Genomic DNA, 144,179 nt, shown 5'->3' on the forward strand with positions numbered 1-144,179 from the left:
CTCCAAAAACAGTGAATGCATATCCTTTTCATATGCACGTGGGACATTTACCAACATAGATCATATTCTGGGTCATAAAACAAGTCTCAGTAAACTGAAAAAGATTCAAGTCCTGCAAAGAAGTTCTCTGGCCAAAATGGAATTACTTTAGAAATTAATAACAAAAGACCTAAGGAGATGAGTGCATAAATGTTTTGTGTATTTTGTGAAAGAACATCCCAGGGGCTAGTATCCAAGATCTATAAAGAACTTATCAAACTCCAGATCCAATAAAACAAAGAATCCAGTCAAGAAATGGACAGAAGACATGAATGGATATTTCTCCAAAGAAGACATCCAAATGGCTAGCAGACACTATGGAAAAAATGATCAATATCATTTGGCATCTTGGAAATACAACTCAAAACCACAATGAGACACCACCTCATGCCAGTCAGAGAGGCAAAAATTAACAAGAGAGGAAACAACAGATGTTGGTGAGAATGTGGAGAAAGGAGAACCCTCTTAATCTGCTGGTAGAAATGCAAGCTTGTACAGCCACTCTGGAAAACAGTATGGATGTTCCTCAAGAAGTTAAAAATGGGGCTACCCTATGACCCAGCAACTGTACTACTGTGTATTTAGCCAAAGAATAAAAAAGTTGTGATCTGAACCTGCACCCCAATGTTTATAACAGCAATGTCCACAACAGCCAACTGTGGAAAGAGCCCAGATGTCCTTTGACAGATGAGCAGATAAAGAAGATGTGGTCCATATATATAAGGGGATATTCTCAGCTATCAGAAAGGATGATTACCCAACATCTGCATTGACATGAACGGAACTTGAGGGGATTATGTAAAGTGAAATAAGTCAATCAGAGAAAGGCAAATATCATATGGTGTCACTCACATGTGGAATATAAGGAATAGCATGGATGACCACAGGGAAGGGAGGGAAAATGAATGGGAAGAAATCAGAGAGGGAGATAAATCATGAGAGACTTTGGACTCCAGGAGACAAATTGAGGGTTGCAAAAGGGAGGGGGTGGGAGGATGGGGTAACTAGGTGATAGGTATTAAAGAGAGCACGTGATGTGATGAGCACTGGGTGTAATACACAACTGATGAATCATTGAACATTGCATCAAAAATTAAAAAAAAAAGAAGTGATCATCTCCTAGATGCATTATGAAGGTAGAGTTCTCAGGATTTTTCTGAATGACATAAGAGGAGTGAGAAAGATCAAAACTGACTCTGAAACATTTGACTTAAACCATTTGCAAAGAGTTGTCTCTCACTGCAACAGGAAAGATGGAGGGGTGAGCCAGGTGCAGGTGGGGGATAATGAAGGTTGGGTGTTTGGTGTTGTCCATATCAAATTGCCTATCCAACATCCAAGAGGAATGGCCATGTAGATGCTTTTGTGTAGATATCCATGTTAGAGACAAGTCTTCCAGTTACCCGTGTGTGGATAATAATTAAGTCCATTGGACTGAATGTGCAGTAAAGAATGTAGGAGAGATGCAGAACATGGAGAACTCAAGCATTCTAAGTCAGAGCGGACAAGGAAGAACCAGTAAAGGATGCTGAGCAGGAAAGGATGACCTAGAAATGACAGAGTTCTGGACCCAAGAAGGACTGCCTAAGGAAGGAGGGGGGACAGCTGTGCCCTATGCTGCCAGGTCAAGTAAAAAGCCAGCTGCACTTGCATGATGTGTCAAAAGCAGAGTTCTGGGACATAAGGATCTGCTTTAGAAGCCTGGGGACACCTGGGTATGTGTGCACAAGAGCAAAGCTCACATTCCCCTAAAACGTACAGATAATCCACAATGCTGGGACCCATTACCGGTCCTTGCCAGGACATTCCGTTCTCTGTTCCCCCTGCAACCCTACAGAGGGGGAGAAGGCGGACTTTGGCCAATGTATGCATCACTGTTTGGGAAGTGATAACATATTATTTGTGACTCTCTGTGTCCTCTCCCCCTGCTGTGGTGACCAGGAAAGCAGGTGTCCAGATGGAACCGCACCGTGTTCGAGCAGCTCTTTGTGTTTGTCTGACACGAGGAGGAATTGGCTCTGGCCAGGGGCTGGAAGGGACCCCGTGGACTGACAGGGAGAAGAAACAAGCTGAGGTTTGGCACTTGTCAACTTGGCAACGTCTGTCCTGCCCCGTCTGGCACAATTTCTCGCAGGATTCCTGGGGTAGTTACACCGAAGGGAGAGCATGGAAAATGCTGGGCACAGAGCCATGGCCAGGAGCTGAGCCCTCAGAACATGTGAAGTCCACACCCCGCGGTTTCATCTAACAACCTCAGAGCCTTTCTGGGCTCCTGGGTGGATGAGCATATGTGAGGCCGAGGTCATTCTTTCTCCCCCTGTTCGGCTGCCCCAGCACATATTGGCTGTCCCACTCCTGCACACTCAGCGTCCTCCTCCACGGCGACCAGCGAGGGGCCAACCCTGCCTTCTCCCCAGACGAGGCCGAACTCAGTGCCCCAGCCTCACTCACCAGCAGAGCTCCTGAGACGACCGATGAGGATGTGTGTCCATGTTCGTCCGTCTGTGTCTCACACGGATGCCTGACGGCCCTCACCCCAGCTCCTCTGTGCATGCACACTCACACATGTATGCACACTCACACATGTGCATGCACACTCACACATGTGTGTGTACACACTCACACATGCACGCACGCTCACACAGTGTGTACACACTCACACATGTGCATGCACACTCACATAACGTGTGCATACACACATGCATGCACACTCTCACACGTGCGTGCATGCTCACACACGTGCATGCACACTCACATACGTGTGCACACACGTGCACACATGCATGCACTCTGAGTGCTAATAGCGCCCCAGGACACACCACCTCGTCAGCCCGCAGCTCTCGGGCTAGAGTCAACCGGCCCCACAGGACACAAGTGGCATGGGGGCTGACAATCCCCCCTCCCCACAGTGTCTGGTTCACGTCCCTTATGTTTCAACAACAAATGGAAGGCATGCTCTTCTCTGCCAGGTGACGTTCGCCTCCAAAGGGAACATATTCTACGAAGGCACCTGCCCCTCACATCAAAGATGGATCAACCTGTGGACACACAGGGTCCTGGCCCTCAAGCCCCGGTGCATGGGCAGCTGGAGGGCCCCTGAGCAGGATCCCCGTGCGGGGGCGAGTCGTGGCCCGCTGCAGAACGGCACACTGACGCTCACAACAGAAGGAAGCCAGTACGGCTCTCACTCACTCACTCACTCACTCACTCACTCACGTATTTGAGGCTGCTCGTGCTCAAGCCACACACTGAGCAGCAGAGGCTACCTGCCCCACGACAGCACCCCTGTGGCACAGGGGAGGGGAGCGAGACGGGGAGACGCTGGGAGCTGAGGACGCAGGGGACTCGATGCCTCGGAATGACACCAATAAACTAGGCTGAGAGGTGACGCGGCCTCCCCCCGCCGCGCTCTGTGTGGTTTGTGGGCCTGACACGGATCACCCAGAGCTCATTTCCCCCAGCCCGCCGGGCTGCTCCAGAACCCCGCCGCGTGCTGCCGCTGGCGCGTCTCCAGGACGGCGGCTGGCAGCACACACGGGCGTCCAGAGTCACTCTCCAGCTCCAAAATGCTGCCCAGGCTGCTGTGTTTGTGTACCTGCAGCTTGGCTCGGGGACCCTTAAAAGCACAGCTGTTAGAGGAAGAACCCACATGGCAAAACGTGTCCACAGATGCACACACACGTGCACACGCACTCACACACACACACACGCACACGTGTGTGAAAGACCCTTCCCCCAGTTAACTAATTAACTGCTCTTTTGCCTTTCTGTAACCGCTTGGCTTTAAGGGGGTGATACTGGTCTCCTGTTTGAACAAGATACCTTCTGCTAATAGCCGAGGCATAGGCAGGAGGCAGGGGGCCGCATAGTCACGTAGGCAGGATGCTTCTCTGCTGAGTAATAAGGTCCAACTCCCCCTACTCACTCCCCCTCCCCCCTTTTTCTTCCCGCGTGGGTCCTCCAAAGCCAATCCGCAAACACCAAGTATGCCTTTTTCAAATGTTCAAGTTGTCAGCCAATCAGCTCTGCCCCATCCAAAACTTGTTTGTATCTGTCTATAAAAATCCTGCACCACCCCAGCCTGGTGTGCTCAGCTAGCAGGAGCTGCTGACCACCCGCAGGCGCCTGCGCTACAATAAAGAACCTCTTGCTGTTTGCATCCTGTGGCAGTGTTGAATTCTTGGGTAAGGGGATCCGCGGGTCTTACATGTGTACCTTCCGCCTGGGATGACTGGGAAGTTGCAGGGCTCTATTCATTGGGGTGTACTGGCCCTTCAATCACCGACTCACCCAATATTTACGAAGGATCCAGTGTGCGTCTGAGCAGAGTCAGGGGCAAGGGGTATGCAGGTGGAGGAGACCCTGCATCCTCGGGGTTGAGGCTCTGTTCTGCCTCCCTCAGCTCCCGCGAAACGCCAGCTCTCTAAAATGACACCTGACCTTCAGGAAATGAAAGGACGAGGACCTGTGGCCAAGGAGCAGCTGTCACTCTCCTTGAGCCAAACAGGAAGAGCTCACACGGGGAAATGAGCTCATATGTACACACAGTGTACGAGTGCCTTCCGAGTACCTTTAATAAGTTTCCCGCATGCCTGTTTCTTCTTCATCCGCTTCTCATGCTGAACGTGGAGTCTAGGAGCATTTTTCATGTTGAAATGGAAGCAGAAAAATAAGGACATGGCTCCAAGGTAGTGCCAGGGAGGAAAACTCCGAGACGCATGCTGGGAACTTAAAACACAAACTACGAAGTGAAAAGAAAGATGCTCCGTTATCCATTGAATTCCAGCGCCGTGTACAGGACATCCACATGACAAGTCCTTGCTCCATCCACTCCCAAACCCCAGACCTGTGAACAGTCATCTCATACGTCTCTGTGGCAATCTACCAAAAGTTACAACACATTTGAATGCACCTGCACACACAAGGAAAGAGTGTGTGTGTGCATGTGTGTGTGTGTGCGCGCACGCGCGCGTGTGTGTGTTTCAGGGACATTTAATGGCAGTGTGGAAAGAGCAGAGAAGGGTCAGAGGTACAGAAGGAAGCACACTGCGCCGTCACGCTGATGACACAGTTAGGAGGTATATTGAAACCGAGAAGATTCTCGATGTGCTCCTCTGGAGAACATCACGAGTAAATAAGCAGAAAGAGCTGCGGAAGAAAACCACGGACACGCGAACTGAGGAAATAAGCACGTGTAACGGAAATATGGGCAGGGGCTGTCAGTGAAGAGAGGACATGTAACCCAAATGACATGATGACATATTCTGGATGTTGCGACCCTGAATCGTGATTCCTCCATCTGCCGTTCTGCTGACTTGCAGCATCTAAATTTTTCACCGTTTGGATTCTTCCAAACAACACCCACCGATCTCCCGCCTCACAGGGGGACTGTGGGGACCCTTGAGCTAACATGTCTGAGGAGTTTAATATTCTGGGGATGAAAGGATTCATATGAACATGAAATACTATCAAAGCTAAACATATTTGAAAGCCCCGGGACTCCAATTGAGTTTTTCTTTCTTGGAGGCCTGCTGCATAGTTTAAATCTTAGTCTCCAATGTGACTTTGAAGTTTTATTAAAGATTACTACAAGATCAAACACATAAAAGCCTAATGCATAGAGAGAGTAGATCGGAGGGCAGGGTCGGCCAAGCCACACTCATGCGACGCTGTTTTGATTATCACAGATCCTTTTACCAATGAACTTTATTTTTTTTTTTTTTAGTTTTTAAAATTATAAGTTTTGAAGTTTTCAATTTTTAATTTTTAAAGTTAAGATAACTACCAACAACAAAAAAACAAAATCCCATATTCTTACCATCTATACCTTACAGTTGACATTTGTAAATCTTTGATTGTGCCCTGTTTAAAGATCTAAAATACTAAAGATACAGCTAAAACCACTGTTAGCCCTCGCCGGAGTCCTGTGAACCCTAACTTCTGTGCTAAGAGTCCAGCATCATTAGAAAAAAAATATGCTATTCATGTTTTTATATTCACAGATAATACACTGTGTTCCCCAAATTACGTACTGTTTTGTGTCTGCTATTAGTTTGTGGAGACATGAAGCTGTATTTACTAATGTCCGTTTTGCTCTTTTATTCTGAATTTTGTTTCTGATATGTGTCTGGACTGATATGGAGAGATGCATGCGGTGGGGGGTCCTTACATCACCACTGGTTCCATGTTATTTGTTCCGTCTCCAGCGGGTGACCTTCGGTTTGTCCCCAACCGTTGAGTGTTACAACCCACGCCCAATACACAATCCTGTGGGGATCTCCTGGGGAGCGCGGGCCATCATCGTCTCGCTTACACGTCCAGAGACAGAACTGCTGGACTGTGGGGTAGGCGCTTCCTTATTTTTCAGGATGTCTCCACACGACCCCGACGACCGTGGAGCCAGTTAGATGCGTGTCTGTATCCCACACTTTCCGGCCGACACATGACTCGACCACGCCTCCACGCTGCCCGTCTCTTTCATTAACAAGAACTCTTCCTTGCTGCTTCAAGAGCATTCTTTTTCTTTTTTTTAAAGATTTTATTTATTTATATGTCAGAGAGAGAGAGAGAGAGAGAGAGCACAAGCAGGCAGAGCGGCAGGCAGAAGCAAAGAGAGAAGCAGGCTCCCTGCTCAGCAGGGACCATGTGGGGCTCCATCCCAGGACCCCAAGATCATGACCGAGCCAAAGGCAGCAGCTTGGGGCACCTGAGTGGCTCAGAGGGTTAAGCCTCTGCCTTCGGCTCAGGTCATGATCCCAGGGTCCTGGGATCGAGTCCCGCATCGGGCTCTCTGCTCAGCGGGGAGCCTGCTTCCTCCTCTCTCTCTGCCTGCCTCTCTGCCTGCTTATGATCTCTGTCTGTCAAATAAATAAATAAAAATCTTTAAAAAAAATTAAAAAAAAAAAAAAGGCAGCAGCTTAACCCACTGAGCCACCCAGGCGTCCCCCTCCCTTGCTGTTTCAATGTGCATTTCCCTGCCTAGTCCTGAAGGTGAGCATCTTGTCTCAGGATATATATTCACATTTCTGCTATGACCTGGCTGTTCATTAACTCCCTGATTCCTAAAACTTCCTCTTTTCCTGGGCATACTTCTCTCTGGCCTGTTACTGTGTTGAAATTCTCTCTCCCAGACCGTGACTTGTATTTTAAATATGTACAGTGTCTTTCAAGATACCAGCGTTTCATGTTTTGAAATCATTACATTTGCTTTTGTCTTTTATTGCTAGAGGTTGTTTATTGTTCTTGTGTTAAATCGTCAAGACAAACTGTAGAAGGGAAGCTTTGTAATCTCTAGGACAGAGAAGGATCTTCTTCCCCCATTAAGTTACTCATCCTGTGGCGTTATTTGTGCATTGTGAGAAGTAGGAAACTAATTTCATTTTACTTTATTTTTCCAAATGGACTGTTGATGGTTCTGACGGCCTTCATGGCGTAGTTCCCCCACACCCAGCCCCGGCCGTGGTGCTGGTTACCTCCCAACCCCATCCCTGCACCCCAGCTTGCTCCCTCACTGGACGCTGTTCTGTTCCTTCTGCCCCCCACACGCGGGTCTCAGGACAGCCCTTCCCCACGCCCTTTCTCATTGGCCCGGAGGCTTCCTGCACCGGTTCTGACTCTCCAAAACCATCTTATCCATCTTACCTTATCTTCAAAAGCACCTGTAATTTCCCATATAAATTTCTGAATTAATTTGTAAGCTTTCACAAAATGATATCTGCAGGGCTTTTAACTGAAATTGTTTTAAATTTGCAGGCAAATGTGGCAAAAATTGACATGGCTGCCACACCGGTCTCCTCCTCTAGGAACGAGACAGTTCTCCGCATTCATTTGCATCATCTTTTAGTTGTTTTTTTTTTTTTTTCTCATAATTAGAGACTGGCCACCTGATGTTAATCCTAATTTTAAATAGAATACTTCTAATGCAGCACTCAAAGCATGATGTTTGTTTTCGTTTTTTAGCAGACACTCGCGCATGTCAAAGAAAGTCCCTCCATCCCTGGTTTGTTAAGGTTCGTTTGTCTCTTGATGAACGGCTGTAGGCTTTTATGAAACCTGTATCCTGTGTCTAAGGTAAGGGAACAACTCATTTCTCCTTCGATCTACTCATGTGGCAAGTTACATTGGAATTTATTTTTCTAGATTCATTTAAATTATTTTTTTCCTTTTTTACCCAAATGGTAAATACGACATTTCAAAAACTGGATAGTGAAAAACACAAACGAAAGCTGAAAGCAAAATGCAACACCTTCCTGCTACTCCTGCTCATCCCCCTTTCTTACGCCACAAATACAGTCATTTTTAAGTTCGTAATTTTCGTGTTAAGATACTGAGCTCTGTGTTTCTGTATAAGGAGTCCATACCTGCTTCCTCAGTCTGTGGCAGGACACCAAACCAGAGGCCCCTCTTCATTGCACTCCGCTGGAGAATGACCTATGTCCTGGGCCCTCGGCTCTCTGTTTCTTGGTTCTTGATTTCTCTGGGGCAGGGAATAGGCTGGGGCTAGGGCAGCCCTGACTCTGGGGCGGGTCAGGTGCCCCCCTGTCTTTGATGACCCTGACCAGGAAGGCATGTGGCTGTGGCACCCACAGCCCGCCCTCATGTTCTACTCCCTCTGTCTGTTACCCTCAGATTTCAGTGGCTAGTAGGAGCCGTGCCTTTGCATTTTATTTGTTTTCAGTGTCAAATAACTGCACTTAACCTATGAACGTTGGGTAAGTATAGAATTCCGGATTGAAAAATCACCGAATATTTAAAGTACATTCCAGCTTCTAATATTGGTGAAAAGAAAATGAAGTGATCTTTTATTTCTTACCCTTTAAATATGAGCTAATTTTTATTTAAATTTTTGTAACAGACAAAAGAGATTTTAATCTAAAGACTATAGTAAGATATGTTTGTATTGGGATTGACAAATAGACTTTCATTAAAGATTTTATTTATTTATTTGCCAAAGACAGAGAGAGAACGTAAGCAGGGGGGAGGGGCAGGCACAGAGGGAGAAGCAGACTCCCCACTGAACAGGGAGTCCCATGTGGGACTTGATCATGACCTGAGCTGAGGGCAGCCACTTAACTAAGCCCCCCAGGCGTCCCAAATATGAGCTAATTTTTAAATCAACTTCTGATTTACATGTCTTTCAGATCACCCCTTATTCCCTGAAGTAATGAGATTGACTTTTCTGTGGTTCTTTTTTGCTCAAGATGCTACGCTCATAGGAGAACTTTTCCAAACAACGGGAAGGGTTTTTTTTTTTTTTAATCTTTTGAAACCCCAGCAATCCCATGTTGGACTTGTGTACCACCCTTCACATTTCATTCACTCAACCAATTTTCTCTCTCTCTCTCTTCTTTTTTTTTGTAATTTTTTCCTGCTTACTAAAGGTCATTCTGTAATTTCTCTCATAACTTTCTATTGATATGATATTTTGACTCTTTACTTTTCAAGAGTCTTCTCTTGTCTGGTTGGTCCTTTTTCATGGCATCCTGTTCTTGTTTATGGATGAAATGCCATTGTGTTTTTTTCAGGATGTTTATTATAGCCTTATCTTTACTATTCTGTCTTGCTTTGACGGCTATCTTGTTACTTTCATTCCATGTGTTTCCTCTGACATCACCCTCTCTTGCGGCCTCTCTCCTTCATACTAGAAGCTTTGTTAAGAGGTGGTGTTCTCTGCATGATGACTCCTTGTCAACAGTGAGACATGGAAGTGGTGACTAGATTCACTGGCATGCATGATGACAGAGATTTTTCTTTTTCCACTTTCCAAATACCGCTTGGAGAGGTTTCCCCTCTGTTGGGGTTCATTAGCTGTCCCTGTGAAGCATCCTCTGTATCTTACTCAGGAACACACCCATGGTTGCTCAGATCCAGAAAGCTGGGAACAGATCCATTCGTGGGGTCCCCTTGGTTCTAATGGTGAGTTTTGTTTTCCCTTTTTGTTTTCAGACCAGTGTCTGGGCACTTCTCTGTCTCTTCTTTCTCCACTGAAGGAATTTGACTGCAGTTTTCTCTTCTCTCCTCAAAAGCTCAGTGCCCCTTAGTTTTTTTTTTTTTTTAAAGATTTATTTATTTACTTATTTGACAGAGAGAGAGAGAGATCACAAGTAGGCAGAGAGAGAGGAAGGGAAGCAGGCTCCCTGCCGAGCAGAGAGCCCGATGCGGGACTCGATCCCAGGACCCTGAGATCATGACCCGAGCCGAAGGCAGCGGCCTAACACACTGAGCCACCCAGGTGCCCCTCAGTGCCCCCTAGTTTTATTTCAGAATATTTACTCACTTGATGTGTCTTTCCCCATCACCTTGTCTCTCATGGGGAGATATGCTTTCTAGAACTTTACGTGTTCTTCAGTGGTGATGCAGAAGGGAAAGAAGATAAAAATGTATGGCTCAGTCACAAAGTTTGCCAGAAGTGTTAATAGATACTCAGACAGTTAAGCCTCTGCCTTTGGCTCAGGTCATTATCTCCAGGTCTTGGGATCAAGACCCACATTGGGCTTCCAGCTCAGTGGGGAGTCTGCTTCTAACTCTCCCTCTGCCCCTCCCCACTGCTTGTTCTTACTCTCTCTCAAATAAATAAATAAATAAATGAAATTCTAAAAAACAAGAGAATCTATTTTTCCCTTATAATTTCCTTTATGAATTGAAAACCAAGCTCCTTCTCTATTTATATTTGTAAATCCCTTCTCTGACAGTGAGGAACCTGTGTCCCATGGTCTCAGTATGTTCATATCCTTGACCATTCTTCCTGATATGAAATCAACACAGTAGGCCCATGCAGGTGCCTCCCCTGTCCATTCCCTCCCCTCCTCCACCTCTTCCCTGCACATACCTCCTTCCCCCACTCCCTCCCTCACCCTCCCCCCCCCCTGCAGGAGCCTCCCCCCTCCATTCCCTCTTCTCCCTGCCAGTGCCTCCTCCCCCCCCATCTCCCATCCGCTCCTCCCTGCAGGTGTCCTCTGCGTCGTGCTCCTAACTGTGCCGGACCAGCAACTCTGCTCCAAACGGAAGCCAGCCTTACTTGACCCTATCAAATGGCTTTTTGACTAAATTGTATACAAAAGCAGAAAGGTTGCCTACATTTCTTTATTTAACAAAAAGAAGTAGAAGTAATGAGCCTCTTACCTGAAACAATATACGGATTAAGATAGGTGGGAAATCTCTCTAAAGGCTTGCATAAATCAGTGTATTTCATATAATTACAAGCTGGCACAGGCCCTCCACATTCTCCATTCTGATGCTCCTAGCAAGAAGTATTGTAAAAACAATTAGTCAGATAAAGAGCAAGATTTAGGGGCGCCTGGGTGGCTCAGTTGGTTAAGCAGCTGCCTTTGGCTCAGGTCATGATCCCACATCGGGCTCCTTGCTCAGCAGGGAGCCTGCTTCTCCCTCGGCCTCTGCCTGCCATTCTGTCTGCCTGTGCTCACTCTCTCTCCCTCTCTCTCTGATAAATAAATAAAAAATCTAAAAAAAAAAAAAAGAGCAAGATTTATTATTGGGGATGGGAAATAAATAAATACAGTATATATATTCAGTATACATATTTTATATATATTATTATACACCCCAGAACATAACATTATGCATTATAGTACTATTATAATCATTAATCATTATCATTATGATATAGTATATATAATATGATATATTCATATAATCCAAGGTCCAGAACAAACCCAGACGTGGCCCTCCCCCACTTCCGGTGTGACTGAGCAGCGGAACTTCACCAACAATGGATAACGTGGCCTCCACTTGCTTTCATCCCTGGGATCTCAGAGCACGGATTCCACTATGGTTATAACAAACAATACTTCTGTCTCTGTGTTCTCAGTGCTCTCAGTTGTAAAATTGGGAATTGGCTGAGATTTGGCTATTACTATGCAAATTTATATGTTAATTGCCTATTAGAATCCTACCGGACTAAAACCAATCTATTTCTTAGGGTGCTCAGCCACTGGAAATACTTTTTCCTAAACAGTTTTATCATTTTGGATCAGGCTGCAACTTATTTTTTATCCTTCTGTTTCTTTTGGAGTTAGGTCTGCGTTTTGTTTTAATAATGCTGTAGTTGTTATGCAAAAATTGTAAGCGGTCTAAAAATGTAATTTAATTCATCCTCATGAGAGCCTGTGAATTGGTAGAAAATATATTAAATGACTTTCATTTTTAAAATTTTTATTAAAAATACAGCAAGTTCATTATTAGATTTTTGTATGCAAAAAATACAAAGAAAAATTAAAATCATTTTTCCCTTCTATCCAGAGATAATCAATTTAAATAATTTGATGCATAACTTTATCTTTTTTAAATATAAGCATACACTTTATAAAATTTGGACTATGCTATACTTTAAATACACTTTGCTCTCTTCACTGATTATTATACAATTAGCACTTGTTATGCCTCTGAATATTATTTTAAAATTATAAATAAACTGAACATTTTACCCAATTGCTTGAATAATTTTTAACATTCTTCTTTTCTTGACTATCTGCCTTGTATCTAACTGATCAATATCATAGAGAAAAACATGTATTTTGAGTGTTTGTGTACTTATTTATTATGCTTCTAATTATTTGAGAGGGAATTGCTTTGTGGTCCTGTGCAAGTACCTGTCTATTCTGTTTTCTCTGTGCCTGCGAAGTGTCCAGACACATCATAAGCCTAGAAGACATTTGCCTAATGAACAAGTGAATGAGTGGGAATCAGTCAATCTAAATCTGAGATTCCTTTTTTTTTAAAGATTTTATTTATTTATTTGAGAGAGAGTGAAAGTGAGAGAGATCACAGAGGGAGAGGAAGAAGCAGAGTCACCTGTGAGTGGAGAGCCTGATGTGGGGCTTGGATCCCAGGACCTTGAGATCATGATCTGAGCTGAAAGCAGATGCTTAACTGACTGAGCCAGCAGGCACCCCTGAGATTCTTTAAAATCTCTTTATATAGGGCGTCTGGATGGCTCAGTGGGTTAAAGCCTCTGCCTTCAGCTCAGGTCATGATCTCAGGGTCCGGGAATGGAGCCCTGCATCAGGCTCTCTGCTCAGCAGGGAGCCTGCTTCCTCCTCCCTCTCTGACTGCCTCTATGCCTACTTGTAATCTCTTTCTCTGTCAAATGAAGAAATAAAATCTTAAAAAAAATCTCTTTATATATTGTGAAACTGTTGTCATGAACGATGCCTCCAAATTGCATTGCCCCTATAGGTAGTATCAACCAGAACAACTGCTTCTGGAGCTAACCACATGAAAGGCTGCTTCTCCCACTCACATCTGTGGCCACAGCAGGTTGACCGGTTTCCTGGTTGCCATTGTCCACAAAGAGCCTGAATGGAGGTGACTGTGTCACAAATGTGCCTCCAACCTTGGCCGAGGAAGATGGTCTTGCCATCTGTTGGTGGGATCTAAGGTTCCACCCACACGGGACACACAACACTTGTGCCTGCACACAGTCATCTGGAGTAAGTGTCTTACCCGCACCTGCCTTCAGGAACAGAAAAGATGTTCCAAGGATGGAAAAAAAGGAAAGATTTGATAATGATGTTAATTATGACCACAAAGTGAAGAGTCTTTGATAGAACTGGTTTTTATTTTAAAATCTTTAATAAATTGATAGACAAAAATGGTATCAATTAAGTATTTAGGGATCACTAATTACACTAATTACAAGTGATAGACATTGTTTTATGCATTTCACCCTTATTTTTATGACCTTTGGACCTTGTATTTTCTCCCTATATCTTAGAACTGTTACTATTAACAATAGTAACAATACTAACCAATAGCAACAAATATTAACAATTTTGTAACACATAACAAATATTAACAATAACAAACAAGTAATAAAGAGCTTACATTATTACAGAGCACTTAAAATGCTGGACAATGTTCCAAAGGACTGTGGGTACATTACCCATTGAGGTATGTGAGTTCTTGTATATTTCAAGCATAAATTCTTTATCAAACATATTGCAAATATTCACCCAATGTGTTTTGGTCCTTTGATTTTGCCTCTGATGTTGACAATAGGATGAAAACCTGCTATCTCTAATCAAATTAATTAATTGTCACTCTTGTGTTGTCTTCTTTGGCTCTTCTACTGATAAATTCTTCCCTATCTTCAGATTAAATGTTAATTTATTTTAAAAATCTTTGAAAATACTTTCTCATTTATAAATAAACTCACATTCAACCTCAAGATTTACCTTTCCATCTATCTGGGATTCTGTTGAATGCACAGTGTGAAGTGACAATCTATGGAGATTTTTCTGAACAGCTAAAATATGTAAATAAGTGATACAATATGTGTGCAAAACAATATAGCAAATGATCATCATTTTCTCCATGATCTGGGATGAGTTCTTTCCTGGGTGCTAAAGTCTCCTGTGTACAAGGCCTTCCTGGTGCACCGGTCTGATCACTTCAAGGTACGGTTGAGAAACGGGAAGAGACGAATCCATGCAAGCTTTGGTCAGCTGGGCTAAAGTGATTTGTCTTCATGCCAAGGGCAAGAGCACATTACAGGGGCTTTTCAGGAGCTGGATGGGAGTGCAGCGGGGTAAGTCAAAGAACAGTTGTGAAATAGAGAAATAACATCCCATGGACAAATGTACGTATACGTGAATTCTCTTGCAGACAAATGTAAAAATGCTATAGTAACACATTGTATGGTCTTGAAGGATAAAAAACATCTTATAGGCAGTGAAATGTTGAGGGGCATACTTTAAGCCAAGGGCATTATTTAGGATTACAGGTGAGAGGTGATCTTTACCACACAGACGCGCACGTACACAATTTCACTGTCCGGATAATCCGTTGTGAGCGTAGACAACTTCTTTACATTTGAGAGTATGCAGTAGGGGGATTGTGTTTTGAGGGTGATCGATGGGGGTGCTTATGGATAGAAACCTCCTTACACGCTTCCTGTCCTGCCCTGCTCTACTGCTGCTAGGCTCAGCCGCGTTCTGTGGGGGACTGTTCTCTCCTGAGGAGCACAGGTGACCCGATGAGTTTTCACAGTGTTGGGGCTGCACTGATTTTGTTACAATTTGGGTCTTTGCATGAGATTTTGGATGGGAAGCCAGGTCAAGTAACGTTTTAAAAACATAATTTATTCTTCTGGAGGAAGACAAAGGCAAGCAGTTTACAAGTAAAGCGAAACTGAGGAAGCCATTGGGACCAGATTGTTTTGTTGCTGGCATGGATGTCCCAGGACCATAGGCAGTGTGAGTAAAAGGCAGGAGACAGGACGGCATGGGCCAGGGAGGTGACGGGCCTGGGCGGGTCTGGGGTCATAGGGTGAGGGGTGTCCTATGTCTTGTGAGTCAATCCACGTCTTGCCACTGAAGGGTATTGAGCCACAGGGGGTATGATCAGGTGTGAGTAGAAAGAGCAGATTAACAACAACGTGGAGAAGAATCCCCAAGGCCAAGAAAGGAACCAAAGAGAACAGTTTGGGGAAAAAGATGTGTTCTGGTGTTCCAGGAGAAATGGCCGTCAGCTCAAAAGGGAAGCATTGGTAGGGGTGAAGAAAAGTGAATCTGGTTCAAGGAGGTCGAGGAAGGGAATTCTCGAGTTGGTGGGTGATATGTGTGGGCGACGGGAGAGGAGAGTGTCTAGGAATGCGGCTCAGCGTGCTTGGTGTCGGGGGGCAGTCAGAGGAAACAGCAGGAGGACAGCACCGCAGCTTGTGAGGGCGTGGAGGTATGTCAGGTGCTGGCATTTTGGACTTCCAGGAGCTCTGCAGTGCTAACGTCCAGTTGTCCTGCTCTGGTCTCTCTCCTCTCAGGAACTTCTCAGAGGGAAACGTGGACAGATTCACTGGTCAGACTTCACCCAGCAACTGGCAAATTGCCAGGGACTCCATCCTTGTTACCTTGTTCAGGGAGAAGTGAGCAGGAAAAGCTAAGAGGGATAGAAAGGGAAATCCGGGGGACAGCAGCTCTGAGTGGCTGATGCTGGGCCGTGGTGTGGGCACGTCTGGCCTACGTGGAAATGTGTCCCAACCAAGGCATGCCATAAGGCATTCACCCGTGGCTGGAGAAAACCACCAACCAGCACCATCTACACCAGGGTCCCCAAGCAGACTGCTCTTGGCACTTCTGAAATCGAAAAAGGAAGTCGAGCCTATGTCTGCTGATGCCTCCAGCTCAAGGAAGTGAGAGGATCTCATGCTTAAACTTCAGGAACCAGAAAGGGGGCTGAACTCAGGGTACCTTATCCTTCCCCCGTACCCTAATGGGTGCTGTCTCAACCCTCTAGAACACCAGCCAATGCTGTAAGTTGGTTTCTGCAGGCAAGAGAGTCATGCTCACCAATGAGTTCAATGAAGGGGCCACTTGTGGATGCCTAAGTCAGTTAAGGTAACCCACTGGGGATTTTGAGGTGACCTGTGATAGCCACTGCTGGGGCCCACTACCTGCCCTAGACCCAGAGAGGCGGCGGGGGAGGACTGTCACCTGAGACGGGTGAGAGCTGGTGCCATAGAGGGGCGGCCCAGTGTTCTCAGCCCCGAGGGATGAAAGAAGCACGCGGCCGCTGGGGCTGCAGCCAGAGAGTGAAGAGTGTCCCGGGCCCGGTTTTCTTAAGGATCTCATTCTCTGTTGGTATTTCCACTGACAGAAGCCCGGAGAGGAGGGAGCTGGTAATTGCAGACCTTCATTGCCTTGGAGCCCAGGCAAGGCGGAGGCCGGAAGAGACAGAGTCCAGAAGGGCAAATGGAGAATGAGCAGCACAGGGCTGCAGAGTAGAGCGTTGTTGGTTGAACCAAATGTGCCACTGCAGAAACGCACCTGACCGAGGACGGCAGCTGTACTCCTGCCCTCCTCAGCCTTCAAGGTTGCCCATGGCTCCTTCCTTCCAAAGGAGAAGGGGCAAGTAGAGAGAGAAGAGAGTCAAAGAACGAGAATGTAAACAGGATGGATGGAGTCGGGGGGAAAGTAACGTGGAGGAGGAGGCGAGAACGTGGACCTGCGCTGCCCTTGGTGTGGAGTGTTCCTCGGACGGTGGCCTCTCTACGCCGTGCACCGCAGCGTCAGAAGCAGGTTGGCTCATAGGACAGCCCCCCAGGGCCCCCCAAGTGTCAGGGCATAATCAGACTCTAGGTCTTTATTGGCTGCTTCTGAAGGATTATTAGATGGACAGCTGTATCTAGACTGACTGACTGTTGACATGGGGACGGGGGCTGCATTCCCTCTAAAGAGAATGAAACTACTGCTTATAGTTCCAGAAGTGACAAGAGTCACACTCTAGCGAGACAGTGAGACAGGGGTTCAGAGCCGTTCTCGCGCTGGCTGCTGGCCTCCCCCACCAGCATCTCTATCCTGCCATCCCTGGGAAGAGGCAAGAGCTCATCCCACCATCCCCCGGGAGAGGCAAGAGCTAGGCCAGCTCCGTGTGGCTGCCCTGTCCTGTCCTGTGAACTCTTCCTCCCTACCATGAAGTATTTGTCTGTCATGGACCCCTCAGGCCTCCTGTTGGCTGAGGACCAATGGAGGTTTCCCACCCACGGGTAAAACACACATCCCACGCACAAAGGAAAATATCTGGAAATGACCTACGTGGTCTCAGCCCTTTCAGGAGCTACATGGCTTGTGATGCTGGCTTGCAAGCGGGAGAGCTGCTAGAGTTCTCTGCCTCTTGCTCAGGCCTCATTCTGCCCCAGACACAGCCCCCATTAGGTAGGACGCTGACACGATTTGTCGCATACAAATAATTTCTAGTTCCCCATTAACCAATCTGATCTTTCTGACAAAGATATCTCAGTTCAATCTCCAGGCTAAATTTAAGGGCATTCTGGTGATGGTATATGTTTTATGGAAATGGTCTAGGGTCCCGGGGACTAAAATGTCACTGATTCAGGAGAAAACCGAAGCCGTTGAGGGGATTTGTGTAGGCAGGGTGAGTCATAATTCGTAGTGAAGGTAGAGTGATGGAGGCATGCGTTCCTGTAGTAAATGCCTTCAAATAGCAGGCGAGGGGGAGCATCTCACACGGGAGCTAAGGAACGGGCTCGGCCACCTCCTCAGGAGCTAACGTGGCATTAGCCAGTTAGTGAATTGCTGTGGGATTCCTTTCTCTGTCTCCCTTCCTTGCTTTCAGGGGAAATCACAGTTTGAAAGAAAAGGGGTGCTCAATACCTATATTTATGTTTTCATTCTTTTTTTTAAATTTTTAATTCAATTTTTTAAATTTAATTTGATTTGTGTATGTGTCCCAAGATTCATTGTTTATGCACCACACCCAGTGCTCCATGCAATCCGTGCCCTCCTTAATACCCACCAACAGGCTCACCCAACCCTCCACCCTCCTCCCCTCCAAACCCCTCAGTTTGTTTCTCAGAGTCCACAGTCTCTCATGGTTCACCTCCCCCTCCTATTTCCCCCAACTCCCTTCTCCTCTCCATCTCCCCATATCCTCCGTGTTATTCCTTATGCTCCACAAGTAAGTGAAACCATATGATAATTGACTCTCTCTGCTTGACTTATTTCACTCAGCATCATCTCCTCCAGTCCCGTCCATGTTGGTACAAAAGTTGGGTATTCATCCTTTCTGATGGAGGCATCATACTCCATAGTGTATATGGACCACATCTTCCTTATCCATTCGTCCGTTGAAGGGCATCTTGGTTCTTTCCACAGTTTGGCGACCGTGGCCATTGCTGCTATAAACATTGGGGTACAGATGGCCCTTCTTTTCTCTACATCTGAATCTTTGGGGTAAATACCCAGTAGTGCAATTGCAGGGTCATAGAGAAGCTCTATTTTTAATTTCTTAAGGAATCTCCACACTTTTCTGAAGTGGCTGCACCAACTTGCATTCCCACCAACAGTGTAAGAGGGTTCCCCTTACCCCACACCCTCACCAATACACGTTGTTTCCTGTCTTGCTAATTTTGGCCATTCTAACTAGTGCAAGGTGGTATCTCAATGTGGTTTTGATTTGAATCTCCCTATCAGTTAGTGATGATGAACATTTTTTTTTCATGTGTCTGTTAGCCAATTGTATATCTTCTTTGGAGAAGTGTCTGTTTATGTCTTCTGTCCATTTTTTTTTTTTGCCATGATTATCTGTTTTTTGAGTTTGAGGAGTTCTTTATATATCTTGGATATCAGCCCTTTGTCTGTAGTGCATGTTGTCATTCTTCCCCAGTAGCAGAGTGCCAGCGGACTGTGGAGGTTGAGTATAAAATCTTTAGTCTTATAGGTAAGCATTCATAAAACATTCTTGTTTTCCCCCAAATATAAAGTGAGTGTACATTAGTTCTGGAGTACTTGGACAACACACAGGGGCGCCCACACGTACACGGACACACGGAGGCCACTCTCCCTCAACCCACGTAACATAGGGGTGAGTATTAGCATTGTGTGTATCCACTTTTCTTCTTTTCTAGGTAGGTGGAGAGCTGATGACAGACCAGTCGGATGGACAGACAGAGGACTGACAGATCGATAAGGGGATGGCAGCGAGGCAGGGACAGACACAGAGCTGGTTGGAGTACTTGTGAAGGCAAGGCTGAAGTCCTCCACGGGAATCACGACAATGACGCGCCTCCTTTTTAGTTAAGTAAGTGTCTGTTTCAGTTTGGGCTTCCCCACAAGTGGACCTTTAGGCCAGGATTTGGGTGAAAGTGTTAAGTTTTGGAGGTGACTCCAGGAAGCATGGTTAGAGAGTGGGGAAGCCAGAGCGGGTTACTACAGTGAAACTGAGGCCTTGCTCCCTGGGGCTCTGGGTGACTGTAGACTGGTGTGTGGGCTGAGAAGACATGGGTTTACCCAACCACCTCCATCCTTCATTGTCTGAAGGCTGCTCCCAGGCACACTGACTTGCTGGTACTTTCCGCCAGTTCACGTGGCATCCAACGACCAGAGTGGATTGCCAGGGATGGAACCACAGGTATTTTGGGAGGAAGGCAGTGGTGTGGACCAGAAGGCACAGGTGTTCAGGTCTGGCAGGACCCCATCGGCCTCATGGCAGAGGCCCCATCTGCATCTGCCACATCCGAATCCTCTCCCTCGGTCCCCTGGAATGCCCTCAGACCTGCCCTCCTCCGAGCCCAGATTAGCTCTTTACCATTTTGTATCTAGCATTTCCCAAAATGTTATCCACAGAACAGGAGACCCACAAGATTCTTCAAGAAAAAGTACTTTTGGGGATCAAATACCTTTTCTAAATTCTGCCTTATATTTCTCTTTCTAAAAACCCCAAGCCACCAGGGCACCTGGGGGGTGCAGTGAGTTAAGTTAATGATTCCTGGTTTTAGCTCAGGTCATGACATCTGGGTCTTGAGACAGAGCCCCACCCCCACGGCTGGTACCATCTCCACCCACCCCCGCCCGGCGACGAAGCAGGTGCGCTCTTCCCGTGTATTTCGGATGTCGCACTCCCCTCCATCCCTCCTTATTCTGCAGGTTCACAACAGGAATCAACCCGGGGACCTCTGTAAGATCAGAAGAGCCGATTGTTGGGGAAATGGAGGAAATCTTACAAACACACAGCGAGCTCGTGCTGGACCAGGTTGAGCACACCCATGAGTGTGCCACAGTGCCTTGTCACAGTCCCTGGGATGGCACCGCTGGCGGACACAAATGTAGAGGGAACTGTGCCCTTGGAAGGTCTCCCCTGAAGGTGGGTGTGGACTAGAGTCAGCTGACCAGGAGGGTCTCAGGTGAATTCTGTTTGGAGGGTTTCCCATCGTGATTTGTTAGAGATGCTCCCACCTTCTCCCTGCCGACAGTTGTGACCAACAGCTCACAAACCAACAGCAGGCGGAGTCATCGGTGTTCGTGAGACTCCTGACCCTGGGATAGTCCCCAGGGTAACTAAGAAGCTGGACTTATTTTCTTACGAGTTTCTGACAAATCACCATTCTGATTATTATACTATTTCTATGTCTCTCACATCCCTTCCTCAAGAGATAAGGAATCTGGCTCTTCTTGAGAAATGGATGCCTGCACAGGGTCATAATGAGAAAGCTAATATAGAAGGAATTTTTAGCAGGATAAGTGGCTTCTTGAATAAAGGATTCCTTTATTACTTCATGAATCATGGTTAAAAGCTAATGTCATGAGACTGAGGAATTGTCTACACTGCAAAAAAAAAAAAAAGAAAGAAAAAAAAGAAAAAGAAAGAAATAAAGAAAAGAGAGAGAAATAGGAAAAAAATTAGAAAATCTTGCAGAATGTTGGCTGTTGGTGCAGTTTATCAGAACGGAACCAGGGAACCGACTGATACTGTCACGTTATCCTAGGGAATTAGATGCCTCCTCCATGTCACTGTCACTGACACCCAAGTGTCTAATGCTCCTGAGGGGTATTTGCCGCCGAATTTTTGCTAAGAAGAGAGAAAAAGCAACGCTTGGGTATTGATCACATTCATCATATGATCCAATATCTAGGGACATGAGCATGGGAAACACCAAGAGAAGATGGACAAGCTGAGAAACGGGCTATGGGCGAGGAACCCGGGTGAGGAAGGAGAATTATTGGTGATCCCACATGGAAGGATTGCGGCCCAACAGTGCTTGCCTTCAGATTCTGGGCTCCCCAGAGCCTCCAAGGCCCTGCACAAAAGAAACCAGGAGAGGGGGGTGCACATTTGGGGGGAAATGGGATCCACCAGGGCACCCACACATGTTCGGTGACGGCTGAGGTGAAGCAGGCTACAGCACATCACTGTGGCCCCATGTGGAAACACCTCTGAAGCTGAGTGGTCCGTGGGAAGCCAGGTCTGCTCCTCAGTGCAGTAATTAGTGGTTCTCAAGATGGGCGGTCCATGAGGGTTCCCTGGGGGCCATGGGCCTGCCCAGGGCATTGCGCTGATAGGCAGGAGCCAAAAGAAGTTGGCAGATGCGCCCGGCCAGGTGCAAGGACCTGCTGGCCAGGAGCCACAAGCAAACTGCCATGCACTCCCTCTGCTGGTGCAAACAGAAGCTGCTTTCCTCGGCTTCAGAGGGCACGGCAGGCAGGCTCTGGGGTGCGAACAAGAGGGCAAGCAGAGGCAGGTGTTCTGTGAGCGGCAGTGGACACACACACACAGTCGCAGACAGGGCGGCTGCAGGCATGTGACTGAACTGGGTTTTGCCTCTTCAGAGAGCAGCCTTGGTTGGGGGGGTGGGCATCCGTAAATTGTGCTGACACCGACAGTATCTGAAGGGGCCGCGTGCCCTGGGAAGGGGGCGGGAGGAAGCCAGGGATGCTCCGTAGTCCCTGACACCCGGCAGGTGACTGAAGTCTTCATACCTTCCCCAGGAGAATGATGGCAGCGGGAATCCAAGTTCATCAAAGAATCTGAAAACCAGGAAAGCTTTCCAGGTGACCCGACGCTCCTCTAAATAAAGTATGTGCCTCTGCCTCTGGGACACCCTCCCTGGACCGAGAGCCTGTGTAGAGACATGAGGGACAGATGGGTCTCTGTGCTATCTTCTCACGGAACTATGTCCACGCTCCACTGTGGTCTCCATGCTCTGTCCCTGTCCACGTGTCCACCACAGCAGGTGGCCGGCTGTGTGGCCCTGGTTCTGCCTCGGAGTGTGGACCTCCAGGCACAGGACTAGGCTGTGGGCCCCACATGGCCCCGGGACCACCTGAGTGCTCAGCCAGTGCCTGGTAAGGGAGCAAATAAGAGACCCCACAATGGGGGGTGCACACGAAAGAACAGGGGATTTGCCTCTCCCACAAGTCTTGCTGGAAAGTCTCCCAGAGGACAAACCTTGAGACCAAGCCCCACATCCTGGGTGGACGTACTTCGGAAGAAGAAGGAAGGAGGGGAGAGAGGGAGGGAGGTCTGCTGATAGCAAGCCTCCAATCTCTTCATTATTGGGTCTTTTTTGCAAACATTGGAACCCCTGCCTTGGGCAGCTCCAGAATTATCTGGGGGGAACAGGGGGCAGATCTATAATCACGTGGGACACAGGGTCACAGCACAGATGGGATCCCTCTGTGGGCCGGTAATGCTGAGACCCGACAGGTGAGGGGGTGGGGAGGGACCTCACCTGACGAGGGTCCTACGCTTTTAAGGCGTCTTCCTCACGGGGCAGCAGGCCGCTGCTGTGGCATCTGGGTTTGGGTGCCCTGTGGCGGTGGCCTCTGAGTCGTCCAGGCTGGAAGCTGACGGTGCAGGTGCACACAGGGCTGAGGGACCTGGGGAATTCCCTTCCAGAAGCTCCTCCCAAGGCTCCTGAGGCCTGACAATCATGGGTCCCAGGGCCTCCGTCTCTCGTCCTCTGCTGTGGTCACTACCATGGTGGTGGAGGGACAAGCCCATGGCAAACCTCGCTCCCTCTCCACTCGGGTCGCAGTTGCAGTGCTGTGACATCTTTTATTCTGATAAGCCCTCCTGGCCAGCCTACCCCTTCCCCAGCTCTGGGGACATAGGACACAAGATGTAGGACAGCACCAGTCTTGTGAAGCAAATGCCCACCTCTGCATACCCAGGGCCCTGCCTGGATCTTGAAGCCACCTGCTCCTGTCCATCTGTCTGTCCTCCGGCCTCGCTGTGCCCCAGGTAGAGCATCTCACTCATAGATGGGAGATGCCTGGAAACCAGGATCAGTAAAGAATTTCCTCCCTCTAAGGCAGCTCGGTATTTAAAAGTAATAGAACACAATGATTTTTTAAAAGAATACCTAGAAAGGAAGCCCCTTGAAGCAACGTTGCTGGGATCTAGGATTTACTCTTCTCCCCACAGAATATTAATCTCAAAAACTTACTTGTACGGCAGAAGTCTGGATATGAATGATTGGGAGACAGAGCGGGAGAAGGAGGGAGAGAGAGGAGGGGGTTCGGGGCTTTGAGGGATGTGTCTGTCCCTCTCGTCCAGTCTTCCCTCTGTAGGTGCAAAAGTTGAAATTTCCTGAAACAACGGACAGATTTGCCTTTTGCTCTACACAATGGGGCAAACACTTTGGATCCATCCGGCTGTCATGGGGAGACTGAAATCTGTAGCGTGTATGCTGGACAAGTGCTGGCTACTGGCGGTCACCGTTTTCTTCTCAGGAAAGGTCCTGGGAGTTTAGGAGGTCATTGGCACATGAGATAGACTGGGTACTTTTCGGGAAAGGGTTTGCACTTTGAGCTGTGGTCCCTAACCCTGACCCCATAGTGAACCAAGCAACTGCCTCTTGCAGCCACCCCTCATCTGCCCACACCCAGGTCTGTTCAGCACCTGCCTGGGTGAGCAAGGACCTAGGTGCTAGCCCGAGAGGGTGTTCAGCACCTGTGGGTTCCGCACACAGCCCGGCCCTTCAGCTACTTGCCCAGAACCCTCCACGCCAGCAGACCGCCCCCGCAGGCTGGGAGACGTTCCAAACGGACCCCTGGCATCCCAAACAATGCCAGGCACAGGCTCGGACCATTTGTTAGGTGTCCTGTAATAATTATTTTCTATTTCTGGCCGCTGCTAAGGTAGCTGCCTGTCACTACCCATCACACACAGTGAAAGCATGCATCCCATGCAACTACGGATCCCCAAATTCAACACCTTGAGGCTGTTTCTGCATCAGTTTGAATAAGAACTATAAAATCAAGGGTTGCGTCTGAATGCAGTCCAGATTGTCCAATTCATGGAGGCTAAGTGTCCCAGTTATCCTCTTCACACTTTAAATCCGTGCAAAGATGCTGGTTTGTCCAATGAATCAAGTCTAGATTCCCCCCAGCACTCAGCGCCGAATGCAGCGTGGCCAGACCTGTCTTCACTGCTTGTCCGTGACACTCCGGCGCCGGGATGCTCCCCTCTCCCCGTGGACGCAGCCCTGCTCCTCAGGGGGCTCTCTCCTTCCCTCCTGCCTGAGTAGAGTGTGCAGATAGAGCCGGGGTGGGGGGGGCTGGCAGGGAGGATGTTAGTGCAGCTCGTCTCCCCTTCTGGGAGATGCACTTCTCAAGGCAGGAGCCCACCCTCTTCATCCCGGTATATATAGCACAGGGCTTTGCCCCAAACCAGCTCTCGCCAAACACTTGCTGTCTAATTGCTATTTGTTGGCTGAGTGACTCGACGGGGGGGGGGGGGCGGCTGTCTTGGAGGCAGTAAAGCCAAGTGAGTAAATAAGCATATTGGGTTCACAGTGATAAACATTTTAATTGACACCGTCCTTAGTCACATTTGAGGAAAAGTACAAAGCTTTATCAGGCAATCATTGACTTTTATAGACAAGATTTTTTTTTTCCTAAAAGGCAAATCCCGTAAGATTTGACATAGACAGAGATTGCTACCTCAAAAGACAACTACTGGAAACATTTTTAGTTTGCAAAATTTATCCCAACCTTTTTTTTTTAATTAACAGTTAACTTTTATTAATTGAACTATGATGGATACCCAAGACGATTGGTATATTTTCAATCAGGTAGACTTAGATTGTAAAAATGGTTTTCTCTGCTAGAAGGCTTCTTGTTGTTTAACACGATCAACAGTTTCTAAATGAAACACGCTCACAACACTTTGGCCCAGCCAATGGTTAATCTTGAACAACTTTAATGCTTTGGGTTTTCGTATTAATAATTTCAGCTTTCTGCCTTTAGCTTAAATTTTTTCATACTTAGAGGGGGTCACCTTTGTTGGTATGTGGAGTACAGGAGATGGCCACGTTTTCAAGACTCAGGTGATCAGTAGGAACTACCATGTGCCTGACAACGCTCCGGGCTGCGGGGTGTCTTGGCAAAGTGGCCCGACAAGGCCCTGGTGCAGCAGCACAGATGGTACGTCCCGTAAATGAGCAAAAGAGACAGGAGCTTCAATGACATGGATTTGTGGAGAGAGTGCAGACAGTGTTGGGGAGAGTGGAGGCAAATGTACACCAGCCAGTCGTGCAGGGCGTCCTGAGAAGGGGACATCGGAGCGAACCCATGTGGAGGTGAGCACGAGAAGGAGGCAGGGTTGAGATCGAGAGTCCAGACCAGGAAACGACAGAGAAACCGAATCCCCTTGGTAGGACCCGATCAGAGCTTCCTGGCGGACGTCTCCTTACCTTTCCCACCTGCTCACCACTGACCACAACCGTCGCCCACAGGTATGTGGGGCCCCACCGCAGAGGCTCTCAATGCCAGGGAGCCCCAGGACCATAACCGCCCTCCACGCCTTTGCCAGGAGCTCCTCAGATCAGAGCCGAGGTCAAGGTTAGCTCTTGCCCTCACCACTTCCAGGACTCTCTCTGTGGAACCCGGGGGCGGCTTCCCAGGGGACATGCCGAGAGGCCACAGGGCCTCATCTAGACTAGGGTTCTTCCGCGTCATGGCGGCCTGCGCATGGCTCTGCCTTCTTCTCTTGTGACACTGCTTTCCGTTGCTTCTGTATAATTCAATCTTTATTTTATTTTTTTTTAAGATTTTATTTATTTATTTGACAGAGAGAGGCCACAAGTAGGCAGAGAGGCAGGCAGAGAGAGAGAGAGAGAGAGGAGGAAAGCAGGCTCCCCGCTCAGCAGAGAGCCCGATGCGGGACTCGATCCCAGGACCCCGGGATCATGACCCGAGCCAAAGGCAGCAGCTTAACCCACTGAGCCACCCAGGCGCCCCTGATTCAATCTTTAAATCATCATACTCACGTACAATTATCCAGTTGTGTTCACCCCGAGATCTGAGGGGAGCAGACTTCTGGACACAGCTGTAGTCCCCACCTGGACGCCTGGCAGACGGGCTCCACGTTCATTCCCGCTCCCACGGTACCGACGCTGGCCTTGCCTTCGTAGCCACCAGCACGGCAGGGGGATTTGCACACTTACTGAACGTTCCTCCCTCCACGCGGAGACCGATCTCCGTGCTCCATGCTCCGAGGGTGTCTCTCCTGCACATTTTGTCTCACGGACGGAAAACCTGACTTGTGTCAGGCCACGTGGCGTCTCCCTTTCTGAGCCTCTTCGTCCTATTTTTGAACGCTGGTGACCAGGGATCAGGCTTTCCTGACACCGGGGAGGCTCTAGGGGAAGACATTACCTGTCACGAAGCCGCAAGGAATGTCCAGATTATTTAAGCTAAAATAAGTCCTGTTATTTAAACATGTAAAGCAAGCTGTGTCGTTGTTGCTGTTATATCCAGCGGCAGGTGTCTGAGCACACACCTTGGGGGGAACCCTCTCCACTCTCCGGGGTCTCGAGGACACACACAGTGGCGACTCTGGTCACCAGAGCGAGTGGTCACACGCCCCTGCAGGGAGCCTCCCGACAGCGGGTACTTCTCCAGCGGCTGCAAACCCTGCTTCCGCCCTCAGTGGTTTGCGAGTTCTGCCCGAGGCTCCAAGCATCTGCCCTATAGAAACCGTGGCGTGGCAGGGGTCTTTCTGTTCCCCTCAACGTGAGGTTTCCAGGAGCGCTGGGAGCTGTCCTTCTGCAGAGGCCTGCGACGTGGGTCTCTCACGCACGGGCTGCCCGGGTTCACTGCTTCCTGCGAGGACCAGGTGGCCCCTCGCTGAGGGGATCCTTCCCTCTCATGGGCTCCGGATAAGTGACCTGTGGACAGTCACGCCCCACGTCACCCCGCAGTCTACCTACGTGTTACGCAGGAGAAGAGCACCTTTCAGTGCCGGATGGGCCTCGTGGACTGGCCCGGGGGCAGCGTAAAGCCAGGCGAGTTATCCGGGCGCATGGCAGAGACGCAGGGAGCTGAGGAAGACAAACCCACACGCTCGCAGATCGGGGAGCAGGCCCGTCCGCAGCGACAGAGCCTGAGTCAAAATCCTGGTTTCCTGACGTGTCGTCGTGTGCTTTCAAAAAGATAAATAGATAGTCACATTGAAAACAAAAGCAAAAACAGAGCAGAAGGATCATGACTTGAGAGAATAGAAACATTAGTCCGTGCCTCGAGAGGCGGCAGTGGGTGACAGGGCCGCGGGAGCGAGCAGGGACGGGCCCGCGAGTCAGGGGTCTCTAGGTGGGCAGGGCTGGCGCAGGCCCGTCTGGCAGAATGACTGAGGTCTGTCTTCTCACAGGGGCCGTTTTCTGAGTCAGACAAACATGCATGTTACATCTGGGTGTATCTGACCCGTGGGACACACCTGCTCGGAGGGGCCGGGAGTCGGCTCCGGGGATGGTAGGAGTCCCGGCAGGTGGCTTCTGCACCGACTTAGCTCTTAACACCTGCAGCTGTATGCGGAGTCTGGCGGGGCTGGGGGCCGGCTCCCGGGGGCTGTCGGCCTGCCCCACCTGAGGAGGGCACGGTGCCTGCAGGAAACCCCGCCTGCCATCTTTCCGCAAAGCCAAGTCCATCAATGTTGGACTAACACCAACAGCTAGTGAAGAGCTTCGTTTCGCTGCGAGAAGTTGTGTGGGCAGCAACGCCCGTGTGTGTGTGTGTGTGTGTGTGTGTGTGTGTGTGTGTGTAAACTAAAAGAAGACAAGAAGAGGAAAGGAAAGACACTAAAAAATAAGTCACTGAGGCTAATCACCCCGGAAACAATCAAAATGAGAGGCGGCAATAAACCAAAGGAAGCAAAGGGGAAAACCAGGAGGGAAAAAGGAAACAGCGTCAAAGAGAGGGAAGTCGAAGTCAGCCTTCCGCCCCAGCACTGACGAACGGCCCTTTCTTCCCAGCTCCCAGTGAGTGCCGTGGACGCTGGGCTCACGGTAGCAGAGGCCGCAGGGCTGGGAGCCAGCCACCAGTCCATGCGGTGCTTGGCCCTGGGGCACAGGGGCCTCAGCAGAAAGAAGACGTTTACGGAGCTGTGTCGGTGCCTCCTGACCGGACACCCACGGACCCTGCTCCTCCGCGAATCCCACAGGCTCTGCAAGCCTCAGTTTCTTCCTCTGATCACTGAGAAAGCTATTGCTTTCATGTCACACCTCCCCTGGTGTGTCGTGTCAGTGCAGACTCACACAGAGACCCGACGTCACCCAGCCGCCCCGAGCGCACACACAGGCTGCAGGTCACTGCTGGGAAGACAGGGGAGCGCTGGGGAATTCACAAGTAGTGACACACCAACGACGTCACTGTGAACTTTACCAGTAGGTGACTTGTATTCGTGTGTTGCCTTCAGCCTTCCAGCGGTTGTGACAGACGGCTGGCGAAGAGGTTCTCGGGGAGTTGTCCCCACTACTCGTGAATCCGCGTAAAGCCATTGAATGAACTATCTGTTGGCAACTCAGCTAGAGCCACCCAAATCCAGCCTGTGTTATCGGTATGTTTGTCCTGAGACATCGCGAAAATTCAGCGGTAGACTACATGGAAACATGTCTTAGGCAGAGTGGCATAATTCGTTTGGGATTTCTGTTTCCAAAACCCGCACAAGCTGAGCGGGGCTGCGCGTTTACGATACTCTTTTCCGTAATGTACATCTCAGGACTCACTTGTCACGTTAAAGTCGGAGCAAAAATAGAGCGTGGCATGTAAACAATGGGAACACAATAGATGCCCACGGTATAACCCAGCAAAATAAATGTTTAGATGCCCAAATTGTGTTATGAAAGGAAATGCAGAGAGAACCCTTGGCAGGAAAGTGATTGCAAATGCCATGACGCTCTTCTGTCTACGGAAGCAGAATCTCCATTCAGGTATTTTCACTTGCATCTACTCTCTGGCAAATCACAGTTATTGATTAAATATGTCGATGGCAATAAAACATTTAAATAATAACAGACTAGATGATTCGGAGTTTTTTCATGGAGAACTGTACAAAAGCTGGAAAATCTATTTTGCTGGGGGACACTGGAGCTCTCCGACAGTGGCATGGGGCACGCACTATTCAGGTTATGGGACAGAACAAGAGAGACCAAGGGAGACAGACAGGCGAGCCCAGCACTTGGGGCTTTTCTCCCTCGAGAAGCATCTGCTAGCACTGGATTGCTAAGAGGTTAAGAAATTGAACAGAGCTTTGACCTTGTCCTTGTGGGTCGAGGGGGACAAAGGTGGGAAGTGGGGTCTGCTGTGGGGATGAGAGGGAGCACTCTGTGTCCCGAGATGGGTGTGTTGATCCTGGCCTTGACTCAGTGGAGCTGAGCGTCCAGATTTGCCAGTGCCTCCTGCAATGATATCAGCATAAAATCAACTTCTGTTTGCTCCCCTTGCCTGGTGCAATGAGTTCTTTGACAGCGTCCGTCTCTAGTAGCTAGAAAAACAAAGCTTGTTAAACATAAATGAACAGAAGAAAAAAATAAGAGAAGAAATTCATGAAATATGAAACTAATGTATATAAAGTTTAGATGAAATGGACATGTTTCCAGAAAAACACAACTTACCAAATCATAAAATAAAAAATATATATATAAAATTTAGTATGCTAGTATAATAAAAAATGAATTTAAAAACTTCATATGAAGATATTACAGTCTCTGATATTTTACCTGTGATGCCATCAAACATTGAAATATTGATGGAAGCGGGTGCCTGGGTGGCTCAGCCAGTTAGGCCTCCGTCTCTTGATTTCAACTCAGGTCATGATCTCAGGGTCGTGAGATCGAGCCCTGCATCAGGCTCTATGTTCAGTGGGAAGCCTGCTTTCTTCCTCTCCCTCTGCCCCTCCTAGCCGTTTACATGCACTCTCTCAGGAAGGAAGGGAGGGAGGGAAGGGGGGAGACAAGGAAGGAAGGGGGGAGGGAGAGAGAGAGGGAAGGAAAGGAAGAAAGAAAGAAAGAAAGAGAAAGGAAGGAAGGATGGAACGGAGGGAGAGAGAGGGAGAGAAAGAGAGAGAGAGAGAGGAAGGAAGGAAGAGGAAGATAGATTATGGAAGTGGTAACATCAGTTTTATATAAACACTTCCAAATCTGTTGTTAAAGACTGAGAAACTAGCACCACCCTTCTGGACACAAGGGGCATTTTCTGGGTGACAGGGTACAGCAGACGCAGGGCAAGGAGGGTGGAGGTCTTACAATGTGTTAACAAGCTAGGTGGGTGTCCCGTTGGCCACTGGACGTGAAATCCACATCAGATCCCAAGGAAGGAACCTTCTTCAAGGGAAAACAATCACAAGCATACCCACAGAACTTGATGCCTTTCAGGGTGCTGGGGTCCTGGCCCTCAGGTGTCCTTGAAGACGACAACACATCCCTTGACCATCTTTCCTCAACCCACGTGAGTGAACTGCCACAGAGATGGCTCAGTCAGTAAGTGGCTGAAATCTATCAGTGGTGGCCTTCCTTGCTCAAGTGAAATATTAAAATAGCGAGTACTGCGTTGAGCTTGAGTACAGCCTCGTGGAACAGGACCAAGCAGCCCAGATGTATGGGCATGTGGTACGTTTGGTCCATAGCAGAAGGGAGGACTCTGGGGCCCTGAATAATTGGATGAGACATGGCTTAATGTATCTACTCCTCTCAAGAGTTAGGTTAGGTTCCCTAACCCTAAGGCAACATAGACCCTCCAGCAGGCTTCAACCATGATGTTCCTGCTCACAGGGTCCCATGGCTGGAGGTCTGCTGAAGCGTTGGGGAGAGGGACAGAGGTGGCAAGGCAGAGCAGGGACCTCTGGGTCTGGTGCTTTAGAGGCACCAGGACAACCTGCCCAAGTGCTGATGAAGGGGGAGCACGGACACCCACCCTGGCATGTCCTGTGGCCCTCTGCTGCGGTAGAGGGAGCCTCTGGCCACAGAGTCAGAACAGCGTGTCCCGTTGGCAGGGCTATCACTATGTGGCCCTCCCAGTCCACTGCCATTCAACAGCCGTGTTTCCTTTTGCTCTGGTGGCAGGTGCTGGAAGCCCGCTCTCTAATGAGCCTTCTGATTTGCTCTCCTACGTGGGTTTACTCCCAAGGAGAAAACGTGCTGGCTTTGCCAACGGGAATATTTCATTCTGAATAACAATTAGATTGTTCAGATTGTAGAATGAGCCATCTGGTCTTCTGGTTTTCTGTGTCAGTCTCAGGGGCTTGGTTTATAGGAGTTGCAACCCAGATGGGATGGACCTTCCAGTGACATCGGGGTCACGCTCCTGGGTTTCGAATGCTGGAGTCGGGCCCTAACCTGACATACCTTCACCAGGGTGACCTGTGCCGGAATGTGGGACACAACTCTGCCCCAGGCCTTTGCCTTGGACCTTGCTCTAACTTCTCTGATTTGAAGGGTCAACAGTGGCATCATCGCGAACAAGAGTGAGCGTCACCAACCACGGAGACCACTTCTGGGAGACACGAAACCGTAGGATGAAGAATGACAGAGAAATGTGTTTCATGCTGGGCATAGTATTGATAGAACAAAAGCCAAGCCATAAGGATCTCTTTATACCAGGAGAAAAAAGAATTTTGAAAATTTTCTATGAAGCAAGAGATAACTAACACGTAGTCATCATAATTATTAATTAGATGTTACACTTCATCATGAGTATTATCTTTACTTGATGTCTCCTTATATATTATTTTATTTCAGTGAAAATAAATATATTTAAGAAATCAAGTTCATTTACTGAGGACCCCACCATCCTTCTGATTTTTCCTATAAGGTCATGAACTGTCAGCTGGGAATTTTCCTACCTGGGGTTTTTAGCATTTCAGCCAAGCTAGGCAGAAAAGCTACACTGAAGATCATTGGATTCCTGACCAGATGTAATTGTTTCTTCGTCCAAATGAGAAGCCTCCCTCCAAGTTAATTCAGTCTATAAAAATTCAAGGTAATAAACAAGGTTAAATAGTAACACAGTGAGACATCTGGGAAGCTTTGACCTTTCTTTTATCCCAACTAAATAATGTCTCTCTAATTTTATCAGCTCAACGTGGCACTTGCTAGAGGCTTAATATTCCTGTCCCTGGCTAGGGAAAAAAGCACGAAGACCCAAGAGTCCCCATTTCAGGAGGAAGGAGCAGGACCCTAAGGAGGTGGTGTTTGGCTCTGGCCTCTTTTAGAATGGCAGAAAAGAAAAGCTCCCCAAACAGATCTATGTGAAAGCCCTTCTGGAAAGCAGTTTGGAGCTTCCCCATGTGATGACCCTTGGAGGCGACCCGCTCATTTCTCAAGATTGATCCTGAACAGGGACCGAGTTTGTAACTGCCACCAGCTGTTCATCTTGTGGTCTGGGCCACGCTTCCTGTTCCGTGCCAGATTGCCAGGCCGGAGCGGGCTCCCCTTCTCCTTGCAAGAGCTAGGGGGAGGGTGGACGGGTAGACTTACAGCAGGCTTCCTGATCAAGGGCGCCTGGCTGAGGAGTAAAGCAGGGGCACACACCAGCCAGGTGAGGTTGTAGGCAGTGGTTCAGGCTGTGGCTTGGGGAGGAAAAGATAAGAAGTGTCCTAGGTTCTCAGAGAGTACAAAGGGGTCAGGAGAACCGGGACATCGATGGGGCGGGAAGGGGAGGCGGGGACGGGAGATGAGAGTGGCTCTCGGCAGATTCCAGGTCATGAAATTTTTAAAAACTCTGTCACTTAAGCTACGGAGAAACACGGAGCGTTCTTATTTTATTTTTCAAAGAGGGAGTGACAAGATCTAGTGTACATTTTGGAAAGATCTCTGGAAGACTAGTGGAGAGAAGGTTAGGGACAGAGAGAGCTGGGGACACAGACAAGGGCCATCGTAGCAGGCCCATGGCAGTGAGGACAGAGAAGAGTATTGTTGGAAGTATTGGGGCATGGAGAGACAGCTGCTGGATGTGGGTTCCTGGCCTGGGGACCGAAGGTGATGCTCCTTAAAGAGCTCAGGGACATACATGGAGGGGACATTCTGCCCAATGAATCTGAAGTGCTGTGTGGAAGGCAGCAGGACACGTGCACTGGGTCTTCCGGGGGTCATGAGCGTGGAGCCAAGCAGGCAGCCATGGCCATAGAAGTGGAGGGGCCTGTCTGCCCACAAGTGGGTGTGGTTAAAGAAGGGTGATACAGAGCCCTGGGGCTTGGGAACTGTGACCAGGAGTGACCCGGAAGCAGCACGCATTGAGAAGCAGGCGCAACTCAACCAAAGGGAGCTCCTAAGAGGGGGCAAGGCAAGGTGGAGGGTCAAGGCAGCAGTTTTCCGAGCGAGTTCCTGAAAAGTGTTATTAGATTCAGCCGTAAAGAAGTCGCTGACCACCCAGGGAAGAAGGGATCCCAGGCTGAACTGGATGGGAGGCTGCCCTGGTGTGACCCGAAGAGCAGGTTCCCGGTGAAGAAGAGCCTGTGTGTGGTCAAGGGTGGGGGCTGTAGGAGGTGGGCCGGGGGGGACCCGAGCACCATTCAGTACCGACGGAAGGTCCAGGAGCAAGGGAAAGGAGGATCACAGAAGCCGAGAGACGGACGGACAGACAGTCTTTGAGGAATGGGTGGGTCGTGGAAGCGTAAGTCCGCCGGCAGGAAGGATGGACAGGGTGGTCCTGGGTTTGAGAACAGACCCTCACTCCCTGTGAAACTCTCACGGGGCACATTTCTTATTTTTAAAAACAGATCCTTGGTAATAACTTGGAGTATGTGCCTGGATTGACAGGTAAGTTTATAGCACTTAACAGCTGTGAGGAAAGGTCAGCAGAGATTCAATTTCAAAAAACATTATTTTTACAGTCTTTGTCTGTGTTTTTGCTGTCTGCTGAGGCATCAAAGGCGCCATCCCAGACTGGCTTGGCTCAGTCTGGTCTCTGTCCCTCCCCACTGTCCCCCACATTTAATTACCCTGCTCACCCATGAGCCCAAGGACGGACGGACAGACAGTCATCTGGAAGGAGGGCATAGCATCTGGGACGTGGAGAAGTGCAGGGACCTACCAAAGACCAAGCCTCACCGGCGGGAGTCAGCTATCTTTCCTGCCCCTCAGACTCACGTCCCGCACCTGCCGTAGAATGTCTGCTTCCCTCTTGAGGCCACCATCCTGAGCACTTGCTACCAGACTCCGGTCCCTTTACAGTGTTTCTGAAATTAGCCTTTTCCTTCCACAATCACAGTCACTGCCCTGATGTGGAATCTGATGGCTTTACACAGGGACCTCCTCAATATGGCCTCTGCCCCTTCTGGTCTCTGCACACCCCTGCAGCATGAATGGGGCCCGGTCCCCTGTGTGATTCCGATGGGAGACTTACACCACTGATGTTGTTAGCTTTCGGTGTGGGCAGGCCCCAGGTCCCAAGCAGGTCTCATAGCCTAGAGGGCTGGACTATGGCTTATGGTCGTTTCTAAATACTTGAATGTGTTGAGAAATCACAGAGTGCTTGGAATTACATAATTCCCTAAGACATCATCGGTACCTGGCAGAGGAGAGGACAGGGACACTCGGTTCTGCAGCGTGGTGCCCACCGAGGAGGACCGGCCCGGGAGCGGGCTGCTAGGACAGTACACTTGACATCTGCCGGTGGAGATGGGCACAGAGGCCAACCTCACCTCTCTCTGGTTTTTCCCAAGAGCCTCAACACCGAAACCACCTGCACACAGTGAAAGGACCGTGGGGGGCTATTTGTGCCCTGGTGGCCCAGGGGGTGTCACCGCCCAGTTCCCTGCTTCTGGGTTCCTGCTTCATCCCAGGTTGTGGCAGAGGGACTCCAAGAAGTGACGTCATCAGCCCCAATCCCTCCTCTCTTTGGAGGTGGAGGCTGGGTCCACACAGGTGCCTGAGGGGCCATGACAAGCCGAACCCTCCCACACGAGGTCTGAGCAAGATACTGACTTTGCAGGAAAGAAGGCTCAGCGGTTTGGGGAGTTTTTATAGAGAAATGTAACTCTATGGACTGGCACAGCGGCTGACTTTAATTCCTTTTAGATCATTAATGGCCCTTCTTGTCTGATCTTGGAAGCTAAGCAGGGTCGGGCCTGGTTAGTACTTGGATGGGAGATCATTAATGGCCCCGATGTGAATCGTTCATACACTGTGGGTTTTTTTTCCCCCACAAGTGAAGGATGAGGCTAAGCTATTTTTTTAGTAAAATCATGTACAGATTATTCATTAGCTGAGTCAATGGGCTGTTGATCCTCTGGGCTTTAATTTTATACTTGGCCTAGAACTGAGCTCTTACAAAACCCAAACCACTAAAATTCATTTAAAAGAGGCTGTAGGAGGCTATCTCATGCGCAGAAAGTGAGGGGTATGATGGCTCTTGTCGATTTTATACAATGTGAGCTAAGTCATCTAGGAATCCATGGTCCGTCCATGAAAACATCCACATCCCTTCATGTGAGTGAATATCTGACGTTACTCCACGTCCCAAATGCTCTGTGTAGACACAGTGGAGAGCAGAGCCTCCTCTCCACCTGCAGGCCCCACGGCTGGCACCGCAGACAGCCCATAGCAGGGAAAAATTAGTACTTTGTGAATAACCAGTGTTTCCAAATTTATATTATTCTTCTATTTATTTTAAAATATAAAAGAGCAGCTAGCAAGCACTGAGATAGATAAATCTATATGTTTTGAAAGAACAGACAAACACAGAAAGAAAGATAGACATGCCAGTCTAAATGTACCTTCGCTCAACACAAATGGTGGTGAGTTTTGCTGGATTTCATATTCTTGCCCAGTGGCCATTATGGCATCTAGGGGTGCAGATGGCTTACATTTTTCTGCTAAAAAATTTGCCATTCAGATGATATTAACATATGGCATGCATATATATATAATATTTTTATATATTTTATTTATATATTATATATATTAATCCATATTTATATCTACTTTTTCTGTGTGTATATATATATACACATTTCTGTGTGTGTATATATATATACACACACACTTATTTTTTCAATCAGAAAGAAAAATACAAACTACCTGGCATTGAACGTTTGACACAAAACAGAAGTCTGATCGCAGATAAAAATTAGTTTCAGAAGAATTGTTCTCAGATAAGAAACTTCCAACTATTTCAAAATCGTAACATCAGCACTCGAAAAGTCAAGGAAGTTGAAGCCCAGCGCTGTTTACAAGGCCTTTCTTGCATATTTTGAATAACTGGGTTGTATAGAAGAATTTCGAGAGCAAAGCTCTAATACTTTCTTTATGACATCAGCTACGGTTCCAAATGTCCAGTTGTCTGCTCTTCCCAAGTTCTGCTGTGTTCTTTTTTTTTTTTTTTAGAATTTTAATTTTTAATAGTAATGTTATTTTATACATTTGGTGAGGATCTGCTATATCATAACACTGTACTAAACATTTTGCAAATATCTTATTGAATATTTTACTTGCCATTGGTGATAGGTATTATTTTTTTTAAATTTATTTATTTTCAGAAAAACATTATTATTATTATTTTTTTTTTTTTGCTGTGTTCTTTCTCTCAACTGTGCCAGTGGATCACACAGCCATGGGAGGAAGGCTCTTCTGGTTTTGTAGGAAGGAACATCCAACCAACAACCTGGAGAATTTAGTGTCTCACTAACCCGGAAGCTAGAGGTAAGCAGTTTCGCGGCTGTGAGTTCTGATAGATCTGTGCCACCAAGGATGGGAGACATTCCATTTCTCTTTTGGCTTCACTTAATTGACTTTGACCCTGACCATTGAACCTTCAGGACTGCAAAAGGAAACCATCTCTCCAGACATTGTGTCCTCCTCCGAAGGAGGAGGAATTTCTTCTCAAGCATGTGTATTTTTTAATCAGGGAATTAGGTTTTCCCAGGAGCCTAACATCAGTCTTAGCCTTTATTTTTTTTTTTTTTTTTTTTTAAGATTTTATTTTATTTATTTGAGAGAGAGAGACAGTGAGAGAGAGCATGAGCGAGGAGAAGGTCAGAGGGAGAAGCAGACTCCCCATGGAGCTGGGAGCCCGATGTGGGACTCGATCCCGGGACTCCAGGATCACGCCCTGAGCCGGAGGCAGTCGTTTAACCAACTGCGCCACCCAGGCGTCCCTAGTCTTAGCCTTTAAATTGTTTTCTAACACTCAGCCAACATTCTTGCCCCGTATACGCCTGTCTTTCATGTACTGAAGGGGCTGTACGTTTGAAAGCCACGTTTGCAAAACTTCCTTCCCCCTGAAGTCTGGCATGGTGAACGGTCAGTAAGACAGGCTTGTATGGAATGTCAGAGTTAGCCCTGAGATGCGAGCCCCTGCCTGCTGTGGCTGGAGGACCACCACGAGTGGATTCGGGGGCTGCAATCCACATGCGAGTGTCTCCATGGCCGATGAGGTGGGCTGGTCGTGGGTGCCAGGAAAGGCAGAAGCAGCAGCCACCCTCTGTCCTCCTCATGGCTCATCCTGTGTTCTTGACACCATCCTGGGGCACCTCCTGCCGTCCACTACCCCTGCCTTTCTGATGACGGTAGAAGCCGCCGTCCCTGTGTTACACAGCATTCTGCTCCCCAAGCCTCCTGCAGAAAGCACCTTAAAGCAGTTTTCATGTTCCGTACACACGTTTATATCCTTGCTCGAACCCAAAGCACACTTCTGCCAATCTAATGACCTTTAATTAATTGATCTTCAATTTTTTTAAAAAAGAAATCTTTCAACAAGTCTACTCTGAACATGTTTCATTTTATAAAATTTAGCTCAGGTTGACAATTAGTCATTTCCTCCTATAAAACGTATTTCTGTAGGTGTTAAGAATGCATTTGGGGCGCCTGGGAGGCTCAGTGTGTTAAAGCCTCTGCCTTCGGCTCAGGTCATGATCCCAGGGTCCTGGGATCGAGGCCCACATCAGGTTCTCTGCTCAGCGGGGAGCCTGCTTCCCCCCTCTCTCTCTGCCTGCCTCTCTGCCTACTTGTGATCTCTGTCTGTCAAATAAATAAATAAAATCTTTAAAAAAAAAGAATGCATTCAAATATCTTTCATGTTCCATTCTATTTTATAGGGGGAAATGGTGGATTCTGACTTGTTAACTTTGTTGACTTGGTAAGACAGTGGGCTCCGGTCTCACTCCAGACTTGAGTTTGGAGAAGTACATGAAGACTCTCAGTCCCTTCTTGGGAGGTGATGGTGGCAGGGGTGGCAGGACCTCCTGTTTGCCAGCAGGTCTCATCCTCGACCCTTCCACACTCTCTCTACAGTGCAGGTGCATTTAACCACCCCCACCCCCCGGCTGTACAGCCCTGCCCGCATGTCAGCCGATTCCTACCCTCTTGGACACTGACTGGCATGGGACAGGAGTAAGATGAGAGGAAGGGAAAAGACAAACTACTTCTGGCCTCTCCCTGTCCAACTTGCGTGCCAACTCCTAATCCCATATTGTTCCCTCTAGCTCAGGCTCTTGCCAGAAGATTCCACCAGCACTTTCTTTTCTGACTGCACAAATAAAAAAACTTGCAGTGAGTGGCACAACCTGAAGTTTGGGGTCCAGAAGACGTCACAGGCCCAGGAAGGCGGGCCAGGAAACGTTAGTCAAAACTGGCAAATGAGCAATCGTTTGTGTGTGTCCTGGGACATGGGACGCTCACCAGCTGTGAGGACGTGGGAGATGCAAGCAGGCCTGTGACAAGGAGGCACCCGCTTCTAGCGCACCGGGGGCAGGATCTTCAAATATCTTCTGAGTAAGAAATGTGGACATTGGGTTGGATGGCATTTGTGATTGCCATCAGAAGACAGCTTTATCTGACGGTGCTGGGTGGCTCAGTCACTCAAGCATCTGACTCTTGACTTTGGCTCAGGTCATGATCTCAGGGTCCTGAGATCCAGCCCCACATCTGCCCCTTGCTCAGCGGGAGTCTGCCTGTCCCTCTCCCTCTGCTCCCCCCTCCGTGCTCACTGCAATCTCTCTCTCTCAAAAACAAATAAATCTTAAAGCAAAACAAAACAAAAAACCAAATTCACCTGTTATCTTCCATTGTACTTGAAATATCACCCCCAGAAATCACAGTGCCGTGAAACCGTCTCGAGTTACCTTGACAAGAGTTAGAAAGCCATTTTATAAAAGAAAAGAATAAACTAAGAATGAGCTCTTTAGTCGAGAAATGAGGACTCCTATGGGACAAACCATATAGCTAATAGGGCATGGTCTCAAGAAGAACATATGAGTGAACTTAGAGAAATAGTTACCAAACATGCCTCTCTTATTGTGGGGCCATGGCCCGTGACCCATGCAGGAGATGACTCACTGAACCCCACCCCAGCTTGCCAGGGGCCAGAGGGACAGCACAGTGAACAGTTATATGCACTACTTTTGTCTTGAACTCACATTAACAGCACATATACTAAAATTGACACTATTTTCTTCTTTTCTCTTTGTATAGATCTTCTAAGTTGGACTTCCTATCTTCTTTTTTTTTTTTTAAGATTTTATTTATTTGACAGAGAGAGATCACAATCAGGCAGAGAGACAGACAGGGTGAGAGTGGGGAAGCAGGCTCCCCGCTGAGCAGAGCCCGATGTGGGGCTTGATCCCAGGACCCTGGGATCACGACCCGAGCTGAAGGCAGAGGCTAAATCCACTGAGCCATCCAGGTGCCCCTGGACTTCCTATTTTCAAAGAGAAGATTATTTTTCTCTCAAACTGCCAATAACTAACATGCAGTTCTTGGAAAGAAGTTGTCCACAGAGATTTCGGTGTGACCAGGAGGACAGGTAAGCAGGCGGTCCCACAAAACCCTGGACTCACTTCTCTGTTTCTCTTTATCAGATAGTTTTCATTTCTTGAAAACACTATCACAATAATTGAACTGGTGGTGATTGGAGATATATATGTGTATATGTATATTACATGCACATGTGCATATGTGTACACATATGCATACAGAGACACACATATTTTTACTACTTCAAACTACTCTTCCATGACTTAAGTAGGGTAGGGAGGCCGTGTGGAATTGAATTAAATTTTCTGAGCCCTTCCTTCTGAAAATGGAGCCAATAAAATCTACTTGTTTCTGTTGCCGTGAGTATAGAGACTTTCCCCCTGTGCCAATTACTCTCTCCTTTCTTAATAGAGAGAACATCTGGCACACACAATTATTCTCCTGCCTTATTAGCTTATATCTTTATTTCCAACCTCTCTAAAACCCAAAGAAGGCCCAATTTCCCTGTAAACGTTCACCATCGGAGTGCCGGGGACCAGACTGCTGCCCTCCATCATTATCCAGAACAGTTGCAAATCTTAAACGAACACGTCAATTATTCATGAGTCTGAGGTCCTGAATGCCAACGATAAATTATTAATCAGCAGATGTAAATATTTAAAAACCCTGGTGAGAAACATGTTCTATGCAAGCCTTTTCCGCAGTAGAGTGAGTAAACACCAATTTTTAAGGCAAAGGACGGTGGTCACGTAACAGCATTTATTTAAAACTCTGCACAGTGGGGCTAAGTGTGTGATTCCAAAGTCCTTTCCTCCTGCCCTTGTGGTGTGGAACCATGCTTCCAATGCCAAGGCTACCTTTGCGGGAACTAAATCTACATTCGGTTCCCTTAATCTTGAATCATCTGTGCAATTTCTTTTCACTTTTATCTTGAATAACAATTTTACCTTGGGTGGTAATTATTGTGTTGTAGTTGACTTAGAGAGGTGTTTCCATTCTCTCCAAGGTTTCTTTGTTGAAGTGAAAATGACTTTCTCTTTCTGTCTCTTTGCTGTTCCTTTTCCTCAGTTGGTACTGTCCACCCCCCTCCTCGCCATAAAGTCCTACTCAGTCTTTAACTTTCAGCTACTTGGCTCTTCCCTCCATGGATATTTCTCCACACTTCTCAGTGGGAATTAGTTCTTCCTGCCCATAAGTGTTAACTGTGAGGACGACACCTTCTTCACCTGCACGTGACTGTGATGGGTAGCTCCCACGGTGCGCGGGGCTGGCTCAAGTAGATGAAGGAGTGTGGTCCACGGCTTGATCTGCAGGTGCCTGCAGTGGATCCGAGTTGAGGCTTTGTTCTTCTTTGTTTCTAGAAAGCGACATATCCTAATGGTGAAGAGTCTTGGCATTGAAGCCAGAAGAGATGTAAGTGGCATTGGGCTCACCTTGAAGGGCCTTTGTGAGTTTTCAAAGACATATGGAGAGAGAAACAGCTCAGGACTTGGTCCCCAGGAGGGTGCTTGAGACCTTGTAAGGATTGCTGTTCATGCATTCTTATTATAATTTCTGTGAGGGCACACTGATGGTGACAACACAGATGTCTGCTGCATCTCTTAGACCTTGGTCCTTCTGGAGACCTTGATTCTGCTTGGCTCCTCCCCTCACTTCCATTTTCCCCGGCGTGGTGCCCAGCGCTAACTGACACTGGGTGTAGGAACAAACAACACCACATCCGAGTCCTTCCATGGCAATGCAGACATTCTGCCGGCTAGCTCTGAAAATTTCCATGACAATTTTCTTGTTGTTTTTCAATACTGAGAGACATAATGTCTTACGTGAGAAAAAAGACAGATGACAAAAGCCCCTGTACTTCTGGGAGTTTCTCATTGTTTCGTTGAAAAGAAAAAGGTGGAGTAGAAATTAAGTTTTAAAATAACTGTGGGAGCACCTGGGTGGCTCAGTCGGTTAGGCGTCCAACACTTGATCTCAGCTCACGTCTTGATCACAAGGTCGTGAGTTTGAGCTCTTTGGGGGATCTTACTTAAAAATAAATGAAGATACAGTCTGTCTGTGGTTAGGCAGAGAGGTAGCCCTGCAGTTGGGAAGGCAGACCCTGGATCTGAATCCAAACCCACCACCCAAGAACAGGGCAGCCCAGAGGGGTCCATAGCTTTTTGGTGCCTCCATTTCCTCATGGTAAACAGTGGAAGCTAATGTTAGTCACTGGCTTGGGAGAATGCATGAGGATGAATTAAGTACATTGACTAGAACAAATCCTGGTGCACAGTGTGTGCTACGAAAGTATTAGCTTTGGGGATTTTTAATGGCTCAGATTCAGAAACTTTCTGTGTGAACCAGGTGGGATGATGCTGATCCAGACCCAAGGGTTTTCAAATGCTCTTTGAATCTTTAGCAAAATTCTGCTAAAATATTTGAAAAAGCAGTAACATCCTTCCGATGGGTCCAATTCACAGTTTGGAGGGAAACCTTGGCTTTGAGTGGAATGTCCCATCTTTGCAACCTGCACAACCCGGCTATGGTGGTTTTGTCCCCAGGGTCCCTCCTTGCCCAACTGAGGTAAATTTCCTGCTCTATCTTGTATTGTGTTTGGTCCAACTGAGTATAAAGTAACATCTTTGTAATATTTAGTTTAGAATTTAAAATTTTCCCCAAAATTTCAAGTGTAACTGAAGATTCCCAAAATGGACATACCCCTAGTCCATTTCCCAGTAGAACTGACTTAGTTGGAGCCCTATCAGCTTAAATTTGACTTTTATCAAAGGGCCGAACAAGAAGGAACACAATGGCAGTAACCTTTGAATTTTACACCCAACTGTTATCCAAGAGGTCCTGCATACTGCTGAGGAAACTACTGGGCACTCCCTAAGGAATTTCTCTTGGAGGCTGAGAGCAAGAAACTCTTCAAGATTTTTGGATATACTGGTCTACTTCCTAACACGAGTCAATGCAGATCCTTAGAAAGCTGGAGATGAGTTTTGTGTTGTGTTCATGAAAGCTCAAGTTTTCTGGTTTCCCCTGTACTTACTGATTTCTTGACTTTGGTGTTATTTCCTACACTGTTGGACCAGTGCTACCTTCATTTTACATTGATTAATTAACTCTCATCTAATTCTCAAAGCAAGGGCTATTAGATCATCTTTTAGAATTCAATCTTCTCAAGCAGTCAAAGTATTTTTTTGGACAATATACCTTAGTGTGAGCCTGTTCCAGACTCTAGTACAGAGAGAATATAATTGTGGAGAGGAGTGCAGAGTGGATATTCAGGGCAACGTGGTTTGGAAAGCCAGAGCCATGTGCCTGCTTCCACATGCTAACAGTGGGAAAGGGCCAGAATTATAATTAATGTCCCTGCTCTTGCTTAATATAGAGATCCTTGATTTAAGGACATTGATTCTGGCCTACCAGCTGAGACTAAATAGCGAATGGCATCTGATACATTAAGCCCCTGCCTCTCGACGTGGCTAAGTAGCAGGTTGCAGCTTTGAATCAATACCTTATGTTCACACTGGAAACTGTTAGAGCACTTGGCTGGGGTGTCTTACGTGAGAAGAAATAAACTTCTGTAATTTTGTCCCTTGTCCTTACCTGTGCTGCCATTGATGACCTTGGTCCCCAGAAATATGCCATAATTCACAACCTGGTGAATACACAGATAAAAAAAGAATTAATAGAGCACATTGTCACAGTTTTTAAATTTAAATTTTATTTTTTGCAGTGGTGGGGGGCTGTTAGGGCATGATTCCTATGGAGAGAAATCAAGTTAAGGATGTTTTTCAGAGGAAGAGAAAAATCACAAAATAATTGTCAAGGATTTGGCTAAAAATGCAGATAATAAAAACACATGTCTTTTAAGTGTGATATTAATCTGGAAAATTACCAGTTACGGGTAACAGAAGAGCTGGACCTGACTCCCTTCAGTCTGGCCAGGCTTCTCAAAAGTGAAGAAGGTGATCTACGTACAGATAGTCCGGGTGTCCCCACGATTTCCGAAAAGAGAAAATGAAGAAGTGTCTACATCATCTCCCTCAGGCTTGGGTGCTCCACTCCTGGCCGTTTGCAAGGCTAGAGAAATCAAAACGAATATAAATATTTATAAAGACATGTTTCTGTTAAAAGTGAAGAAAGTAGGCTGTGAGGAAGATTTAGGGCATTTAAAAAATATTTGAAAGGCCACTTGGGGTATAGATATTCACTCCACTAAAGGAAGAAAACTGACATGTCCAACAATAAGTGCAATGGGGAATGTTCTGGAATCTACAGTAACCTATGAGGCCTTCATCCTTGGGACACCATAATTGCAATATGGCACAGTGTATGTGGCCACCTGTAGGGAGAATGCTCGCAGACAGCTAAGGAACCTCAAGGCGAACTGGCCCTTTCTAGAATTTCTCCACAGGAAAAGCATAAGACGGATGTTGAGGGGTTGAGCATAACTTTTTCCCATATCTTCTTCCGTCAATGCTGAAACTCTTTTCAGTAAGCCAGCAACAACATCATCTGTAAAAACAGTGGCTTCCTTCCCGATCATGGCCTGCCGCTAATTCCATGCATCTTCGTGAGTGGAAATCCTGCTGTCCATTGCTTGGGCCAAACATATTAGACTGTCTTCTTCCTTTCTGTGGCCCTCCTATTGAGGCCATCAGCAAGAAGAATGTCTCTGCATTCAAAGCACATCTAGATTCTGACTGGTGGTCGCTGTTGTCCGCATCTTCCTCATCTCCTAATGGGTCACTCCTATGGCCCCACCTGCCTTTTCACCTCTGTACCTTCCTGACCCAAGGCTCTCAACAGAGTTGTCTCCTCAAAAGGAGACAACTTGGAGATGCCCACCAAAGCTCCTCATCTCACTCAGGGGAAAACCAGTGTCACAGATAGGCCAACAAGGTTCCCAACCGGAAGATGACTGGCCCCTGCTGCTGGCCCCTCTACACTTTCACCACCTCTTTCAGTCCGAGGGGTCCTTGTCTTCTCTGAGAAGCACATTCCCTATCTCAGGGCTCTTCTACCTGCTGTCTTTGATCTGGTGCACGCCACTCCCCACCTATCTGTCTGTTGACTTGTGGCTGTGTCCCTGTGTCCCTGACCATCTGAATGGAGCGCAGCCCTCCCAGCAATGATCTCTTCTCCCTGTCTTGTTCCCTGGAAGCTCCCAACACCTGACACATCAGCTAGCTGCCGTTTCTTGTTATTGAAGGATCTTTCCCATGCCAACCGGCGTGCCTGGCCCATGTAGGAAATAAGTAATCTGGGTTCTGGGAATAAATAGAGGCAGGTATGTTTATTAAGAGCCTGCAGACCATTTAGAGAAATGATCTGTCAAGAACCTCGCAGTGTGGCAATACACAGTCGTGTGTGTGTGTGTGTTCGTACACATGCATATTTGTAGGTATCCCTTCATGGTGATTGATGTCTGAATCAATGATCGTTTCTACTCTACAGGTACGTTTCTATTCTGTAGGTACATTTGACTCAAAACATTATAAGCAATTCTTCAAGGATGTATTATAATTCCTCCTCAGCAGACCTTAAAGCCTTTCTCAGTATTATCTACCCTTATGTCTTCTCCGGTCTTTTATTGGCTTTGGATGGCCACACTGGATACTCCGTGTACTTGATTCCATGCGAGGTACAAACAACCCAAGAGATATAGAATATTATCTTTGTACTTGCATCTTTGTATTTTGCCAAATTCTGTGCTCTGCCTTCTGAACGTCTTGCTATAATTTCAGGCAATTACAATGAAAACAATGACTTCTCCTCTAGTGGTCTTTCCTATGAGAAGTTCCTTTAACATCCAGAGTTTCCTCATCCTGTGACATCCACGAGCACCTGGGTGAGCATGACAGATGAGATCCCCACCCTTGTGATGTGGAGGAGGAAGACCAGCTTTGAATAAAGTGTGTTAAGTGATAAGAAGGAAACGGGAACCTTCGTTAAAGAAGGAGCATACCGTGAAGAGAAAGGGCCTGGGGAGACTTTCTTGAGGATGTTACATCAAAGCTGGGACTTGGGGAAGAGTAAGGGAAGGGCAACTCAAAGGAGGGATGACTATGATGACTATGACTATGAAAGTGCTCATTTCTCTTTGCTTTTTCCATCGGATTTTCCTTTATATACATACAAACACATTAGTTGTGCAAGATTCTGAGGTTTCTTCAGGGAGAGGTGACAATATTCCCCGAATTAAGACGGATCTTGGGAAGAAGTTGGAACTGAGAAAAGACTAATTGGATGTGAGACAGTGGAGTGAAAAGAAAGTAGAATGAAATAGAATTTGTTGTGAATTCATCCAAACTCCTGCAAGGATAAAATACAATTTTATTATATTCTAAGCACATTGAGAAACCTTTGGAAAGTTTTGAACAGACAAATGAGAACTGATTTGAATTTCCAGAAGGTCGTCTGCTGTAAGGAGACTATGGAAGGGGCAAGAGAAGACGACCCAGCACGAGGAGCTTCTGTCAGTAAGGCAAGGGAAAGGTGGGCACAGGGGAACAGGGCACTCGGGGAAGAGGAAGGAGGTCAGATATCACTGCAGAGGAAGCCTGATGGGATTATTGACCCTGGGGCAGGGAGAAGGGAGGGGAAAAGAGAAATCAGAAATTAGCAATGGCCTAGCGGCCATGTGATTTCCAGAAATGTGGAAGTCTAGAGAGGAAGTATGTGAGGGTGCAACCAAGAGTTCAGTATTTGACAGATCAAGGTGAGATGCCCAAGTGAAGTTCAAATGGAGATGTCAAGGGGGCCCCAGGATATCAGAGGAAAAGTCTAGGATGGAGAATCACAACTGAAAGTCATCATCCTGAAGATAATAGTTAAACCTGCAGCCATAAACAATCCAGTGTAAGGAAAATATGCGTGCAGGACAAATCCTAGAAGAACCACGCGGGATCAAAGTGGGGCCCAAGAATGAAGCAAGGGGACAAGAAGGGGGTGGCCACTGGGGCAGGAGGAACCCTGGCCTCATCCTTACTGAGGTCAGGAGAGAGCACTTCTTCGACAGTGGGGTTGTCCGTCATTCCAGATAATGCTGAGAGGTCGTATGAGACGGGCACAAGTGGATTTGACATCAGAGCCTTTGTTAATGACCTTGAAACTGCATCCGGGCGAGTGGGACAAGTGAAAGGCAGGTGGGATGTAGGATGAAGGAGACTGAAGTCCATGGGAAGGAGGAGCAGACACCTCACGGGGGGGTGGGAGGTTGGGGTACCAGGTGGTGGGTATTATAGAGGGCACAGCTTGCATGGAGCACTGGGTGTGGTGAAAAAATAATGAATACTGTTTTTCTGAAAATAAATAAATTGGGAAAAAAAAAAAAAACAAAACAAGAAATGCTTAGGCATAAAGAAGAGTGGACATACAGGTCTGTGGCTGAAGACCGAGACCAGAGCAGGGAGATGGTGGGAGAGAGAAGAGCATAGCAAACAGCAGGAGTGCTGAGGGGATCCGTGATGACGTGGGACAGAGTGGGATTCCCTGAAGGAGCAATGGCTTGGGAGATGGAGGTTAGTAAAGGGACCAGCCTTTGAGAAAGGAGATTAACGCGATAGACCCAATGCAGGTAGAAGAGTGTGGGGAGAAAACACGTAAGCTTAAAATTAAGGGTATATATTTCTCAGCCAAGCTTGCTCTCATCAACTTCTGACGTGCTAACGCGCCCCACCCCACCCCAAGTCGGCTTCCTGTGGAACCAAACCCGTGGCAGCTGGTGGGAAATTTCCATCAACACACGGAGGGGTCTTAAGTGCGTACCTTCAGCCTCCCGCTCTTCCTGAAGTCCCAGCCCATCCAGCCCTCCTCTCAGCGTATCTCCTAGAAAACTGTGACTTCTCAGACTTAGTGCTTCCGATATGGACGTTCTAGTTCCCCATCTCCAAACCCAGTTGTCTGCCAAGGTGACTCAATACCATTCTGTGACACACAGAGACACACAGAGTCATCACCATGATCCTGGACACGACGTTCATCTCTGGTGTGGGCGTTGGTCTGTGTTTTAATCCTTATGTGGCTGATTCCTGGGTCGGACCACCCAGTTACAAGCCTTATATTTCACTGCTGCTTCTCCGTGTTCTCATTCATGGACCCCCTGAGAAGTGACACACACAAGTAAGTTTTTAATACATTTTTCAGAAAGATGAGGATGAAGTGGTTTCTTTAGGAACAACATTATTATTTTGACATTTTTAAAAAACAAAACAGTTAAATGTTTAAAAAGAATTTTAAAAGGTATTATACAGTTAAATACTAAACTATGATTTTTTGTGATTTACATGCTCTAAACATTAAAAATGATAAATTTGACATCATTTATAATTATAGCAAACAGCTTACAGTTTTTCCCAAGACCCCCATTCAGTGTGTTTGCTTTGATTTAAATAGGAGAAGCAAAATACCTCAAATCCAGAGCCTCCTCCTTCCTTGTGAGGTCCCTACTTTGACTTTCTTCGGTATCTTCAGAGGCAACCTTTCTGCTGTAACACGCCTGCCTGCACCCCTCTGGGGGCGTTCTTTGACGGTCGTCAATCAGACACATAAATACTGAGATTCAGCTTCTAACAAATTAAAGAAAAGATGAACAGAGATATGTTTATCTGCGAACACAAGGTCTTTCTGAAGCTGAAGTTCTAAAGAAATTTGCTTATACTTGAAATTCTGTGAAGTTACGGATTCTTACAGAAATATCCAGCATTTTGGGCAAATTTCCTCCACAATAGCTTATTTTGTTCCTTGTGTTTAAAATGTCTGTATGTGTGCATATCTTGTAAAGTATCTGTTTACATTAATTGGAAAGTAACTACAAAGAGGTTAAGTGACCTCATCACTCATATGATTTTCATATTTAAGATTTGTTTCTGGCTTTCACACAGGGTTACTAAAAGGGTATTAATAATTTCCAATGAATATATTTTTGTTCTGCCATTTGCTACTAGGTTATAATTTGTGCTTTGTAATCAGACATACAGGTATGAATTCCATTTTTCCATGAGATGTTGATTTTCTTTGAGTTTATGAGGAGAATGAGTCTATGCCTGTGTATTTAGATTATATGTGTTGATTTCTGAAATTTAAAACTCCTATGATGACTATGAACGTGCTCATTTCTCTTTGCTTTTTCCATCGGATTTTCCCTTATATACATACAAACACATTAGTTGTGCAAGATTCTGAGCCTGGCCCTGGCTTGGGTTAAGTGGCAAGGATGTCAACTCAAACGCAGAACGATTGACCCTTTACTCTGTGCCGACACTGCTCTAAGGGGCTCCCTGCACTAGGGACTCAGTCCTTATATGACATCATGGAGAAGGCATTTTTATCATTTTTACTTTTCATCTGGGGGAATTAAGGCAGGGCAAGCTGGGCTGGCTTATTCCTGATAGCACAGGCAGGGAAGACGTTGACCTGCCATTCGGTCACCGGGGTCCCTCATTGACATCTGCATCCATATAGCTTTATGTGAAATCTCCTGCTTAAACTTCCATCGTTCATTTTTCTGATGTGACAGTCAGCTCAGGTAAGAAACATTCATGTGTGTCCATGAATTCTATGGAGCTGCCCAGTACACACGTGCACACACAGACATGCGTGCGTCTTACTTGACTATAGTATCATTTTATATATATATTCTGATATATGTGCATGCACATGCACGTGTGTGTGTGTATGTGTGTAAAGGTCCTGGATGTGGTCCTGGCAGGGAGCCACTGGAGATTCCCATGACTCTGGCAAGACACAACACTTCCTGGAGGAAGGTTTGTGCCCCCAAACTGATAACAAATGTGACAGTGTAATCAGTCACAAAACAAAAACATTTCTGTGGCCATCTCAAGTTTTAATGTGTCCCATAACTAAATAACATTCACTCATTTATTCTCTTATTCATTCACACATTTGACTGATATGTTGTCTGCCAAGCCCTTTGAACTGGGAATGCAGAAGGGAATGTGCCAGAAGCCCATGCCTGGGGGAGAGCGAGTGGGGGGCCATTCACAGCTACACAGCGTGAGGACATGGCTCAGTAAGACCCTTTCAGTGCTTTTGCATGCGCATTTTCCTGCAAGAAGGATGTTCTGAAAAGTAATCCTAATGCCCATTAGGGGAATGGCAGCCTCTGGGGTGGTCTGTGGGCAGTGGAGACTGCTGTTGGTGCTGTAATTTCCCGAGTTCTGATACAAAGACTGGATATTGCACCACATAAAATGCTTGTGTGAGTAATGGATCTTTTAAAGTTCGGGTAAGTGCTCTAAAAGGGGGTCCTCTCAGCAAGTTTTATGTCTGTGTTAAAAGAACTTTAATTGTATTTTTTAAAATAATCACTTTGGGTTCTAGGCACCATAAAATCAAATGTCACTGAAATAATTTCGATGCACTGACATATTTATTGACCAAGAAGGGGTTAACCAGGTCAAGCTCTGTTTGATGTTGCCAGAAACGTGTTGTGTAAGCGTGTGTTTGCATATAAATGGCTCATAGATGAGAAACACATTTTGCAAGTGAGTTTTACGAAAATATATGGCGGTTGTTTTTTTTTTTTTTTTTTTTTTTTTTTTCCCAATTTATTTATTTTCAGAAAAACAGTATTCATTATTTTTTCACCACACCCAGTGCTCCATGCAAGCTGTGCCCTCTATAATACCCACCACCTGGTACCCCAACCTCCCACCCCCCCGCCACTTCAAACCCCTCAGACTGTTTTTCAGAGTCCATAGTCTCTCATGGTTCACCTCCCCTTCCAATTTACCCAAATTCCCTACTCCTCTCTAACGCCCCTTGTCCTCCATGCTATTGGTTATGCTCCACAAATGAGTGAAACCATATGATAATTGACTCTCTCTGCTTGACTGATTTCACTCAGCATAATCTCTTCCAGTCCCGTCCATGTTGCTACAAAAGTTGGATATTCGTCCTTTCTGATGGAGGCATAATACTCCATAGTGTATATGGACCACATCTTCCTTATCCATTCATCCGTTGAAGGGCATCTTGGTTCTTTCCATAGTTTGGCGACTGTGGCCATTGCTGCTATAAACATTGGGGTACAGATGGCCCTTCTTTTCACGACATCTGTATCTTTGGGGTAAATACCCAGGAGTGCAATTGCAGGGTCGTAGGGAAGCTCTATTTTTAATTTCTTGAGGAATCTCCACACTGTTCTCCAAAGAGGCTGCACCAACTTGCATTCCCACCAACAGTGTAAGAGGGTTCCCCTTTCTCCACATCCTCTCCAACACATGTTGTTTCCTGTTTTGTTAATTTTGGCCATTCTAACTGGTGTAAGGTGATATCTCAATGTGGTTTTAATTTGAATCTCCCTGAGGGCTAATGATGATGAGCATTTTTTCATGTGTCTGATAGCCATTTGTATTTCTTGGTTGGAGAAGTGTCTGTTCATATCTTCTGCCCATTTTTTGATGTGTTTGTCTGTTTCGTGTGGGTTGAGTTTGAGGAGTTCATTATAGATCCTGGATATCAACCTTTTGTCTGTACTGTCATTTGCAAATATCTTCTCCCATTCCGTGGGTTGCCTCTTTGTTTTTTTGACTGTTTCCTTTGCTGTGCAGAAGCTTTTGATTTTGATGAAGTCCCAGAAGTCTATTTTCGCTTTTGTTTCCTTTGCCTTTGGAGACGTATCTTGAAAGAAGTTGCTGTGGCTGATATCGAAGAGATTACTGCCTATGTTCTCCTCTAAGATTCTGATAGATTCCTGTCTCACGTTGAGGTCTTTTATCCATTTTGAGTTGATCTTTGTGTACGGTGTAAGAGAATGGTCGAGTTTCATTCTTCTACATATAGCTGTCCAGTTTTCCCAGCACCATTTATTGAAGAGACTGTCTTTTTTCCACTGTATATTTTTTCCTGTTTTGTCGAAGATTAATTGACCATAGAGTTGAGGGTCCATATCAGGGCTCTCTACTCTGTTCCACTGGTCTATGTGTCTGTTTTTATGCCAGTACCATGCTGTCTTGGTGATCACAGCTTTGTAATAAAGCTTGAAATCAGGTAAGGTGATGCCGCCAGCTTTATTTTTGTTTTTCAACGTTTCCTTAGCGATTCGGGGTCTCTTCTGATTCCATACAAATTTTTGGATTATTTGCTCCAGCTCTTTGAAGAATGCCGGTGGAATTTTGATCGGAATGGCATTAAAAGTATAGATTGCTCTAGGCAGTATAGACATTTTAACGATGTTTATTCTTCCGATCCAAGAGCATGGAATGGTCTTCCATCTTTTTGTGTCTTCTTCAATTTCTTTCATGAGTGTTCTATAGTTCCTCAAGTATAGATCCTTTACCTCTTTAGTTAGGTTTATTCCCAGGTATCTTATGGTTCTTGGTGCTATAGTAAATGGAATCGATTCTCTAATTTCCCTTTCTGTATTTTCCTTGTTAGTGTATAAGAAAGCCACTGATTTCTGCACATTGACTTTGTATCCTGCCACGCTGCTGAATTGCTGTATGAGTTCTAGTAGTTTGGGGGTGGAGTCTTTTGGGTTTTCCATATAAAGAATCATGTCATCTGCGAAGAGAGAGAGTTTGACTTCTTCATTACCAATTTGGATACCTTTTATTTCTCTCTGTTGTCTGATTGCTGTTGCTAGGACTTCTAATACTATGTTGAACAAGAGTGGTGAAAGTGGGCATCCTTGTCTTGTTCCTGATCTCAACGGGAAGGCTGCAAGCTTTTTCCCATTGAGGATGATATTTGCTGTGGGTCTTTCATAGATAGATTTGATGAGGTTCAGGAATGTTCCCTCTATCCCTATACTTTGAAGCGTTTTAATCAGGAACGGATGTTGGATTTTGTCAAATGCTTTTTCTGCATCAATTGAGAGGACCATGTGGTTCTTCTCTCTTCTCCTATTAATTTGTTGTATCACATTGATTGATTTACGAATGTTGAACCATCCTTGTAGCCCAGGGATGAATCCCACCTGATCATGGTGGATAATCTTTTTAATGTGTTGTTGGATCCTGTTGGCTAGGATCTTGTTGAGAATCTTAGCATCCATATTCATCAGTGATATTGGTCTGAAATTCTCCTTTTTGGTATGGTCCTTGCCTGGTTTGGGGATCAGGGTAATGCTGGCTTCATAGAAAGAGTCTGGAAGTTTTCCTTCTGCTTCAATTTTTTGAAACAGCTTCAGGAGAATAGGTGTTATTTCTTCTTGGAAGGTTTGGTAGAATTCCCCAGGGAATCCGTCAGGTCCTGGGCTCTTGTTTTTTGGGAGATTTTTGATCACTGCTTCAATCTCGTTATTAGATATCGGTCTATTCAGGTTGTCGATTTCTTCCTGGTTCAATTTTGGTAGTTTATATTTTTCCAGGAATGCATCCATTTCATCAAGGTTGCTAAGCTTATTGGCATATAACTGTTCGTAGTAACTTCTGATGATTGTTTCTACTTCCTTGGTGTTAGTTGTGATCTCTCCCCTTTCATTCATAATTTTATGAATTTGGGATTTCTCTCTTTTCTTTTGGATTAGTGTAGCCAGTGGCTTATCGATCTTATTGATTCTTTCAAAAAACCAGCTTCTAGTTTCATTGATACGTTCTACTGTATCTCTGGTTTCTCCCTCATTGATCTCAGCTCTAATCTTGATGATTTCCCTTCTTATGTGTGGAGTTGGTTTGATTTGTTGTTGATCCTCCAGTTCTTTAAGGTGTAGAGACAGCTGGTGTGTTCTGGATTTTTCAATTTTTTTGAGCAAGGCTTGGATGGCTATATATTTTCCCCTTAGGACCGCCTTTGCTGTATCCCATAGGTTTTGGACCGAAGTGTCTTCATTCTCATTGGTTTCCATGAATTGTTTCAGTTCTTCTTTGATCTCCTGGTTGATCCAAGCATTCTTAAGCAAGGTGGTCTTTAGCTTCCAGGTGTTTGAGTTCCTTCGGAACTTTTCCTTGTGATTGAGCTCCAGTTTCAAAGCATTGTGATCTGAGAATATGCAGGGAATAATCTCAGTCTTTTGGTATCGGCTGAGTCCTGATTTGTGACCCAGTATGTGGTCTATTCTGGAGAAGGTTCCGTGTGCACTTGAGAAGAATGAGTATTCTGCTGTTTTAGGGTGGAATGTTCTGTATATATCTATGAGGTCCATCTGGTCCAATGTGTCGTTCAATGCTCTTGTTTCTTTATTGATTTTCTGCTTCGATGATCTGTCTAATTCTGAAAGAGGCGTGTTAAGATCACCTACGATTAGTGTATTCATATCAATATGACTCTTTATCTTGATTAACAGTTTTCTTAAGTAATTGGCTGCTCCCATATTGGGAGCATAGATATTTACAATTGTTAGATCATCTTGGTGGATAGTCCCTTTAAGGATTATGTAGTGTCCTTCTGTATCTCTGACTACGGTCTTTAGTTTGAAGTCTAATTTATCTGATATGAGAATCGCTACCCCAGCCTTCTTTTGAGTCCCATTGGCATGAAAGATGCTTCTCCACCCCTTCACTTTCAGTCTGCGTGTATCTTTAGGTTCAAAATGGGTCTCTTGTAGACAGCATATGGATGGGTCCTGTCGTTTTATCCAATCTGCAACCCTGTGCCGTTTTATGGGTGCATTGAGGCCATTCACATTGAGAGTGATTATTGATAGATACGTTTTTATTGACATCGAGTTACCTTTGAAGTCTTTCTTTCTGTAGACTGTCTCTATATTTCTGTTCAATGCTATTCTTGGGATTTTTCCTCTTTTATAGAACCCCCCTTAATATTTCCTGCAGTATCGGCTTGGTGGTTGCATAGTCTTTTAAGTCTTGCCGGTCTTGGAAACTCTTTATCTCTCCATCCATTTTGAATGTCAGTCTTGCTGGATAAAGTATTCTTGGCTGCATGTTCTTCTCATTTAGTGCCCTGAATATATCTTGCCAGCCTCTTCTGGCTTGCCAGGTCTCTGTGGACAGGTCTGACGTTATTCTGATGGGCTTCCCTCTGTAAGTAAGGAGCCTCTTTGCCCTGGCAGCTTTCAAGAGATTATACCTACAATTATAATTTCTCAATTTGACTATCAGGTGTCGTGATGTTTTTTTGGAGTGTATAATCTTGGGTGGAGACCGTTCAGCCTCTAGTACATGAACGCTGGTTTCATTCGCGAGATTCGGAAAGTTTTCATGAAGGACTTGTTCCACGACATCTTCTAGACTTCTTTCTTTCTCCTCCCCTTCAGGAATTCCAATAATTCTGACGTTGGAACGCTTCATGGCATCACTTATTTCCCTAATTCTGCTTTCGTGGGATCTAAGCTGTTTGTTCCAGGCTTCCTCCTGATCCTTTCTCTCTATCTGTTTGTCTTCCAGATCACTAATTCTGTCTTCTGTCTCAGTTACCCTAGCTTTGAGAGAGTTTAGATTGGATTGGAACTCATTGAGAGCATTGTGGACCTCCTCCCTGGTAGCTTTAAGCTCCGCCCTAACATTGTGAACATCCTGTCTGGTCGCTTTCAGTTCGGCTCTAATCAATTCTGTTTGGTCATCCATGGCTTTCTCCAACCTAGCTATTGCCTGGATAATTGTTAGCCTGAATTCTCTTTCCGACATATTGTCTATGTTGATAGCCGTTAGCTCTGTTGCGGAAGGTCCATCCTCTGTATTTTTCTTCTGTTGGGCATTCCTCCTCCTAGTCATTCTGGTGGGAGAAGACTGAACAGATGTAGCTGGATGTATCAACTCTGGTGCAGTCAAGGTGCACCCTGGAACACTTCCTGATCTCCGTCTCAGAAGCCTCAGTCTGGGTGCAGAAGCTGAATAAATTCCCCCTTGGATGCTGGCAGTGCAGGTTCCAAGTTAAAGACCCTGGGGGCGCAGGATCTTTTGCTCGTCCCCAAAGCCAAGGCAGTGGCGGCTGTCTGGGAGCTCCCGACCGCCAGAGACGTTCCAAGCAGCGATCGCACACTGAGATTTTGCCGCCAGCCCCAGCTGGGAGTGCCCGGCTTGCGCGCACCTCTTTTCAGAGGCGGCTGTGGGTCGGGCGCGCGTCTGGGGCACTGAGAACGGGGCGCTGGTCCGTAAGCCGCAGGCTGGGCTTTTGCGCGCCTCTGTCCGGGGAAGAGTTTCGCGGGCGCGAGGCTTAGACTTTGAAACAATGGCCCGGGTCAAGAAGCGCCCCAGGGCCTTAGAAACCCAGGAGAGCTGGAGCGACGTGCACGCGCATCTCAAGCTTTGTGGTAGGGCTAGCGCGCGTTCTGCAGACCGGCTCCCATCCCCTCACAGGAGCCGGAACCCCGCGCTCTGGGGCACGCTGGCGGCTTAGGGACCAGGAGCCGGTTTCTCCGCCGCACTCTCTCTGCCTCCGCGCCGGGGAGGCCGTCTGGGACCGGGGACTCAAGCCCCTGTCCCTAGCCGCCCCGATTCCCACAGTTTGCCCCCGCGATCCTTTGCTCTTTTGGAGTGCTTTCAACCAGTCTCCGAGTTAATGCTGGTCCCCAGACGCAGGGCACTCTCGCTCGTATCGGGGTATTACTTTTGCACCGGTCGCCTCTGGTGGCTCCCTCCCCCTTTTGTTTATCTTCCGATATCAGTCCGCTGTTCCCATTCCGCTTTACCTGCTCACTGGCGTCTTCTGCCCCTGTAGAGATCCAGACGTGTATAATTCTGATCTCAGGCTGATTTCATGGGTGATCAGAGTTCTTTGGTAGGTAATCAGCTCACTTTGGGGTACCAGCTGAAAAGACGCCTCTTCCTAGTACCCCGCCATCTTGTCCCCCCCTGGCGGTTGTTTTTTCATTGAATGTTGACTGCTCATTCTGAATCCCATTGTCATTACTGAAACGTTTATATGCTGTGTGCACAGCTGTAAAGTGGCCCAAAGTCTTCTCCCCCATGGGTAGCTCTAGTTTTTATATCCCCACTAATGGCTTGAAGATATCAGTGAAATGACATCTGTTTTCAGGCTTATACACATTTAACAAAGAAACAAAACATCATTTCCCCCCTTTTTTTTTGCAAGAGGAATGATAAAAGCATGGCCGTGCTTTTGAAATTTATGTTTCTTGATCACTCGAACACGCTCACTTCTCTCTGCCTGATCTTCCCAACATCAAAGACAAGAAAAAGTGACGTGACATTGGGTGTAAATCAAGTATGCAATAAACCTCTGCTTATTTACCATACTCATTAAGCACCCGCTGTAATGTGAGCTGAAACCTACTTTCTGTGTATTTCCATGGAACAGAAACAGGTTTAGATTGAGTGATGAGGGTAAGGTTTCTACAGCTAACCATATTATATCTCATATCGAGCAAAAGCAATTGGTTCTCAATTTGCAACTATTTCATCTATTTATTTATTGTCAGCAAAACCTATGCTGGATAGATTGTTGCCAATTCTCAACCAACTTATTCTGTACATCAAAATCACACACACCCGTCAAAAATTCTATTTTCGTATGTGGATTTTTGTGGTACATTCGTATGCGGATTTTTGTGGTACAATACACGTAGAATTAACCAGTTTGAAGTGTGCACTTTGGTGGCCTTGACAGTTTTCATAATGTTGTGTGATCATTAACACTCTCTGCTTCCAGAACTTTTCCCATCACCCCATTTAGAAACCCCATGCCCATCAATCAGTCGCTCCCATGTCCCCTGCCCTACCTGGCTCCTGGCAACCATGATTTTGCCTTCTGAATCTATAGGTTTGCTTAATCTGGGTGTTTCATATCAATAGAATGATACAACGTATATTTTGTGTGTGTCTTGGCACAGTAATTCCACTCCCAGGTACATACACAAAAGAATTGAGCACAGGTGTCCAAATAGAATCTTGTACCCTAAAGTTCCTAGAGGTACATAATAGCCAAAAAGTTGGAAACAGGTGTCGATGGCAGAAGGGACATGCAAAGTGTAAGGACCATGAAAGCATCATCTAAAGTGGATTTTATGGATCCAGCTTGTCAACATTAAGGCCTTGCTCTGCAGGGCTCAGTGACTCAAGGTCACTGATCGCAGCTGTCTCTGGGAAGAGGGACTGTAGGGTCTGTGAACTCTGACTGAACCCATCATGCTGCCATTTTCCATCAGCAGACAACCAAGCCTCCTTCGGGCACCTGTTTGGGGCCCTGTGGTCACTCTGAACAGCAGACAAACTGCTGCAAGCAGAGGCTCCGTGGGAGGAAGGGCAGATGCGGACACTGCCTTATGCCTGGTGCTGGGAGCTAGGATGGCAGCCGAAGGACTCATCTCATCTACACCATGAGGGAAGTAGACAGGGACTGCACACTCCTCACTGCTGTGCTGTGATGTCTGAGATGAAAAGAGAAAGAGAGAATCAATCAGCTGGCTCTCTTTGCAGATTCTTGAAGTCCATGGTGGTCAAGGATGGGTGCCAGGGCTCTTTCAGAGGCAGGCCTTGCTGGACTGAATCAAATTTGTGTTAGAAACAAGTTGGCAATTCCAGGGAAGCAGGATCTTCAGGGCACTGGGTGTGGCCACTCAGACAGCGTGCACAGTGGGGCCTGGGTGGTGGGGTATGCACAGTGGGGTATGCAAGAGCGGGTCACGCACGGACGTGAAGCAGGCACATCCGTTGGGAAGTGGGTCGCAAAGACTTAGAGAAGGTTTGGTGGACGGGCGCAGAAAGGCATATCCTGCCATGTGGAAAGCAACGGTGCTGAGTAGGTGTGGGAGAAGGTAGAGGTCAATCAGAACACTTCCAGGACCTCAGGCATCACTGAACTTGCCAGGAGATGTGTCAGGTGCACGGGGGATGGGAGCAAGGCCACGACAAAGGTGATCTGTTGCCTCTAACTGAGCTCCTGGTCTCATCAGCAAGACTGGCAGAGTGCACGGGGCTTGTTGCTGTGGGTCATGTGTGTTCTGTTCCAGAACACAACGCAGAAACCCACACACAGAGACACGTTCACACACAAGGACACACACACACACACACACACACTGCTTTCAGCCAGCATTAGCCCCCTCGAGCTATACTCACCACAAGCCTGAAACCATGGTTACCTGCTAACGACTTGCAACCGTACAAAATTACCCTAAATATCAGAATCCAACAACAATCTATAGTACAGTATATATCCTTAAACATAAACTCAATGTTAGCCAAGAAATGGAAAAAATGAGAAAAACCTCAAATAACTTATATTCTAAAGTAGGCCAAGAAAATAAAGATAATAATTCGGGAAGAGGAGGGCGCCTGAGTGGCTCAGCCAGTGAAACATCTGCCTTCAGCTCAGGTTGTGATCTCAAGGTCCTGGGATTGAGCCCCATACTGGGCTCCTTGCTCAGTGGGGAGTCTCCTTCTCTCTCCCTCTGACGCTCCCTTCTCTCCCTTTCTCAAATAAATAATGAAATCTTAAAAAAAAAAAAAAAAGAATTTGGTAAGAGGAAGAAAAGAATCCACTTATTTTTCATCACCTCGTGTTCCATTCCTCCAGCTGACCAGAGAGGAGGGCATCAGAGGTCCGGCTGGCCAGGGAGGGGGACGCCAGCCCGGCCATGTCAGCTGTGGCCATCCGTGTCCCGATCGACCCTGGTCTGCCGCCCAGGTTCTTCATGAAGAGAAGTCCCCAAGGACCCACAGGGAGAGTGCACGGTTGGAGCTCTCCTGTGAGGGTTTTTGGCCTGGAGGGGAAGAACATGTGAGCCGGCCGGCTGAGCCTCTGATGCCTGGGCTGCGCGAGGCCCGGCCGCTGGGCACAGATGCCTTTGCAGAGTCACAGGTGAACTCAGCAGAGCAGCTGCCATCTTCCACCTGTCTCTTCTTTCCTACGGCTGCTTCCGGGGCGGTCCTGATACTCCTGGCTGGGAAACTAGACCCCACCGGTGGGTCCATACCTCGACATCAAAATCTGTTGCAGAATTCCCCAGGTGCAGTAGTTAGGTCTGTAACTCAGAGGAAAGCTGAGTGGAAGGATCGCTGGAGACTTTGCATATGTTGAGTGAAATGAGACAGGGGACTCAAAGAAAGATAGCAGACGTGACTAGCCCACTTCTCCACGGAAATAACTACGAGGCCCCAGAACTCACAATTCCAGAGCCCTCTCCAGGTGGGCTGCCCGGTGGTTCCCTCTCTGGGCTGGCTTCTTGGCACATTAATGCAAGGATGAGTTTCAGACTGGTCTGCACATGACTTTGTCCACACCACGACTCCCTCCCTGGATCCTGGACGTTGCTCCTGTCCTTCTGAGGGGTTCTTGCTGTTTTCCAAGGTTAAACAAACAGACTATTCTGCCCCACCCATTCTTCTAACCTTTTTCTGTCCACAGGCACTGCTCTGGGCTCAGTAAGTGGAGGAGGGTCACCTTAGCTGCCCATAAAGCAGGGGAATGGATGCCACAGGTGCAAGCTGAGCCTTTCACAGAACAAAACTGCCCCATATTGACCCAGAAGCCCTTCTAAGAGCACCACAGGGGACTGCACTGGCCTGTCTTTGTTCCTGCCCGTGGTGCAGGGTGTGGTGTGTGCCCAGACCTGCACACCTCCCTCGGCACATCGCTGCCTGGGAGCTTTACATAGAGGCCAGGTGTGTCACAGGTGAGAAGGAAACGAGGGCCACACCTCTTTTTTTTTTTTTTTAATTTTTTCAATTTATTTATTTTCAGAAAAACAGTATTCATTATTTTTTCACCACACCCAGTGCTCCATGCAATCTGTACCCTCTATAATACCCACCACCTGGTACCCCAACCTCCCACCCCCTGCCACTTCAAACCCCTCAGATTGTTTTTCAGAGTCCATAGTCTCTTATGATTCACCTCCCCTTCCAATTTCCCCCAACTCCCTTCTCCTCTCTAACACCCCTTGTCCTCCATGCTATTTGTTATGCTCCACAAATAAGTGAAACCATATGATAATTGACTCTCTCTGCTTGACTTATTCCACTCAGCATAATCTCTTCCAGTCCCGTCCAGGTTGCTACAAAAGTTGGGTATTCGTCCTTTCTGATGGAGGCATAATACTCCATAGTGTATATGGACAACATCTTCCTTATCCATTCGTCCGTTGAAGGGCATCTTGGTTCTTTCCATAGTTTAGCGACTGTGGCCATTGCTGCTATAAACATTGGGGTACAGATGGCCCTTCTTTTCACGACATCTGTATCCTTGGGGTAAATACCCAGGAGTGCAATTGCAGGGTCATAGGGAAGCTCTATTTTTAATTTCTTGAGGAATCTCCACACTGTTTTCCAAAAAGGCTGCACCAACTTGCATTCCCACCAGCAGTGTAAGAGGGTTCCCCTTTCTCCACATCCTCTCCAACACATGTTGTTTCCTGTTTTGTTAATTTTGGCCAATCTAACTGGTGTAAGGTGATATCTCAATGTGGTTTTAATTTGAATCTCCCTGAGGGCTAATGATGATGAACATTTTTTCATGTGTCTGATAGCCATTTGTATTTCTTGATTGGAGAAGTGTCTGTTCATATCTTCTGCCCATTTTTTGATATGTTTGCCTGTTTCGTGTGTGTTGAGTTTAAGGAGTTCATTATAGATTCTGGATATCAATCTTTTGTCTGTACTGTCATTTGCAAATATTTTCTCCCATTCCGTGGGTTGCCTCTTTGTTTTTTGACTGTTTCCTTTGCTGTGCAGAAGCTTTTGATTTTGATGAAGTCCCAAAAGTTTATTTTCTCTTTTGTTTCCTTTGCCTTTGGAGACATATCTTGAAAGAAGTTGCTGTGGCTGATATTGAAGAGATTACTGCCTATGTTCTCCTCTAGAATTCTGATGGATTCCTGTCTCACTTTGAGGTCTTTTATCCATTTTGAGTTGATCTTTGTGTACGGTGTAAGAGAATGGTCGAGTTTCATTCTTCTACATATAGCTGTCCAGTTTTCCCAGCACCATTTATTGAAGAGACTGTCTTTTTTTCACTGTATATTTTTTCCTGTTTTGTCGAAGATTAATTGACCATCGAGTTGAGGGTCCATATCTGGGCTCTCTACTTTGTTCCACTGGTCTATGTGTCTGTTTTTATGCCCGTACGATGCTGTCTTGGTGATCACAGCTTTGTAGTAAAGCTTGAAATCAGGTAACATGATGCCCCCACTTTATTTTTGTTTTTCAACATTTCCTTAGCGATTCAAGGTCTCTTCTGATTCCATACAAATTTTAGGATTATTTGCTCCAGCTCTTTGAAGAATACCGGTGGAATTTTGATCGGAATGGCATTAAAATTATAGATTGCTCTAGGCAGTATAGACATTTTAACAATGTTTATTCTTCCGATCCAAGAGCATGGAATGGTCTTCCATCTATTTGAGTCTTCTTCAATTTCTTTCATGAGTATTCTGTAATTCCTCGAGTACAGATCCTTTACCTCTTTGGTTAGGTTTATTCCCAGGTACCTTATGGTTCTTGGTGCTATAGTAAATGGAATCGATTCTCTAATTTCCCTTTCTGTATTTTCATTGTTAGTGTATAAGAAAGCCACTGATTTCTGCACATTGACTTTGTATCCTGCCACGTTGCTGAATTGCTGTATGAGTTCTAGTAGTTTGGGGGTGGAGTCTTTTGGGTTTTCCATATAAAGAATCATGTCATCTGCGAATAGAGAGAGTTTGACTTCTTCATTACCAATTTGGATACCTTTTATTTCTCTTTGTTGTCTGATTGCTGTTGCTAGGACTTCTAATACTATGTTGAACAAGAGTGGTGAAAGTGGGCATCCTTGTCTTGTTCCTGATCTCAATGGGAAGGCTGCAAGCTTTTTCCCATTGAGGATGATATTTGCTGTGGGTCTTTCATAGATAGATCTGATGAGGTTCAGGAATGTTCCCTCTATCCCTATACTTTGAAGCGTTTTAATCAAGAACGGATGCTGGATTTTGTCAAATGCTTTTTCTGCATCGATTGAGAGGGTCATGTGGTTCTTCTCTCTTCTCATATTAATTTTTTGTATCACATTGATTGATTTGCAAATGTTGAACCATCCTTGTAGCTCAGGGATGAATCCCACCTGATCATGGTGGATAATCTTTTTAATGTGTTGTTGGATCCTGTTGGCTAGGATCTTGTTGAGAATCTTAGCATCCATATTCATCAGTGATATTGGTCTAAAATTCTCCTTTTTGGTAGGGTCTTTGCCTGGTTTGGGGATCAGGGTATTGCTGGCTTCATAGAAAGAGTCTGGAAGTTTTCCTTCTGCTTCAATTTTTTGAAACAGCTTCAGGAGAATAGGTGTTATTTCTTCTTTGAAGGTTTGGTAGAATTCACCAGGGAATCCATCAGGTCCTGGGCTCTTGTTTTTTGGGAGGTTTTGATCACTGCTTCAGTCTCGTTATTAGATATCAGTCTATTCAGGGCCATGCCTCTTAAAAGCAGCTCCATCTTCTCAAAGGCACAATGAATGCTGGTGCACAGGCCTCGCTCCTGCCCCACACTCTTCATCCAGGGTCCCTGTTGACTCAGCAGACAGGGAGGAAGACATTTTCTGTGGTCTCATTGATAGGCAAAATTTACCAGGAGAGAGAACACCTCCAGGGGCAGGTGTTTGTCCAGACTTGCTGCAGGAGGAGGGCAGGGGTGCTGCAGGAAGAGCAAGGGGTATTGTAGGAGGAGGGCAGGGGTGCTGCTGGAGAGGGCAGAGGTGCTGTAGGAGAGGGCAGGGATGCTGCAGGAAGAGGGCAGGGATGGTGCAGAAGAAGGGTAGGGGTGTTGCAAGAGGGAGGAAGGGATGCAGGAGGAGGAGGGCAGGGCTTCTGTCTGCAGGGCTGGGAAAGCGGGGTTCTGCAGGTGAGAGTGTTCTTGCCATCACAGTTGCTGCTTGTCGTGCTAAAAAGCAAACCTCCTCCAGAAGCAGGCTGCCTGGCCTCTTGGGTCCCAGGTCACTCCTGAAAACTCCCAGACACAAGATGAACAAAGGTAGTTTTTAAAACTTGGTGTTGATTCATTTTGCTACTATTTTCCCTAATTATAAACGTGACTATGTTTATTGTAAAAAATATCAAAAAACTCACGAAAAATTATATAGAAAACAAAAATCAACTTACTACCAGATGATAAATTCATTTAACCAAGCAGACAGCTCCCCACAAGTTCAGGCTCCAAGAACATCCCATCTGATGTTTGGGAGATGCTGCATAGAATTCCCAACTGCGAGAAGTCGGAAGGTCACTCTTGCCATTCAGTCCAATTTGTCCATAATGCACAGAGACCTTCTGTGCCGACACCGTCTCGCTGCTGGGTCTTCCCAGCTTTCTGGAAAGACAGAGACTCAGGAAGGCCATGTGCGCCTGTGCGGTCTTCCGGGTCGCTGGTGATCATTTGTGTATTTGCGCCCAAACCCCAGGCCCATGTGTTCCCCCTGCTGAGGGCTTCTCCCAAGGGCGAGCCTCCCCTGATGAGGGAGCAGAAGGCTGGCCGAGGACACGGCACAGGCTGATGCCCTGCAAGCCCCACCCCCACCCCCAGGAAGGCGGTGACAGGCTTCAGCTAAGCTCCCAACTGTCTTAGTGTTCATACTTCAGGCAAGGGGAAAACAACCTTAACTTGCCAATGGCAGGCCTCCGGTATTTTGCGGGTCCTCTGAAGCATTTGAAAGTTCTTTTGAAAACCTCCCTTTTGCCTCACCTCCCCCAACCTCGTGGTAAATACTCAATGGCTCCTCGTAACCCCATGGCACCTTTTTCTGCCCAAAGATCCTGTCTCTGTGCTTTAATAAAACCACCTTTTTGCACCAAAGACGCTTCAAGGTTTCTCTGTTGGCCGTGGGCCCTGGAGCTCACCCCATCGCATCTCACTCGCGTTCCGAAACTACGTCCCACCACGGGGTCACAGCCGTCTGTGGCTCTCCTTGTGCACCTCTTCCATGCGTTTGCCATCCTGTTCACTCCGTCATGAATGCATCCTATAGTTCGTTCAACGCATGCTAGCTCATTATGCATTCTTCTGGTCGGGGGTGTCCGGGGTTTCCTGGAAGCCACCGGCTGATTCCATGTGACATAAGCCCCGCACGTGGAGGAGGAAAAGGACCGTCCAGGGTGAGCGATTGGAAGCTGAAATGCACAGAGACACACCAGGGCAAGCAAGGTTTGTGAGGAAATGACGAATTTCATGGAAGGGGCATGTGGGGAGCCAGGGAGGATGAAGGGGCCCCAGGAATCCCATTTAACAGGAAACTGAGTCAACCCCATGAACACAGGTGTGCCCAGAACCACTTACGGGACTGGCTTCAGAGCTGCGTCTGCGGGCTGGGTTTCAGCCGTTGTGTGTTTAACTTCTCTACTGAACCGGTAGGAATCTCAAAAAGTGGGTGACCTTGAGCTCTGGAAAGATGTGTCACAGAGCTGAGACATCCTCCTTCGGAGAAGCAGGAGCTGAGGGTCCCCCACAAGGACAGGCAGGCTGTTAGACCCCATTTGCTTCACCATCATCCTGAGACCACGTCTGAGTGGCACCTTAGCCAACACATGTAAGATACTCCCCACGGGGAACAGTTCTCCTGGGCCTGGACACTCTCACCAAGGCCTGCGCACCTGCCCTGGTATCTTGTGTACAAAGGAATGTTCGCGGGCGTGTTGAACAAACGATGTCTGCCAGGCACGCGGTGGAGACATTCCTGAGTGAGCACTCTCCTACCAGAAGAAGAAGCGTGTGGGACTGGGAGGGCCCTGCTCTCCACGCTCGTCTGCTGGACAGGAAAAGTCACAGAAGCAAGGCAGCCAGTGTAGACCTACGTGTGCTGCGTGGGAGACAGACCAAATAAAATCAACCCCAGGGGGCCTCTGAGCTCTTCCTAGCTAACCGTAAGAAGGGCCTAGAAATGCCTTCACAACAAGAATGGGACATGTCACTAGTTACACACTGGCTTTTTGTCCAAATAAATGCTCTCAAGAAGCTTTATTGATTAAAGGAAAAAGAAAAAAGACTTAAGTTCATACCAATGAAAGATCTTTTCATTAGTCCCGAGACAATAGGGCTTTTAAAGTCTTCTTCTCTATCCCTAGTTCTGAGGCTATTAATAAAAAAAATTAAAACAAAAAAGGGATAGTAATATAAATACATGGATGGATAAATAGACTGAAAAAAAGACAAGAAGATGGACGAAGGGATAGACGGATGGCTAGATAGACAGACGGATGGATGGATGGATGGATGGATGGATGGATGGTGAAATCTTATAAATAAGTAACTGGCAGATCAAGGCAAGTAACAAGGCAGATCAAATCAAGGATATTTGAGTCCTTCGAGGATCTACCCATGGATTGCTTTCAGCAGGATGGCGCAGGTTCACTAGGCTTGGTTATGGAAAAGAGATCCAGAAACTGGGGGTTTATGGGGCATGGCTCCCTGGAAAGTGTCACAGAAATTATATGACTTTCTGGGTATAAAATAGATATGTTCCCTGCCCAAATGTTCCCATTTTGGTTAAGAAATACAGCTTTCTGTATCATTTAAGGACTTCCTACATCTGGAAGCAGCGAGACCCAGGCGAGGTCCCAGACCTCTGCCTCTTGGCCTCTGTCTTGTGATTCCTTATATCCTTGAAATTACTCATAAAGCGTCATCCTGGGTAACACTGCAGATTCGTGGGAGTTTAATTTCAAAAACAATTTTTGTGTTATCTCAACACATAAAAAAAGAAAAACAATCACTACAAATACTTCATTGGTAGTAAATTCTCACACAGTAAATATTGTAAAAGAGGTTAACCCCCAAATGAAAACATGGCCCCATATTATCTTTATAAAGTTAAGAAGCCATTTCCAATATTACGGTGTCTACATTTTCTAACAGATGCGGTTAAGAGCCTCCATCAAGTATCCCACGACATTTTCTCTGCACAATGTACATTTCACCAGGTCTAACAGCAGCAGGGTCTGAAAGACAAGGACACGTTGGTTTCTGCGTGCCACATATTGAGATACATTTAATTTCATTTGATTAATTGTTATAAGTCTAGTTTAAATTTGTAATTGAAATATTATCTTCTTAATAAAAGAAAAGTTTTTTTTTAATTTGGAATAATTAACGCTTAAATTAAGCTAATAAAAGTGATACTGTGGGATCCTGATGTGGGAGAAGTGGTAATAAAGAGGCAATTAGGCAGCATCTCCTGTGTAAAGGAAGTAGCAATGAAAAGGAAGGAAACGTCTCTTTCCATTCCTTCTCTGGCCTTATCTCCCCGAAGCCTGGGCACGGTTGCCTCTCCAGAGCTGATGCACCAGACTGCCGTCCAAACAAGAGATGCCAGATGAGGCCAAGGGCAGCTGGGAGGAGAGGCAATTCCAGGGAGGAAACGGGAAGGTCTTATTCCTGATGAGCGCATCTGAGGCAGTCATAGAGACAGTCCCCGAGGAGGCTGTGGGCTGGGCCTTTCTGTACCTGTGGGTCTGTGGCTGTATGTGACCTCCAAGGCAGGCTCTGGTCCAAAAGGGCCATGATGAACTGGGGAAAAACCAGCTCTCCAGCCACCATGTCCTGCAGGATTCATATCCAGGCCCTTGGGGACACGTAGGACATGATCTGCAGGTCCTCTATGGACATTATGAGTCTTGGGGCAGTGGTCTCAATTCTTCAATCCGTGTGGGTGCGATTCAGCATAATTTTCCCAAGTCCTTATCCGAGATGCTCCCCTGCTCGTCGGTATCCTGCTACACCTGTGGTTCTCTGAAGGGCTTATGTAGGATGGGCCATACCTCAGCACCAAGTGACAAAGCAACTAAGACCTGCCTAGGAGAACTAGGGTAAGGTCTTGCTAAGATGCCTTCATGCTCTTGCTTTGATCCCATGCTCAGAATTGGAAGCCCCGGGGAAGAAAAGCAAGTTAATATATTTACAGCAACCTAAGAACACAGAGCACAGAAGTGGAGGGCTCAATGTGGGCAGGGCGCCAATTTCTATTAGACTGTTTCCATCACCGACAAAAACAGACTCAAGCAAATCCCATTCTATGTTGTTAGCTGACAGTCCAAATCATACAATTTGGTAATTTGTGATGGCTCCTCAAGCCATCCGTTCAAATTAGCCAAGCACTTCCATCAGTCTTACTAATTTAAGATTTTTGGAAGATGAAGTGTCTGGAGTTGGTCGACCAGTGTTCAAGAAAATTATTCTGACACTTGTTAAAAATAGCAAAGAAGATGTTATTCAAGACTATTGCAGAAGGAGAGAGAAGAGGCTCAACTCTGAAACCAGCAAAGGCAGCTGTGCGTTTGGAGCCAAGAAGCAGAGAGACGGGTCAGTGGGTTGGAAATTCCCAAGACAAGGCCTCCAGTGTGGGGGCTTCTTGCTGAAAGTATATGGGGTAATTAGCTATTATGGTGGATTTCCGGCTAAAACTGGGCTATGCGGGCCCACAAGGAAGGGAGACAAGCTTAAGGCCAGGCCAAGAAGAGGGCTCTGAGGAGCTTGGCTGAAGCTAGGTCAAGGACCGTCTTTTTCATGAGAGAAATGCTATAAAGCACTCAAGGGCACAGCCTGTGGGTCTGGCTTTATTTCAGAGTTCTGTCCTCCTCTCTCGTTCTCATAGGACAGTGCCTGTCGGGCACCAGAGTATCCCATGAACAGAGGCGTGTAACTGCATTGACCTTTCTCATCTCAGTGCCTGACTGCCCCTGTGGAGTGACATGAACCAAGGGCACAGGCCCACTCCTGCACATCACTGGGGCTACTTTTACTTGACGGCTGTCCTGGGCTGTATTAGAAGACACTAAGAAAGCATTTTGGTTTCTGCTCACCACAATTTCATTATACCACGCTCGGATTTTTGTTCATTTTGGTGACAGATCTGCTTTGATCATGTAGAAATAATATATTAATTGAGATATTAGTAGATCCCATTTGCTATAAAATCCATTCATACTCAGTTTTGTTAAATACTTGATTTGTAATCTTCTGTGATCAAATACTTGAATTAGCTTGGGTGTTCCGCTCTACTAATTTAAAAGCGTGCCACGGCAACTGTCAGCTCAACACCCATGGGAATACTTCATAAAACCGCACACGGCAGGGCCAGAGTTAGGTAGGCTTCTAGCTGGAACCAGTGCTGTGGCCATGGAAGTCTGCCTCGTGCCCAAGGCAGATGTGTGGTGCCCTGAGGAGAGAGAGACGCGGCGGCATAAGGGGTCTTGCTGCTTCCCTCCTGAATCTGCACAAAACTCTGAAAATGGACTCAGGTTCCTGAGGCTGAGAAGTCATTACCCAGATAAATTACATGTACACCTGACATGATACCTCTCATTCTCAGGTGCTGCTGCGAGATGTTTCAGATTACATTTTGGGTGAAAAAGAGAAATCCAAATATTCAAACTTTAGACCTTCCTGTTTTGAAAGTAAGATACTTTCACAATTAAAGAAGAAGAAGCAGCAGAAAGATAGGGAGAGAAGGAGAAGGAAAAGAAAAAGGAGGAGGAGAAGAGGAAGAAGAAATGTTTTTTTTTTCCTTTAAAAAGAATTGTAGGATCCTTATTAGAAGTGATGCAACTATCTCTTGAATAATAATGAGGAAGGGTGTTAGGGTCCAGGATGGCAATTTCTAACATATGCCCCATCCTGGAGGCAGAGAGAACCGCACTTGGGTCAAATAGCAGGAATCCACACTAGCTTATACTATTAGCAAACTTTATGACCTAGATGCTTTACATACGTTGTTTCACTTAACATTTGTGACAGATGTATGAGGTCATTACTAGTAATTGCTTTTCACAAAATAGGAAAATGGGCCTCAAAGAAGTTCATTTTTCCACTGAGGGCTATAGAAATGACATTGACTGGATAGAGCCCCAGATGATCTGAGCAGCTCAGAGTTTGTAATCAAGCCTTATACTCCCTATCCCCTTTGGGCATGAGAAAAATATTGCCTTTTTTTTTAAGGATTTGTTTATTTTGAGAGAGAGATGTGAGAGGCAGGGGAATAGGGAGAGAATCTTAAGTAAAGTCCCTGCTGAGCAGGGATCCCAACGTGGGGCTCAGTCCCACCACCCTGAGATCAGGACCTGAACCAAAACCGGACCAAGCCACCATGTCTTCTTATAAGAGACCAATGTCTTCTTATAAGATTACCCAGCTTACAATCTTACCAGAGGTCCAAAAGAAAGAGTGTTCCAGAGGTGTGGTCATGCAAACAGTTAGACAATATTCCTGAGCACTGGTTAGGAGCTAGAGGCATTTACATTCCAGAGTTTAAGGATAAGGTTCAAAATACAGACAAAAGACAGTAATGGTGTGGGATATAAAAGAAGAGGGAATTGCCATAAGAATTCCCAGAGGGAGGTAAGCAAAGGGGGTGTGCACACATGGAAGGCACCAGTGGAGGCCAGGGGGATCATTTATCATAAAGAGATAAGCAAAGACAGAGGATGTCAGAAAAGGAAATAACTTGACTCCCAAAGAGATACAAGGTAATCTGGTCTATAGTAAGATCCCTCATTAAAAAATTAATTTAAGAACCCTCAGGTTTTCTCTGAAGAGAAAACCATAAATGCCACCAGTCAATCTCGTGGTGAGTCTGACCATGATGAGTAAATAGCAAATTTCTTACATGATTTTCACATTCTGGCTGGAATATGTCTTCACACACTGGTATTGTGATATTTAGTGAAAAAATCGCTTTCAGTAATGAGACAGTAACTTACAGGAAAGCCTTAAAGTATCTTTTATTTGGGGGACTAGTGTTTTAAAGGGTGACCATGTTATTTGTATTTTACCTTGGGGTACAAAAGACAATTGCCTCTGAATGTGGGGTGTATTGTGTGCACTTGTGGACAATGACAGTGAGGGAAGCAGCCACTCTTGCTCCACGACACCCCCTTGTGGTCAGTTGTCCACTTGTGTATCTGTCAGCTATTGCTGTGTAACAACCACCCCCCCCCCGGGACCAGTGCTTTAGAACAAGAGTGATTTACCGTTGCTCACATGTCTATGGGTCTCCTGGGGTTCTGCTGATCTACACCGGGCTTGGTGGGATGGTTGTGCTTCACACAGTAGATCTGTGACCCTAGTGTGCCCACACACCTGCCCCTGGAGCCACACACCTGAATGGGCCATCAGTTATCCATGGGAAACTCTTGTCATGTCAGCAGCGGAGCTGAGACAGTGAGTGGAAACGTTTGAGACCTCCAGTGACTTAGAACCATAACACTGTCTTGTGTGCTGAAATGCCATCAGCCAGTACCAAGCACATGGCCAAATCCCACCAAGGGACAGGGACATACACCCTGTCCATGAGAGGCCATGGAGGGTAGATGTGAACAGATGGGGGATGTCATCATCTACCATAGCTTTTAGGGTCTGTCTTTGACTGTGCCATTTTTTGATTTTATGATTGTATATGGCTTGTTTCAGGTTTGTTTTATTTCCACTCTATTTTCTAGCTATGGAAGATGTTATTAGCATATAAATATAGCCTTATATGGTTTAAGAAGGTAGATCTATACAACTTTAGGACAAATAATTGACTTTTTTTTATTTAAGACTTTAATTTATTTGACACAGAGAGAGAAAGAGAGCAGCATGGGGAGCAGCAGGCAGAGGGAGAGGGAAAAACAGGCTCCCTGCTGATCAAGGAGCCCAATGCGGGACTCAGTCCTGGGACTACAGGATCATAACCTGAGCTGAAGACAGACACTTAACCAACTGAGACACCCAGGTGCCCCATGACAAAGAATGAGCTTCTTTCATGAGGCTGTATAAATGCTAGAATTATAGCTGTTTACTAGAGTTATTTTCTTTGTAACTATCAGTTATCTACTGAGGTTAGACATGAAGATACAGTTAATTAACCACTAATGTGTTTTTCTTTTAATACCTTTAAGTTTCAGGAAGCCCTCTTTCTCTGAGATAATAAAATTTGTCAATGCTCCCACCATGCCTGGAAGCAATATTTGCTCTCATAAGGCCAGGATTCCATGGGTCAAAGAGCAGGGATCAGCCGGCATTCCCAGGATATCTTCGCTAATATCCTGTCCACACCCGAAGAACAGCCCTGGTTACGGAGTTGTAGGTTTGTCACAAGCATTTATAGGAGATTTCTGGCATTGCAGGGTTACAATTAGATTCTGATTGGATGGAGAAAAGATTCTTATTGACCTATGTAAATAATACATGGCCATGAGAAGTAAAGACATTTAGAAAAATCATTTGCATTATACAAAACCATTGGCATCATCTTGTAAAAAGGCTCGTGGACACAAACAATTACTATCTATAATTACTTTGTATTAGCGTCACTATACTTAAGTGTGCTGACAATGGATTAGCTTGTTTATTCAAGGAATTTCATAAGATTTTTTTCTCTTTTCCCAATGCTCAACTATTAGTTTGAACAAAATACTATTTAAAGAATGTTTCTTAACTTGGTGTTAGAGTCAGAGTAAGAAGAAACAAGAGGGGTTCTCATAAGCTCATTAAAAACAGAACTTGAATCCCAATTAAATCCATGCTTTTAGGTCTATTTCATCCCTCTGTAATGTCTTTTAATTTTGGATGATGGTGATTTTGTGTTAAACAGATGACTTTCATCCCATCTGTGTCTGGGATGAGTCCTGGGAGTTCTCATTTGGTTCCGGGGATAGGACATGAAAGGGTTTGTTCTCAGGGACAGCGTCGACTTCCACTGTGAAGTCGGTGTCCTTGAGTAGAGTCACTGTAGTGAGAAGGGTCAAGAGCCCCTTTAGTCATTTCCTGTGCTTCTTTTGATGTTTCTTCAGAAAACTGAAGGTCTGGTTGTCACACAGAGCGAAGGACTTCTGGCAAGTGTAAAGCAATGAGAAAACATCAGTTCACGGGCTCAGCAAGGTGCAATGGGTCTGGTAAATGGATGATGACCGACTCCGGTTGATAGTTAACACAGCGTTGCTATGAGGGTCCACTTACACCCACGTGTTTTCCAGTAAATACAGAAGAGACTGTAAGTGTCTTTTCTTTCCCTACGGTTTTCTCAATAACATTGTATTTTCTCCAGGTAACTGTAAGAATACAGTATATAATACTTAAAACCTACAAAATATGTGCCGACTGACTGCTTACCTTATGTTAAGACTTCCCATCACCAGTCGCCTATTAGAGTTACGGGTTTTTGACATCACGGGGACAGGAGCCCTTCACCCGGTACTGTTCAGGGGTCAACTGTCTATTAAAATGGAGGAGAGCGAGGCCTCTTTTGAAGGAAGTGTGTATTGCATGATAAGAATTAAATCAAAAGCAAATCTGGGATGGCGTGTCTACAGGGTCAGTGGGGACACTGGCCAATCGCCACGATATTGTAATGGGTCCCATCCTCCCTGCCATCTGATTGCCAATGAGTGACAAGTGCCTATGAGTACCCAGATTGTAAAAACGCAAGGCTGAGTGTACCTTCATGCTAACGACTCTTTATTTCGTTCCAATTAAGTTAGAGAGCAAGTTCCATGTTCTGATGTGTCTGTTCTCTTTGGGTTGGTCCAGCAGCCAGGAGAGCTCCGACAGGGGAGGGGAGCGAATTAAGACTTGGGAGGAAGGCAAGCCAACCCAGTTATTTCTAGCGTCCCTCCTTTTATGAAGTAAAGCAGTGGCTCTTTACTGGGATTCTGCTGCTGTCAGAAAAGCCCTTAAGATAGTTAAAATTTAAGAAAAAAAGATTTCTTAAAAGTTTTATCATGGCAAACTTAGGGCATAAATTTAGAGCACAAGATAATAAATAAACCTAAGTCATAAATACTTAGAAGCAAGAAATAATTAAGCCTCAATCTCAGATTAAAATAAAACAAAACACCACAGCAGGCAACCATTACTCTTAGTGATTTTAGCTTTTGATGATGATGATGATGATGATGATGATGATGATGATGATTAAAAAAACCAACTTTGGTTCAAAGGTAGTTTTTGAACATCATGGGAAAAATAAACATTAACAGAATTTGGTGATAATAAGGAATTCTGTGATCAAGGTGAAGAGTAACATTTATATTTCCTGTTTAGAGAAGAAGGTATACTAATACACTCAAATGTCAAATTGCCATTTAACAGAAAGGAAACCTCAGATTTAGTTTTTCTTTTCTTTTATGCCATTCATGCAATAATTTGCAGACAGGTTTTTACAAGCCTTTTTCTCATTTTATAATTATGTTCGCTGACACTGAACAAATTTGTAAAAATTTTCACACATTTCACTGCTCCTTCCAAATATATTAGCTGCAAGTAGCAAAAACCCAAGCTCACTTCCCTTTGTATTTTTATACTTATTTTACACTCTCAAATATGTCTTTTGTTAGCTTCTATCCCTTTCTGGCACAACAAGATATTTATATTTTAAGACCTTTATCTTGTATCAGCTGGATTATTTTGGTAATATATTTTAGGCTACGATAAAATAGATGGGAAAGATATAAAATAATATTAAAACCAAAATTATCAAACTAATCCAATTTGCCTGTGGATTCACCTTGATTAAAAATATTACCTGAACTTTTTCCACTTTTCTGCACCAAATATTAAAAATTCTTTGAAATTTGCTCAAATTGGTACTGAAGTTTTCCCAACCATTTTTCCATATTATCAAATTTGCTTCTTTTTTTTTTCCACCTTTATTTTCTTGCATCTTATTGATCAAGACCATGACTTACAGCTAAACAGTGTTTCCTTCTGATTTAAGCAAATATTTAAAATGTCCAAATCTGGGGTGTCTGGTGACTCCATCAGTTAAGCATCCAACTCTTGACTGTGGCTCAGGTCATGATCTCGGGGCCGTGGGATCGAGTCCTGTGTTGAACTCCACACTCAGCAGGGCGTCCGCTTCTCTCCCTCTGCTCCTCTCCCCAAGCTCGCTCTTTCTCTCTCCCTCAAATAAATAAATACACCTTTAAAAATAAATGAAGAAATCACATGTCAAAAGTTGATAGTTTGAGGTGTTTGAAATTCAACTTCTCTTTTCTTTTTTTTATTTAGTTTTTAGAAATACTTGAGGTCACTTACATTTATGTAAATGCTTTGCAGGATGTCCAAAACAAATCAGACGAGAAGCTCTGTTGAAGTTATGAAATCTTATAAACCCCCCCCCCTTTTTTTTTTTACTGAAGCTAGGAGAAGGTATCAATGTGTTTGCTCAGAAATGCATTTCAGACAAATACAGGCAAAGAATGCGGTCTGGTCCTGGGCAAGCTCTGGAGTGGGACCAGGTGTTTGTAGATCAGCGCATCATGGTGGGCTGCTCTTCGCCCCGCGTTTCGCTGGGCTGCCGTGGAAGTTAGAGGTGCAAATTTAAAGTCTGTCTGTACCCCGCTGTCAGCCCCGTTCCTCCCCTTCACGGGCTGACTTGCTCATCTGAGTGTTGGCTCAGGGCTTCTGTTCCGTGAGAGGCGAGAGGTGGTCACTCACCAGGACCCTATGGGAGTCTCAGGAAGCCAGGAAGTCCCAGACACCCTGGAACTGGCTTCCTCCTGCACCCCACATTCACGGCCAGTCCCTCCATGGCTAGCACACGAAGGAAAATCCTCTTCTGTGTCTTCTTGTTCTGCAAGCCATGTAAAAACCAGTATCAAAACTCCCCAGTCACTCGTCAAGAGAAATGTAGGATCGCAGAGTCATTGGTCCTTTATTGCTTAAAAAGTCCTGGACTTGTCCTCCTTCCCAGATGGGAGAGAAGTTTTCTTTTTGGGTGACTTCAGATCATGGTGGTGTGCTACAAAGACAAACCTAGAGGCTTCTCTCTGTTGTCGGAGGATAAGGTACATCAGCCTGGTGGGGGGGGGGCGACACGGATGAAAAGATGTGATTTTCCTCGTCCTTATAGAAACAATAACTTGGGACCCAACAGCAAGCAGATGCTTGTCCCAAATACCAAGATACCAGAGTCCCCAAGACACATGAACCGAAAAGCCAGATTCACACTTGCACGTACACACCCATACACACACAAACACCATACACCCTGTCCTTCACCACCCAACAGATGGTCAGACTGTAAGCTTCCCGGTGGTGTGGAAGGGACTGGGCTTCAAATACAAGTGGAGCCAGCTGGGCTAAGAACCTGACTGAATCCAGAAATAGACTAGAACGAGAGCCAAGAGAAAAGACGGAGAGAGACAGACTGAGGCAGGGAGACTGAGGACAGAAATACAAGCTCTTGACAGCCATGTGGGATTGTCCTGGGGAGTGGACACCCCCGTGGGCCAGCAGCGTGCACAAGCTGACAAGGCGCTCTGCTAAGGCAATGCGAGTTCAGTGTAGTGCATTCCTTTAGGGACGTCTGGTCCTCAAATCGCAGCGGAAATCCCCGTTGGGAGAGCAGGACTCCAAAAGAAGTATTTTAGCAAACCTCCAGCAAAGAGGTTTCCTGAAGAGAGGTGCAGGGAAGTCTAGTCCTCTGAAGGTTTTGCTCATTTCATGACAATAATGAGAAGAAAACCCGTAACCTGGCGTGGAATGACACATGCGCACGTCCCCAAAGTGAGCAAGCCGGCAGTCTTTTCGTGGTAGAAAAACAGCAATCTTCTCTCCCAATGATTGTGTTTTTTAAAATTATTATTAACATATAATGTATTGCTTGTTTCAGGGGTACAGGCCTGTGGTCTGTGATGCATCAGCCTTACACAGGTCCTATCCCTTTCTATAGCACACACCCTCCCCAGTGTCCATCCCCCGCCGCCCCATCCCTTCCCCCCACTCCCCTCTGGCCGCCCTCAGTTTGTTTCCTGAGATTAAGTTTCTTATTCTCCCGACGATTGTATCTGTGAGGGGCCTAGTACATCTCTGACATCGCTGCCAAAGTCTGGTTTAAAGGAGCTGTCACTGGCCCGCCTGGGAGGCTCCGTCGTTTGTGCATCGGACTCCTGATTTTGGCTCAGGTCATGATCTCAGGGTCGGGAGTTCGAGTCCTGTGTTGGGTGTGGAGCCTGCTTAACATTCTCTCTCTCCCTTTCCCCCTGCCCCTCCCCCTCCTCTCTCTCTATGAATTGATAAAATAAATAAATAAAGGTGTTGTCATTTTCCTTTTATTGCCTGAACATGAGATGTGATGTGTCTATGGCTTTGCTTCCACAACGAGAAACCAGAAAAACAGGCAGAGTCACACGTCCTGAGGCCCAGGCTAGCAAACCTGGGCTTGGCTAAGTGAGCAAGGGTGAGGGGCTGGAGCAGGACGGGGTCTGCCCCTGTTGGAGGACCGATGGGCTGGGCCGTGAGAGGCTCTGCGCCTCAGTTCACAGGCGGACGTGGCTTGACGCCCTGCGGACGGAGAGAGTGAGCAGCTGAGACAGAGTGTCCGGCTGCACTATCAGAGCTTCCAGTTGAGGCAGAAATGACTGCTTTATGTGGTCAAAGCTACGACTGGCCAAAGGGGAGGGTGCAGAAAAACAAGAACACGGGCCACCGTCTTTCGTGGGTCACTGCCCTCCAGCCTGGGAGGCAGAAACTCTCTCTCCCAGCAGGTGTCAGCCTGTGTGGATCACACAGGTCCTATGGGGGGATTTCTGGGGAAGCCCATGCACACTCACATCTCACCGAGCCCCTGGATATTTAGAACACTGGACAGACTCTACCCGCTCCCTGAATCTATCTAGAATGAGTTAGACCCATCGCTCTCCCAACCGGAAGCTCGAAATTTACCAGTCGTTCTGCAAACAAAGGAGGCCGCTGCGAAGTTTACCACCCCTCCCCTCAAGTTAACTTTTCTATGAAGATATTCCAAACACCTCCGCAGTTTAAAGTGGAAATTGGAAAAAAAAAAATGATTCTCTAATCTATATAATAAAATAGATGAGCAGGGCCCCAGGGAATTTTTGTATTGACTTGTTGAGATGTCAAGATATTTTCTGATGAAGTCAATCAAATGATTTGAAATCCCTGTGCATTTTGTGTTACACAGATAAAATCGAAATCTGGGGGCTCCATTTACGTGGAAAAGGCCACGTAGTCAGAACAAACGGGCGTGATGACAGCACTGAGCAGATTCATTGTTCAATTTCATCGATATCCTCCTCGATAGAAAAGACAAGATTCAGTGTTTAAACTTAACTCCCATAATCGTAATTTATGATGTTCCTTGGCCCTAAAGAGAGGGCATGCATAAGCCGTTTATAACTGCAGCCACCACAACATAAATAACTTCCACTTCTACTGCAGGTGTCCAGGGAAATCAAAGACTGATTTGCCGTATTATTTTATGCAGGCAAATGTAACAGCAATGCTAACTATAAACAGAAAATAATTTTGGTAAACATGTTGCAAATGCCTTAGCTCATGGATGATTTCAGCCCCTGAATCTATACTGTCTTTGGGGATCCCAGGAGGTGGTGTCCGGTTCTCCTCACTCTGAAATAATATTGTCACTTACAACTTAGGAGGCAAATTGTAGCCGACAAGGCAGTCCTCCCCAGCAAGTGGTTCGTGTGCGAATACGGTATTTTCTCCAAGAGCCACCAAGACCTCTGCGGCATCCAATAATATTTTATTTATAAGCCTGTCACTGTCAATGTCAGAAAAGCTTAATGGAATGAACCACTCAGATGCTGACCGTACTGGGGTAACAGAGGCCTGGGCACCCGTGCGTACTGCTCTCCATGTTAACAGTAATGAGTTCTGTTGGGTCGGCCGGCAGGGCCGGACCGCGGTGCGCCTGGGTCTCCACGTGTGTGCAGGAGGGTTTCCGTCTCCTCCCAGGCGGGAGATGATGGCTCCAGGACCTCTGCCTTCTTTACTCGCACCGCAAACACTGAGCCTGCCCGGTTCTGTGTCTGCAGAATCTAAAACAGGGCATTGGACTCACTCTCCTGTCACATCCTGTGTTAGAACTTCCATTTAGAAGAGAGAATCACAAAGCTTTCGGTGCTGGATCCTCCTCGCCACGCCGAGTCCTTCGTGTTAACCCTTGCGCTGACTTTGTGAAATTGACCACAAGGGGGTTCTCAAGGACGCCCCTGTGCCCCGGGTGTGGCCACCACTGTGGGAACCAGGACCTGGCACAGAGGCTAATGTGCAGGAAAGCCTCGCAGCCCAGCTCAACAAGCCGAGCGGAGGGGCCGGCAGGTGCCGCTCTCTGGGCGCTCTCTGAGCTTGGGGGAGCAGCCGCTGGAGGGGCTCGAGCTGGAATGGGAAACCCTGTGACTTTCAGCTGCATTCAGAGCCCTGGAGGTCATATGACCGCCCCCTCCTCGGCTCCTCCTGCCTTCTATGGACCCCCACTTACGAAAGATGTCACCAGGCACCTGACACGAAGCTGCCTGAGGGCAGAGTCTGTGTTTCCCGCCCTGGGGATTCAACGCGGCTCAGACCCTGACGCAGGAGGCTCTGGTGCCCCCTGTTGAATGACTGGAGCAGGAAGGCAATGGGTGGATGGAGGTGGAGGGGGGGAGAGGGCGGGGGAGGGGTGAGGAGACAGATAGAGGGAGATAGGGACAGGGAGGGAGGGAGAGAGAGAGGGGCTGCGTGGAGATTAAGGCTGACCCTGGTCTCACCACGTGACACTAAGGAGAGGACTTACTCCTGCAGCCCGAGTCACTCTGGTGGCAGGCCTGTCCCACGCTCCGAGCTCCTGCAGCACGCCTGTCGTGTAACAGAGACCTTCTGCTGACCAAAGCCAAGGGCCATGCAGCCAGAGCCACAGATACGCAGAAAGCTGGAGGACGACGAAGGCAAGTCAGCCAGGGGACATTCTGGTGAGGTGCTCACTCGGGGAGGAGCCCGACAGACACGGAGGGAGGCCACTGCCGTCCACTTGCAGGACAGCAGCCTGCTGGGGAGAGCTGGACCACGGCTGCAGGAGCCAAAACGTGCGGCAGTGCCGCCGTGCCGCCGTGACGCCGTGACGCCCAGCCCACTAAAGGCCCTGCCATTTTTACTAAAAATCAGGGAACTATATTAGCCATTTCATTTAGTTTAAAGATTGCATAAATCCCAAAGAGTACAGTGCTGCAGCTAATTCTGATCATTTAACTGCAAGCCACTGGCTTGTGAACTGTGCAGGTCAGCCCTGGGGCCTGAAGCAGCTCTTCATGAAGTCTGTTCGCAGCAAATCTCACAGGGACGCTGGGACAATGTGGTCCCCACGCAGTAGCCCGGGTGACCCCTGTGAGTCAGGACTTCCAGGAAGCTCCCATGTGATGTTAAGCCTGTTGCCCACTTTGAGGGGCTTCTTGACAGAGGGTCCAGCACGGTCCTGTGTTCCCCCCACCCCGGCCTCCAATCTTGGGTTCTCATGCACCAGCTTGTAGCCTCGGGCGGGTCAGCAGATGGCGGTGTGTCCTGGGAACACAGTGACTAATACAGAGGTTATGTCCCAGAGCTTGTAGGAGGATTGGCTGAGATGATGTAAGCACAGAGTTCTGGATACTTCTCAGCACACAGAAGGGGCCTCAAAAGGTTGCCTGTCCTCCTTGTTCTTGTTGACGTGCTTCGGAAGCCCCCTGTGCCCCAGAACCCGGTTTCACGAGCCAGCGCGCTGGGAGAAGAAGCTGGAAGGTGGGCAGGTCAGTCCTCCAGGACAGTAAGCCTCCCTGGGCTCCTGGCAGCAGGGTCGCCGGGACCCTGGCCACTTTCCTGGGCAGACACCGCGTCCTTCATTCACTGCCATCCTCTGCCTGATCTCAGTGTAAGCCGTGACTGTAATACCCCTTTGAAACTGGGAAGTGACTCCCTGAAGTTTCCTTGCCACTATTGACCTATCTTGTGGGTCTCCCTGAAGATACTGTCCAAAAGGACGACACACCCACAGCTCTTTGGTGTGTTGGAGAAATGAAGGGATCCCGGCAGAAAGACATCTCTCAATCTTCATATTGGAGACTGTTCCTCAGCTGGTTACGCTCATTATCTTACAATGATTTTTATCATACTAGTCGGAGAGTAAGGTTTACTGACTTATCTCTAAATTTCGGGGTATGTCTCTTTCCAGGCATGCCACTGTCCCCGGACACAAGGAACGGAGTACTGAGTAGCTATTATGTTTCTGCATATTAGGATTGCAACAATGAAGCCATCTTGGCGAACTTAATAACAGATAAGATCTATCATGAGGCAACCATTTCCCAGGGTTGGTTTCATTCCTGTTTCTAAGAGAGCTGCTTCATGCTATTAAAGATGTCTGTGCGTGGTGGTGCGGAAGGAAGGAGAGAGTCCGAGGGGTCACCTACCTACTGTCCTTCTTTCTGTCACAGATAAAAGAAAATGGGGCCAATAACTTAAATACCTTGTCCAAAGTCTCCGGATTTGGATGTCATCTCTGACATACGTGTAGGCAGAAATGTGGCAAGCGTGAGGCTAGATGGGACGGCTCACCCACTCACTCTCAAGAAATGACCTCAACAAAAAGGCCTGACTTTAGGGATGAATGGCTCCAATGCGGGTAACAAATCTGGTCTTTGTACTGAGATAATACGTAGCAGATTTGGACTATCTGAAGACCTCTGTAGTGGAGCCCAAGGACAGCTGCTCCACACCCCAGCCTGGGTGGGAAATGAGGAATAAGAGTGCATCGCAGTGGCTGGTGCCCAAAAAAGCCTTCAGAAGCCACATGGAGACCAGGATCTGCAAATCCTCCCTACTCAGCAGGCAACGTGTTTCATCAGAACAGATCCTGATTAACTCAGAAAGAAGAGTCTGGCTTTTTTTTTTTTTTAAATCAGAAAACCTGGCAGAAAGCCTGAGGGAGTAATATATGAGGAGGTGATGACTTTCTTGCCGGCCAGACAAGAGCACACGTTGCCTCCGATGGCCGCTCAGTCCATTAGTCCAGACATTGAACACAGCTGAAGACCGGCTGAGAGGAGTCGAAGGTCTCCCCAGTGCCTGGGGGATGCTTTTCCGCCGCTGCTGATGTGTTCGAGGCTTCCTGTGTCGGTTTCAGTAATGAGGAGCAATCGCAAGGAAACCACCAAGTTGAATTCAGATAATGTGATTAGTCGACAGCAATAAAATGCAAATGCACTGGGGAGACGGGAAGCTACCCTGAGTGTCTTGAGGAAAGTCAATCAAACGTAAGTAGGAGGACTCAGAGTCCACGCTGCTTGAACACTGCAAATTAGCTCAGGAGAAAAGGCACGATAGGATCCAGTTTTCAGAGAGATCATGGCTCCCAACAGAGATTAAATTCAACCAAAGACCCTCATTGCCACTCCGGAGGGAAGGTGTCCTGTTCAGACTCCATGTGGACCCATGTCCTGCAGCTGGCATGTTGACATGTCACAGACTGGGTGGCTGAAGACATCGGGAGTTCACTGCCGCACAGTTCTGGAGGCCAGAAGTCCAAGATCAAGATGTGGGCAGCCTGCACTCCCTCCCAGGCGCTGGATGGACCCTTTCCTCTTCTCAGCCTCTGATCGTGGCTGCAGATCCTGGCCCTCCTGGCTTGCCGCCCCATCACCGCCTTCATCTTCATGTTCCTCTTCAGGCCTTCACGTTGTCATCCTCCGGGGACAACAGCTGTAGCCTTAAGGGTGCCTGAGCTCCTGGACTGCAGGGATCCTGTTTCCAAACAGGATCACATTTTAGATGTTGGATGTTAGGGATTCATCACATCTTTTGGGGGGAAATAATTCAACCCTCACACCAAGGAAGGTGTTCTGTGGTACAGGCACGTTGCCTCTTCTAGGCTTTCTTGCAATCCGCTTAAGTTGCACTTGCTCAGTGTTCTTTCCTGGTAACTGTTCAGGGTCTATGCTCCCGGGAGGCCTGGTGAGAACCTTCTTAAGCGTATCTGTGGCAGCTGTCTGGACACTGACATGAGAAACTCACTATCCCAGCAGGTCTCGGGGCCGGAGAAGCATCCGAGACGTCTCTTTGTTAGTGAGCAGCTGAGTCAGGACCAGCAAGTTAGAAATGACAAGGCCAGGCCTGGGGAAGTGACGGGGCTTTGAGTTTCTAGCCGGGAGGCGTTCTGTCATCAGATTTGCTATGGGTGTGGATGTGTGTGTGCATGTGCGTGTGTGTGTGTGTGCCCCTGCAGGACAGGGACACGCAGGTATATTTAAATACGTGACTTGGTAGCTACAAGTGCACCTGGGCATGGGGGAAATCTGATTTACTATAGGCTTCCTCCTTCTTTTGCACTGTGACTGACCGTTCTCCCGATGCTGCGCTTTCCATCCCCATGACTGACTGACTTTGTAACTGGAAGTTTGTATCTTTTAATCCCCTTCACCAAGTTCTCCCATCCACACCCCCTCCCCAGACCTCCCGTGTCTGTCTGGCAGTGTTCTTGTGTTCTTTACATTTAGGAGTCGGTTTCTGGTTTTTTGTTTGTTTATTTGTTTTGTTTCTTAGATCCCACGTATAAGTGAAATCATACAGCGTTTGTCTCTCTGACTGCTCTCAGTTAGAAAGCCTCTTGGTCCAGCCAGACAACCCCGACATGTCCTGAGTGTTTGAATATGGGAGAGGGAGGCGGCCACCATGTGAGGGTCCCTGTGTTAGTAGGACATAGAGGGAAACAGGCAGAGTGGCTGCTGATCCCAGGAACCCTGATTCTAGCTTCTGCCTTCTCCAGCCTTGGGGATGTCCCGGGGAGAGGGGGTCTTGGCGTGCATGCGACACACTTAGGACACAAGGCAGAGGTCTAGCCCCCCCCCTCCGAAGCCCCGCTGGCCCTCTCCTCTTCCACTGTCCTTCCTGGTGCCTGGAAGACCCCCAGAGGACTGGGCTGGCTGGACACTTCTTCCCTCAGGATGGTGTCGAGCACCCTAAGGTCCTCGCCCTGTTTAGAGGGGAAACCTGTTTAGAGCGAAATGCACTGCTGGGTTGCCAGTGTGGAAAATGGTCTCCACTGTGACCTCTGGAATCTGCGGCTGGAGCGCACCCACACATCACGCACTGACTATTTGGCGAGCGGAGGACCCTTGGCTGGAGCCAAGCCACTTAGCCGGATACCCAGACTCATCCTTTTTTTTTTTTATTGTTTTTTATTAATCTTTGATTCCCTTTATGTTTGCTTTGTTGTTGCATTCTTTGTATCCCCATCTGTCGCATTACTTTTCTCTCTAATGCCCATGGACACGTCCGGCTGTTTATCTGATAAGGCTGCTGTTCGCTGCCCTGTGTCCAAATCGAAGCATTCACCCATGGTCAGGACAGCCGCCCTTCGGGGAAAGAGCACAATGTGCCGCCTCAGCAGGTCGGGGTGAGGGGCTCTCCCAGCAGGGGGAGGGCTTTCTTGCTCCAGAATTAGAATCCCAGACAAAATCTCCCAGAGACAGATAAAACCGTGGCCTAGGGGATGTTTTATTTGGTTATATTCAATGTGTTCAGCTCAAATTTATCTAATAATTTGCAGTATTTAAACCCCGTTCAGGGGGCTCCTGGGGGGGCTCAGTCCATTGAGGGTCTGACTCCAGGTTTCAGTTCAGGCCAGGATCTCCAGGTTTGACTGAGCCCTGAGTGGGTCTCTGTGCTCAGTGGGGCGTCTGCTTGACAGTCTCTCCGTCGGCCCCTCCCCCCGCTCTCTTTCTGTTTCTCTCTCTCAAATAAATAAATATATCTTTTTAAAAAATTCAGGATCAACAAACTTTGAAAGGCTATTTCAGGGTTAGCAAAGCACCTAAAGAAAGCAGATTGAAAGGTATTTGTGGGTCTTAGATCGTGAGGCGGTTTACTGGCTCCCACTTGGAGCGGACTTGGATTCTTCATTTCATTCCATCCGGACAAAATCTAACGCTGAGGTTTCTGAATAACTTCTCGGTTGAGGACATCCTTAGACTTAATTTCCTGAAGCTTTTGGTGAAGCCCAAGGCATTGGGAGGTTTCTGAGGCCAGCCAGGGTTGGGGTGTCCAGGACCAGTGGGTGGGCTTTGGGATCCCAGTTTCCCGTACCATAACTGTGCCTTCTTTTCTACCCATTTTCAGACTTGAAGGTGTCTGCTCAGAGGCAGACTTCCCACAAACCTTTCACAATTACCTAAATAAAGATGGAGTAAACGTTTTATTTTCAGCATCACCTGGGTGGCTCGGATGGTTAAGCAACGGCCTTTGCCTCAGGTCATGATCTACGGGTCCTGGGATCGAGTCCCACACTGGGTTCCTTGTTCGTGGGGAGTCTGCTTCTCCCTCTCCCTCTGCCTCTCTCCCTGCTCATTCTCTCTCTCTTTCTGTATCTCAGTGTCTCAAATGAATAAATGAAACCTTTAAAAAGAAAGTATTCTCAGCCTGTTTTAAAGGTAACTCTCATCTCACGAGCTCATCCCCTGTCAGTCCGCACGTGACCTGAAGATGGAGAAGTGCAGGTAGTTTACCTTTTCTAACTTTGTCAGCGTACATAAGTTATTATTTTATTGTGAGACCCACAACTCTAATTTTATTTTAAATATGTGAAAAGCAATCTTAAGAGCAAAGAATACTAGAGTTGTTTTTGGAAAATAATTCAATGCAGTCTGCCATTGTGTGTGCTTCTCACTGGTAAGTAATTAAAAGACAAAGAGAAATCCATCTAGAATAGCTTCTTCAGGGCTCTGCAGCCACTGGAAAGCAAAGCAAATTAACATCCGCCCTTGCTCTGAAGCAGGACACTGTAGACGCTCTCACTTGCTCTTCCGGTCACTCACGGAATGTTCATGCCTCCGTTTTCTCATTCCTACTAATCTAACTGTTCGGAACCGCCTTTTCTCTTGCTTAAGCCACACGTTATTGAAGATCCTGCTCAGTTATCGTCTTAGGAGGACCGTCCATAGCTTGAGCCCTTCTCCACCCTGCTCCCCACGGACCTCCGCCTGGTGCACCGTGGAGCTCCACATGCCTGGCATCCTGTCTCACGGCTGGAATTCTATTCCACAGACACTAATGAAGGAGCCCCATGACATTTCAGAGAGTCTTCTGGGCTTTGTTTTGGAATTAAGTAGAAAATGCCTTTGTAGCTATGATGAGATTCATTTATCACGTCTATTACTCCATGAGAATATGAGTTCTTCAAGAAAGAGACTCGCCTTCTTGATCTTTCATTCTTCTCTTCCCCCATTAGTCCTCTTTGAATGGATATAGAATAATAGGTACTCAATAGCTGCTGACTTTTTTTTAGCTTAAATAGCATTGATCATGGTTTTATTTTTCATACAAGGTATTCTTTTCTGCTCGAACAATGCCCCACCCACTCCCCAAGATCTGCTTCCCTAATTCCTGGCAGGTACGTTGCAGGTGTGATTAAGGTTACAAGCCTCGAGCTGGGGAGATTATCCTAGATTATCCCACTGGGCTCAATCTAATTTTAAGAGCTCTTAAGATCAGAGAACCATTCCTGGCTCTGGTCAGGGACAGATACAGTGACAGCAGAAGGTCAGAGAGCTGTCACATGAGGACTTGTTCAAACCATCATTGCTGGTTTGAAGACAGGAGGAAGCAGGAACCAAGGAACGCAGGAGCCTCTAGAAACTGGGAAACGGGAGGAACAGATTTTTTCCTGTATTAGTTTCCCAGGAATGTTATAACCAGTAATCACATATATGAGTGGCTTAAAGTAAAAGAAAATTAATGTCTCACAGTTCAAGAGGCAGAGAGGTCACATTCAAGGGGTCAGCAGGGCCATCATTTCTTTAAAGGCTCTAGGGGAGGATCCTTTCTTGCCTCTCCCAGCTGTTGGTATTGCCCTTGTAGGGGTCAAGGGCAGGGCCCCTGAAGACAGGCCACTGCCGTGCAGGTTATGCTGAGCTGAAAACAATCATGGTCCAAAAGACTCAGGAAGAATGTTTGGGGGGTGCAGAGAGAGAGAGCATGTGAGCTGGGGTGAGAGAGTGCGGGGAAGAGAGGGGCAGAGGGAGAGAGGGAATCTTAAACCTGTTCCATGCCCAATGCAGAGCCTGACGCAGGGCTCAATCTCACAGGCCCTGAGCTCATGACCTGAGCCGAAATCAAAATCAAGGGTCAGACACTGAACCAACAGAGTCTCTCAGGGGCTCCTCAAGAAGAAATTTTGACCTTCCCCCAAAAACTACCTAACAAAATTTAGATAGAGGACCTGCTCCAAAAAGAAAACCATCACCATAGATAACTCCACTGTAATATGGATCAGGTATGGTGGACAGAGAGGAACCTAGCGAAGCCCACTTGATCCTCTTGCTTCTGAGTGAACCAGCACACAATTCCGTCTTCCCGTGAACTGCATTCCTTCCTCTAGAAGCCCCAGGCCTTGGACCACTTCCCCTTTGTTCAGGATGGCATTTATACAGCATTTTGCCTGACTACCTTTGGAATTGTGTATATAGATGGGCTCGCCATATGTATAAAATTAAATTTTATTTTCTCCTATTGATCTGTCTCATGTCAATTTGACTCTTAATCCAGCTAGAAGAATCCCGAAGGGCCTACGAGATCTTTCTCCCTCCGGGGTCCGTTCTTGACGTCCCCTGATGCTCTCCCTCTGGGTCTCTCCGTCTCTGTGTTGACCTTGTATAAGGTCATCCAACACCGTATTACGGCCCATATTATGCCAGTATGATGTCACCTTAATTTCCTTAATGACAGCTACAAAGACCCTAACCTTAGCCCTAACCCCAAGGGGTCACATTCTGAGGTTGCGAGCAGACATGATTTCGCAGTGACACCATTCTTCCGCGGTCACTGCTAACAGCTTCCAGAAGGAATGCAGCCCTGACAACACTTTGATTTTCATCCAGTAAGAACCATTTTGTATTTCAACTTCCAAAAGTGTAAAACAAATAAAAAAAACTGTGTTTTGCTCAAGCCACTACATTTGTGGTAATTTGTTCCAGCAGCTGCAGCAAAGTAGAAAGTAGGCTAAGGCCGCCAGTCTGTCTTATAATCCACCGCGCACATGACAGTCATCCCTGTGCTCTCGTCATCCACCAAGGACAATATACTCTAAAATAGGATGGCGTAGCACAAGTCACTGCCGGTGATCTCTTCAATCAGTTCCATCAACGGGCAATGCAAAGTGCTGTACAGTTCTCCTGCACAGTCTGTTGGTGTTAAAGCGTAGACAACTGTGTTGTTTCCACAAGATCGCAGCTCTGAGACCACAAAACTGCCTAGGAGCGTGTACCATCCTTGGAGCATCTTGGAGCTGATATACTGAGCTATTCGACTCTAGTTCTCCCCACACTGTCTGTCCTTCACTGTAACCCCGAATATCACGGTGAATGAGGGAAGCCAATGGGATGATTTTTCCTTTTTTACAGCCAAATCTGAGAAATTCAAACAATACGTATGGACACGTCTCTGATTCCACACACACACACACACACACACACACACCCCACGTGAATAACAGTAACTAGAGTAGCTGGCGCGGAACTGCCAGGTGCCAGGAAGAGGCGCACATTCTGTACAGCTCAAAAACACACAGTCGCTCTTCATAAACACTGCCTTCAAAATACCGTGTATGTTGGAGACAGTGCAGAGGATCGCAGTGGAAGAGACGGAAAACTTAGTGGGAAGTCATCAGAGAGGGAAGCATCCCCATGAGAGACTCTTAACTCTAGGAAACAAACTGAGGGTTGCCGGAGGGGAGGTGGGTGGGGGGCCAGGGTAACTGGGGGATGGGCATTAAGAGTAGGAGATGTTAGCTGCACTCGGTGTCACAAGCAATTGATAAACTATTGCACGCTACCTCTGAAACTAAGTATGTACTCTATGTTGGCTAGTTGAACTTAAACAAAAAATAAATTTAAACATTAAACAAAAAAAACCTTAAAATAAATAAAAATAAAAATAAAAATACCATTAAATCCTGCCCCGTCTTTTCCATTTGAGCTGTTCTTGCATTTTAGTTCAACCAAGGGATTAAAAACAGAAACAAAAATGAAAAACCCCAGCAAATAAAGCACAGCTCCAGGAAGGGGACAGAGGGACTCCAGCCCTGGGAAAGTTCCAATGTGAAAAACGGGGACATACTATCCGGGTCGACCATGCTCGCGCCCGCCCTCCCACACCTGCTTGAGAACGCGTGGGACTGGGTCCTTGAGAAGATGACCAAGTCCTGTCCGTTGGTCTGGTCCTCCAACCGCATGTCCAGCGGTCCTGCGGGGTCTTCATGGTCCTTTTCCAAAGTTAGGATTTTCATCTCACGTCATGTGCTTCAGATATGGGGATTATGACGTAGAATCATACTACATTCTTCCAACATGAAATGCTGACCCTCTAAATCACCATTGCCCTCTGTCAAAAATCAGGGGAAATTAATGAGGAGGAATTTGGACTGCATGATGCTATTAGGAGCTAAGGCGATTTTTGTCTTAGAATTTTGGCTCCTCTATATAAATGTGTGTGTGTATATATGTGTACACACACATACACACAGGATATAGACATAGGATACAGCCCGGACCTATACATACGATGACCATATGCCTGTATGTATTTTCTGACACGCATCACAGAAATACCACATTGCGAGGTGTCTGTTCGGGTTCAGTGAATTTCTATATTAAGCCCCGCAAATGAGATCAGAACTCTTACCAAATTAGCAAATGCCGAGCAGTGGATAAATCTCGTCTTTGACGTGCTCTCCTGGGAAGCTTCTCAGCATTTCACCATGAAATGAGCAGCTAGATAATTTCCCGAGCGAGCCCGATCTTCCCGTGTGTCCCCACCAAAGCATGCAGCAATATTCATCCCGGGTAGATCGATGGTGTGGTTTGTTGGATGGTGTAGGAAGAAAGGAGACAGACAATAATAGGCAACACTCATTGCGGTGGCTTCCAGACCCGGTGACAGAAGGAGGCGCACCCTGTGTTGGCGGCAGCCCTAGGAACGTCCTTGGCCCCAGGAAGCTTACCGGGCTGGGGTCTCTCTGAGGCAAGAGCTGTTGCAAAACTAAATTTCAGTGCCAACTCAATGCATGGCAGCATCGGTGCCTTGGGGCTGCGAGTGGAAAACCAGGTGACAGAAATTAATGTCCCCATGCTTGCCTGTCTGGAAGCTAGTTAGCACGCTGAAAGATTGCCAGGTCTTCCCTTCAGGCTAAGACTCGTGCCATGTTAGCCGGCTTCTCTGGCTGGGCTGCCCCAAATTTCCAGACTGACAGGATTATCACTGGTGCCCCTCGATGGGAAAGTGACTCAGTGGTGGTGGCTGCCCCACGCCCCATGGTCAAAGGCCCAGCCATCCCATGAAGACTGTCCAAGTGCTGGGCTCCAAGCCTGGAGGGCTCCCCTGGCCAGGACAAGCGTTCGGGGCCCAAGACACACCTCCAGGGTTTGCTCTGCCTTTGTATGTGCCGTTGGCAAACACGGAGGTACTTTTGGATTCTCTCCTCCTGCTTCACACAGAGATGACATTTCTCTGAGTATCCCCTAATTATTTCCCCGAATGATTTGTTAGTGAGTTCCCTATGCAACAAAGCCGTGAAAATACGGTAACCACCGTAAATCTTTCTGCCAAAGCCAGGTGAATTATTGCTATCGGAGCATTTGTGTCTCAAACATAAAAACCAAGAATCCCTCCTCCTCCCTCAGTAAATCAGAACGTAATGTCTCAGGTCCTTGGGAGCAGCAGGCCGTGGAGAAGCATCCCCTTGTCCAGGTCATGGAGTGCAGCGATGTGGGGGAACCAATGACACTCTCCCCTCCTTTCTCATCCTGTGGGAGGCCCAGGTCAGGGGAGCATTACCAGACTTCGACTTTGGGCAGAGAAACCTGCCATCTGCTTTTTCATCCTCCAGGATGAATGATCCAATTATTGCCAGATAGGTTTTTCACCAAAATTGATTTTAATTCGCTCTTACAGGAAGTGGGCCCAGCAGACTGAGCGTGTATGCATTAACAAGTCTCGGCAAGAAACATTGGAAAAGAGGCCTTTAAAGTAACAATCACTAATATTAATCTCGGGCCTTGTACTGGGAGGTTTGCACCACAACCCAGGCATTGGTCTTACTGATCTTGACTGAGCTTCGTAAGCACCTCGGGGGAGCAGGAGGCAAACAGGCTTCCCTCTGCGTTCTGATCAAGAGAGGACCCAGCAGAGCAGGGCTGCCCCTGCAGGGCTTCTGGGGCTGGAGACCCGGGTCCACCACCCTTCAGGGCTTCCGGCGGGCTGGTGTCTGCTCAAATCCGGACTTGCAGCGAGTCATGAATATTCATGAGACCGGCCACGTACCCTCAGAGCAGCCTATCCCGTTGGTGTCAACACCATCAACAGCTTCCAGGCTTCCAATTCAACTTTGACGTTATTCAGTCCTTTGATTCTTTTTGTTAAAGGTAACGCTGTTCATAAAAGGGCCCGAGTCCTTAAATAATTTGAGGATGGGAATGTGAAATTAGAAGACCCTGAATTTATGGTCACAGGAGTGGAAGACATCAGCTCCCCGGGAAAACAAAGGCCATAAATACCAATATCAGACAAGAATCCCAGGCTCTCCCTTCCCCACTAGGGCATTTCAGACTCAGGGATGTAATGATCAGCAAGACCGAGTTCTGGTAATTAGTCCTTTACCCGTGGAAGATGGCGGCTTCATTATTTGCAAGCCTTTAATGTCTAATTATTTACAGAACATTTAGTCGGAGGTGGAGAGACCATGAAAGAGACACATGACCTTCAGGCTCCTTGGAAAGCCAGCTTCCCAGCAGGGGGAGCCTGGAACAGGCATGCTCACAGGAAATCCCAGTGGTTTTTCATTCAAACCAGGGCACAGCATCAGACTTAATTATCTCCCAGCCAGGGTGGAGGGGAGTTCTGGGGGAGAGTCCCTTCGATTGTGTGCTACTCTGATGTTTTAGAATGACCGTTTTTCAGCCTCACCTTCAATGTTGCTGACAAGTATCAAATAAAGGACACAAAGAAAACGTTTCTTTTAAGGTTTGGGAGCTACTGTTTGTCCCACTCTACTATTTTCAGCTAAGTACGCAGGCTCTGTGTGTGGGAGGGCATGATGCATGAGCACAGGCAGACGGAGAATTTCTCTACCTCCTCACCGTTAGCTCCACACTAAAACCTAACAGCGTGAGAAGGAAGGTTAAGAGACAGCTATGGCTGTGATCACGAGTATTCGTCAACAGCTTTATTGAGTCATAGCTCATATGCCATAGAATTTACTCGCAGGAAGTGTGCAAATTCAGGGATTCTGGGCCATTTCACGGACAGGTACACTATCACCAGAGCAATTTTAGCAATTTCCATCACCCCGGAAAGAAACCCCTCCCTCCTCCTCCCCCGCCCCTTGCCAACCACCAGTTCCCTTAACGTCTCCACAGATTCGCCTGTTCTGGACATGTCATGTAAAGGGCATCGTATCGTATGTGTCCTTCATGACTGGCCTCTTTCGCTCAGAAGCATGTTTCTAGGGTTCACCCACGTTCTAGCACCGATCCTGGCTTTGTCCCTTGTTATGGCGCCATGACATCCTGTCACATGGCTGGACCACAGTTGGTTTATCCTTCTGTCCGTTGATGGGAGTCTGGGCTGCTTCTACCTTTCAAGTATAATGGATTACTGTACAATTTCTGCATGGACACGCTGTTTCATTCTTCTTGGGGAGACACCCTGACATGGAATTGCTGGGTCATGTGACAACTCCATGTTGAACTGTTTGAGGAAATCCGGGAGTGTTTTCCAGAGCCCTTGACTTCACATCCCCCCCAGCAGGGTGTGGGAGCTTCGAAGGATCATTCGGGTTTGCAGGTTCACACTTTCATTCTACATCACCCGTCCTGGCCGCCCCAACCTCTCTGAATGGGAGTAGAGCCACCAGGCACCCAATCTCTTGGTCCTCCTCCTCACCTAACCTTCCTCTACACACCTGGGGCTCGAGTCCTTCAAAGCAGAGCAGAACTGCCACAAGCAGAGCCCATCGCCGTCCGGGGCCTTTCGTTGCTCACATACCGGGGCCAACCCAGTGATTCTTCCTTTTTAGGTAAAGGACAGCCCTCGCAGCACCCACATATTACCTGGATTTGCCAGCGTTACTGGGTATTTTTCCTCTCAATGGTTCTGGGTGGTACAGCACAGCCCAGGCTTCCAGTGGGCAAGCTCCCTTCCCTTCCCAGCTTAGCCAGTTCTGTGGGACAGGGCTGCTGAGTCACCCTTTCTGCCTTACTTACCGCATCCATAACAATGCTGCAGAAAGATGAAATAGTACATGACCTACACAAGGGAAATACAGCCCGTGAGCCTGCTTCCTTCCGCGCTTACCTCCCTCTCTCCACGCTCCTTCTCTCCCGCCGTCCTTCACCCTCCTCATCCTCCTTTCCTCCCTCTTTTCCTTCCTTCCTTCCGTCCGTCCGTCTGTCCATCCTTTTTCCCTTCCTCTGTGAATGTGAGATCACACAGACCAATCGACTTCTTCAGCTATCTCAATGGAAAGAGGAAGAGTCCGGACTTACCCTCTGATGTTTTAATTAAAACTCTAGGGGCGCCTGGGTAACTCCGTCATTAAGTGTCTGCCTTAAGCTCAGGTCATGACCTCAGGGTCCTGGGACCGAGCCCTGCATCAGGCTCCCTGCTCGGCGGGAGGCCTGTTTCTCCCTCTCCCGCTTCCCCTGCTTGTGTTCCCCCTGTTGCTGTGTCTCTCTCTGTCAAATAACAAAGATCTTTTAAAAAATTAAAACTCTAATGATCTTCTTTGGCACACCAGTGTTGGGCTTGGGTGACATTTTTATTGGTTGGGAACATTAAATATGAGAAAATTTAGGACTCCGGTGGATTGCTAATTAAATATATTCATTAGTTTTTTTTTCTTAATACAGAGCTGACTTTTTTACCTTGTAATAGTAAAAATGTTTGTGTTTGTTATCTTATGATCATTATCCTGGCCATACTTGCCAGTCCCATTTTGGTAATAATTCTGTAAAATAGAAATTTCTGGCATCCACTGACCTAGACTGTAGGGGTTGGTAAATTTTTCCTGTAAAGGGCCAGATTGTAAGAAGTTTCATGCTGGCAGGCTGTACTCTGCTGTTGCAGACAAAAGTTACAGATGATGGTTAATCAACAGGTGTGCATGGTCAGACTTTGCCCACCTTTGACATACAGGGTCCCCAGGATGCCATGCCAAGCTCTGAACACACAGAAAGTAGTCACCTAGGATAAGGATGCCACCCTCTGTGCAGAGGATGCGGGAAGGAAGGCAGGGCTGGGGTGAGTTTATTGTCCCAACTTCTGCTTACAGAGTCATTGCTGATCATTTCCTTGAAGCTGAATGACAAAGCTGATGGGCAGTGTCGCGCTGTGAGCACAGTGACTGGCAAGTGAATCACTCAAACTGGCCCCCAAGAGAGACAAGAACGTCCAGCAGAAGTTAGCTGGACTCAGGGCTTCCTCCCAGAAAGAACGCCACCAGTGACTTGAGTGGAACACAGAGACCCCCAAAAAGGAAGGAAGGCAACATACTGAGGCACACTCAGGAGGTGAGAGAGAAACAGGAGAAGAAAAGACCCCGGATAAGGGAGGAAGTAGCTCTTTTCTTGGGAAGACTGAGTCACAGTTGTGGCCACATGTGACGGTGACTGTCCTATGAGAAGTCTGTCCTCACCAGCTATTGGTTGGAGCTCACAGGAATGGTGAGGGCCCGAGGGAGGAGTTCTTTGGAAGCACTGTAGAATTCTGTGACCTTTGCTAGGGAACATCCCTTCTCTACTCATCATTCTCCTCTTGGCACATTCTGGCACTGTTCTTTCAGGTGGACCAGGTGGCTTGGGTCTAGCTGGAGGTTTGAGCTTGCAGGCATAACATCTGTGTTATTTGTAGCATTTGATCTGCAAATATTTATTCGGCTTCTCCTACTGCTGGACGCTACGCTAGTGTTGGGTTTTCGAACACAAGCATTGCAAGATGCAAGAATGAATACAAGTCACGGCAACAAGATCTTGCCTGGCTGGTCAGTCTGGACAATCACGTCCTAAAGGTAAATGGTGTGAACACATTGGGACCTAAGGAAACAAGGCTGGACATTTGGTGTGTTGTTTACCTGCTGCTGGATAACAAATCACCTCGCAGCTTAGAGGTGTGAACAGGGCTACATTATGCGTTCTATAGGCCAGGAATCTAGGGCTGGTTTAACCAGGCTGTCCTGGCTGAGGCCCTTCCGTGCAGTTCCATTTTATCTAGGGAGGGTGGGGTGTGGCTGGAGTTATCTCATGGTTCAACCAGGAATGTTTCCAAACCCACTGGCATGATTGTTGGCGGGTCTCAGCGTCTGCCCGCCCTAGGTCAGAGACTTCAGTTGCTTGCCACGTGGCTCTCCTCCTGTGGCTGTCAAGATGGCAGCCATCTTGCCGAGTGAGCAAGCTAAGAACCAAAGGCAGAGTATTGCTAAGAAGAGTGAAATCATTTTATGACCCATCTTGGGAAACGACATCATTGCCTCCTCCATACACTGCGGGCCACGCAGACCAACCCTGGTGTGATACGGGAGAGGACTTCACAGGGGTATGACGGCAAGCAGGTGAGATTCCCCGCAGACTGTCTAGGAGGCCGGCTGCCACACCGGCTTCGCATTAGAATGAACCCATCTTCAGGCACTTTCCAGCCCTAGCTGCCAGAAGATATCCTGCTTGAAAATGGATCAAGAGGGGTCCATGTCACGGGGAACAGTGACAACATGCAAGCTGTGAGCCATCTTAAAGGTGAACTAAAGGTCAGCTTATCATGTCTCTGCTCTGTGGGGGAGGTAGCGTAAACCCACATACACCGTCAGTGTACGATAAGAACATTCACTCTTTCTAGGAACGCCTGGGTGGCTCAGTCAGCTAAGCATTTGCCTTCGGCCCAGGTTATGATCCTGGGCTCCTAGGATGGAGTCCCAAGTCAGGTTCCCAGATCAGCCGGGAATCTGCTTGTCCCTCTGTCTCTGCCCCTCCCCTATTCCCCCTCACTTGCGCTTGCTCTCTCTCTCTCTCTCAAATAAATAAATAAAATCTTTTAAAAAGTAACTTTTTGGTACTTACAAAATCCAAGCGGTTTTATTATTTAGAAAATTAATTTAAAAGTTCCAAAACGACCTACAGAAATGTAAACCCTCCTTTGTCAAAGGCTTTTGGGTGGGCCTGCAGCCAAGGGTGGGCTGGCCATGCTTTGGGCCAGGTGGGTGTGGTCACTGGGTGCAGCTGGAAGGACATACAGATGGACAGCAGCCAGAAGGTTTGCCCCTTGGAACAGAACTGCCAAGCTCATGTGCACCTTCAGCCTCCTTCAGCCTCTGCGTCCAGCCCTCTGTCCTCTGTGTCTGTGTGAGGTTGAAAAATAAAGCTTCCACTGTAAAAAAAAAAAAAAAAAGTAACTTTTTGGCAAGTGAGAAAACACCCATGGACATATAGATGGCATGTGTGGCAAGGGAGGAAAATAGGTAAGAACAGAAATTGGGAAATTGGAAAATGACCTGTTAGGGAACTCTAAGATGCAGGTATGGGTAGAAAAAATAATCTCCATCAGTCATAAACAGTGTAGACAAAGTAGCATAACATATATAAGAAAAAAAAAAAGTACTATTTGGAAAGTTCACCTAGGTCATGAGAGTGGTTGTGTCTGCTTGTCAGACAAATGCTCTGGCTTTGGGATCATGAATGTCTGAATAATCATACTCCTTAACACCCACATGTGGCTCCTGGGGACCAGAGCAGAAGTGAGTCTGGTAAAACAGGTCCGACCTTCCCATACAGCCACCGTGAGTTAGATCCCGCTGAACGGAACAGCCATTTCCCCCAGCCTGGTGCCTTCTCCTCCCTTTGTACTTTCTATAGGGTGGAGAATGAGGACAGACACACGCTATCAGCGGAAGGGTTGAGATGGGCTCCTCTGCGGGCCGCATACACCCTCGCTCTACTGAGTGGAAAGTTCCCAGAGCAGTGCAAGGAAACCACACGTGCATCTGCGGGTCACTGCCACGAATGTGTCCCCACAGATGGTGCTCAGCAGGAAAGCTTAGCCTGAGATCAGGCACAAAGGCCAGGAGGCATCCCTGGGATTACGGGTGTCCAGGAAGTTCTCAGCAAACAGCTGAGTCACTGCTACTAGATCTCGCCTTATGAAATGCCCCCCGTGGAGAGGGTGTTTTGTGTTGTGAACTTGAAATCACAGCTGAAGCCAACTTTAGGGAATTTACTTGCAATCCAAAATCCTGAGAAGTTCCCTGGGTTAGACATTGGTTCAACTTAAGGCAGTGTTAGTTTCCTTCCCTGTTTTTATCAGAACTAGATACTCTCCGGTGAAGAGTAGCTGTCAGCCATTAAAACCTGCCATCGGTTCCTGGAAATTGAGCGCACAAAAACTGTTGACTTTCAGTAGAGACACAAACGGGGTGGAAAACTTTTGAGGTGCTCAGGATAAAACACAAAGAGTCTCCAGAGACCTGGGGACAAGATGGGGACCTCAACAACAGATGCAGAAAATTTTTTTCATAAAAAGAGATCAAAATTTAAATTTCAAATTCAATCTGGGTCCAGCCTTGTCTAACACTGTCCAACATTCCACTGGCACTGTATCATATCAAGTTAAGGTTCCCAAAGTTCGGGGTATCTTCTAATTACCTGGAGGGACTTCTAAAAATTTCAAGACTCTATCCCTAGAGATGATCACATAACAAGGTTGGGAAAGGGCCCACGTTTTTGTACTTTTAACAGATGTCCCCTGTGTTTGAAGTATGGAGTCCAAGGGTCATGTTTAGGGAAACATGATTGAGAGAAACCATGTGAGTATGTTTGATGGGAAGCTGTAGTCAAAGATGCTTTGCAGGAAGGTGAAGAGAAAATGCTGTGATTATCCAGCGAATTATGGAATTTGGAAAAGTCTCAAAGACTCATCTCACCTTGAGTCAGGTCCAGGGACTATTGTTAAAATAAAAACCTCAGGAACATTTTTGGATAACCCAGGCCAAAGCACGTTCCACCATCACCTTTGTCACGGGCATCATTTAGCTGTGAGAACTTGGTCTCTGTGTGCAACTGTGATGAATAAAATGCTAATGTTCACAGCTCACTTTCTCTGTTAATTAGACACATTCTTAATCCCTAGGGTTTTACAAAAATCTTTTCAATGTGAAATTGTGAGATAGTGTTTTGGCGTGAGCCCTGGACACATTTGCACCTCATCAATGATAAATGTTAATTATGAAAAAGAGGAAAATCCCAAAGACCATTTGAGGAGGAATTCTGTTGTCCTTAAAGAATCAACTTCTCTTTGCACTAAATGAAATAAAATATAGTATAAATCCCAAGAAAGCGAAAAAACAGCCTTGTTGGCAGCTGAACCGCTATGTTCCTAGATGAGCATATAGAATGGTCCAAGATTATAAATAATTTGTGAACAAGGCCACTCCAAGTCCACAGAGAGAACAAGACAGAGACAAATGCCTCTCTCCTACATAAAACCTCTCTTTACCTCCTTTGTCAACATGAGTGATTCTTACCAGTGGAAACTCTGGTCTACCTTCTCTCAGATAAAACTTAAGATATCCAATCACCAAGTTATCTCCACTTGCTGATAGTATTCAATTCAGAATTCCATGCCACTTTCCTAAACCCTCCCCAGATGACCTCAATGCCCACCCAGAATCACTCAGAGCAAGCCCAAATCCTGTATGTCTCTCCCAGCGACTCCTTACTGATGTCCAACAAGTTCCATAGCCCGTATGTTCAGCTACAGGTGTGTACCTGATGGTGGTTGGACCGTGAGCTTTAACAAATGGGCTCCACTGAGATTTGGCTGTGACCCTGGCTGCCGTAGACCAGAATCCTTGACTTGGGAGTCATGGAACATTTGGGAACCCTTGAATTTCCATGAGCTCAGGGCCACCTTGCTTGCAGTATTGAAGTCAGTGTCAGCCTAGATATGAGCTTCAACGCCTTCACTGGTACTCTCAGTTTGGGGTTTATTTTGGTCCCTAGGCTTCTAACCTCCTAACACAGAGCACTCTTATGAACTACTTGGCCAGCCTCTGGCTCATTGTTGAGGGCATGGACCCAATATTTCCATCACTCGAGCCCGGCTCTTGGTAGGGTGTGTTTAGAAGTCTTCTGAAACCAGCACGTAGGAATACATCTCAACATGTTCTGTGTTTTCAGTTTACCATATGGACATTCTTCCCATCTTGTCTCTGTGAGCTGAGAGCTGCTTTGTTTAGTTGCATTTGCCTGAAACTGGGGTTTAGAAAGTCTCAGTTGGTCATGACTACTTTTGAGCAAATTCTAGAGACATGTGTTTGCAAATGCCTCATTTGCACTGAACGGGGCTGGATGAGGTCCTTGCAGGCTGAGTCTACATCTACATATCAGTTTACAGTAGATATCAACTGTTTCATGCACCTGTTATTTTTTAAAAGATTTTTATTTATTTATTTGAGAGAGAGAGAGCATGAGAGGGGAGACTGTCAAAGGGAGAAGACTCCCCATGGAGCTGAGAGCCTGATGTGGGACTCGATCCTGGGACTCCGGGATCATGACCTGAGCTGAAGGCAGTTGCTTAACTGACTGGGATACCCAGGAGCCCGCTCTTACGTTATTTAATTAAAACATGCATGTCTCTAGACATGTCTCTAGATGGCTTATTTCATGACATACAAATTGGAATTATTGTGCCCACTTTGGGGAACATTTGACATGGATATCTTGTTTATGAGAGAAAACCAGAACAGAACTTAGAAAAAAAATCTCAAGTATCCTATAAAACAGATGCAATTTCAGTTCTAGAATTGCTCCCAGAATGATTCTTCAGGTAATGCCAATGAAAAATGTGCAAAACTTAAAACTCTCTCACCTTCCTATTTGTGCACACTTTCTTTCCCCAGCTCCTCCTCCTCCTGAACCATTAAGATGACCTCAATGCCCACAAAATTGCAACCTCCCTGTGAAACAGCTTCCAATATTTCCTGATCCATGGACTGTACCCCACGTCTGTTTTCATCCCCAGGCTGTTAATAAAGATCTCTGAATCCAAGGATCCTATGGATAGTGAGACTGAAGAATTCAGATTTGTTGGGCACATAGCCTTCCCTGACCATTACCAATCAGACCTTTATTTGGTGATACCAGAAAACACAAACACTTGACTTGAGACTATTAGCTGGCATGACTCTAAAAGGAATTTAAAGATTGATGAACCAGTAAATAAAGGAACAACTATATTGACAAAGGGAGGGGACCCTTATCATCATGATGAGTTTGCATTTCTTCTCAAGAGAGCTTCAGGGAGAATATCCAAGATCAGAGTCATCAAGATGCCTTTTCCTGTCTCTGAACCCCATGGTGACAAGTGGATGGGCAAGTTGCATCAAGCACAGCTAGGAAGAAAAATGCAATCAAGACAGGAGGTATGGATCCAAAATTGTGGGCTAGGGACCAGGGGCTATTGTCCCTACTGGGGGAGTTTAGAATGGGTGGTGGAGAAGAGAGCTGACAAATTTCATTGACTTCCTGAGACCACCCACAGCAGCAGAGACTGTAGCTTATCCCACAGTACTCTTCCTTTATGTGTCTCCTTCTTATCGTGGTGGCATGTACAGACACACAAGTTACCATTTTTCTCTTTGAAGTGAACATCTCAGTAGCCTTCAGCACATGCACGTTGCCATGTGGCCACCTCCTTATCCCCCTCCGGAACTCTTATCTGCTGAAACTCCAAGTCCATTAAATGACTCCCATCCCCTCAGTTCCTGGAAACCACCATTCTAATCTCTATATCTGGGCTTTTGACTACTGTAGGGACTCACTGATGTAGCATCAGAAAGTGCCTTGGTGAGAGTGGCTTCTTTCATTGAGTATAATGTCCTCAAGAATCATTCATGTTGTAACATGTGACAGAATTCCTTTCTTTTTAAAGACTGAATAATATTCCACTACATGTATATATCATATTTTGCTTATTCATTCATCCAACTTTGCATGTTTTACCTTTTAGCTATTGTGAATCATGCTGCCACGAATATGGGTGTACACAGGTCTCTCGGAGATCCTGCCTTCACTTCTCTAGGCTACCTACTCAGAAGTGGAATAGCTAGATCATTTATGTCTTTTTGATAGTCTGTGACAATGGCCAGCCACCACCACGCAGATGAAGACAGAGCAGGTTTAATGTGACCGTGAGTAGACAGCAGTGGTGCCTATGGGGATGGGGTTCAGGTGCCCATGTCATGTCGTCATGTCCCTGAGTGGATTCTGGGTGCAGTGGATGGACAGTTCCCATACAAGCTGTCAGGGTGCCACCGCAGGAGCCTGCTTCACCTCTTTGCTTCAGTGTGTGTGTGTGTGTGTGTGTGTGTGTGTGTGTGCGTGCACGCAGGTTTATTTGGTGGTTTTTTGCTGACCTACTTGTTTTTTGGAATGGCAGTGTGATTATTTTCAGTAAGAAGGGCAGCCTGGAAATGCTGGGGGGAAATTCTTCTGGGTGTAACTGACACCCAAAGAGGATGTCCTCTTCTCCAGAGGAATGATTCTGAGGCACATCCACATCACCCTTGGGCATCTGCAGCAAGTTTGTGCCCCATCCCACAGTAGTAGGAGCCCAGTAGTATGAGGACAGTCCCCCCACTTCCAACTCAACACTTGGCATCTTGCAATTTCCTCCCAAACAGACCACCTGTGCCCAAGCTACAGGTTCTGCTCTAGGATGAACCCAAAAGAAGATAACAGTCAAAATCCCCACCTGTTTCCATGGCTGGGTAAGAATTGGTGATGCAACATGGGGGCTTAAGTGGGTAGGAGAAGAATCCATGAAACAAGATGGGATAGGGAGGGAGACAAACCATAAGTGACTCTTAATCTCACGAAACAAACTGTGGGTTGCTGGGGGGAGGGGGGTTGGGAGAAGGGGGGTAGGGTTATGGACATTGGGGAGGGTATGTGCTTTTGGGTAAATTGGAATGGGAGTGAACCATGAGAGACTATGGACTCTGAAAAACAATCTGAGGGGTTTGAAATGGCGGGGGGGTGGGAGTTGGGGTACCAGGTGGTGGGTATTATAGAGGGCACGGATTGCATGGAGCACTGGGTGTGGTGAAAAAAATAATGAATAATGTTTTTCTGAAAATAAATAAATTGGAAAAAAAAAGAATTGCCAAAATATTATATACATAAAAGGCAAAACAGGCAGCATTTTGGGTCTTTGGTTTTAGATCTTTTGTTTATTAACCTTCCAGAATTTAGAACTTCTGATTTTTATGTGTTTATCTATTTATTTGGGGGAATAGAGTTCTGTCAGTTCGTTACACAGAAGAAATCATGCTTTTCCTTAAGCTTTTCCTTTTCAAAGCTGGGGAGGAGAAGTAATAGAAAAAATTAGAAATATGCAGAGAAATCTAACAGATGAAAAATGTCCCTATGTACTTATTAACAACCAAATAAAAGTAGATAGCCACAGATTTAATGTTGGTGATGACCAGGTTTTACTGCTGTTTCTGAATTCACGACACAGACACAACCTTGAGATTTGCCTAAATCATAAATTTATCAAATTCCCAGAGTCACTGGGGTATTTTTTGGTTAGGCTGTAATTGCTCACCAGTTGATATTTCACGTCTAATTAGCTTGGTTTCTTTCAGAGTGGTGGAAACCTCGGAGCAGTCATAGACGCTAGGAAACTTATTTATTATGTGCATCTACATTTTGAAATGAAAAGGTCATATGATAAAAATGGTTGATCTTAATAAGCTCTGCTTAATTTCATATTTCATCATCTTTGAGATATCCCAGGAGGGAAACGCCAAGGAAACTCTTAATGGTTATGATTGTGATGATTTACGTTTCAAATTATAATAATTCTCTTCATTTTAGACCACTTATTTGACATGTTCATAATAGGGGTACTTTTTGAGAATACTGGGAGTTTTAATAAGCTAGGTTCATTTCAGCCTATTCCTGAATTTTGTACCAAATCATGGTAAGAAAGTAATAATTAATACTTCCTTTTTCCCTTTTGGTTTCCATTGGATATGGACTGAATTTTGTTCCCCCCAAATTCTCATATTGAAGCCCTAACCCCCCGTGTGATAGTATTTGGGCCTTTAGAGAGATAATGAAGGTCAAGTGAGGTCACCAGGGTGGTGTCCATATAAAAAGAGATAGAGCACGGGCTCTTTCTCTCTCTCCCCCCAAGTACACAGGGAGGTCATGCAAGGACACAGCAAGAAGCAGCCATCTGAAAGCCAGAAGGAGAGCTGTCACCAGGAAAGAGCCCTACTCACACCTTGGTCTTAGATGTCTAGCCTCCAGGATGGTGAGAACACAAATGTCCGTGGTTAGTCACCAGCTTCTGGCATTCTGTCATGGTAGCCTGAGTGCGCCAAGACCCCCTCACTTCCGGAATGTGTGTTCCTGGGCACAGATGCTCTTATTCAGCTCTGTATCCTCTACAGCTCTAGGAAGAGGTCTTCAATGGCACAGACCATCAGTGGATGCATACATATTGCATTTAGGTCTATCTGAGAAATGTCTATGGAGAGCATGGCGGGGTGTGAGCTCCACGTCTTGAGGACCAGCAAGTCCCAGACCTCACTGTTAGAGGCCTCGCTTCCAACCATAAGTGGAAGTGGGACTTGGGTATTGTACACACAGCACACAGCCAGAGCAGGGCACTAGAGAACAGACAGAAGGATCCATTTATTTTGTGGTAGGTAGAGTCACATGTTTCAATACTGATTACATCAATGCTCCCATCAGTGCAACTACCACAGGGGAAAGCCAGTCTGATCCTAGCAGGGCCAGGGATGCTGTCGGAGGTGGCCTCTCCCGTGTCACTGTCCCCCCAGCATACCTACCTGTGGTCCTCGATCCTCAGACAGCCTGCTGACACTTGTACTGAACCCCACGTCGGAGTTCTGGGCATTGAGTGATCATGGGCTCTCTTTGCAGCTCCGTCCCTGGGGGTGCCCCATCCTAGGATGGGTCGTGCCACCTGCCTTCCACCCCTGCCTAGGCCTCCCTCCCAGAGGAGCAGAGTGGGACACAGGAAGAATCCCATGACCTGATTTAGCAGCCACTTCTGTCTTGAACATGAAAGGCCCCATACGTGACCGAGCAGGGACTGCCTCAGCATCCAGGGAAGGCAGAACACAGCAACCTGCTCCTCTTCTGAGACAGCCCCTCCCTTTGGCCCATGTCTCTTCTGGCCATCTGAACATCATCTCTTCAAAGGCTGAAGTAGGAAGACATCTGTGCCCCCTGTTATCTCTGATGTCTTCACCACCACCTGCTGGATTTTCTCAGCTCTCAGAAGCTGTGTTAAACATGATCAGAATCTGTCTGCTGAGGAAACAAGTTGGGCAGGGCTGAGCATCTAAGTTCTCTGCCACCTTAGCCTGAAGGACATCTAGAAATTATTTCACTGATATATTAAGGAAATTACTAGCGTTGAACACAGGTACAATCAGAGTGCCACCATGGCCCTACCACTCTTTGCCTCCCCTGGGATCACTTTGTCACATACTCAGGACTCAAGCGGAAAGAAAGGAACAAAGCAAGAGAAATAAAAGGGGAGTGCCATTTTACAGCAAGAAAATTCAAATGAAAGTCTACAGAAGATAAAAATTAATAACTGTGGTCCCACAGCATAACCCTCCTTCAAGTGGAATAAAGTAAATGAATGACCTTTGTGGGTCCCATCTGGAAGCATAGAGCACGATCTGAGGGAAGAATTGAAGGCCAGACTCTTTCGAGGGATGATAAAAGAATAGTAACTTTGAGTTTCCAGGATCAATGAGTGGAGGGTTGTGAACATGAGAGAAAAGGGTTCAGAAGGGCTGGGGAGAGAAAGGAGCCCAAAGCCACCCACGAGACACCATCAGGGAAGGAACTCACTGTTGCCACTGCATTTCCAAGGACCAAAATCTCAGCTACACTGGCTTGAACTCTGTCCATCCCAGCAAGCAAACAAAATGGTTTTCTTTCCAGAATGATCCTCTCGTAGCCATGAAAGGGCTGTGAAATTTCTATACTTATTACCTTATGTTGCCAGTGCTTTGCGGTAATGACAGAAGAGGGAACTCATCCATTGTAGGGCAGACACTGAGAAGGAGAGAAAGCAGAAGCATCAGATATGTGAAGACAGGTGAGCACACAGGTCAGTGATATCAGGGCTCTCGGAAAGAACAAAAGTCATTGGGAATTCCCAAGGGGGCCGTATTCGCTTTTTATGGTTGCTAGGACAAATTACCACAAAGTTAAGCACATACTTATTACCCCACAATTCTGGAGGTCAGAGGTCTTCCTGAGCTACAGACAGGGTGTGGGCAGGGCTGTGTTCCCTCTGGAGTCTCAGGGGATCCTGAGATGAGAATCCATTCCTCATCTTTTCCAGTTTCTAGGGATACCCGCATTTGTTGTCATAAGCATGTCTGCATGGTCCCTTTTGCTGTGTAAATTAACATATTCACAGGTTCTTAGGATTAGAATGTGGGCATCTTTAGGGGCCATTGTTTCGCCAATCACAGAGAATTTCCCAGAGTACAGTAGATTGGGTTGACAGCCATCCAATTTAATTGAAGATGATTTTTCTCTGGGTTACAACAGAGGTGAAACAGTATTTGTGTTTACAACAGTAAACACATATGGGCATTTTTGAGGAGCCAGAGAACATGTGATGTGAATGGGCTGTCCTAGAATTTACCACCCATGTCCACACCCGAGAGCAGACTGTGCTCTCCTAATAACTCTTTGAGGTGAGCATCACCACCTTCCTGATGCAAACATGCCCGAGGGGAAGAGACTGGAAAAATATTTGATTAAAGATATTCTGTGGTGGGACGCCTGGGTGGCTTAGTTGGTTGAGCAGCTGCCTTTTGCTCGGGTCATGATCCTAGCATCCTGGGATCGAGTCCCACATCGGGCTCCTTGCTGGGCAGGGAGCCTGCTTCTCCCTCTGCCTCTGCCTGCCACTCTGTCTGCCTGTGCTTGCTCGCGCTCCCTCTCTCTCTCTGATAAGTAAATAAAATCTTTAAAAAAAAAAAAAAAGATATTCTGTGGAATTAAAAGACATTTAAGAGGGGCGCCTGGGTGGCTCAGTGGATTAACCGCTGCCTTCGGCTCAGGTCATGATCCCAGGTCCTGGGATGGAGCCCCGCCTCGGAGTCCCTGCTCAGCGGGGAGCCTGCTTCTCCCTCTAGCCCTCCCCTCCACTTGTGCTCTCCCTCTGTCAAATAAATAAATAAAATCTTTATTGCATGGAGCACTGGGTGTTGTGCATAAACAATGAATCTTGGAACATGAAAAAATAAAATTAAGTTAAGATGTTAAAAAAATTATAACAAAATTAAAAAAAAAATCTTGTCACGTATACTCACATGCAGGATCCATGACTTGTCAGAGTCACGAATACTGTCACAGGCTACCTGGGCTTCACCGGCAAGTCTACACGCAAATTTATACACAGCCTTTTCTGCTTCTTGCTTTCCTCACGTAATAGGGCTTTGAGAAGATTCCATCAGGTCAATGAAAAACCTTTTATGGATCACATACTGTTTCAACACGTGTGCCATTTTGGCACTGATGTCTATTGAATGCCTCTTGCCGTGTAGCTGATATGTTTCTGGTTCTTCATAGGCTGAGTAATTCTGGATTGTATTCTGGGCACATTAACTATTATGCTAGTGAACTTTTGAGTCTTTTCTAAAGCTTCTGGAGAATATTGATATTCACCAATATTAAAAAATGATTGAAGAAGTCAATTCAGTCACACAGAGTTGACGCAACACTTCATGGAGTGGGAGGTCTCCCTTCGGAGAACTGCACAACGGGTCTGAAGGCAGGAAGCTTTCGTCGGATAAAGAATAAGGAACAAGGAAGTCACTGTAGGGCCCAGAGTAGGCTTGGCAGCTGGGGGCTGGCTAAATGGATATACTGTGTTTCCAGCCAAGTGGGGTGTTTAGGGGGACACGAAAGTTATCTGCATATTGGTTTGCTGATATGGCACTCTGGGCAGGAGTGGGTCCATCTGAGGTCAGGAATTATCTTTCAGCCGTGCTCCAGTAGACAGCCACTGTCTAGGCTGTCAGTCATGTCCAGTCCTCCATGGCTCTGGTGTGAACGCCCGTTCCATTCTCACAGCCTGCGTAGCACTGTTAGGATCTGAAGCCAGGCATGTGAGTGACGTTGAATCTGGGACCTCAGCAGGGGCCTAGCCCTTAGCTCAGTACTTAACCCTCTCCCATGTGCTGCTTTAGGTAAGACCCATGAGTATGTGCCTGAGCCCCGGAATAAGTGAAGCACTCCTGGGGCTGCTTTCCTAATGTCTCCTCCGTGCACAATCTTCTCAGTTCTCTCTAGGTCCTTGAAGTTCTCCTTTGGAATCCTCCTTTGGATAGAGTTGATTTATCCTACTGTCCTCTGTTCTTCCCAAATGGTGCCCACAATGAAGGCCATGTGACATGAGGGCACAAAAAAAGAGACAAAGATATTCATGCACTTTCCAAGGTCAAAACTCCTCTGCTCAGTGGGAAGGTGATCTCCCTTTTATAATAGGTCCCTGTGGGCCCACTGCTGCTGTGCCTCTGGGAGACATCTTTGTTGCTCCTTGAACTTAAACTGGAGAGTTTCTCCTGGAGGTCTTTGTCTGCTCTGGTGCCTATGCTGAGTCTCTGGCTACAAGAAGTAGTGAGCTTGCCATCAGTTTAAATGGAACTCCAAACTCTGGTCCTCCTCGCCAGTCCTCCTGGTACCACTTAACCTTCTGGGGCCACTGACCCCTGTGTCCAGTCCAGTCTCCCAGCTGCACACATGGGGCCAGGCCATGTGGAGGGTGCCTCCTCCGAGTCACCAGGACCTGGACCCCTGATTCCGGCTCCTCTTCCCAGTCTCCACACACTGGGATTCAAATACTCCCTGTCTTCTAACTGGAGATGCACTTGACGGGGTTTTCCATACGTATCACTTAACTCGTTGCTCATCTGATACTCATTATCCCACCATTTTCAGCAGGAAGAGACTCAGGCAAAGAGCCTGAACCACACGGCTAATGCGTCACAGAAGAGGGTCAAACCTCTGCCTTCAGATTCTGAGTTAGCAACTTCAGTGTCCCTCCCAGAGTTCATTATAAGCAGCATAATCAGTGGAGGCACCTATGGCTGTGGGACCAAGATTCTCCTCCTGGGACAAGAAGTCATACGTTTTGCATAAAACAGTATTTTCTTCCCCTGGATTTGAATGAAGATGATGGTGATTTCAGTGGGAAATGGGTAAAGTCCAAACAAATAATTACTTGTGGAAAAATGTCTGTGTGTATTCTCCCTCAAACCTATCAATATATGCATCAAGATAAAAGGATAACCACTATCACACTCTACTTTCCAGATCTTGGTATTTATGTATTTATTCTTCATATATCCATATGCCTTTTCCTTAGGGAACTTTATAATGAAAAAGTGTCAAGATCTCGGAGTGAGTTTATCAAACTGTATTTCTCTAATAGAAAATATTGTTTTATTTCCTTGGGGTCTGATGAAAAAACATGAAATGAGATCTTATTTTTCCTTTATAGAAAAAAATATTACTGGGATGGCTAATTGTAATTATAAAACTTCTGAAACAGAATACTGAAATCAATGAAGACATATTTTCTAATTTTTGGAGATACATAAACCTTTCTAAATACCATCTTTACATATTGAGAAATAAGGGTTTTATACTTTTCTACTAAAGTTGAAAATGGAAATTCCTCTTTTAAAAACTCTGAAAATGCAAGACCTCTCACCAGAACTCCCCTGATGGAACTTGCTGGAGGCATCTGGTGTCTCTGAATTTTAATAATCTCTTTATGAAAAAGTTTTCTTTTTTATCACCCACATGGAATGGGAGCATTTGTTTTCCATCTTGTATGCCCTGTGCAAAATCAGAATAATAAAGCAGCATCTCTGGATTGCGCCGGAGGCTTAGAGAAGTCCGCCCTGCACATCTCCCGGCCTTTTGGTAAACACCCCTGGGAGCCTGCTTGCACACCTTGGAGACTTCCAGGGCTGGTCTTTGCAGTTTCCCTTTCGCTTTCTGAAAGGATGAAGCTGAAAAATACATTAGAGGAGGAAAAGGAAGAGATTTGGCTAATGGTTATGTAAGGGAATATCAAATTTGGCACCAGAGGAAAGAAAACTCTAAAGGGTTCAGAAGAGTGTTTGTCTAAGTAAACCTCTTGTCTTGAAAACATAAGAAACAAGGAACAGTCCCTCGCCTTTTCTCATCATGTGTTTGGAGAAAAGCATCATCCTCGTGATGGTGACCATGCAGAGGAGACTGTCGCCTGAGAGAGTGGGAGCCAGGGGCCCGCACACCCCTCGCTGCCTCCTCACCCTGGTGACACCGTGTCTTTCGCCCCGGCCAGAAAAACATCCTGGTAAGAGCAAGTGCAGGGGGTTTGGAGCAAATCTACCCATGTAAATGTATTTCCAGATGGTTATGTTCTCTGTTGCAAGTTCCTGTTTCTGCTTCCTAGACAACACGGCTGTCAGGACAGAACGGAACATGCAGGACCATGAAATTGCTGACCGTCCAGCAGATGTGAGTAGTACCATTATATCTGCACCTTAATTCAAGTAAATTAAAAAGAGAGAAAATGGGGCGCCTGAGCGGCTCAATGGGTTGGGCCTCTGTCTTTGGCTCGGGTCGTGATCAGGGTCCTGGGATCGAGTCCCTTGTCAGGCTCTCTGCTCATTGGAGGGCCTGCTTCCCCCTCTCTCTCTGCCTGCCTCTCTGCCTACTTGTGATCTCTCTCTCTCTGTGTCAAATAAATAAATAAAATCTTTAACCAAAAAAAAGAGAGAGAGAGAGAGAGAGAGAGAGAAAATGCATCTGAGTGCCAAACTAGGTGTCTCCAAAAAGTTCTTTCTAATAGTAACATTCTGTGATTCTAGATAACTATTAGAAGTGATATCTAACCCAAATCATAGTGCATATAACCAGGGGTCCCCGGGTGGCACAGTCAGTTAAGCGTCTGACTTGGTTTCAGCTCAGGTCACGATCTCAGGGTCGTGGGATCGCCCGCGTGGTGCCCCTCACTCAGCGGGGCGTCTGCTTCTCTCTCTCCCTGGGCTCCCCACCCCCCGCTCACTCACTCTCTCTATCAAATACAGCAATAAAATCTTCAGAAAATTAGTTAATTAACTAAAGAGGAATTAAGAAAAACAACTTAGACTTCTGTTTAAACATTCAAAATGCATTACTACGTTTTATTGAAGCCTTGTGGTGATCATGCAGTTATGACGTATACGACCTTTATGAAGGACGTGGTAGAGACGGGCACCATGCCTGCTGAGTCAGATGTCATTTCACTGCTGTGCAGAGACATGAAGATGCTTGTTTACTGAGGGTGCCCAGGACGCAGGTTTGCTGGGACAGGAGCCTAGGGCTCTCGGGAGACAGAACTGGGACCCGTCCAGTCTGCACACACCCGTCCACATGGATAGTATTTGTTGGTGCTGTTATTTCTGAACATTACAGGAAAAACTCCCTTTCTTCTTGATTATTATAAAGTTACTTTAGGGAATTTAGAAGTAAAAGAGATAAAAACTGATTTACCTACATCTCACTCTCTTGTTAAGACATTGGTGATAATTTGATGATTTGATGCACTTCTTACAAGTGACTTTCTATGAAAACAAAATATATGTACACACAGACATGTATGTGTATATATGTATATATATGGGCACAGAAAGAAATTTACACTTTGAAAGCAAAGTTTCCATACCTTGGTGCCGTGTGTGTGTGTGTGTGTGTGTGTGTGTGTGTGTTTCACATCAGTACCCTAAGTGTTTCCTGTGTGAGCAGCCAGTGAATATCTAATTCAGAAATGGGAGCCACTGCTGCCATGGGTGTGGGTTCACAGGCTCAGGAGCAGGAACCCTCTGCCACTGGCGTCTGAACCACCTGCTGTCAGCCCCATTAAAGACCTCCTGTTTCTTCCTAAGCCCCTTTGCACCCCCCACTGGGGCTCCTGGTTTAAAGTCAGGGAGGTGAGTCCATTGCATAGCTCTGCAGACTTACAATACAGACCCTAAATGTAGAGGTTGGTGCATCTCAAAAGCACTATCTTTATCAAAATGAAGCCCAGAGCATGTTTTCATCATTCTTCCTTCTTGCTTGTTCCACTGACAACCGTGAGCAGCCTGGAGGCCATCAAGCTGCACAGAAGGGACATGGCAGAACTCCTGGATGCTGAGAAGCTCTCCCACTGTCATTGTCCTATGCACTTCTGGAGTAGGAGGCTGAAAATAATATAAATCATGTAGGAATGAAGACAACTGATTAAGTAACTTTTATGGATTTGGGGGCCAGTTTCTCAAGAGGACCCAAGAATACACAGAAAGATTAGAAAAATCACTCCTATTTGTGACACCACAACAAACATTTTACTTTCCAAAACAACAGAGCTTAGAAGGCAGCAAAGGAAAGATGAGCCTCAGAAACTCTTTTGTGTATTGACTTCTCCCAGCCCACTGGCTGCCCTGGTTCCTATGCCCCTGAGTAGAGAGCAAGACAGAGTCTTCTCCTTGGAGGGCCACAAACATGATGGTGTTCGCCAAAACACTGCCCACGTACTCCCCGACCAGCACCCATGGGAGGTGCCATCGTCCTGCATCCCAGCCGTATTGAACGCGGTCGGCTCTCTCCCGCGGCTCTCCGTGTGACGCCCTCGTTGCTTCCATCCCACGTCTGTTGTGACCCGGGGACTGCAGAGCCTTCCCCGTGTGCATTGCCCATCCGGATCGCTTCTGCAATTGCTCTCTGCAGGTTCTACCCCTCTACCTGTGGCGTTGTCTTTTTATGCATTTTTATAAAAAGAACAGTAGTAACTATCTTCTGGGCACTTCTTATGGCCCAGGCATCGTACTGAGGATTTGACAGACATGACTTAGCTGGATCCTCAGAACAACTCCGTGAAATAGAAAATCATCAGCTCCCACTTTGCAGATCCACACACTAAGGTGCAAGGAGGGAAATCACTCGGCCAAGATCACGCAGTTAAGGGTTGCTCCCTGCCTGGCAAATAGGACTGTACGTCCTCACTGAGTAGTGGCTAATATTACGTCCTATCTTACTGCATCACTGTTTTCTCTCTTTATTCCCTCCCTGCCCTGCTCTCTAATTTTTTAAGATTTTGTTTTTTTAGAGAAGTTTAGTTTCACAGCAAAATTGAGAGGAAGGCACAGAGGGTCGCCATATCCCCTTGCCCCACCACGCACAGCACCCTCCTCTAACGGCAACCCCCTCAGTACATTTGCTATGATCGATGACCCTCCAGGGCTACACCATAATCATGCAGGGTCCGTGGCCCACAGTAGGGTTCACTGTGGCCCTCCTGGACCTGCACGTGCTATTGGTCTGCACCAATGTTTATTGATGCGTCTGTCACTACAGTGTCACTACCCTAAAAATCCTCCGTGATCTGCTACTCATCCCTCTCTCCTCCCACCTGCTGCTGGGAGGGAGGAGATCACCTCCTGGTGACCACGATCTTTCCACCGTCTCCTTAGTTTTGCCTTCTCCGGAAGGTCAGAGAGCTGGTACCGCAGAGAATGTAAGCCTTCCAGATCGGCTACTTTCAGTCATAATGGATTTAAATTTCCTATGTGATTGTTTTCTGTCTTGATAGCTCGTTTCTCTTTAGTGCTGAATAATATTCCATAGTCTGGATGGGAGGGTTTGTTTTTGTTTTTGTTTTTGTTTTTCCCATTTACTGAAGGATGCCTTGGTTGCTTCTAAGTTCGGCAATTATGAATAAAGCTGTTATGACCATGGGTGTAGAGGTTTTTGCACGTCGTGTGTACAGGCATAAGTTTTCAATTCATTTGCTCATTTGTGTAGATACCAAGGAGGATGATTGCTAGATCACACAGTAATACAATGTTGAGTTTTGTAAAAAAACACCAAACTGTTTTCCAAAGTGGCTGCACCCTATGGCATCCCCAGGAGCGCGTCTAAGAACTCCTGCTGCTCCATATCCTTGTTAGCATTTCGTGTTATCAGTATTTAGCATTTTGGCCAATCTGCTGGTGTGTAGTGGTATCTCATTGTTTTATTTATTTATTTAATTTTTTAAAAAAGATTTTATTTATTTATTTGACAGAGATCACAATTAGGCAGAGAGGCAGGCAGAGAGAGGAAGAAGCAGGCTCCCCACTGAGCAGAGAGCCCGATGCGGGGCTCTATCCCAGGACCCTGGGATCATGACCTGAGCCGAAGCCAGAGGCTTAACCCACTGAGCCACCCAGGCACCCCTCATTGTTGTTTTAAACTGCAACTCCCCAGTGACATCAGCTGTGCAACAATGACTCTCTTAGGGTCATTTCCATCTGCATTCCTTCCTTAGTGATGTCTCTGTTAAAGACTTTTGCCCGTTTTCAAAATAGATTGCTTGTTTTCATATTAATTTTAAGAGTTCTTTGTATATTTTGGATAGAAGTCTAGCGTCATATATCTTTTGCAAATATTTTCTTCCACTCTGGCTGGCTTTTAATTCTCTTGTCAGTGTCTTTCTTAGAGTGGAAGTTTTTAATTCTAATGAAATCCGTTCCTGTTATATCTCCAAAGTTCTCTCCAGACCCTACACCATCTGATTTTTCAAAAGTTCTACAGTTTAGGGTTTTGCATTTTGATCTATGGTCCATTTTAATAAAACTTTTGTCAAGGGTCCATCTAGATTCACTGTTTTTGCATGTGGGTGTGCACTTGTTCTGCCCCATGTGTTGAGAAGACACGCTTTGCCCCATTGTGTTGTCTTCGCTCCTTTGTCACAGATCAGTTGGTTGTACCTATGTGGGTCTGAGTTGCCTTTCTAAGGAGATTTCAGGAGCACTTTGTACATTATGATCGCTCACCTGTTGTTGAATGTACATGTTGCAAACGTCTTCTAGACTGTGGCTCGTTTTAATTTTGGTAACGGGGACTTTAAGACAGAGGATCTTCGTTTTCTTTTACGTCTCTGTGCTTTCTACCTTGCACAGAAAGGCGTAAATTATAAAAATATTATTTTAATTTTTCTTCTGACGGTCTCATCATGTTCTTTTTCTATTATGCTACTCTACATGGTCATCATTTTGTGTATGAGAGTAGGAAGGATTCAGACTGAATTTTCCCCAAATCGATAGGCCATTTTTTTAAAAGATATGAGATGTAGTCCGTATTTTCCTTGCTCTGTTACAATGACCATTTTTTTCATATACTTACCATAGAAAGGTAAGGTCCTCTTCACTGATGGCACAGCTTGAGTTTTCTGTTTCGACCCGCCCTACACTGTGCGCCATCAGCTTGTGGGGTTCCCTGGAAAGCACGGGGCTTCCTCGCCGAGTGTGTCATTGATTCGCAGACTGAGTTGAGCTGAGAGCCTGCCGCTGCGCACGAGCTCCTGCTCACCCCAGCTCACAGGCCATCTCTCCGGTGATTCATGCTCCTGTCCTCTGTTAGAGATCTCACGTGCACATCTCTGGTACTGGGAGAATTAGTTCCTTACTTTTATTTCAACATAATTATGACGTTTCGTTACCACGTGTTTTCATGTCTTATTCTGGTGCAGAGACAACTCACGACTTCCAGTTCTTACAACCGGCTGCTTCGCTGTGATGACAGACGGCTTTCGCTCATCCTCCTGGATTTCTAGGGCTTGAACCACGCAGTTGGTAAATGTCAATTTTCTCTAACTTATTTATGTTTACACTCAGTACAGTGGTGAGAACGTCCACGTCAGTGAGGACCGTGGCACAAAGAGCAGAAGGCTTTGGCATCCATGAGATGTTCATGGAGGTGCGTCTCTTCCAACATGCCTGGGTCCGTTTACACGGGATTGCAGGGGACAGCGTCCGGAGCCAGTGTCCGTGCCTCATACTCTCTTCTCTGCTCCTTCTTTGTCAAGTCTCTCTGAAGGAACAGTGGTGAATTTCATCCCATGCTATTTCAGCATCTGAGATAATCATATGTACATAAATTTTCTATCTGAGTATGCTAATGCAATTAATTCCATTAATACTTTGCCCCACCTTTTAATAACCTTGAAAGATAGGTATTGTCGTACGTTCACTTGCAGATCCCCTCACTGCTGCTGGGAGAAAGTCATTAGCTCACCCCTGATAATAGCCATTAAAGGGCAGAGTCAGGATCAAAGCCATTTTGTCTGGCCCTAAAGCTCCTGACCCGCCCTGCCATGAAGCCTCTGGTGAAAGTGTTCTTGTCTCCATCCCTCCAGACTGTGAGCACCGTGGACTTTTTAGAGGGACGAAGGGCAGGGAGACGTATGTGTATGGAGTGCCCTGGGGCACAGCCTGTGTGTTGCCCTGTGCACAGTCCTGGGGGGTCCTGGGGGAGCTGTGGTTGGGGGTAACCCACCTCCAGGGATTGCTCAGCTTCACAGCCACCTACCCCCCACTGAGAGCCGGTCAAGGCTACCTCACCTTCCCTGGAGGAAACTCTGGGGAGACAGAATCTCCACGTCTGCCTTTCACACACTCAGCTGCTGGCCTCCACAGGCTCTTGTCTTCTGACTTAGTTTGGCGTACAATCCATTCTCTTTTCGAGAGGTTAAAATCCACACTATGCAAAACAGAATTCAACTTGTCTTCAGCGTAGACATGCCCATAGTAGCCTTTTCTGTCCCTCCACAGCCATAAGAAGTAAATACAAATGTCCACACAGCCTGAAGAATGTAGGGGAGACCTACCAGTGGAAACCCGCACACGAATGCTCAATCCCTCACTCATGCACAAGCACATGTTCACGCACACATGCTAATGCATACGCACAGGTTCATGCACACAGATGTCAATGAGTACACACATGTTCCAGCACACGCTCGTGCATTTACATGTCCACACACTCACACACATGTTCATGCACACACATGCTCATGCATATACACTCATGGATTCATGTTCACACACTCGTGTACACATGCATGCTCTCTCACACACATGTACATACTCATGCACACATATTCACACACATGTTTGCACATGTCCATGCACACACGCTCATGCAGGTGTACACACATGCACATGCACACGTTCGCTCACACACAGACTCATGCACATGCACATGTTCACACACTCACATACACGGTCATGCACACACACAAGTTCGCACACACATGCTCACACACATGTACACACTTGTGCACATGCACATGTTCACGCACTCACATACATGGTCTTGCACACACATACAAGTTCACACACACATGTTCACACAATGTACACACTTGTGCACATGCACATGTTCACACACTCACATACACACTCATGCACATGTTCACACACTCAGACACATGCGTGCACATATTCATATACACACTCACACAGTGATACACACACACGAGTAATAAGATACCAAGTGTCTCCGAGCGTGGGTGAACTGAGTGGCATTTACGTCTCCTTTATTTGTCATATTAATGTCTGTGCTGTCTAGAGGCTGCGTTGGTGGCCCTCCCTTCTCCTAGCTTGATTTTTATTTATTGCCTTTTACTCAGTTGCCTTTTTCCAGAGGTGGAGCAGTTGGGTTTGGAGCCGTGATCGAGCTCATGAGGAAGCCAGTGCCGCATGTCCGTCCCCATGCAGTTCCTGAGAGCCGGGAGACGCAGGCGAGAGGAAGCCTGTGGACGCCGCGTCATCTCATTGTCTCCATACAAGGACGGGAGACTTCCAGCAGCCACCTCCCTCCTCAGGGAACATTTCCTAGTTACCCACTGTCTGGCTTTGGCTTTCATTTCTGTGAGGTTCGCTGTCCTGGGTTTTCTCAGGAAAATGCAGTTCCTCGGGTTTTGGAGACGTGAGGATGAGCGGTGGCCTCGGGCACGGCCGCGGGCTGCCTCCGCACTTCCCGACGGGCCGGCTGTGGGATCGCGGCGCTCACCTCCCAAATGTCTGAGCTCTCAGATGTCCACCATCGTCTCATAGCGCGCCATTTCCCACGCAGTGCTCAACTTCAGGATATAGAACGAAGATTCCTCTTTGGCCGCTGTTACCGCACCAGTGAGCCTGCACATCAGTCGGCGTCCCCGCTTCCTTCTCCCAGAGCCCTAGTGCTCTAAGCAGATGTCACCGATCGTCCTAAAATCATCCACCCAGTGCAGAGCCAGGCCACAGACAAAGCCACGTGGTTTTCACCTTCGGTTCTCTCCCACTGCTGAACCTTTGACTGCCCAGACCAGATGCCTTCTTACTCCTCCTCCAAACGGCTGGGCCCTCTGGACATGCATGCCCATGATCTAATCGTGATCTCACAGGGACAGGTCATGGGACCACATCGTGCAGTGATACTGCATGCCCTGAACAAACGTGGGTCATCTTCCCTGCGCTGCCTGTGGCTGCATGGGGAGCCACGTGCCCCGCGTGGGGCAGAGTGCAGTAAGGGGCCATAGGGCAGAGTGCACAGGGCGAAGGGAAGGGAATGACCTCAAGCCACCTCCCCAAAACGCAAAGCTCACCTGGAAGGCCAGTGTCCTCAGCTCATTTCTCAGTGAATGTAACCCACAGTGTACCCCACAGTGACAAGCGTTCTTGCCCCTGCAGGAGCCTCTGTAGGTGGCCCGAACCGCAGACGCTACCCAGGGCTGTCATCTCCCTCCCCAGATGCCGTCCTCCTCCTCCACCTCCTGTCGTCCCGGCTTCACACTCAGAGGCTTCCAGCTACAAAGGAACAAATGTGCATTGGTGGGATGTCTGGATCCTGGCAGTCAGGACACCGAGAGTCTACGTCCAGTCTCAAACCCCTCCTGGGCAGACTTCTTCTAGAATATTCTGCTACTTGTTCATGCAACACCACATGATCTTCTCCACTCCCGTGAGCAAAAATACCCTTTTTGAGGCTTAGGAACATAGTGAGGAGAAGCAGTGTGTGCGTGAGTGGGGGACTTGCCCTCCTGCGCTCCATCGCTCTGTGTCAAGACGGAGGCTCTCCCCCAGATGGGAAACCACCACCCCAGCACCTCAGGCTGGTTTCCTGCAGCATTTCACGAGGTGGCATGGCATCAAGGCCCGAATGATCTCTTTGCCTTCCAGGTGCCCCCCCGTCCCTTGCTAAGGAAGCTTGGCCTCCCCCAGACTCCCCATCCTCAGCCAGCCTTTCAGAGCCTCCTTCATGGAGAATTTGGGACATGATACCACACAGTTTAAACACATCTCTCATCCATGTTATTTTTCATATCCTCAGAATTTTTGTTCTCCTTTCTGGCTGCCTCAATGTATTCTTTAGAAAATGACGAGCCGGATGAGCTGGTCCACCTCACCCATCTCTGCTTTTAGGTCCTGGAGCCTTTTACTCCCTCTTCAAGCTGCCCCTGCCTGCTCCGTGCCGAGGAGAGGTAGACCTTCCTGCCCCCTCTCAGCTCTTGGTTCAGGTGCCGACAGCACCCCTCAAGGAAAGAGGTCTGCTCCTATTGGGGGTAGGGGCCCCTCTTTGGCTGTAGACAGTGATCATTGCGCAAACTACAGAATGTAATTTGGGAAAAACCCATAACCATGTTTTTGTTTCATCCTGGATGCTCGCCCACTAATGAAAGTGCTGGCTGAATAAGAGCATGGGGCTAAATATAAGTCAGATTCATGCACTCAGGGGACGGCCAGGCCAGGCTGCTTGGCAGCATCTTCTTTTTCTCACTTTTTGCAAAAATGAGGCTTTTGAGCTATTTTCCTCATTATTAAAAAATCATGAAAAGAAAAATCATGAAGACAAGCATTGTCAGAGCTGGAAAAGGCCTTTCAAAAGTCCATATTTCTGTTTGCATTCCTTTATAGAAGCAGGGGAGCAGAGAGAGTCGGCAGGGAAGGGGAAGGTGACTGTGTTCAGATCAGGGCTGTGCCCCGGTCTGCCCCCACCTAGAGCTACTCTTTGGGCCATTGGCTATGGGTTTATGGCCTTTCCTCCTTGGGTACAAGCTTACATACAGTTTTCACATTTAAAAGCAAATCATGAGAGGCAGGGGTGTTCTCTCCTTTGTGCTTAGCTTAATTCAAATGCCTTCAAATACTTGAAAGGCAAAGCCTGGAGTTTTAAGGGGAAAATGGCAAAACTTTTAAAACAATGTTAAAAGTTAGCACAGTTGATTGAAATCTTCACTCTATCCCTCATTATTTGTATGCAAGGGAACTTTGAATAGTGCTTTGATGGGCAATAGTGCCCTTCTCCACTGTCCCTGGGAGGCCATCACCACGACGGCTGGGATGGCCCAGTGCACCCGATTAGGTGCTTGGCACATCTGAGAAGTCTGAGAGCAGAAGAGGCTCCATTGTATGAGGTGTGAGATATACATATACATATATATATGCCTATATACATATATATATAGGGTAGTAACATTTGCAGGAATGAATAAATCTTCATCTTTTGGTGTTTATTGCTTTCTGAAGAAAATCTTTATTCCTGAAGTTCAAATTACTTCATTAATAAAATCCAGCTATTAAAAACAATTTCTTTTGGTAGAAAAAGATGATTTTTTATGTGAAGCAATTATTTTCTTTACTCGCTATAAAGTCACCTTGGGAAAGAAGGTAACAAATATTTGCAAGGTGGGTGGGAAGTGCAGAAAGGCAGAGAATGAAATTCTTTCTGTTGCCCAGAAAGAACACCCCTAAGGCTCGGGTTTGTGTGGTTTGGGCTATCAAGGAGAATCAGGACATGCTGACACGGTGGTGTCCCTTTCCACCGGCCACTGTGCCCTGAGGCTATGGAGACTAGATAAACAGAGGGTCCCTTCTGGGCAGGAGTTAATGGATGCCTCCTCCACTGGCTACCTCTTTGTCAATTATCCCATGAGTTTCTGGCATCTTTTTTTATGATAATGAATGGAGCGGTATAGGGATGGCTTCTGGGTGTTCAGATCTTGTTAGGGCATGACTTGTGGGTAAGACTGGGGTTTCTCTGCATACCCCCAGACCACCCCAATGAGAGGCAAAGACCCAGTGCAATGCATGGAAAACCAACACGTTCTGAGATGCACCCCCTATTACAATCCAACTGACCTGGTCTTTCTGTGCGAGTTCTCTGCACCCCCAACTCTGCCAGTCACCAAGTCCCATGAATGATCCTGCCCGAGGCCCCTCACCACACTCTCATTGCCCAGTTCTGACACGCCACTTTTGTCCCTGGATTCCTGCCACTGCCTCCTAACTAAGTGGAAATACAACCGAAATGCCAAAGAACTGCACATCAAGCTTTGGAAGGGTGACCGAGACCTGTATTGGTTATGACACACACATCGTCCGTAAAGGAACACTGAGCCCTGCTGTTTGCAGAATGCCCAGTTTGCAGCAGGGAGAGCCGACGTGGCCAAGGACGTCTAGTGGAATGCCATCCACATGCTCGGGCTCAGGGAGGCACAGAGGTAACACCCCGGGCTCGGTTTTCCGGGCTGCTGGTTCACTGAGCATCTACGAGTCCCACTCCCTGCATTCTTCAGGAAAGAATGGCATAAATTCTTCATCTGATTCCTCATTCTGAAAACTCGGGATGGGTTTCCTCCATGAGGAGGCACCGATGCCAGGGTCCTCCTCAATGCATTGACTGCTGATCTGGAAGGGAAAAGGACAGAGGGTTGCTATGGAAACCACAATTGGTGAAACAACAACACCTCTCATCCGAAGAGGGGGACACACCAGAGAACCAGAGAAAGCGCACTTTGGCCTTACGCCCCGGCTGGCGTTTGAAGTCCCGACCAGGACGCCCCTCGCCTTTGTCTTCCTGTGCTGTCTCAGCCCCACCATGATGTTCTCCTGTCTGGGTCCCTGACTACAATTACCTGGGCTCCCAGCCATCATTCTTGGCATCTCCCATCCACGTTCTTCCATAGTCTGCACAGTACAAAACCGCAACTCTTACCAAATACTCTACCTCCTACACTGGCCGGCAGAGCCCAGCCCTGACCACTTCTCAAGCATTCTCTCTCTCTCTCTCTCTCTCACCTGTGGAATGTACCCTGGCATCTAAGTCTTCAGACAACTCACCCACAGCCCTTCCTGCCTCAGGATATTTGCACGCAGCCCTCCTTACCCTAAAGCATGGTTTCCTATTTTGTTCATCTCTGTATTCTTAACCCCTAGCACATTCCTGCCAATGTGGTGTGGGAAGTATGGATACAATGAGAACACCCAAGACTGTGAGAAGCTGGCAATGATGGAGCTAAAATCAGGCAGTCGGGAGGGTTTGGCTCCATCAGGAGGAAGTGCCTGTACCTGGCCCTCTGGTGTCCTAGGACAAGTGAGAGAAGGTGAAGCTTTTCCAGCAATGTCAGTGTTCCGTGATGATAATGAACATTAACTAAATTTTAGTATAGAACAGGGGCCAGTCCTTACATAAGGGTTTTATAGTTTTATGCTGGTTGATTGAGGTGACCATCCAGCAGGTGTCCTTGTGTGTTCATCTCCCTCACTGGACCCAACTGGAGAGAGCAAAGATCTAAATCCTCCTGATTTTCACAGCACGGGGGCTGGTGCGTAGTACATGATTGACGACCATGCTAATGATTCCTCTGCTAGCTGTAGCATTCTGATTTTATATAGGAAATCCTGCAAGTCTCTATAATTTGCACTATCAATTTAATCCAAAGCTGACTCTTAAAAGTAAACACCTTTTAGATGTAGAAGCATACACCTTTTTTCCTTCTCTGAGCAGCTCTTGTGTGGAAAGAACCAGAGGGATGAAAAGGTGCTCACCTATCAGCTTGTCCAGGTGCCGGACTGGCAGATTCAGCTTCCATGGTGCTTTCTTGAGATTTTCAACCCCCTGAAAGGGCAAACCGGGGGAATGATGGACTGCTCTAAGTCATTCCGTAGGTATGTTCTTAGTCATGGGCATCCAATGGTAATGCCACCGGGAGTGTGCACAGCTAGCTCATTAGTGTACACACTTATTCTAGTCATGACTAGAACAATTAATCACACCAGCTCGAAGGCAGACTTCCAATTTCCATGGTGCTATCTATTAATTTTAAATGAATGCTGTGCCCTTTGTCAATGAGCTTGTGGTGTTTTATAATAAGAGAATAAACATAAGCACATAATGTAAGAACATTTTTGACATCTATTTTTTTTAATGATGCTAACTTGGAACTCTGATTACAGTGTGGGCGCAGAGCTGCAGCCGAGAGCATTGTGTGAGAGGGACCCTGGGGTGCAGGAGACCCCACACCCTGCCAGCCTTTCCCAGTTTCTAGTTCTCGGATCTTGGGTAAGCTGGTCTGACCTCTGTGCTCCTACTTCATTCTGTTGGTCAGAGACAAGCACAAATGCCCCCCCCCCCGCAGGTTTTCTTTGAGATTACAGCTAATGCATCTGCTAACGTTTGGGTACCAATAGATGGCATTCTCCAATGGTGTGGTTTGAGGAATGGTGCTTAAAAGGACTATTTACAGAAGTGTGGGCAGGATGTGGGATTCTCCCATTGGGGAGTTCCTTTTTCTGGAGGGACAAGAGCATCCCAGACACAATCCCATAGAAAAAGACCATGACAAAAGTGGAGACCTTGGCTGGTGAGTCACAGATAGCCTGTGATAGCCCTGGGTGTGTCGGGGGGACTGTGTCCAGATAAACACACTGACTTACCCCTGCTCCCTCCTCCCGGAGTGATGCAGTCGTCCCCCCTGCAAGAAAACAAATGGTGGCCAGAGAGCAAGGCTAGCCTACGGACACAGTTCATGCAGGGTGGCCTTCCAGGACAAATGGCAAACAACCACCAAGATTATTTAAAGACAAAAAACAATGAAACAAGACAAAACCAGAGAAGGGGGACAAACCATGAGAGACTCTTAATCTCAGGAAACAAACTGAGGGCTCCTGGGCGGAGGGAGGGATGGGGCGGCTGGGGGACGGGCCCTGGGGAGGGGATGTGCTATGGTGAGTGCTGGGAACTGCAAGACTGATGATTCACAGACCTGTGCCCCTGAAGCAAATAATATATCATATGTTAATAAAAATAAATGAATAAATAATCAATAAATAAACCCCAACCCCAACCTTCTGGTATGCTATTTTAAACTTTCCAGTTGGAAGTAAGGACCAAATAGAGAAAGCCTGTGATTTTTTTTTTTTTTTTTTTGAGTACACATGGGTGCTTCAAGGCAAAGAACATTTGCAGTTTGAGAATGTGGTGTGATCAGAGTGTATATTCTTATGTACCTTACCCAAGGGGACCTCTCCTTCATAAAACCAGGCAGGGTCTGCCTCTGGAAATGGACTGTTGTCAAATTTGTCCTGGGCAAGGAACACGGGATAGGAGTGTGTCTTCCCCAAATGGTCCCATCCGGGACAAACGGTGCGTTCCTCCTTGACTCCTTGACAGGCAGCTGAGTCTCAGAGCAGACCCTCCTGTGGCTGTCAGGGGCCACCTGTCCTCCTCGGCAGCAGGGACTTCCCCTCCAGCTCTGAGGTCACTGGAGTGACGGGAGACTGTACCACCCAGTGGTACACCTCATCTTTAAAAGTGTATTTTGAAAAGTTTCTGGTAAAATGAATTTTGGTGAATAAAATACCATTGTCCTCATTTCTGCATGTTGTTGTAGCTGAGTTCTGTCCTCAGAGAAGAAACCAAAGTCAGCAATATTGGAGATTGATTATCAAAATGCTCCTTGATTCTTCACTTGTCAATAAATTCCAGACACTCCTTAGATGCTAAGAGTGTAACCACTGAACATGAAGGAGGGAGTCATCTGTTGACCATCCTTAGATCTCCTATCACTGGGGCAAACTGTGCTGGCACCATTAAATGTTAGGACAGCCAACCACACATTCTGTCACTTCTCCGGCGGGGGGGGGGATGTCGGGGTACCAGGTGGTGGGTATTATAGAGGGCACGGATTGCATGCAGCACTGGGTGTGGTGAAAAAATAATGATACTGCTATGCTGAAAATAAATAAATAAAAAAAAAAGAACAGAAGAAAATCAGCATGAAATCCAGAACCATACCCAAGCAGGGAATAATGCATATTTCATTCTAGAATGTACATTTTGAAGTTCCTGGCATCAGAAATATACCGGGGTTTAATTATAATAAAACCTATTTTTTTCTAAACTACACTGAAAAGCTTTATAGACTATAAAATATATGAAATATAACTTAATACAGAAAAGCCATCTAGGACAATTATTGCCTCGATTAAGTGCCTTAAAATTTCCTTGATCTCTCACTTAAAGCTGTGTATTTAAAATCACAGAAAGATCCAAGCTAACTGTCCAAGACTGATATTCTTGATGTCCCTAACCTCCAGCCTACCTATTCACATTCCTACTTTCTTTTCATAAGTAAAGAGCAAGAGAGGTAACACAGGTTCATTGTGGGGACTGGGGCCCATGAGTCATTCTGAATGGGGTGTGTTTATTGCAACACATGTTCAACAGGCCCAGCTCCTAGTTTATAAAAATTAACATATACTGGAATACAGTCAATTTGTCTGAATAGCCAAAAAATGTCCCCTGAAACTACGAAAGCATCTATAATATCTGTCATTTATATCACCTTACTACACAGGGCGTATTCCTGAAAGAAGGAAAGGAGAGACCATTTGTGAAGGACTCATTCCCCTCATCTGTGAGTAGAGATTAGAACCTTCTCAGTGTGACAAGCTGTCACCACCTGAACGGTTTAGACAACAACATTTTACTTTTATTTTTTATATTTTCTTAACTTTATTGAGTATAATTGACATATGAGAATTTGCACACCTTATTATATACATCTTGACAATTTTGGAGCTCTGCATATACCTGCAACGCCATCACCATGACTACGGTGCTAAAGAATCCATATCTTCCAAAAGGTTTTTGTGTTCTTTTGTATGTATGCTTTTAATTTGGCAAGAACATTCAATGTGGGATTTTTCCTCTTAGCATGTTTCAATGTACACAAGAAGGCAACCATGTAGGTCCATAGTTCCTGTGGATTAGGAGCTGGAAGATGACTCATGAGCTTGGGTCCCTGCTCATGGTCTCCCAAGGGACCAGGGATATGTTGGCCAGGGATGACTTCTCATCTGGAACTCAGCCGCGGAAGGATCCACTTCCCTGCTTCCTAAGGTGTTGGCAGAATTCCTTCCTTGATGCAGTAGGACTGAAGCCTTGGCTTCTCCCTGGCTGCCAGAGGCTGCCTTCACCCACTGTGTCACAGTGGCTCACCCCTTCAACCAGCAGAAAACAGCTTCTCCAGAGCCAGCTGGCTAGGATGCCTTCAAGAATGTCATATAATCCCAGAACTGACCCTCGCCATATACAATCATTAAGAAGCAAGCCATAGGCCTGCCTTGTTCAAGAGCTTACCTACCTTTCTGAAGGAATGAGGGGTCTCCTTAGAAGTCTAGCTTCTAGAGACCCTCCAGGAAAGAACTCCCTCATGCAAATAATCCCCAGCCTCCTGCTCTGTAGGATTTATTTCCACACAGTTTTCTGAAGGTAAGGAATATCTGTATCAGAGGCTTTTGGGGAGGGAGCATATTAATTAAAAATGACTCCTGATGAAGGGCATCTTGGCTCTTTCCACAGTTTGGCGCCCGTGGCCATTGCTGCTATGAACATTGAGGTACAGATGGCCCTTCTTTTCACAACATCTGTATCTTTGGGGTAAATACCCAGTAGTACAATTGCAGGGTCATAGGGTAGCTCTATGTTTAATTTCTTAAGGAATCTCCACATTGTTTTCCAAAGTGGCTGCACCAACTTGCATTCCCACCAACAGCATAAAAGTGTTCCCCTTTCTCCACATCCTCGCCAACACTTGTTGTTTACTGTCTTGTTAATTTTGGCCATTCTAACTGGTTTGAGGTGGTATCTCAATGTGGCTTTGATTTTAATCTCCCTGATGGCTAGTGATGATGAACATTTTTTTCATGTGTCTGTTAGCCATTTGTATGTCTTCTTTGGAGAAGTGTCTGTTCATGTCTTCTGCCCTTTTTTTGACTTGACTATCTGTTTTGTGTGTGTTGAGTTTGAGGAGTTCTTTTTTTTTAAATTTATTTTTTATTTATTTTCAGCATAACAGTATTCATTATTTTTGCACCACACCCAGCACTCCTTCCTATCTGTGCCCTCTCTAATACCCACACCTGGTTCCCCCAACCTCCCACCCCCCCGCCACTTCAAACCCCTCAGATTGTTTCTCAGAGTCCATAGTCTCTCATGGAGCTTGAGGAGTTCTTTATAGATCTTGGATATCAGCTCTTTGTAGTTTCATTTGCGAATATCTTCTCCCATTCCATGGGTTGCTGCTTTGTTTTGTTGACTGTTTCCTTAATTGCACAGAAGCTTTTAATCAACAGATGAATGGATAAATATATGGTTTGTATATATAATGGAATATTACACCTCCATCAGGAAGGATGAATACCCAACTTTTGTATCAACATGGATGGGACTGGAGGAGATGATGCTGAGTGAAATAAGTGAAGCAGAGAGAGTCAATTATCATATGGTTTTCATTTACTTGTGGAGCACAAGGAATAACACGGAGGACACTAGGAGAAGGAAAGGAAAAGTGAATTGGGGGAATTCGGAGGGGGAGATGAAGCATGAGAGACTGTGGACTCTGAGAAACAGACAGGGTTTCAGAGGAGGGGGCGTGGGTGGTTGGGTGAGCTTGGTGGTGGGTATTAAGGAGGGCACATATTGCATAGAGCACTGGGTATGGTGCATAAACAATGAATCTTAGAAACTGAAAAAATAAAATTAAACTTAAAAAAATTTAAAAAATATAAAAATGAATCCTGAAAGAGATGCTGAGATGACCCACATACATACAACATGTATGTACACACAGAGACACACACCTGATCCAGCATATTATGATGAGATGCTACAGATGTTATATGTGGTTATAATGTTAGAGGAGCCCCATCTGGACCAAAATGAGCCCATTCTCGCACCCTAGGCATGCGCAGTCACTGGCTGGGAGCAGCCAGGGTGAATCCAGAGGGCTGGGTCCCCTGCTCCCTAAAGCGGGCTTTTTTTTTTTTTCTTTCTTTAAGATTTTATTTATTTATTTGACACAGCGAGTGAGAGACAGAGAGAGAGAGAGAGAGCGCACAAGTAGGCAGAGTGGCAGGCAGAGGGAGAGAGAGAAGCAGGTTCCCAGGATCCTGGGATCATGACCTGAGCTGAAGGCAGACATTTACCTGACTGAGCCACCCAGGCGCCCTTGGAGCAGGTTCTTGAAAGTCTCTGGGCAGCTCTCTGGAGTCCTCACTCAGGGATAGAGGCAGAACTTAAAGCTCATGTCTCGGATCGCATACGAACACCATTATTTGCTTTCCACGGATTATTCTTTTAGAGATTCCACTAGAATACGTTAAACACAATTTAATTTTCAAGGATTTAATGAGGTAAAGCTCTGAAAGCTTTGATTTGTAAAATTGAAAGTGCACTTCCAGTTTATATTCAAACTTCCCATAATTGAGAACTCTCGGGGAGGGAGAGGTTATTTCATTTCCAAGTATGCCGGACCCTTTCTCTGGGAAACTCATCAAGACTTCCACTGGGAAATAAAAGCAGGACAATTTCGCTTTGTGTATTATTGGGTTTCATTTTATTATTTTAGTCTTGGGATTATCTAACACAAAACTCATAGGTTTTAACATATGCACAGTGTGTGTGTGTGTGTGTGTGTGTATAAAAAGGGAAACAGAGATCTATACACATATCATGATGTACAGTATATATATTCAGCTTATACATACATATACCCATATGAGTGTATATATGTGTATATATATTTTTTGAATTTTTAAGATCTTAGGTTAGACGCAATGGAAATGGAATAGAACAATTACAAATGCCCACAAATTGTACTTCTATGGACATCTGTTTTGTAGATAGAACTGACTACCATGCCTTCTTTTTTCCATCTTAATGAATGGTGGTAAAAATTCTGTACAAAAGCACCATCCTGAAGGTAAGCCATAATCATTTACAACTGCATTATCTTTAGCTCAAAAAGTCATCACCTAAACTTATATTTCCTTTAAAGCAGTTGAGTGTTTTGCTTGGCGCAGACATTGGCCACAATCTCATTCAGTCCTCGCAACCAAGCGCAGAGATACCGTAAACGTCCTCCCTTTAGCAGTCAGGAGTGCAAGTCTTACCCAGAAGATGGGGCTCGCCCTAAGTTACACAGTCTGCAGCTTTGCAGTTACCCCTCCGTTTTAAATTCAATTTATTTGCAAGCATATACGCTGACAAAAACATGGTTTTGCAATGTAGGGACTGGAAAGAAGGATGCTGACCACAAAAACAATCTAAAACACTTGCATATTCTCAAGGAGTATTCCAGGATCAGATTTGGGAACAACCCAAGAGAGGCTAAAACTAATGACACGGTTGGTTTGCTGCTTGCATCACTGTTTTTTTTTTTTTTCCCACGTCACTGGGACAGGGCTTGTCCTTGCATGCACGAGCAGGACACAGGACACATCAGCAGGTTAGGACAGGAGGGTTCGTTGGGCCTTGTAGTTTTGGCCTCATTTAAGAACCACCGGGGAAAAGTAAGCCATCGGGACCAACGTGGTGACATCCTGCTTCCGGGGCAGCTGTATGCACATAGATGGCAGGATCATCACGGGAAGAACTTTCTGTCACATGGTGCCTGAGCAGGACCCTGCACCACAAGGAGAACAGCACAACCCGGTTTGGTTTTGCTGGTCAGGTGGGAACACAAGTCAAACTGAACCCAACACAATCGGTGAAATCGGCACAATCCGTTAATGCCATCTGTGGTGTTATTTCAGTTCTGTGTGGGTGGAACATGGAACACGGTACTGAGATACAACCTTGTAGCTGCACTTAGAATTGGTTTCTGATGTGTTGAGTCTGGCTCATATTGGGAGGGGGGAATCATATGATGGGCGAGAATGTCAGGGCCCTAAGACTCCCCATTGCTAATGCCCGAGTCACTTCTTACAGATGCTGGGTTCATGCAGCATCCTGATAGTCTGTAAATGATAAACAACACCAAAGTCCCAACTGCCGGAGACAGGAAGCTATTTTAAGCTACCTTAGACTCCAAAGACATCATCCTTTCTGGAGTAGAAGCCACAGTTTGTGGAAACAGGCTCCTCATCCCGGTGCCAGACTTCAGTGTAAAGCTTTCAAGTCTGAGTGAGGACCCTACTCGGAGAAAGACAGCGTCGTCCTCACTCAGGAAAGGCCAAACTCCGTGGAGGGTTCTTCTCACAGGGCCGAGGTGTCCCCCCTCCTGGTTTTACTGAGTTACGAAGGGCCATAACCGTGGAAGTTTAAGGGGCACAATGTAGTGATTTGAGACACGTATGCGTTGTGAAGTGATCACCATTATCAAGTGAGTTGACACACTGTCCTGTCTGACCTAAGGTGAGTAATGTCACCTACGTCACCGTCTTTATTTTGTGTGTGTCTGATAAGAACATTAAAGACGGACTCTCCTAGCAAATTTCAAGTGTACAATACAGCATTGTTAACTATGGTCACCAGGCTGCACATCCGATCCCCAGAACGTACATAATGAGAAGTTGGTACCCTTGGATTAACCTCTTCTCCTGGGGCCCCCCTCCTATCCCCAGCCCCTGGCAACGGCCAATCCCATCTTTGTTTCCGAGTCCAGCGTTTTTAGATTCCACAGGTAAGCAAGATCATACAATTACTGTCTTTCTCTGTGTGGCTTATTTCATCTAACACAATGCCCTCAAGTTTCATCCACGTTATCACAAATGATAAGATTTCCTTCTCCTTTATGGCGAAATAATATCCCTTTGTATTTATATAATACATTTTCTTTATCCATTCATCTATCACTGGACACTTACATCGTTTTCATGTTGTGTTTGTGAATAATACCACAATGAACTTCGGGGTGCAGATAGTGAGATCACTTCTTTTGGCTATATACCCAAAAGTGGGCTGCTGGATCACAGGGTAGCTCTATTTGTAACTTCTTGAGGAACTGCCATATTGTTTTTCACAGTGGCTACCCCAGTTGCATTCCCCAAGAGTCCACGAGGCTTCCCCCTTCTGCATATTCTCAGCACTACCTGCTCTCTCTGAACTTCTTGATAATGGCCATTCTAACAGGTGTGAACTGATGTCAGCTTGTAGTTTTGAGTCACATTTCCCTGGTGATTAGTGGTGTTAAGCACCTTTTGATATGTCTGTTGTCCAGTTGTATGCAATCTTTAGAAAATTTTCTATTCAGGTACCTTGTCCATTTTTAATCAGATTATTCACTTTTTTTTTTTTTTTTGCTGTTGAGTTATAGGTATTACTTATATATTATAGATATTAATCTCTTTTTAAAAATTTATTTATTTATTTGACAGAGGGAGAGAGGACAAGTAGGCAGGGCAGCAGGCAGAGAGAGAGGGAGAAGCAGACTCCTGCTGAGCAGGGAGCCTGAAGTGGGGCTCGATCCCAGGACCTTGGGATCATGTCCTGAGCTGAAGGCCGATGGTTAACCACTAAGCCACCCAGGTGTCCTGGGTGTTAATCTCTTATCAGATACATGGCTTGCAAATATTTTTCCCATTCATAGACTGCCTCTTCATTGTGCTGATCGTTTATTTTGCTGTGTAGAAGCTTTTTAGGTGATGTAGTCCTTTTGTTTTATTGTCCAAAAGACTCAGGTCCAAAATATCAGTGCCAAGGCCAATGTCAAGGAACTTTTTCCCTTTGTTTTCATCTAGGAGCTCTAAGGTTTCAGTCATTACGTTTGTCTTTAATCCACTTCAAGTACATTTTTATGAGTCGTGTGAGGTCATGATCCAATGTCTTTTTTAACATGTGACTCTCCGGTTTTCTCAACACCATTGACTGAGTATTTTTTTTTCCCCATTTAGTATTCTTAGTTTTATAGTCAGATAGGAGTTGACCAGATATGTGTGGGCTTATTTCTGGGCTCTCCCTTCTGCTCCTTTCTCCAAGATATCTGTTTTTATGCCGGTACCGTACTGTTCTGATCACTGCAGCTTTGTAACAGAATCGAAGTCAGAGAGCGGGATCCCTTCAGCTTTGCTCTTCTTCCTCTGCAGTGTTTTGTTATTTAAGGTCTTTTGTTTTTCCATATGAATTTTAGGGTTTCTTGTTCTATTTCTATGAATATCGCCATTGGAATTTTGATAGGGGTTGCACTAAATTCGTGGATAGCTTTGGGTAGTAAGAACATATTAAATGTTAATACTTCTAATTCATGAACACAGGATGTCTTTCTATTTACTTGTGTCTTCCTCCATTTTTTTCATCAATTTCTTAAGTTTCCCATGTACAGATCTTTCTCCTTTCTGGTAAAATTTACTGATATATTTTATCTTTTCAATAGTATCATAAATGGGATATTTATTTCCTTTTCAGATAGTTTGTTGTTAGTGTATAGAAACACAACTGATTTTTGTATGCTGCTTTTATACATATTCTGAAACTTCACTGAACTCTGATTTAGTTCTAACAGGGTTTTTATTTTTTTTTTGGAGAATCTTGAACATTTTATTATTATTATTTAAATAATTTTTATTAACAGATAGTGTATTATTTACCCCAGGGTACAGGTCTGTGAATCATCAGGCTTACACACTTCACAGCACTCACCATAGCACATGCCCTCTCCAGTGTCCATAACCCAACCACCTTCTCCCTACTCCCCCACCCCCAGCAACCCTCAGTTTGTTTTGTGAGATTCAGAGTCTCTTATGGTTTGTCTCCCTCCTGATCCCACCTTGTTTACTTTTTCTTTCCTAAGATTTTCTCTATATGAGAATATGTCATCTATAGACAGAGACAATTTTACTTCTTTTTATTTTTTTTCTTAGTTCAATATCTTTATTTCTTTTTCTTGCCTAATTGTCCGGGGTAAGACTTCCAGTGCTTTGTTGAACATAAGTGCTAAGAGGAGATACCCCCATCTTATTCCTGATCTTAGAGGAAAAGTTTTCAAACTTTCCTTGTTGAGTATGATGTTATCTGTGGGCGTGTTATACATAGCCTTCATTGTGCTGATACACATTCCTTCCATCTTCCATATGTTAAGAGTTTTTATTATAAACCATTTGATTTTGTCAAATGCTTTTCCTGATTCTACAGAAATGATCATATGCTTTTTATCTTTCAATCTATTAATATGGTGCCTTATATTTAATGATGTGCTTATGTTGAACCGTTCTTGCATTTTAGGGATAAATTCCACTTGATCGTGCTGTATGCGTCTTGTAATAAGCTACTGAATTTGAGTTGCTATATGTTGTTGAGAATCCTTGCATCTACCTTGGGCCTATAATTTTCTTTTTTTGGAGTATCCTTTACTGTGTTTGGCATCAAGGAATTCCCCGCTTCTTTCGGGTCTGTCACAGGAAAGTCATCATGTTCCTTTTGTGGCATCATGTTCCCTTGATTTATCATGTTCCTACGAGTCTAGTGTTGCTGTCTTCACATCTAAAGAAGTGGCCACCTCTTCCAGTCCTTACTGACTGACTCAAGAGAGAAATTCTGTCAGTTCTGCTAGGGATTCTGGGGCTTTCTCAACTTTTTTGTGTGGATATATCTGTTCTACACTTCATTTTCCCTCTTGGGGGGAGATTTCTTAAGATGTATGCCTTCCCCCAATGGTACAAAACCAGGCTGGTTCTGACAGCCTCCCATTTGCTCTCTAGGATGATGTGAAATGGCTAACTCTATGTGTCTTCTACCAATCCCTCGGAGTTGGACTGGTACCCTAGGGAGCTCATGATCCGCACCATCAGGGGTGCACACAGGGGGTGGAGGTGTGTGTAGACGAGGCACACAGAGCATTTGGGGGGAATCTGCATTTGAGCTGCCCAGCAGCTCTGCTCAGGCTTCCTGATGAAGCCTGCCAAGCAAGAAGTAGGACCCACATCCCTTTGATGTCCTCCACACCTGAGACGCTGCTCTCCCTCACTCCCTGTGACCCAGTGGCAGAGCACAGCTCCGTAATCTGGATGGAGCACAGTCCCACACAGGTGGTCACTCACACGCTGTTTTCCACCATAAGAAAGTCACTGTTGGCACTGAGCTGTGCTGCCTTGAAGGAGGGATGACAGGGATAAAGAGAAATTATTCTTACCTTCTACAATGTGTCCAGTCTTGGGTTTATCTTTGTGTGTGTGTGTGTGTGTGTGTGTGTGTTCTCCAATGTAGGGGTGGAATGTCTTTGCTGGAATTCCACAGAATCACTGCCATCCGTCTTCATTGCCGAGATCAGTTTTCTTTATGAGAGAGACCATAGAGAGCTGCTCTCCCCTCTTTGTGATGACACCGGTCTCGGAGAAATCAGAGGTATTCTGTATAACGCCCAAGAATAACAGAACCAGGCAAATATCACTAATTAGCCAATCCAAAAAAAAAAAAAAAAAAAAAAAAGAGAGAGACAATAACCAAAGAGGCTACAGGTACACGAAATGATCTGAAAATATCTGAACTGTAGTAATCAGCCAAATAAAGTGTGCTTTTTCATAAGCACATCCGGTTTTTAAGTATTAGGAGAATGAAGATCCCAAAGGTAGGAACGGGGCCAAAGAGAAAGATGAGGAAGGAAGCCACACCTAAAATTTAATACTAACAGTGGGACAGGGCAGTACAGGGCCTCTCAACTCCAATAACATCAATCATAAGCATGTACTGGAAACCAACCAGTCAATAATGACTGAAGAAGAACACAGGGAGTGAGGTCTGCTGCCCTGGGGGTTCAGACTCTACTCCCGGAAAACCATCATTCCCTCCTGGTCCTCACACCCAGACCCGTCCCTGGGCCCTAAGGGTGAGATGCGTGGATTCCATGTCTCAAAGCCTCTGCCAACAGGGCCCATGGCGTGTAAACACATCTGTGTTGGATTTTAGGCTTTTGGTCCCCTCTAGGATCCTGCCATCTCACTGCCCTCTAAAGTGAACAATGAACATTTACTTTAAAGTAGCTCTTATCTCAAATATTGCCGCCACTGCACTTCTTACAAAGGTGAGGAGAACTGGCATCCGGCGTGGATTTTGACTGCCTACACGCTTTGCCACGCTGCAGGCCACGAACAACACAGGCGTCCTGAGAGGGGGTCGGGGATACCGCTGACCGTGCACAATACGGCATCCGCGGCCGGGCTCCTCTTGTACTTGGAGTTTTTTCAGTAACCACAGGGCAGGACTGTGAATGTATTTTCTCTTCCTTATGATTTTCTTCATAACATTCTCTTTTCCTAGCTAGTTTATTGTGAGAGCACAGGGCATAATATACCTAACACAAAGTATGTGTTATTTGACTGTTTATCTTCTTAGCTAGGCTCTGGCTTGTGATAGGCTATTAGGAGTAATTAGTAGTTAAGTTTTGGGAGAGTCAAAAGGTATGAAGTTTCTACTCATTGGGGCTGGCATCCCAACTGCCTCGTTGTTCAAGGAACAACTGTATTTAAAATTCTATGTTCACAGGTTGCCTGGAGGCTCCATCAGTGAAGTCTGCCTTCGGCTCAGGTCATGATCTCAGGGTCCTGGGATTGAGCCCCACGTTGGACTTCTTGCTCGTGGGGAGTCTGCTTCTCCCTCTCCCTCTCCCTGCCCGCCTGCCGCTCCCCCCTGCTTCTGCGCTCGCGTGCACGCTCTCTCTATCCCTGTGTGTCAAACAAATAAATAAAATATTTTAAAAACCCCTCTATGCTCATAGCAGTTGTAGAAATAAGAAGGTGAGCCAGGAAAAAGCCTGAGGTCACCAAAAAAGTCAGGGCATTGTTTCTTATTTCAACCTGTAGCTGATGACACAAGAAGACGTGCATGGAAGGAAGAGCCAGGGCTCCTGCACCACCCGTGTCCGCGATCCTGACAAAGGCCCGCTCGTCAGCATTTGAGCAACAGTGGTGAGCACTGTTGGCACAGGGGGACAGCTGAACAGGGACCATCTATTCATAAGCTGAGTAGAAAACCCATCTATTCCACGCTCATTTGCACGCCTCAGGTGAATGCATGTTTCCATAAATAACTTGGAGTCCGGGGCGCCTGGGTGGCTCAGTGGGTTAAAGCCTCTGCCTTCAACTCAGGTGATGATCTCAGGGTCCTGGGATCGGGCCCCGCATTGGGCTCTCTGCCCAGGGGGGAGCCTGCTTCCCCTTCTTTCTCTGCCTGCCTCTCTGCTTACTTGAGATCTCTCTCTGTCAAAATAAATGAATAAAATTTTAAAAGAAAAAAAAAATAACTTGGAGTCCTGTCAATGTTTAAACATTTATCCATTCTGCAAGATAAGCGGTCTTTTGATGGAGACAGCAAGCTTGCCCGGTGCCCCCTTTAAGAGGGAAAACTCCTTTTGCTCCTGGCAGGATCTTCTTTAGTTTTGCCCGCAAGAGGAGGGCGTTCAGGTAGGAAAGCAGACCATTCTTCGATTTTCAAGATACTCAGTTTCTAGCAAGTTAGGCCACAAGCGTGAGTCTTCACTCCATCTGCTTACTGAAAACCAACCTTCCAAGTCTCCCAGACAGAGTCAGCCTTGTTTTCATTAACAACTAAGTAGAGCAAACAGCCACATTAACAGTCTGATTATAATTGAAGTCCTGCCCTTGGCGGGATCCTGCAGGGCTGTCCCCGTTGGGCTTAATTTCTGAAACTGGTCATCCGGCAGATGCCAGCTAGCATCTGTTTGGTCTCAGGACAGTGACGTCTGAAGGGTGATCTAGGCTACTAGGCGTCAAGCACAACCTGCACCAAGGAAAGGAGGCATCCGGTCAGAGGACACTTCAAGGACTCAGGTGACTTCCCCACTCCTCTCTCTCCTGTTCCGCTTACGAGGTACGGGAAAGCACCTGTCCCCACTGAGAACGAGGCGAGCATCCCCGTGGAACAGAAGGGAACGAGACCCGTGGTGTGAGCACGGGCTGAGCCGGTTTGCAGTGGGCACCCATGCAGTGACAGCTTCTCCGTGCAGCAAGAAGAGAGGAATTACACAGGCTACACACACACTACACACACACCTGCACACCATGCACGCACGCACGCACGCACCCCACATACCCCATACACAACACACACAAAATTACTTGAGAGGAGCTTAGAAACAAGAGTTCCAGCGCACACGAGGGGGACTGATGTCACGGAAGTTAGAGCTCCGCTTTCTAAGGGAAGCAGCCATCCCACGGAAAGAACAGGTCTCCAAATGAAGGAGTGACAGTGAAAACCCTGTAACAGGAATGACTTTTTAAAAGGTCGATACAAAGAGAGCAGAGAAAGATACTTTGAGCCAATTAGAAGTATGAAAAATAAAATTTCAACAGGATATACATAGAAAGTAGAAACAAATTCATTACAGAATTAAAGGGCAGTGCCGTCGTCCTGAACCTGAGCCACAGGGACAGAAAGAGAGAAAATATGAAACTGATCCTAAGGGTGATTAAGGAGCAGCAGAGACAGCCCAGCACTCCCGGGGAGTAGGAGCGGCACGGAATGGGGAGCAGGCAGCCCGGGGGGAGACAAGGGTTCAGAAGCCCCTTCCCATCAGAGGGACGGGCGAGCCCACGGGGGCTGGAGCGGAGGCTCGCTTGCACTGGGTGCACCTCCAGAGCTCAGCAGGCTGGAGTTCTAAAAACCTGCATCCAGGGGCGCCTGGGTGGCTCAGTGGGTTAAGCCGCTGCCTTCGGCTCAGGTCATGATCTCAGGGTCCTGGGATCGAGTCCCGCATCGGGCTCTCTGCTCAGCAGGGAGCCTGCTTCCTCCTCTCTCTCTCTCTGCCTGCCTCTCTGCCTACTTGTGATCTCTCTGTCAAATAAATAAATAAAATCTTTAAAAAAAAAAAAACCTGCATCCAGTTACATCGAAGTGAAACCAAAGAAGATCAGGGGTTGGGATAAAGAGTAGAAAGAAACTTCTAAAAAGCTTCCATGAAAGAGAGAAAAAAAAATTAAACCACAAATGACTGATAAGCTCTCAAGCAAATGTTAAAATACCCGGCACCCACAAACATCAGTTAGCAGGTGGAGTCCCTCCATTTACGGATTTTGTTCGAGCAGGTGACGTGGCTGCCGGTGGTCTGAGCAGAACCATCACATCCGGATCCACCGCTCCAGGCTGGGCCTCGCATTCCGCGCAACCCCGCCTTCTCGCCGCTGCGTTCTGTCCGCTTGTGCTCTGTCCCCACTGTCACAGTTGGCAAAGTTGGGGTGGGCAGCCGCCACCTGTGTCCCTCCTTCTGCTCCCCGTGACCCAGCACCACACACACAGAGCGTCTGTCTCCCTCCCGGACCCCCAGCCCTGGGCAGGAGGGATCGTCAGTCCGCAGGAGGACGCTGTCTCAGCTGTCTGGCTGCTTCATCGTTCCCTCGAGGGCCGTTTGCCTGCACGGCGTGGTCTTCCCACGAGTTCTGGATGTATTTGTGAGGATGCGCGGCACGCTTCTTCAGTGTAGAGCCCAGAGGGGCTTTGCAGCTGTAGAGCCCAGAGGGGCTTTGCAGCTGATCGTGTACCAGACTCAACTGCATTGCTCTCGTTTTACAAGAACTCCAGTAGCTCGTTAAATGTTAAATAACAGTGTAAATGATTTTAAACTATTTTATGATAGGCAACCCCATCAGGGGATTTTTATTATGAGTTTAAGTGGGTTGCCGTGCCATTTGAGGGTGTGAGGGGCAGGCGCGGTGGCTCGGGGAACGACCACACACGCCCCACGTCTCCAATATAGGACAATGGCACGTAGCCCCTGCTTTCTGAAAACGCAAGGGCGAGTTGGACTTGGGTCCTGAGAGGTACCTGGAGCCATTCTTGTCATCCCAATGGGGTTTGCACTTTCTGATTTAAGAGTTTGTGGTTTAAGAGTGAGAGAAAATCACCTATAGAGAGCTCGGGAATGAACCCAGTGTTGTCGGGATTTTGGGCCCCTTCAGCATGACCCTACCTGCCCGGGTCTTACCCATTCCTTCAGGCCAGGCCTACCTGTTCCTAGGGTGCGTGTTGATACTGTACAGCCCAGAACCAGAGCACACCAGTCTCGTTTAGAAAACCAGGTAGCTTCGAGTGTGGGGGGAGCCTATGGGCCAGCAGTCAGGAACCAGCTCTCTGGCAGATCCAATCTGCTCCAGATGGGCTCAGTAAGACTCACGTACCTTCCTTGTTTAACCATGAAAGGCTTAGAGCCCCACCTCCCCAAGTCCCATTCTCTCCTAAGTGATTCACGAAACTCCCTATGCCCACTGACCAATCTGAGCAAGATGCCTGACTTGTGTAAACATCCCTCCTTCCTGCAGGCCTCTGAGCTTGGACCCACCCTGGCTGAGCCACCCGCAGCCCTTCCCGAGAACTGTGATCTCCAAGGAAGAGTATTCCTTGATCAATCGTCCAACAGGCCCCCACGCCACCACACCTGGTTCTCTGCAGCCTTGCCCACTCCTCCCTAGAGAGAATTCCTGCCCACCTAGCTTCTGAGACACTCACAGATCTCAGGGTCCGAACAGTCTCCCAACAGCAATAGACTTGACCCCTCACTGCAAGAGTCCCTTTGAGCAGAAGCTCTCCTCCCTAGGTTCAGCTTTGTTTTCATCTGACATCATGCACCCAAATCTTTACAGCCTAAACGCTGGGTGGGATCCTGTGGCTTGTAATAAGAATTTGTGTGTTTGACCTCCATCACCTCCTCCGACACGGAGTTCCTAAAGTCCCTGCAATCTCCTAAGGGATGAGAGCAGGAAAGGTGCCTCCCATCCTGTTACCAGGAGAAGGAACCATGTGATTAGAAGGTTGGGATTTTCAGTCCCACCCCCGTGACCTCCTGAGAGGGGCGGAGGGCTAAGGTTGAATCGATCACCAATGGCCAATTGTTTAATCCATCATGCCCATGTCATGAAGCCCCATAAAAACCCCAAAGGAAGAGTTTGGAGAGCTTCTGGGTTGGTGAACATGAGCAGATTTGGGAAGAGCAGGCCTGGGGAGGGCAGGGAAGCTTTGTGCCCCTTCCCTAGACGTTGCCCTGCGCCTCTCACCCATCTGTCTGTTCCTGAGTTGTAACCTGGGCACCAGATGTTTCTCTGCTCTGTGAGCCATTGTAGCCAATTAAACCTGAGAGGTGGGTTCCGGGAACCTCGGATTTCTAGCCAGGAGCAGCTTGCATGACAACCCCCTGCGGGTGTCCAGCAGTCACCTGTCGGTGTGGGGACTGAGTCCAGGGACCGTCACTGCGTGCAAGATTTTACTGGTGAAATTCCCCCAGGGATAAAAGTCCTGTCCTGAAACTCCTAGCTCACGGCCAGCACTACCTTTGTTCACATGGAACTGGCTTGACCTGTGACAACTGCAAAGATGCTGACCTCAGTCTGTCTCTGACTTGGAGCCCTGGTGCATCTACCTGGGCTCTCTCCCACAGTCGCTGCATACTATTCATTCATTCATTCATTCATTCATTCAATAAGCTCTCATTACATCACGTGGGTCCATTCATGCACCTGGACGCAGCTTCCCCCGGTATGTCCAGCAGGGGACACCTCTCGTGGCCCCTCTCCGACCCACAGGCAGGTTTTCTCTCAAGTCCAGGCTCCTTAGAGTCTTCCTAATCTCACTGCATCTCAAAATATGGAAAAAAGCATCTCTGGAAGTTCTTATAGTCAAAAATAATGAGAGAGCACTGAGTAAAGTAAGCTTACAAAACCCACGGACACCAAGATATTCTGCAGGGTTTCTGATACTAATTAATTAATTAATTAAACAAACTAATCACCTTTCCTTAAATAAACAGATTTAAATATTTGGTCTATTTATAGATGGACTATGAACCATCATAAAACATTTAAACAAGCATATAGATCTCTGTGAATCAATATAGTTAGATCTCAAACAAAAAATGCTGAGTTGAACATTTTGGCTTCAATTGCTGTAAGACTTACAAATATTACATTCCCAATAGATTGGCCTATCTCCCAGACACTAAGCTATGAAGCAAGTAAGGTATTTGGCCACAACTTTTACCTAAGATTAATCTTTTGTGAATAATTTGAATTAAACCGTGAGTGGGCCTATGCTAGGACGGTCACTACTTTCTGCCATGGCAAATACCTTGTAAATAATTTCATTATGTCTGTAATCCATGCATAAGCTTTGCTGAAATAATTTAATTGGAAACCTAAGGGCATCCCATGAAGTACTCATGAGAAAAACTCGCTCCTCTGAGTTTCTCTCTGGTAACTCACATCAACATGAGCCTGTGTGGTAGATGATACTTCCCCTCGTCCACAAATATTTCAACCACAGGACTGCAGAGCAGAGGGCCCAGCACGAACCCAGCAAAATCCAGCCATCCTTTTCTCTTAGCTACAAGAGACTCTATTCAGACCCAGGTGCTTGGGGAACATGGCTGTTCTGTGTTGGAAATGTCGAGTGATGCATCTCAGCCTGCTGCCTGTCCTTCTGCCACCACCTTAGTGACATGCTGGCCTCCAGGAGGAAGAAGGGGGTGGGGTGGAAAAAGTGCAGACACAGGGGTAGGCACTTGGCAGGTGCAAGTTCTCACTGTCCTCCCTGCAAGATTTGTGACCGTGGCCCATGCACCTAAAGACTAGTTCTCACTGCTTCTCCTCCATCTGCCACAGCTCAAGGTCATGTCTTTGTAATGTCATTATTCTTCAGGTAGATGACACACCAGAGCACTTGGAAGGCAGAGAGCATGACTTCAGCGAAAGTCACTGCCATCAACACCGGAGGAAATTCCTGGGCGGGCTTTCATTCCTGTCCCACTCTTGATAAAACAAGTGCGGCATGCGATCTCGGCTCGGAACCATCAGGGAACTATAATATTGCCTTCTGCCACATGAAATAGGCATTATTATGTAAACCCAGAGTAAGGTGTCGTTAGAGACATGAACTACGACAAGCCCTAGAAAATTGCTAATACCAGTAACTAAGCGGTAGAAATTGGAGCTTATTTGAATTTGATCTGCAGCCTGAGAAAAACTGCCCCAGCAAGTCACAGAGCCATGAATGAGAAATCAGCGTTTCAAGGAGACGTGGGGGAATCATTAGAGCAGAGCTTGACTAACCCAGAAACAGGTATCCCTGTGAGGCCGTTAGCAACCATAGGAACAAGCCCCCCGGGAAAAATGCCATGCGTCTCCGGGAGCACTTTCCACTGGTTAAACTGCAGAGTAGAGAAGAACCAGGAGGAACCAGGATGTGGCCCTTTATGCAAGTTGGGCTTACCACAGAGAAGCCGGGCTCCAAAAGGCACCAGTGAGCAGCCCGAGTTGCAGGCCCTGATCCAGGGGTCAGTCTGAGGTCTTTCCGACCAATCAGATCAAAGCACTTTTCCCCCTTTCCCTCATCAGCATATTGGACCAGAACCTGGAACCTGAGCGGGGGGGAGCTTTCTCTGTATAAGCAGAGCCTGGCCTTTGCTCAGGGAGGCCAGCCCAACTGCTCTCTCAGTGCTGTGTCTCCTCTTGGCTCGAGCTGTAACCCCAGTACAGCCTAGCCTGTGCCTCGACTTTTGAGGCAAGCCTCGAGTCCATCATTGTCCGGTTCAAGAAGCCAAATCCTGGAACACTAAGTTGGGGACGACTTGGGTTGTGTCTCCAATAAACAGAGAAATGGCGTGGTGTTGGCTTTCACACAGTGGGACAGGAAATAAGATAACTAATGTAAGAGGCTGGAGGATGGTTATCCTCGCTCATCAGAGCACCACCTCTGATAGCTCTCAGGCAGCTGATTACCTGATGAGGTGAACCGGTGGTCCTGGGCAGGCATGCTGAGGTGAACCTGTTAGGGTGAGTTCATTGCTATTGTTCTATGTCATAAGGTCTTAGAGGAAAGTTTCCATCTCAGAAAAGAACTATCTAGTTTCAAAAAGAATTAGAGGGAATAGGTTGAATCCATAAACTTCGGAGTTTGAAGATGTGGAAAATAAGTCTATGCTGGTTCGTGTTTGACAAATTCAAATGAGTCTATGCTGGTCTATGTTGTGTGTGAAGCTTGGCACTTCTTCTCACCAAGAAGCTTAAGATAGAAGCAGAGCTACAAGGTAGACAAGAGAGCTTCCAAGGGTCTGGATAGATTCACAACGTACTGAGTAGACAGTCTATAAGATACCCATTTTCCATATTTCAAGAAATGTCACTTTCCTCTCTCCAAACTCTGGGACTTCTGACTCCAAGAAGTGGTAACAAGGGCTGTTTTGTAGGGACTTACTGAGGGCTGTATCTACCTTGATTCTGCGACCCAGGTGCCAACCAAGGGGCCATGACAGGGCTGCTGGACAGCCCAGCTGCTCTTAGACCCTAGGTCCTTAGCTTCCTCTTTGATCTAGCTTCGCACGCTCCCAGACATCCTTCTAGGGCTGGTATTTTATGTAAATATATAAGCGGTTTTTTGCTTTTCCATTGACACTTATGGAGTTAAGAATTATGGAAGCATTCAAAGCACATGATATATGGTTGTTTCCTCACTGTTCAAGCAGGAGTCTGTTGATAAGCGAGGGGAGGAGGGATCCACGTGGTAAAGAGTTGCAGATGGGGGAAGGAGCACACACTCAAATCTAGCGTGACATGGACACATGGCTACGTGTAGAAATATTTATAGAGATGCCCACGTCCATGTCAATGCACACAAACATATATGTCCTTGATCTATCAGCGGAAGGGCCTAGAAACAAAATCACAGGAACAAAGAGCACATCAAGCACCCAGACCTTGGTTTCCAACACTACTCTCCGATAAAAGGAACAGAGATCCAAGAGATAAGACTGATTCTAAGACTGAGCAGAAAATATGCAAGATGAAGCTAGAGCATCTTACATTGCCCTAGAGTTAGGACACCTCAACACACACACACACGCACATGCACACACATACACACACACACACGCACATGCACCCCTTCATGGGAGCTTGTCAAATACAGGTTCCAGATGAAAGAACTCCCAATGTACAAAGCAAGAACAGCTTGAGTAACAAAGTAAGTACCAGTTTATGTAATTAAAATCCGAGTTCACGCCCAATCTAAATAAAGAATTGAATAAATATAAAAGGAGAAGAAAAGAGATATAGGTGAGCAAAATAATTGTAACTTGTGTATATAGATGCTCTGCCCTCAGAGAGGTGGGACCTAGATGTCCCTGCCTCACAGGCAAGCTATCTAGAGTGACTTACTTCCACAGAGTGCAGTATTGACAGGAAGAAGTATGTGCACGGTGGGGAAACCTGACCGACGTCCCCTCAGCCAGAGGTCAAGGGCAACATCACCACTGATAAGCTGTGTGGGTAGGATGTGACCTTGATAAGATGTGATGAGAACCACCCTTCACCCCTGTGGTCCTCCTGCTAAAAGCCATGACCCCGGGCCCATCATGCATCAGATGAGTCCCATTTTGGGGGGAAGGTGCACAGATCTACAAATAGCCTGACCTGTACTCTTCAAACTTGTCATGGTCATCAAAACCAGGGAGCGTCTGCCAAACTGTCACCCCCAGGAAGACCCTGAGAGACAAGACAACTGGATGTGACATGACAACCTGGAGGGGACCCTGGAGGGACAAAGGACATCAGGACACATGAATAAAGTACAAATTGTGGCTAAAATTCATATATCCAAAGTAGTTCAATGACTGTAACAAAAGTCTTGAACAATTAGTGCATGGTGTGAGTAAGAGCAGAAGTCGGGTTTGGGGCCGCGGGAACGGTCTGTGCTGTGTGCACAATGTTTTTCTGGAAATTTTTCTAAACTAGCAAGCTTGTTCAACAACAGTGAAGCAATCTTGAGGTGAGTGTCCCATTTCGTTGACACTTAGCAAGTTAAACTGACAGAAGGGAGGCAAATGCTTTAGGTTCTGTGGGAAAGGCTGGGCGGAAAGAGACAGGAAGTGAAAACACAGAAGCACCATTAACATCTCAAGCAAGGAATTGACCGTGGGGAGACTCATTCGATGTGATGGCGATCTCTTCAGCCCAGGGAAGGAAAGGAGGCAGGGAGTCCCAAATACTTCAGGACAGATGCCTACAATGAACGTCAAAGGCAGACAAATGGAGGAGTCTGACCGTGCCTGGAGCAGAAGCATCACATTAAAGGCCCCGTTCCAAGCTCAGCCGTGCTCTCGGGGGCTGTGAGGTCTCAGCAAAGAGCACGCAATTCACTGTTGGGTTGAAGTGTGTTTCCCAATAGATGCTGACGTTCTCATCTGCAGTACCTGGGAATCTGACCTGGAAAGAGTCTTTGCAGGGGTGGAGATGAGGTCATTATCATGGCCCTCATCCAATAGGACTGAAGTGAAAAGGGGACATTTGGAAAAAGACACACATACTTCATACAGGGAGACACCATGTGAAGACTGGAGTCACCCTGTCCAACCAAGGGACACCAAGCCAC

The sequence above is a fragment of the Neovison vison genome, chromosome 1 (assembly GCF_020171115.1).
Source record: "Neovison vison isolate M4711 chromosome 1, ASM_NN_V1, whole genome shotgun sequence".
Lineage (NCBI taxonomy): Eukaryota > Metazoa > Chordata > Mammalia > Carnivora > Mustelidae > Neogale > Neogale vison.